This window comes from Scyliorhinus canicula, chromosome 1, assembly GCF_902713615.1.
Source record: "Scyliorhinus canicula chromosome 1, sScyCan1.1, whole genome shotgun sequence".
Taxonomy (NCBI): domain Eukaryota; kingdom Metazoa; phylum Chordata; class Chondrichthyes; order Carcharhiniformes; family Scyliorhinidae; genus Scyliorhinus; species Scyliorhinus canicula.
This window is the reverse complement of record NC_052146.1, coordinates 72,781,898-72,898,095: the sequence shown is the minus strand read 5'-3', so window position 1 is coordinate 72,898,095 and position 116,198 is coordinate 72,781,898. Positions and strand designations below refer to the sequence as shown.

Below are 116,198 nucleotides of genomic sequence, written 5' to 3'. Positions count from 1 at the left end.
CCCCCCTCCTACACCCCCACCCCAAACACCCCACCAACACCCGCCCCCCCCCCCTCCCTCCCCCCTCCCCCCCCCCCCAACACCCGGCCCCCTCCTCTCCCCCACCAACACCCGCCCCCCTCCTCTCCCCAACCCCACACACCCGCACCCCCCTCCTCTCCCCCTACCCCAACACCCGCCCCCCCTCCTCTCCCCCACCCAACACCCGCCCCCCCTCCTCTCCCCCCCCAACACCCGCCCCCCCCTCCTCTCCCCCCCCAACACCCGCCCCCCCTCAACACCCGCCCCCCCTCAACACCCGCCCCCAGGCTCGCAAACCTTCCGTCGATAAACAGGTCCTTCAGCTGTCTAATGCCCGCTCTATACCATCCCCGAAATCCCCCATCCATGTTCCCCGGGACGAACCTATGGTTCCCCCTTAACGGAGCCTCCATCGAGCCCCCCACTTCTCCCCTATGTCGCCTCCACTGCCCCCAAATCTTGAGGGTAGCCGCCACCACCGGACTCGTGGTATACCTCGTGGGAGGGAGCGGCCACGGCGCCGTTACCAGGGCCCCCAGGCTTGTATCCCCACAGGACGCTCTCTCCATCCGTTTCCATGCTGCCCCCTCCCCCTCCATTAACCCACTTACGCACCATCGACACGTTGGCCGCCCAGTAGTACCCCGAGAGGTTGGGCAACGCCATCCCTACTCCGCTCCAAGAAGACCCTCTTCACCCTCGGGGTGCCATGCGCCCAAACAAATCCCATGATGCTGCTGGTCACCCTTTTAAAAAAGGCCCTAGGGATAAAGATGGGCAAGCACTGGAAGAGGAACAAGAACCTCGGGAGAACCGTCATTTTGACGGATTGCACTCTGCCCGCCAGCGATAGCGGCACCATGTCCCACCTTTTAAATTCCTCCTCCATCTGTTCCACTAGTCTGGTGAAGTTAAGCTCATGAAGAGCCCCCCAACTCCTGGCCACCTGCACCCCCAGGTACCTGAAACTCTTCACTGCCCTCCTGAAGGGGAGCCTCCCAATTCCCTCCTCCTGATCTCCCGGGTGCACTACAAATACCTCGCTCTTTCCTAAGTTCAGCTTATAGCCCGAGAAGCCCCCAAATTCCGCTAACAGTTCCATCACCCCCGGCATTCCCCCCTCTGGGTCCGCCACATATAACAGCAGGTCGTCCGCATACAGCGATACCCGGTGCTCCTCCCCCCCCCGCACCAGACCCCTCCACTTCCCTGACTCCCTCAACGCCATGGCCAGCGGTTCAATCGCCAGTGCAAAGAGCAGGGGGGACAGGGGACACCCCTGCCTGGTCCCACGATAAAGCCTAAAATACTCCGATCTCCTTCCATTTGTGACTACACTCGCCATCGGCGCCGCGTAAAGCAGCCTCACCCATTTGATGAATCCCTCCCCAAATCCAAACCTCTCCAGCACCTCCCATAGGTACCCCCACTCAACTCTATCAAACGCCTTCTCTGCATCCAGCGCCACCACGATCTCCGCCTCCCCCTCCACTGCCGGCATCATGATAACATTGAGCAGTCTCCGCACATTCGTGTTGAGCTGCCGCCCCTTGACAAACCCTGTCTGATCTTCATGAATTACCTCTGGCACACAATCCTCTATCCTGGTAGCCAGGATCTTCGCCAGCAACTTAGCGTCTACGTTAAGGAGTGAAATAGGCCTATATGATCCGCACTGCAAGGGGTCCTTATCCCGTTTTAGGATCAAAGAGATCAGTGCCCGCGACATCGTCGGGGGCAAAGCCCCCCCCTCCCATGCCTCATTGAAAGTTCGCACCAGCAGGGGAACTAGCCAATTTCTGATCCACATCTCTAAATCACCCTCAATCCCCAGCCTCCGTATTTTCTGCAATAGCCGAACGTGGGGAACCTTATCAAACGCTTTACTGAAATCCATATACACCACATCAACTGCTCTACCCTCGTCTACCTGTTCAGTCACCTTCTCAAAGAACTCGATAAGGTTTGTGAGGCATGACCTACCCTTCACAAAACCATGCTGACTATCCCTAATCATATTATTCCTATCTAGATGATTATAAATCGTATCTTTTATAATCCTCACCAAGACCTTACCCACCACAGACATTAGGCTCACCGGCCTATAGTTACCGGGGTTATCTCTACTCCCCTTCTTGAACAAAGGGACCACATTTGCTATCCTCCAGTCCTCTGGCACTATTCCTGTAGCCAATGATGACCTAAAAATCAAAGCCAAAGGCTCAGCAATCTCTTCCCTGGCTTCCCAGAGAATCCTAGGATAAATCCCATCCGGCCCCGGGGACTTATCTATTTTCACCTTGTCCAGAATTGCCAACACTTCTTCCCTACGCACCTCAATGCCATCTATTCTAATAGCCTGGGTCTCAGCATTCTCCTCCGCAATATTATCTTTTTCTTGAGTGAATACTGACGAAAAGTATTCATTTAGTATCTCGCTTATCTCCTCAGCCTCCACACACAACTTCCCACCACTGTCCTTGACTGGCCCTACTCTTACCCTAGTCATTCTTTTATTCCTGACATACCTATAGAAAGCTTTTGGGTTTTCCTTGATCCTACCTGCCAAAGACTTCTCATGTCCCCTCCTTGCTCGTCTCAGCTCTCTCTTTAGATCCTTCCTCGCTTCCTTGTAACTATCAAGCGCCCCAACTGAAACTTCATGCCTCATCTTCACATAGGCCTCCTTCTTCCTCTTAACTTCGGTAGTAGGGAAGATGCTGGAATCTATCATCAAGGAAGAAATAGCGAGGCATCTGGATAGAAATTGTCCCATTGGGCAGACGCAGCATGGGTTCATAAAGGGCAGGTCATGTCTAACTAATGTAGTGGAATTTTTTGAGGACATTACCAGTGCAGTAGATAACGGGGAGCCGATGGATGTGGTATATCTGGATTTCCAGAAAGCTTTTGACAAGGTGCCACACAAAAGGTCGCTGCATAAGATAAAGATGCATGGCATTAAGGGTAAAGTAGTAGCATGGATAGAGGATTGGTTAATTAATAGAAAGCAAAGAGGGGGATTAATGAGTGTTTCTCTGGTTGGCAATCAGTAGCTAGTGGTGTCCCTCAGGGATCCGTGTTGGGCCCACAATTGTTCACAATTTACATAGATGATTTGGAGTTGGGGACCAAGGGCAATGTGTCCAAGTTTGCGGATGACACTAAGGTGAGTGGTAAAGCGAAAAGTGCAGAGGATACTGGAAGTCTGCAGAGGGATTTGGATAGGTTAAGTGAATGGGCTAGGGTCTGGCAGATGGAATACAATGTTGACAAATGTGAGGTTATCCATTTTGGTAGGAATAACAGCAAACGGGATTATTATTTAAACGATAAAATATTAAAGCATGCCGCTGTGCAGAGAGACTTGGGTGCGCTAGTGCATGAGTCACAGAAGGTTGGTTTACAGGTGCAACAGGTGATTAAGAAGGCAAATGGAATATTGTCCTTCATTGCTAGAGGGATGGAGTTTAAGACTAGGGAGGTTATGTTGCAATTGTATAAGGTGCTAGTGAGGCCACACCTGGAGTATTGTGTTCAGTTTTGGTCTCCTTACTTGAGAAAGGACGTACTGGCACTGGAGGGTGTGCAGAGGAGATTCACTAGGTTAATCCCAGAGCTGAAGGGGTTGGATTATGAGGAGAGGTTGAGTAGACTGGGACTGTACTCGTTGGAATTTAGAAGGATGAGGGGGGATCTTATAGAAACATTTAAAATTATGAAGGGAATAGATAGGATAGATGCGGGAAGGTTGTTTCCACTGGCGGGTGAAAGCAGAACTAGGGGACATAGCCTCAAAATAAGGGGAAGTAGATTTAGGACTGAGTTTAGGAGGAACTTCTTCACCCAAAGGGTTGTGAATCTATGGAATTCCTTGCCCAGTGAAGCAGTTGAGGTTGCTTCATTACATGTTTTTAAGGTAAAGATAGATAGTTTTTTGAAGAATAAAGAGATTAAGGGTTATGGTGTTCGGGCCGGAAAGTGGAGCTGAGTCCACAAAAGATCAGCCATGATCTCATTGAATGGCGGAGCAGGCTCGAGGGGCCAGATGGCCTACTCCTGCTCCTAGTTCTTATGTTCTTATGTTCAGGTAGCATAAGCTGCTTCCTTGATGTATGCTCTGACAAAGGAAGGTTCAGACTTGGAGATAGGTTCAACACATTTATTGAACAGTTAACAATTCTCCTACTGGAGTTTGACCCACCTGCTAATCTTGCTATAGTAACTCAATCTAACTAACCAGTCTGCTCTAAGCCATGCGGTGGGTATGATGCTTCTGATCTGCCCCTGTGCCTCTCCCCGAGTGTCACCTGTGGAAAAGAGAAAGAGCATGTGTGCCCTGTCCTTTTCTATGGGTTGCCCCCATGTGGTAGTGTCACCACTGGGTGTCTTGACTGCCCATTGGTCATGTCCTATCTTACTGACCTATTGGTTGAATGTCTGTGTGTCATGATGTCTCTGGTGCTCCTCTCGTGTTTATTTAGTCTTAGTGTATCTACATTAACCCCTTGTGTATTTACAGTGATGCATATCACCACAGAGGCAATTCAGCCCATCGTATCCATGCCAGCTGACAACCACTCCTCCAATCTTTTCTGCACCCTCTCTAAATAACTTTACATCCTTCCTAAAAAGTGCGATGCCCAGAACTGAGTAAAATACTCTAGTTTTGTTTGAATCATAAAAGGACTACAGCACAGAAAGAGTTCATCGACCCGTCTTTTCCATGATGTGGAACAGTCGGGGAACACTTCAGCAGTCAAGGGATTCAGCCTCTGATCTCTGGGTAAGCGTTCTCCAAGGCGGCCTTCAGGACGCGCGACAACGCAGAATCGCTGAGCAGAAACTTATAGCCAAGTTCCGCACACATGAGTACGGCCTCAACCGAGACCTGGGATTCATGTTGCATTACATTCATCCCCCACCATCTGGCCTGGGTTTGCAAAATCCTACCAACTGTCCTGGTTTTAGACAATTCACGCCTCTTTAACCTGGGATTACCTCTATCTCTGCATCTGTAAAGATTTAATTACCTGCTAATGCTCACATTCTAAGCATTGTCTGGCATCTTCGATTTTGTCGATATATATGTTTCTGGAACATACCCCTTCATTCACCTGAGGAAGGAGCAGTGCTCCGAAAGCTAGTGTTTGAAACAAAGTTGTTTGACTTTAAACTGCTGTTGTAAGACTTCTTACTGTGCTCACTCCAGTCCAACGCCAGCATCTCCACATGTTCACTTCCACCAGTGATAAGAGGCCAGTTTCTGCTTATTGTCAGTCATAAGTGACTATTTCTTCTTTGGGTCTCCCACCCCGTTGTGTTATTCGGTGCTGTCGCAGCCTCCAGCGCCAGTCTGCAACGAATGAGCCACCGGCTCCGGCCATGGTTACCATGGAAACAGGCCCACCCGCTTTCAACCGTCCGCTTCACGCCAGCGCCCGGAACCGGAAGTGTTGTCACGTTTCGTAGGAAGGGCGCCGGGTGTCATGGCGACAGCCTGAGGGGGAGGTGGCTGTGTTGTCGTGCGTGAGGTTAGCACCATGAAGACGGTGCTGATGGTGGCCGAGAAACCGTCTCTGGCTCAGTCCATTGCGAAGATCCTGTCACGGGGTGAGTGAGCCCGGCCTGACCCGACAGTAACCGGGCTCAGGTTCTCTGAGGCCCGCTGAGCGGGGGCTTAGCTTCAGCATTGGCTCTGCGGCTGTGAAGTGGGCAGGAAGTTGGCGATCTCCCTTCATTTACAAAGTGATTCAGTGCATCGTGCGGACAAGTCAAAGCGCATTGGTGCCAACTTAGAGGGCGTTGTAAAGCTTGGGTTGGTCCCTGTAGTGATGATGCTGGCTGGCGTGGCGGATAGATTTCAGGAGCAGCGTTTGAGATGAGCGGCCAGAAATCTGCTTTTGACAGTTGAGGATAAATTTAGCCAGCACGTTGGGAGAATTCTAACTTGATATATCAAAGCTTTGACAGCCTTCTTCCTAAACATTTAATTGCAACCTGAATGGAGTCAACAGATATCTCCAGCAGTACAAATGTCAGTAAACTGAACCATTGACTAGAAACTTAACCAGCCATATAAATGCGGTGGTTGCAAGAGTAGGTTGTGTAGCGAGTGATTCACTCCTGACTCCCCAAAGCTTGACCACCATCTACAAGGCACAAGTCGGGTGTGCGATGGCATTCACATGCCTGAATTGAATATTGTTGGCTTTGATAAAGAGTCATCCAAACTCAACGTTAGCTCCCTTCTCTCTCCACACATGCTGTCTGACCTGCTGAGATTGTCCAGTGATTTCTGTTTTTGTTTCAGATTCCAGCATCCACAGTAATTTGCTTTTATCTTTGTGAATATAATTGGAGCTGGACTCAAGCTTGACACCATCAGGACAAAGCAGCCTGCTTGTCCACATATACCTTAAATGTTAACTCCCTCCATCACCGGCACACTGACCGCAGAGTGCTCTGTCTGCAAGATTTAAGGCAGCACGGTAGCATGGTGGTTAGCATAAATGCTTCACAGCTCCAGGGCCCCAGGTTCGATTCCCGGCTGGGTCACTGTCTGTGCGGAGTCTGCACGTCCTCCCCGTGTGTGCGTGGGTTTCCTCCGGGTGCTCCGGTTTCCTCCCACAGTCCAAAGATGTGCGGGTTAGGTGGATTGGCCATGCTAAATTGCCCGTAGTGTCCTAAAAAAAGTAAGGTTAAGGAGCGGTTGTTAGGTTACGGGTATAGGGTGGATATGTGAGTTTGAGTAGGGCGATCATGGTTCGGCACAACATTGAGGGCCGAAGGGCCTGTTCTGTGCTGTACTGTTCTATGTTCTATGTTCTATACACTGTAGCAACTCACCAAGGCTACTTTGACAACATCTCTGGAACACTACCACCTAGAAGGACAATGGCAGTAGATACATTGGGATACTACCACTGAGGTTCTCTTCCAAATTTCACACTATTTTGACTTGGAACTATATTGCTGTTCCTACGTTGCCACAGGATCAAAATCCTGAAACTCCCTCCTTAACAGCACTATGGTTTAACTGCACTATATGGACTGCAGTATTTCAAGAAGGTGACTCACCATCACCATCTCAAAGGCAACGAAGGATGGGAAAAGAATGTTGGCCGTACCAGCAAGTCTTCGATCCCACGAGCCAATAAAATATCATGCGTTTATCGTGGACTTTATCATAGAAATGATCCACAGATGCTTCACAAAAGGTATGGGGTTAGTGATGAAAAATAAAGACAGATGCAGAGTCATACAGGGGAATTTAGCAAAGATAGTTTTGAGAAGGTTGTTTAAGGAATCATTGAGTTTTACAGTACAGAAAAGGGCCTTCAGCCCATCATGTCTGTGCCGGCCATCAAACATCTATCTATTCTAATCCAATTAAACTTGTATGCTATGGCGTTTCAAGTGCTCATTTAAATATTTAAATGTTGTGAGGGTTCCTGCATTTACCATCCTTTCAGCCAGCAGATTCCAGATTCCCACCACCCTTTGGGTGAAAATTTTTTCCTAAAATCCCCTCTAAATCTCTTGACCGTTATCGTAAATCTATGGCTTCCTGATTATTGACCCCTAAATTATGGGGAAAAATCCTTATCTACCTGATCTATGACCACACCTCATTCAGGAACCCCTTCGCCTTCTCTGCTCTAAGGAGAATAACTCCAGCCTAATCAGCCTCCCTTCATAGCTGAATCTCTCCATCCCAGGCAACATCCCGGTGAATCTTGTCATAGCATTTCTAGCGCAATCACATCCTTCCTATAGTATGGTGACCAGAATGCACACACTACTCTAGCTGTGGCCTAATGAGCATTTTATACAGCTCCATCATAACATCCTTGCTCTTCTATTATATGCATTGGCTTCTGTAGGCAAGTATACCATATACCTTTATAATCAACTTATCTACCTGTGCTACTGCCTTTAGGAACCTATGGATATGCACCCTCAAAGTCAATTTGGTCCTCTGTATTTCCTAACGTTCATTGTGTATTCCATTGCCTTGTTTGTCCTGCCAAAATGCATCACCTCGCACCTTTCGGGGTTAAATTCCATTTGCCACTGTTCTGCTCATCTGACCAGCCCATCTATATTGCCCTGTAATCTCCTCGCTATTTATCACACCACCACTTTTTAATGTCATCTGTGAATTTACCGATAATACCCCACATTCCCATCTAGATCATTAATGTACAGTACAAACAGCAGGGGACCCAGCACTGATTCCTGTGGTACACCACTGGACACAGGCTTCCAGTCACAAAAATAACCTTCGACCATCACCCTGTGCCTCCTGCCACTGATCCTGAACTAATTTGCCAAATTGCCCTGGATCCCATGGATTCTTACCTCCTTGATCAGCAACCCATGCGAGACCTTTTCAAAAGCCTTATTGAAGTCTATATAGACTACGTCAACTGCACGGCCCTTATCTGCACACCTAGTCACCTCCTCACAAAATTCAATCAAATTTGTTAGACATGATCTCCCCATGACAAAGCCATTCTGACTGTCCTTGAATGATTCCAAGTAGAGATTCATTCTGTCCATCAGAACCTTTTCCAATATTTTCCCTACCACTGGCTTGTAATTACTTTGTTTTTCCCTACTTCCCTTCTTGAATAATGGTACCACCTTAGCTGTGGCAATAGAGGATTTGAAAATTAATATTGGCATCCCTGCAATCTCCTCTCTTGCCGCACACAGCAGCCTTGAATACATCTCATCTGGCCTGGGGATTTATGCACTTTTTAGCTGCTAAAACTGCTAACATCTCCTCCTTCACAATGCTAATTATATCACACTTCCCCTCCCTGCTTTCTATATCTTCTCCATAGTGAACACAGATGTGAAATGCTCATTTAACACCTCGCCTACACACTTCAGCTCGACACACGGGTTGTCACTTTGGTCCCTAATGGACCCTTCTCATTCCCTGGTTACCTTCTTGCCCGTAATATATTTATAAAATATATAGTAATTTTCCTTTATTTTGCCTGCCAGTGTTTCTTCATGCCCCCTCTTCATTCTTGAGCATCCCCCTGCACTTTCTATACTCCTCTAAAGCATCCACTGTTTTCAGCCCCTTGCTTGTGCCATAAGCCTTTCTTTTTTCCTTATCCAACCCTTATCCTATTTCCCTTGACATCCAGGGCTCTCTGGACATTTTAGTCCCATCCTTTACAGGAATGTGATGGCTTTGTACTCTCTATTTCCTTTTTGAATGACTCCCACTGCTCTGATGTGGATGTTCCTACAAGTAGCTTGTCCCAGTCCTTTTTGGCCAGATCCTGTCTTGTCGGCCTTTCCCCAATTCAGAACCTTTATTTCCAATCCACCTTTGTCATTTTCCATAACTACCGTAAATCATACTGAGCTATGGTCACTATCACCAAAATGCTCCTCGACTGACACTTCTATCACCTGCCCAGCATTATTTCCTAAAACTAGGTCAAGTACCGCATTCTCTCTTGGAGGACTTTCTACACGCTGGTTCAAAAAGCTCTCCTGGATGCACTTTTAAGAATTTTGCCCCCTCTAAGCCTTTCACAAGCTGCTTATCCCAATTAATATTGGGGAAGTTGAAAGCCCGTACCATTATTATCCTATTGTTTTTACACTTCTCTGAGATTTGCCTACATATCTGCTCTTGGATTGCTCCCTGACTGTTTGGGGGGGGGGGGGGGGGGGGGGGCTATAGTACACTCCAAGCAACGTGACTGCCCCCCTTTTTGTTTTAAAGTTCCATCCAAATGGCCTCAGTTGAGGAGCCTGCTAAGATATCATCTCACCTCACTGCAGTATTGGCTCCTTGATCAATATTGCGCCACCACCTCCTCTTACACCCCCTCCCCGTCTCGCCCGAAGATTTTATACATTGGAATATTGAGCTGCCAGTTCTGCCCCTCCCTCATGTCTCTCTGATAGCAATAATATCATACTCTTGTGTGTTAATTAATGCCCTCAATTCGTCGGCCTTACCTTGCGAAATAAATGCCAGCTGGCATTGACATAGTCTCATGTGCCTTAACATATCTATCTTTGCTCTGCTTTTGAGACAGATTCAGCTTTTCTTCTATATTTAGCTGTGCATGACCTCCTACTGTACTTCCACTCTACAACCCATCCTGTTGCCAAATTAGCTTAAACGCCCCCAACAGCACTAGCAAACCTCCCCATAAGGCGGAGGGAAAAGGTTGAGAAGTGGAGCTATTTTCAATTAGTACTATCGCAGAGGTCAGAAATCTCTATGACTCATTACAGGGCAAAGGGAGGGACATATCATGGAAGGACATAGTCAGAGAATTGAAAGCTGTGGGAGAGGAAAGAAGGCTGGATGGGACTGTGGAAGGATTTGGAGATGGAAATTTTTAAAATCCGTATTGGTAAATAGATGCTCAGCAAGTATGGAAATAACTGCAAGAGAAACTTGTGAAGGGCAGGAAACTGGCAGTTGAGCTTTGGACTTGTCACCTCAAACTTTTGAAAGGATTGAATTGAAGGCTGACAAGGAGAATTCTAGAAGAGAGGTAACAAGTGTGGGGAATGTTTCCGATGTGGTGAGGCTGAGGGACAGATGGAGGTGGAAGTACGCAATGTTAGGATATAGAGTTTAAAGCTCTGCTTCTGGATGAATAGGACCACACAATCTAATTCAGCCATTTTGGTGCATTCTGCAAATCTCATCTGGGAGAGCACAAGGGTTTATCCTAAATTATTTTATTACTCACACGGTATCAGGCATTATCTAGGTTATTTAATTTTAAACTGTTTAAAAACTATAGCAGTTTTTAACCGCTCTGAAGTATAAACAGAAGGATTTGGGGGAAAGTGTGGATGGGCAGCCCATCTAAATTTAATCTTGCATTCAAGAAAAAATCTGAAGCTAGTAACTGAAAATGGAAACATTGAACTTAAAGCTTTGAAACATTTTTTAAAATGTATTTACGGGATGCGGACATCGCTAGCTAGGCCAGCATTTATTGCCCATCTCTAGTTGCCCTTTGGAAGGTGGGGATGAGAAGGTGGCCTTCTTGAATCGCTGCAGTCCTTGAGGGGTAGGTGCACCCACAATGCTTTTAGAGGGGGAATTCCAGAATTTTAACCCAGCGGCAGTGAAGGAACGGCAAAAATGTCCAAGTCAGGGTGGTGAGTGACTTGGAGAAGAACCTCCAGATAGTGGTATTCCCAGGCAGCTGTTGCTCTTGTCCTTCTAGATGGTAGTGTGCGTGGGTTTGGAAGGTGCTGCCTAAGGAACCTTGGTGAGTTCCTGCAGTGCATCTTGTAGATGGTACACACGGCTGCCACTGTTCGTCGGTGGTGGAGGGATTGAATGTTTTTTGTGGGAGGGATAGCTGCTTTGTCCTGAATGGTGTCGAGCTTCTTGAGTGTTGGAGCTACACTCCTCCAGGCAAGTGGAAAGTATTCCATTACACTTCTGACTCATCCCTTGTGGATGGTGGACAGACTTTTTTTTGGGGGGGGGGGGGGGAAGAAATCTGGAACTGAGTTACTCAGTTTCTAAGCAGTGGTCACATCAGGTTGTTAATAGTAGGGATTCAGCATTGGTAATGCCATTGAATGTCATGGGGTGATGGTTAGATCCTCTGTTATTGGGAATGGTAATTGCCTAGCACTTGTGAGGTGTGGATGTTACTGTCCACTTTGTCAGCCCAAGCCTGGATATTGTCCAGGTCTTATTGCATTTGGAAATGGACTTCTTCATTATCTGAGGAGACGCAAATGGTGCTGAACATTGTGCAGTCATCTGTGAACATCCCCACTTCGGACCTTATGATGGAAGCAAGGTTATTGATGAAGCAGCTGAAGATGACTGGTCCAAGGATACTACCCATATAAACTCCTGCAGAGATGACCTGGAGCTGAGACTACCACTACCATCTTCTTTCGTGCCAGATATGACTCCAACCAGTGGAGGGTTTACTCCTGGTTCCTTGTACCCAGTTTTGCTCGGGCTCCTTAATGCCATACTCGGCCATGCAGCCTTAATGTCAAGGGAAGTCGCTCTGACTTCACCTCTGGCATTCAGCTCTTTTGTCTATGTTTGAACCAAGGCTGTCAGGAGGTTAGGAGCTGAGTGACCCTGGCGAAACCTAAAATGAGCATCCGTGAGCGTTTTGTTCGGATCCCGGATGAGAACCCAACTATTTACAATTTGTAAAAGTGTGATGAAAGGTTACTGCACCACAGGAGTGGGATAAAAATGACCTTGGGCGGCACGGTGGCACAGTGGTTAACACTGCTGCTTCACGGTGCCTGCGAACCAAATTCAATTCTGGCCTTGGGTGACTGTGCGGAGTTTGCACTTTCTCCCTGTGTTTGCGTGGGCTTCCTCCTGGTGCTCCTGAACCATCAATCCAAAGATGTGAAGGTTAGGTGGATTGACGATGCTAAAAGATTGCCCCTTAGTGTCCAAAGATTTGCAAGTTAGGTGGAGTTATGGAGATAGGCAGGGGAGTGGTCCTATGTCAGGTGCTCTTTCAGAGGGTTGGTGCAGACTCCATAGGCCGAATGGCCTCCTGCACTGTAGGAATTCTATTCTATGATTAAATAGGTATCTTTTACATTCAAACAAACACATTTATACACAAAATAAATACCTTTACAGTTAACAGTTACAACAGTTCTTAAGTAAAGAAAGAAACTTTAACTTCCTTCCTAAACTTGCCACTATATTTTAATTAAGCAGTACCAATTATCAACCAGATTTGTACTTTCCTCTGTGCAGGATCTTTGGAGAGAGAACCTTTCAGGACCAAAACTGAAACACTTCTGTTCAGATTAAAGTCCTAGGAAGAACTAGTTTTTTTTCCAGACAGTCCTAGCTCTTCCCCTCAGTAATATCATCTGTACCCAAAGCATAAGGCATCCTTGTGTCTCTTCCCACAAGATGCCCCATGACCTGTTTAGTCAGGACCAAACATAATACCCCACATAAATTATCTACCACGGTTGTCCTTCAAATGTAAACAATATTCAATTTCCTAGTTAGCTAAGTAAATGATTCTCAAATCTATTAGCAAAACACTGCAAAATAAATGATTACCTCATTTTTATGACCCCTTGATCACCACTTTAGCAAACATACTGTCTGTATGCATCTTAACCCAGTTTTCAATTACTGCAGAAAATTTAAAATACGACAATTTCTTACATTCATCACAAGGTTATTGCTGAATAAGTTCCGCTTGATAATGTTGTTGATGACCCCTTCCATCACTTTACTGTTAATCAAGAGTAGACTGATGGGACGCTAATTGGCCAGGTTGGATTTGTTTCTTGTGTACGGGACATACCTGGGCAATTTTTCACATTGCCGGATTGTTGTACTGGAACAGCTTGGCTAGGAGCGCGACAACTTGGAGTACAAGTTTTCAGGACTATTGTAGTAAAGAAGGCATTACGAAAATGTGACTACTCTGTGTGGCTGGATGACTGAACAGTTTCACTTGGAAGAGAATTAGTAGTTATATTTTCTTGCTTCCTATGAATTTTTTCTACAATGAAAACCTTTTGATAGTGCACCAGTAAGATGATATGGAACTTAAGTTTAAAGCTATTGTGGCTGCATCATGGTGAAATCGCGATAATCGAAATAAGTAACGAGACGTATAAAATCATAGGTTACAGCTATTCTCAATTCCCCCATCTTTCTGCAACCCTGCATTTTTTAAAGTCTTCAGGTATTTGTTGATTAAAAGTCACAATTATTGCTGCTATCACTACCCACTTGGGCTGTTATTCCAGATTCTAACTGCACCCTGTATAAGAACATTTTTCCTCATGTCATCCTTGGTTATTTTTCCAATCACTTTAAATCTGTGACCTTTAGTTTTCAACCCAGTCAGCGAAGAGAACTGTTTCTATCTACTCATAATTTTGAACACCTCCGTGAAATGAAATGAAAATGAAAATCGCTTATTGTCACGAGTAGACTTCAATGAAGTTACTGTGAAAAGCTCCTAGTCGCCACATTCCGGCGCCTGTTCGGGGAGGCTGATACGGGAATTGCTGCTGGCCTGCCTTGGTCTGCTTTAAAAGCCAGTGATTTAGCCCAGTGTGCTAAACCAGCCCCTAAGTCTGCCCCAGTTCCTCCAATCTATTATTTTAACTGAAGTCCCCCATCTCTGGAACCATGAAATCGTTTCTGCACCCTCTCTAAAGTCTTTACATCCTTTCCAAATTATGATGCCCAGAATTAGATGCAATCTTCCAGTGTTTTAGAAAGGTTCATTATAACTGCCTCACTTTTGTAGTCTGAGCCCCTTTTTCTTTAAGGAACCCAGGACCTCGTAAGCTTTTTAAAAAAAAAAAATCTGCCCTGTCACCATCAATGTTTTGTACATAGGCGTGCTCCCTGTTTCTCTGTTCCTGTACAAAGGAAATTAAAGCACAGGAACAGGCCCTTTGGCCCTCCAAGCCTGCACTGACCATGCTGCCCGTCTGAACTAAAACCTCCTATCCTTCCGGAGACCATATCCCTCTACTCTCATCCTTTTCATGTATTTTTCAAGATGCCCCTTAAAAGTCACTATTACTTTTGCTTCCATAATCCCCAGCAGTGACTTACAGACTCCCACCACCCTCTGTGTAAAGGATTTGCCTCGTACATCTCCTTTAAACCTTGCCCCTCGCATCTTAAACCTATGCCCCTCGTATTTGACACCTCCACCCTGGGAAAAAGCTTCTGCTACCTTTAGAATTGCACTCTATATTGCCTTTCATCGTTCTTCCTACCACACTTTACTGCATTCAACTTCATCAGCCATGTATGTCCGATTATCGACCAATCTGTCTGTCTTGAAGTCTATCACTATCCTCAGCATAGTTCATAATACTTCAAGTTTTGAGTCGTATGAAATTTTGCCCTATACATCAAAGTTTAGGTCATTAATATAGATCAAGAAAAGCAGTGGTTTTAGTAAAGACCACCACTACATCTTCTTCCAGTCTGAAAAGCAACCGTTTTACCACTACTCTCTTTCCTGTCACTCAGCCAACTTTGTATCCATGTCACCACTAAACTTTTTATTCCATGAGGCTCAACTTTGCGGACAAGTCGATTAGGTAGAACTTTGTCAAACACCTTTTGGAAGTCTATATATGCCACATCAACAGAAATACCTTCATTAACCATCTCTGTAACCTTAACAAAAAACTCGATCAGTTAGGTAAACACAACTTGCCTTTATAAATCTGTGCTGGCATTCATTAATTACTCTTGTACAAGTGACTGTTAGTCTTGGATTATCGTTTTTAAAACACTTTTTAATTATTTATGTTAAACAGACTTCCTTGTAGTGATGGACTTGTCCTTATATACATTTTTGAGCAGGTGTAGCATTTGCAGTTCTTCAATCTCCTGGTGCTTTTATCTAAAAAAGGATTTGAAGAATATCACCAGTTCTTCGGCAATTTCAGCCCTACTCGGAATCCTTGGATGCAACCATCAGGTCAACTTTTAAGTACAGCCAACATTTCTAATGCCTCTTTATCAATTTAACCCATCAGTATTTCATTTACCTCCTATTTCCCTATGCCAGCATAATCTTCCTTGGTAAGATGCAAGTATTAATTTCGTACCCCAGCTATGTCCTCTGTCTCCATGCATAGATCTCCTTTTTCATCTTCAGTTGGCCTCATATCTCCTCTCACTACCATTTTATTATTTATTTGCCTATAGAAAACATTTGGATTTACCTTTGTAAGTTGCCAATCACTACTTATACCCCCTCTTTGCCTCTTTTGTTTCCTTTACCTCTGCCCTGCTGAATTTTCTTTATTCAGCTTGGTTTTCACTTATGTTATCAATCTGACATCTGTCACCTTTTTTGCTTCCATTTTACTTTCTCTCTCGCGTGTCTGACTTTGCTTGCCCCTCCTTCCCCTTTCTGACAATGCACTTCACCTGTTCCCAAACCGTCTCTTTAAAGGTAGCCCATTGTTCTGTTACAGCTTTGCCTGACAATCTTTGATTCCAATTTATCCTGCACAGGTCATTCTCAACCCATTGAATAGTTGGCCATCTTCCAATTAATTACTTTTACTCTAGATTAATCCTTTTACTTTTCCATTGTTTTTTGTTGTTGATTTTTTCAAAATTCCAATTAAGGGGCAGTATAGCATAGCCAATCCACCTGCCCTGCACATCTTTGGGTTATGGGGGATGAGACCCATGCAGACAAGGGGAGAATGTGCAAAGTCAACATGGACAGTGACTGGGGCCGGGATCGAACCGGGTCCTCGGCGCCATGAGGCATCCGTGCTAACCATTGTGTCATCATGCTGTCCGTATTTTTCCGTTGTTACTCTACGTGTTACGGTATATGATCATAGTTCCTTAAATGACCCCCCAAATGACACTTGGTCCACTTGACTTGCCTCATTTATCGGTATTTTCATTATGTCAGATATGTACTGATCAAGAAATTCTCCTGGAAACACTTGCGAAACGCTCCTCTGCCTCTTCCCTATTTGCTATCCCAGTTTATAATCTAATTAAAATTGCCCACAAACATTACAGTTCTCACACCTCTAATTTCCCTATCTTTCCCCTAATGGATGACCTATAGAATACATCCAGTCGTGTAATGGCACTTGTTGTTTCTTAACTCTAACAAGAAAATTTCTGTCCTTGCTCCCTTCAGGACATCCTCTTTCCAACACTAATATTCTCCTTGATCAGTACTGACAGCCTCCCTATCTTTACTGAGCCCTATATTCAAGGATGTTTAGTACATAGTCCTGCCCTTTTTGAACCTGATCTTTGTTATCACCACAACAACATATTTATATGTGGCTACCTGTGCTTGCAGCTCACCAACCTTAATTACCACACTGTTTATTTCACGTATAATGATGAGAGTTGGTCATCAGTAGCTGCACTAATGATGAAGTGATTAAAATCTGGAATGCACAAGAGGCCAGTTTTGAAGGAACTCGTGTAACAGATAGGGAGGGGCATGGGCTTGGAGGGATTTGAAAAGAAGGATGAGAATTTCAGAATCAAGGCTTTGCTTAACTAGGAGCCAGTGTAGGTTAGTGAGCAATGTAGGTGGATGGCATTTGGTGCAACTTGCTACAGGTGGCAGAATTCCAGATGCATTTAGGTTTGAGGCTTGGGAGACTGACGAGGAGTATCTTGGAATAGTCAAAAAAACAGGTAATAGAATAATGGAGCTCTAATTTAACTTTCTCAAAACCCAATTGGGCCAATAGAATCAGATCATTATGTACAGAATGAGACCATGTGACCTATCAAATCTACCCAAGTTATTTTGAGGAGCAGTCTAGTTATCCTGCTCCCCTGCTCTTTCCCTGTATTCCTGAACATTTTTTTCTCCTTCAAGTATTCTTCATTCCTTTTGAAAGTTGCTGTATCGGAATGCATTCCAAATCTCAACTAAGTTTTTCCGTACAATTTTCTTTCCCGGTCCCCTTTTAATTTTGCATGCTCAAGTTATCAATATGCAGACATTGGAAACAACCCCCACCTTCCCTGCCAGCTTCTCTGGCCTATTCACGTGATTGTAATCCCTCGTCTCCAGAACCATTCCAGTAAATGTCTTTGGTATCCTCTCCACAATGTTTAATGCTTTCCCAAAGTGTGTTGCCCATAATTGGACAAGATACTCCAGCTGTGGATGCAGTACTCTTTTTGTTTGCAGAGTTCAGCTTAACTTTCTGGCTTCTGAGCCCCTACTTCTACATATAAAACCCAGGATCTTGTAAGCTTTTATTGATTGCTTTATTAATCTGATCTACCATCTTCAGAGATTTATCCACAAACACAGACAGATCTAAATTGTATCTTGTAGTTTGTATTGTTTCTTATTCTTCCCATTAAAATGTGTCCCCCAAATTCTTTTGCTTTGAATTTCACCTGCCCATCCCACCAGCCTGTGCATCTCTTCCTCGCTGATTACTATATTTCAAATGTTTGTGTCATCTGCAAATTTCTAAATTGTATCCTGCATTGCCATGTCTAAGTAATTTACATATCGAAAAAAAAGCAGTGGTCCTAATGCTGAACCTTGGGGAATTCCACTCTGTACAGTTGGAAAAAATAGCCATTCAGCATAACTCTGTTTTCTATTCTTTAGTTAGTTTTGAATTTGTGCTGCTACTGCCCTTTTTATAAAACAGACTTTCATTTTGCTAACAAACCTATTTATGGTGTTTTGATCAAATGCTTTTTGAAAGTCCGTGTGCATATCCACCTGTTACCTTATCAAAAAAGCCTATCAAATTAGTCAAACAAGAATCATTGCTTCTGAGAGAGGAGGGCCAAAGAACAAAAAATCTGTTTAAGATTAGAATGAAGAACAGTTTATATACCTGGTAGCAGGTTAATGATCCCATACAAAGTGGGCTTTCTGTTGCTTCTGCAACATGCAGGACTAAATGTCTTTGAGATCTGACATAGCATGATGGACCAAATGGCCTCCTTCTGTACTGTAACATGTTATGAATCTATGTGGAAACCATCCAAAGAATAGAAAGCTGCGTACAGCAGTGGAATTCTAACCTTAAGGAAAGACATGGTTACCCTCACAGTACAGACTCTGCAGGTTCCAGAGAATTTGATGAATTTGCAAAAGGTTCTGGTAAATGTTTTGTTTATCCTTAGTGTTTTTACATACAGGAGTACCACTTGTGAATTAGACCAGTAAACGTCTCATTTTCCATTTGCGCAAGTGTATTTAAGTTACTACGCACATTATAGCAGGGGCTGGTTTAGCACAGTGGGCTAAACAGCTGGATTGTAAGGCAGAACAAGGCCAGCAGCGCGGGTTCAATTTCCGTACCGGCCTCCCTGAACAGGCGCCGGAATGTGGCGACTAGGGGCTTTTCATAGTAACTTCATTGAAGCCTACTTGTGACAATAAACTATTATTATTATTATTATCATTATGATCATTAATGGTTCCTGGACAATTTTAATTGTCATTCATGATAGTTGATGGGTGATGTTGAGGCAGTAGTGAGCTTTTGGGACCACTGCTAAGTTAGTCATTATCCCTCAAGCGAAGAATAATTAATGAGAGTTGGATTTGTTATGGTGATTTACACTTGTCCAGTGGGGCAACAACAAGAAACAGTTGTTCCTGTGAAATATTATATTAATTTTTCAACTCCTATTCCTTTCGAAAGTTGAGCAAGAGGGAAAAGAATGCTTTACTACCCAAGAACCACAGGATGTTTTCTGATGATGTGGTTGTTTAGGAGTAGGCATATATGAGGACCTGAGGCGTGAGATTTCAGTGTATTATAAAATGCTTCCCACAAGTACTTCAATGCGTCTTCACTAGACTGTGAAGTATCATCCTGAAATCCGTCCCTATGCCCTAAATGAATCTTCGAGCCATCAAGACCCGCAAGGTTCCAGGTTTAATCCCCATTCTGTTGTCAGTTAGTGGATCCCAGTGAAGCAGTTGTGAAGTTGTCTCAATCTACATTCTTAAATTGGGAGTGGAAAATTACAGTTTGTATAAAAACTGGAGTATTTACCTAAAACCTTGATTCTCCTTGTCTGTTATGAGACACAATTTGATCTGCAGCATAATGGATTTTAAAAGTATTTTTTTATAAACATTTTATTGAATTATCGAATTTAAACAGTAATATACATAGACCCCAAAATATACACACAATATAACTTTCATAAACAACTAAATAAAATTTAAAAACCAACAACCAAAACAAAATTAGGGAGGCAGTTAAGAATGCAATTGATACAGGAATCCCTATTACTCACCTATTTCCCCCTAACCCTCTAACGTGTCCAGATCTTTAAAGACAGAAATTAATAGCCACCATCTCTGGTAGAACTTCCCCACCGAGCCTCTGATGGGATACTTGACTTTCTCCAGATGCAAGAACAATATCAAACCTTCCATCCAGGCAGATGCCTTGGATGGTGAGGGAGAGCTCCAGTTGAGTAATATTCACCTCCTGCCTATTAAGGAAGTGAAGGCAAAAACATCCGGGGCAGAGAATCCCTAGGGGGGTGCGAGAATCGGCTTCCCCATTCTCCGACGCCGTTTTTCGTGTGCCCGCAAGGTCACCGTCACGCCGGTCGGGTGCCGTTGACAGCGCCCCTCCAGTGATTCTCTGGGCCCGATGGGCTGAGTGGCCAAAGAGTTTGGCCGAGTCCCGCTGGCGTGGATTACTCGACTCCCACATGGTGGGACCTGGAAGGTGAGTGTGCGGGGGCTGTCCTGGAGGGGGGGGCGTGGGGGGATCTGACCCCAGTGAGACGGGGGGGGGGGGGGGGGGGGGGGGTGTGGCCCCCCCATGGTGGCCTGGCCCGCGATCGAGGCCTACCGATCGGCCAGCGGGCTGATTCCGTGGGGGCCTACTTTACTCCGCCCCGGGCCCCTATAGGGCTCCACCATATTGCCCGGGGCCAGTGCGAAGAAGGGAACCCCCGCACATGCGCCGAAATACGCCACCCATTCCACGCATGTGCGGGCCGTTCCACGCCGCTGGAGCTGCGGGGACCACTCTGCCGCCACCCTAGCCTGCTAGGAAGGTGAGAATTCCTCACTTTCGGGGGCCGTTGACGCCGGAGTCATTGGCGCCGGTTTTAACGCCGGCGAGGGGACATAGCCCCATTATTAGAGAATCCATCCCGGGGACTCTGAAACCCCAAATATTGCAACCAGCAAGCAAGGTTCTAGGATTGTCGGCAAAATCTTGGATATTGTGTCGAAAAAGGAGACCAAGTATCCAGCAAGCTTAGGCCAAGCCCAAAGCGTATGCTTGTGGTTAGTGGGTGTAAGTGAACAGTGGTCACACTTGTTCTCCACGCTTTGAAAGAATCCACTCATCCCTGCCTTTGTCCAGTGCATTCTATGTAGCACATTAAGACCATAAGACAAAGGAGCAGAATAAGGCCACTCGGCCCATCAAGTCTGCTCTGCCATTCAATCATCACTGGTATTTTTCTCATGCCCGTTCTCCTGGCACAGTTCAAGTCTCCCAGAATCATCCGATGAGAGTCTAAATCGGGGAGGGTGTTCACCCGGGAGATTATGAAGTTTGGGTCATCCCAATTGGGGCATAAATATTCAGCAAAATAGCCCACGTGTTTTCCAGTGAACCACAGGCAATAATGTTTTCACTATTGGGGTCATCTGTAATCCGGCAGGGAGTAAATTTTAATTTTTTGTGGATTGGTATTGTTGTGCCTCTGGCCCTACTATTCAAGTCTGAGCGCAAGATTGTCCCACCCAATTTTTGCAAAGCCTTATCTGGTCCTTCACTTCCAAATGGGTTGGACCTCAAATAAGCTACTTAGTTCATGCCTGTATGTCCTCCGGTGCATGTGAGAACTTTGCACTCTTATACATCAGCCTTCCACAGGGTTCCACAGTGGAGCTGTTCTTAAAAAGACTACATTGAAAATCATTGAATTTGAATGTGGCGTTTGTAAAGCTAACAGACAATTGGCATGTGAATTTGGCATTTGGCCTCAGCAGTTTCCCTGAAATTTGCTATGCACTAAATTTGTTTTTCATTTGCCTTCCAATCAGGTAACTTCAACGCCCGGAAAGGATTAAATGGAGTATGCTCTGTGCATGAATACCCTGGGACTTTCCTGGGCCAGAGTGTTCGCTTCAAGGTGACATCAGTCTGTGGTCATGTGATGACCTTGGATTTCATAGGTATTGTCCCTGGTGTGGTTTGCATCTATTTGGGAAGGGGTAAAAATGTTGTCTGATGTTGAGGATATGGAGTATAGCAGTGGCTGATTACAAGTGTGTTCCTCAAATGAGTAGTCCTCATACTTTCTTGTTTTTAAAGCTGAGATTTTGAGGATGTGATTGTTGTTACGCTTAATGGAACTTTGGTGAAGAAATGATTGGTACATTAACTAACAGTAGCTATGCAGAAAAGCATGACCTCCACGCTCTTGGATAGGGTGACTCGATGAACACTAGTGTTATTAACTGGTTAGACGTGTTCCTGAAGGTTTTGACACACAACCTCCAGTTATCCCATTCAAAAAGCCCCTTTTCTCCCATCTCCAATATTTTTGCAACTAATAAACAAAAATGCTAAAGAAAATGAATTTTTTTAAAAAGTGTTTGTTTTAAATCCCCTATGATTTATCTCCTGGGTTGCCTACAGTAGTGGCCAGGAGATGGGTCTTTAATTCCTAGAAAATCTAGGACTTCCGGAAGGTTCGCATCCCGAAATGCTTGCTCTCGTTTGCCTGCTCATGTAAGGGCCTGAATGTAAAGTTACAGAGGTGACGTATTTTAACCTGATTTGTATGATTTGTACGACTTCTTATCTTAATGACAGGCATCCAATTTTTAACAGCTAAATGCAATTCAGCATGGAGACACGTTCCACTTTACTGTGAAATTGTACACTGGCAGTTTCACCAGGTTTTGAATTTTGAAAAACAGTTCTGGTTCAATCTTCATATTATTAGATGCAAACTATTGCTTTCTAGATCCTCTGAAATCAGGGTTTCTGCTGGTAAAGAAATGGGGAATGGATTGGTGTGGCTCTGCTGGTATTTACTTTATTACTGAGCTGTGGTGAACGTGTGATGGCCAGTTTCTGTATGAATAAAATGTCCACTGGCTTAGTGAAATACATGAACCATTGTAATGTCTTTTAATAAAATTATATTGCCCAGCTCATTAATTAATTATATACACAGAATGGGGTCAAGAGTAGCAGATCTGTAAATGGATATGAATTGTAGTAAAAGATACATTTGGTGGGTTCGAATCCCGGCCCTGGGTAACTGTCTGTGTGGAGTTTGCACATTCTCCCCATGTTTGCGTGGGTTTCACCCCCACAATCCAAAAGATGTGCAGGATAGGTGCATTGGCCATGCTAAATTGCCCATTAATTGGAAAAAATAGTTGGGTACTCTAAATTTAAAAAAAAAGATACATTTGTTCCAATGTGATCTATCCTCAGCTGTTGACTAGCACTCCCAGCATGATCTGTCCATATTTTCACCACTCACTGGTGTCAGCAAACATGTTTGCACAGCTTTATCATTGGTGTAATCCATATTGAACTTTTTATTAGCTATTAAACTGAGTAAGCTCTCAGTTCAGGTTCTGAAACTGGACATGGATAACGTGAATGGGCTTTTCTTGTTCTATTGTTATTACTGCTATTAGTGCTGTATGATAATGGGATCACTTGACATTGATCTTTATGGGTGAAGCAATTCAGCCTGTTTTTTTTATTTTCAGGTAAATATAACAACTGGGATAAAGTTGATCCAGCAGAACTTTTCAGCAAAGCACCAACAGAAAAGAAAGAAGCCAACCCCAAACTCAACATGGTAAAGTTCTTACAGGTACGAAAAACAATAGTCCCCAAATCAAAATGGTCACGTTCTTATCAGAACTGTATATTCCACTTCCAAACTCAACTTGGTCAAGTATAGGTAAGTACCTTGGAGCATAGGTAAATATTGTTAATCTTCAGCAGGTTCCAGGTACAATGCAACTGAACATGGTTCTTTTTATTTTGTTGGATAAGGTTTTGCTCACTGTCTAAATGTAAGGTGTTGCAACTGATGCAGCAGGATCTGGGTCACACAGTACTATTTAGTCATTAGCAATTGGTTGAATCTTTACAGCACTATGATCTTCATAAGAGTAACTTAAGTATGTTTCTAACTATGTAAATCAAATATTGCTGAGTTAATTGTTTGAGCACTTAATAGCATTCATTCACTAGTATGTCTGTTTTGAACAGGTAGAAGGGCGAGGTGTTGATTACATTGTGCTATGGCTGGATTGTGACAAGGAAGGAGAAAACATCTGCTTCGAGGTAAGGTATTTTATTCTGGGACACAATAAGATATTTTAATTTGATCGGATCCAAAACAGAAGCTTGAATTTTGGTCCCCAAGGTAAAAACTGAGTACGGTTGGACAATCACAACAACTGCTCAACTGGGAAAATCTTGACCTTCAGTTGCCTCGGCCCCAAGCTTTGTAATTCCCTCCGTGTACCTTTCCACCTTTGTACCTCATTTTCCTTCTTTTGATCATCTGACCTAACATCTCCTTATGTGGCTGTTTTCATACTTTGTTATGCTCCGAGAAGCACCTTGGAATGTTACATTACACTAAAGGTGCTATATAAATACGAGTTGTTAGTTGTACTAAGAGATATTTCTGTTACTTTTGCCTATTTTGAAGCTGGAATCCGATGCCACCCTTTGCATGCATTGAGGTAAGCAGTTAGAATGCTGTCCACATCAATGCACAATGACAGCTACTGCTGTTATTTGAATTTGTCAATTCGCATTAAAATTCTGAAAATCAATAATCATTTGGATTTTTAACCAAAATATATAGTTGTTGAGAAACTATATAATGTTGAAATTGTATTTCTTATTGATTGATTTATTGATTTAGATTTATTGTCACGTAAACCGAGGTATAGGGAAAAGTATTGTTCTCCGTACAGTCGGGTAGATCATTCCGTACATGAAAAATATAGGACACATGATAAATACACAATGTAAATACGTAGGCACAGACATTGGGTGAAGCATATGGAATGTAGTGCTACTCAGTAGGGAAGATGGATGGAGAGATCAGTTCAGTCCATAAGGTGGTCATTCAGGAGTCTGGTAACAATGGGGAAGAATCTGTTTTTGAATCTGTTAGTGCAACTATGTTCATAGCCTTGAATGGCCTAAAGGCGTTGACAATCGAACTCAAAGGCTTGACAATTCTGATCAAAGTACCTTCCACACTAAGATTTGTTTCTTGGGACATTTTTTATGAGGAAAAAAAAATGGATAATACTCAGTGTCATGGGTTGATGTGTGATACCTGAAAGGTTCAATTGGCTTTTCTGATATGGGGAGGGGGGGTGCGAGGGGATATACAACATAACCTGATCAAGAAAAGGGGGAAATTGCCAGTGACCCAAGCCGGGAATCGAACCTGGGACTCTGGAGCTGTGAAGCAACAGTGCTACCTACTGTGCTACCGCACCAAAAATATGTACTTAACGTCCATAACCTGCTCACTCCAGCCACTTATGGCTGGAAAAATGCACGCAGCCTAATTTTGTTCTCATTTAAAAGACGGTGGCAGCTGCCATTCTGAATTTAAATGCCCGTAACGGCTGTTGAGCGATTCTCCCACAATCTGGACCACTGTGGGAACGCTGTGACCAGTCGCTCCGAGACCTTCCTGACTACATGGGTCGGGATCCGCACTTGAAAAACCCTGGGTTTGCTGCCGCCGCGTGGGGCCCAGGACAGGGTGCTCTCGGGGGTATGGGTTGGAGAGGGGAGGATCTCGGAAGTGTACCAGGTGATGCAGGAGGTAGACGAGGCCTCGGTGGAGGAAAGATAAATGGGAGGAGGAGCTGGGTGAGGAGATTGAGGAGGGGATGTGGGTGGATGCCCTAGAAAGGGTAAACTCCTCCTCTTAGTGTGCGAGGCTTAGCCTCATACAGTTTAAGGTACTGCATAGGGCTCATATGACCGGGACAAGGATGAGCCGTTTTTTTGGGACCGAGGACAGGTGTATTAGGTGCTCAGGGAGCCCAGCAAACCACAAACTTTTTTGTGAAAATGTGAAAATTTGAATAAAAATTATTTAATAAAAAAAGAAAAACCCTGGGTTAACAGACAGGAAATAGGTGGCACAGTGGTTAGCACTGTTGCTTCACAGCACCAGGGTCCCCGGTTCGATTCCCGGCTTGGTTCACTGTACGGAGTCTGCACGTTCTCCTGTGTCCGCATGGGTTTCCTCCGGGTGCTCTAGTTTCCTCCCACAAGCCCTGAAAGACATACTCTTCGGTAATTTGGACATTTTTGAATTCTCCCTCTGTATCTGAACAGGTGCCGGATGTGGCGACTAGGGGCTTTTCACAGTAACTTCATTGCAGTGTTAATGTAAGCCTACTTGTGACAATAAAGATTATTATTATTAACTGAAGAGTAGGAATTAATGGGTCTTTTAACTGGCAGGTGGTGACTAGTGGGATCCCGCATGGATCAGTGCTTTGGGCCACAGCTATACTTAATGCACACCAATGATTTAGATGATGGAAACAAATGTGATATTTCCAAGTTTGCTGACAACACAAAATTTGATGGGAATGTTAGTGGTGAAGAGGAAGTTAAGAGGTTCCAAGGTGATTTAGACAAGTTGAGTGAGTGAGCGAATACATGGCAGATGCAGCATAATGTGGATAAATTCACTTTAGACGGAGAAACAGAATGGGAGAGTATGAGTTGAATGCTGGTAGATTGGGAAATATTTATGTACAAAAGACTCTGTGTGTCCTTGTATACCTGTCATTGAAAGCAAGCAAGCAGCAAGTAACTCGGAATGCAAATATTATATTGGCCCTCATTGCGAGTGGACTTGAGTACAGGAGCAGGCATGTCTTACTGCAGCTGTGTAGAGCCTTGGAGGGACCACACCGGGATTATATGCAGTTTTGGTCTCCTTAGCTAAGAAAGGACATACTTGTTATAGAGGCAGTGTAGCAAACGTTCACCAGGTTGAATCCTCAGATGGCAGGATTGTGGAATAAGGAGAGAATGGGTTGACTGTGTTCAAGAATGAGATGGGATCTCATTGAAAGGTTTAAAATTCTGACACAGCTGGACAGACTGGATGCAGGGATGTTTTTTCCTCTAACTAGGGGAAGTTTAGAACAAGACGTCACAGACTCAGGATATAGGGTAGACCATTTAGGACTGAGATGAGGAGAAATTTCTTCAGTCAATGGTGGTGAACCTGTGGAATTCTCTACTGCAGAGGCTGTGGAGCCTAAGTCACTAAATATATTTAAGGAAATAGATAGATTTTTAGATTATAAAGGGGTGCATGTGGAAAAAGTGGGAGTATGGTGGAGCAGGCTCATAGGGCCGAGTGGCCTCCTCCTGTTCCTGTTTTCTATGTTTCTATGTCATGATGGCAATGATTGGCATCAAATATGTTATAAATGCAGCCACATTAAACTGGATTGCTCTAAGGAGGGTTAGCTAGCAGCATGGGGTACTCTTCAGTTGGCCCTAGCACAAAGGTCCTTGTGCTGCGATAGAAGTTCTGGCTTCATTTTAGTACTGTAATAGAAAATATAAAAGAAAATATGTCTTGAGGAAATTTAGCCTAACTGTGACCTTAGTAAGTCCAACTCATGCCTTCAGCCCTTAACGGTTAGCTAACCCAACAACTGTGTGGTGCTGGCTCAGTTGTGTATCAATATACTCTCCCTTGCATGGTGGACTTCAGAACCTCAATGTAAACCTCGTATCCTTTTCTCAGAAAGCTGCCGTAGAATCTGAGTGAGTTTCACAAACCATTCAGATTCTAAACCAGAATATGTGAGCAGAATCAATAAAAGCCACAATCTCACCTGCAGCCCCCAATCCCCAACACACCCACTACCAAGGAGCTTTATATCTCCATCGATCAACCAACATTTGGGAATTCGAATCCTTTAAGGGGAAGGAAGAGCAATGTTGTAAAATGTACTGCCTATTGTGTATGTGAAGAACTCCACTACGGATCTAAATGGGTCCATTTCCCTGCCACAGGTAAACTTTGCATTCAGAATATTGTACTGTAGTATATTTTGTTTATTCAGGTACTTGATGCTCTTCAACCTGTTATGAACATTCCTCGTGGGAATGAGAGAGTGATTTATCGTGCAAAGTTCAGTGCTATAACAGATACTGACATTAACAGTGCTATGAACCAGTTGGGAGAGCCAAATCGGAATGATTCTTTATCAGTGGATGCACGTCAAGAGCTGGACCTGAGAGTGGGATGTGCTTTTACCAGGTATGGCTAGTTTAAATATACATTATCTAGAAACGCTGGCTGCATATTCTGCTAGAGATTTGACTTCAAAGAAGGTGGTTAAGTGTTAGTAAATGGTGGACTTTCAACAGAAGGCTCATGAAATAAGTTGAGGAAAAAGAACTTCATTGTCTGTGGGTCATCTACCATAGTGGCATTGCAAGACGAGAATTTAGAGTTACAAGCTCTGGGGCAACAATGGCTGCTATGGAGCTCCAACTGAGTACTAATAGCTGCGAGGCAAATTTCAAGTTTCAAAATGGATCACAGTTGGATCCAAAGGTGCAAACATTTCATTCACTAAGCCTGCTTGTCACAAAATGTAACAACTAAGATAAATCGCTGAGAACACACCATGGGTGGATAATGTATCAAACATCCCAATCTTGTATAAATTGCTGGATTGGTAGCTTAAAAACTGGTGTACTGGTGCTTTAGCATAATGAAACATCCCAGAGTGTTTCACAGGAGCCTTGTAAAGCAAAGTATGATGTTATGCCTCATAAGGAAATATTAAGTCAGATGACCAAAGATTTGGTTGAAGAGATAGGATTAAGGAATATCTTAAAGGATGAAAGCCAGATGTAAGTGGGGGCACGGGGAGGGATGGGGCAGTGGTCTGAGCGTGGCACTTAGGCAACTGAGGGCATGGCCACCAGTAGTGGAGCAATTAAAATTGGGAATGCCCAAGAGGCCAAAATTAGACAAAATCTGATATCATGGAGGATTGTGGCATTGGAGGTGGTTACAGTATGGCGTGGGAGGAGGCCATTAAAGGACTTAATGGAAACAAGGATCAGAATTTTAAAATAAATGTGTTAATTGGTGTGGTGCCAGTGTAGGTCAGTGAGTACAGGGTGAGAGGAGAATGGAACTTCTTTGAGTTAAGACACGAGCAGCAGAGTTTTGGATGACCTCCATCTTAATGCAAGATAGGATATGGAGACTAGTGTGGGTAGTGTGAGAGTCTCAAATCAGGGTTGGATTGCACGAAGGATCAGCAGTGAGCCCCTTCTTCCCGAGTAAAGATTATAAGTCAAGACTTGGCGAAAGTGAGTAAATTGAAGTACCTGGGGTCAGTGGTGACAGAAGTAGGAGTATGGAAATTGAGTAACTGAGTAGTTCCAGTTGGAGTCATTAGAAGAAGTGCAGTGGAATGTTATGTGATGCGAAAATATCTTTAGGACTTCCGGTGGTGGCCATGCGGTAGACAGCCATGAACTTGGCGGCTCCAGCGCAGAGATTTTTGTTTCTCTTATCTATAGTCCCAATCGGACTTGTGATTGAGTGAGTGTTTGGCTTTGTGAACATGCCGGCAGTTTTTTTTAAAAGTGGTCCGGCATCCATCCAGTGAAAAGCAATGGTGGGAAAATAAACAACAGCAGTCTGACCGCGAGGCTCTGGAGAGCGTGGTCGAAGGCGCGATGGCGGCAGGCCTGAAGCCTGTGCTCCCGGCCCAATGGTCTACTGCACAGTTAGTGGACTTCTGTTGCCAATTTAATGGAATACTATAATAATGTTGCTCTTTAGAGTCGCCAATATGATACTGAGGCTCTTTTATGATATGATGTTCTGTCCCAACAGTGTCGCCAATACTGCGGGTGTTTCTATTTCTCTTACTGAACCACAAGGCTTTCCTGCATATCGGTCAAATGATTATACAACCAGTTCGTCAGTTCAAGTTCAAAGATGGTTTATTAACACACACGGGTTACTTCGACATGCAAGCACAATATACTACAAGTTAAACTACATCTATCAACTACAATAACCTATACTTAACTTCAGGAAACCGGCACTGTGCAAGTGGATAAGGCCTTTATCTTGATCACGTGGCTGGTTTGAAGAAGTGGCTCTCTGTCTCTGCTGGGCTCATCCGGCAGGTAGCGACCATTGGTCTTGAACTTGGCTGTCTGATCGTCATGCTGCAGTTGGGCTGGCACAGGCCGGATTCAAAGGAGGCTGGCACAGGCCGGGTCTAAAAGAGACTGAACCCATGGCTGTGTCCCTTTTTATCCTTCTGAGTTTTGCGCTCTTTGGGGCGGTGCTTAATCTTGGACCCAATAATTCGACATGGCTTCAATCACTGCCTTCGATTTTGGCCAATAGAGGGGCGGGTGCCTTGGTGGCTGGGCGGGTCCTTAGCGGTCATTGTCCTTGGCAGTTGGGCTCTCTGAGTAAAGGGAGTGGCGCCGATCAGTCTGTGGTTGTATCGGTTTCTTGAGTGCAGTCCTATTGTTCTGGGGAAATGGGCCATTAGATTGCAAACGAGCGGGGGTTTCGATCAGGTCTAGCTATTTGGGTTGCAAATACACAGAAGCTCTGTATCTATGGGTTGGCCATAATTCCCGTGGTCCTTTGCAGGTGGCCATCTCAGATGGCTACACTTCTTAACCTCAGAATTCTGGAAACAGAGGATGGAAACCTCCGAAGATCTGGTAAGGACCATTGACCAGCTATAGAAAAGGTTGAGCAACGGGTGGAGTCCCAGGGTGCTTTGTTCCAAAATATGGAGGAGTCTGTCGCCGAACAGGAGGACCCGGCTGGCTGTGATGGAAGCAGAGCATTCCCTGATTGCTGGTTGTTTTAAAAATGTGAGGAATAGAGTGGATGATCTAGAGAACCGTGAGCTGAATGTCCGGATAGTGAGTCTATCGGAGGGACTGGAAGGTCCCCAACCTTCAGAGTATGTGACACAGATGCTGCAGAAGCTGGTTGGTGAGAGGTTTTTAATCATCCCCCAGAGGTGGACCGCACATACAGGGCGTTGAGAAGGAAACCGTAGGCAGGTGAATAACCAACGGTGATGGTGGTATGTCTGCATAGATTCCTGAACAAGGAGAAAATCCTGAGATGGGCTAGGCAGGCGAAGAAAAGCAAGTGGGAGTTGAGCGTTATCAAGATATGCCCCAATTGGGATAAGGAACTGGCTAAATGGGCGGCACGGTAGCACTGTGGTTAGCACTGTCGCTTCACAGCTAAATGGAGCCAGTTTGATTCCTGGCGTGGGTCACTGTCTGTGCGAAGATTCCTCCCCGTGTCTGCGTGGGTTTCCTCCCACAGTCGAAAGATATGCAGGTTAGGCAGATTGGCCATGCTAAATTGCCCTTGGTGTCCAAAGAGGTTGGGTGGGGTTGTTGGGTTATGGGTATGGGGCAGAGGTGTGGGCTTAAGTGGGGTGCTCTTTCCAAGGGCTGGTGCAGACTTGATAGGCCGAATGGCGCCTCTGTGCACTGTAAATTCTATGTCTAAAGGCAGTTCTCCAGAAGGAAGGTGAGATTTGGTATGTTGTATCTGGCCCGCTTGTGGATCACCTTGCGTAAAAGGGAATACTTTTTGGACTCCGCGGAGGAGGCGGATAAGTTTCTTCAAGACCAAGAGATTGGGAACTCGTAAATGTGTTAAACTTTTAAAATGTTCTTGTTCTGAGTTGTAGGGGGACTGTATTATTAGTTTAGTTGTTGTGTATTCTAATACTGTTACTAAGTTCCTCTGTTCATCTTTTGAAGTGGGGCTAATGCTCATGGGATTGGAGGGGTGAAGGGGGGAGCAATCTGCTTACTTGGGTGCTTTCCTTTTTTTATTTGTCTGGGATTGGATATGGGTGATTTGGCGAGTTCAGGGTAGTTGTGGGCTTCGTGCGGGAGCCACCATGCTGGTGTGTAAACCAGTAAACTGAAGGAATGTGGGGAACAAAATGGTGTAAGTGGGGTAGGGTTTCGTACATTTGTTTTGTTTAATTTGAGTGGGGGGTTGTGGAGGGGTATATAGGATAGCTGACGGTCTGAGCTTTATTTATGTGCTGCGATCTGGAAGTCAATGGCAGTGGAAGCCTGGTGGTGGCCTCATTAGGTGTGTCCTGAGGACCCGGGGGGTTTGGCTCAAACAAAATTATGGCTGATTGACGGGGGCGGAGGAGGGTTGCGGGCACAGGCAGAACCCCCTCACTTAATTGATAACTTGGAATGCTTGAGTCTGATTTCCCTCCTGAATATTGATGCAAAGCTTCTGGCAAATATCTTGGCCACCCGTATTGAGGGTTGTGTGATGGAAGTGATTGAAGAGGATCAGACTGACTTTGTAAAAGACTGAGCGTTGACCTATAATATTCGGAAGCTACTTGACGGTATCATGATTCCCACTGGAGGAAATGTGGTGGAGGTTGTGCTGTCAATGGATGGCGAGAAAGCATTTGAGTGGGTGTACCTTTTTGACGTTTTGGAACGGTTTGGGTTTGGGCGGGGATTTGTGGACTGGGTTAAATTGTTGTACACAGCCCTGAAAGCAAGCATCTCCACTAACGGGGTTAGTTCTGGGTACTTTACTGGGTACTTTACTCTGCAGCTTGGGCCGAGGCAGGGGTGCCCGCACTCGCCTTTTTTGCCTTTGCGATTGAACCTTTAGCATTGGCTCTTTGGATGCCTGGAGAGTGGAGGGGTATTAAGCGAGGGAGAGTGGAGGGGTATTAAGAGAGGAGGAGTGGAACATCGGCTTTCCTTGTATGCGGATGATCTCCTACTGTATGTTTCCAACCCCCTGGAGTCAATTAATAAGATCCTGAGAATTCTGAATGAATTCGACTCCTTTTCTGGATACAAACTTAATACGGCAAAGTGTGAAATGTTCTTCATTGGATCCCGAGAGCGGGATGGGTATTTGAGTGGGATCCCGTTTTGCCTGGCTAGAAAGAGCTTTCGCTATTTGGGGATTCAGGTGGCGCGGAATTAGGCTCAACTTTACAAACTCAAACTGACATGCTTAGTAGAGGGATGAAAGAAGAGTTCAAATGGTGGGATAGTCTGCCTTTATCTTTGTCCGGTGATGGCAATCCTACCAATATTCCTTTTTGTTTTTCAGAACCTCCTAATCTTTCTTTCTTTTCTTTTTCTTCTTTTAAAAAATTTAGCGTACCCAATTTACTTTTTCTGATTAAGGGGCAATTTAGCGTGACCAATCCACCTAGCCTCCACATTTTTGGGTTGTGAGGGCGAAACCCACGCAAACATGGGGAGAATGTGCAACTTCCACACGGACAGTGACCCAGAGCCGGGATCGGACCTGGGACCTCGGCGCCGTGAGGCTGCAGGGCTAACCACTGCCCACCATGCTGCCTCCTCCAAATCTTTCTGCCCAAATCCTTTTTCAGAAAGATTAATAGACTTGCCTTGGGCTTTGTATGGGCGGAAGGGTCCCCTGTAATAAAAGGGTTTGTCTGGAGAGGAGTAGACGAGGGGGTGGCCTGGCCCTTCCCGATTTTCAGTGTTATTACTGAGCTGCTACTATTGTTATGGTCCAAAGATGATTGTTGGACCAGGGGTCAGTATGGTGTTGAGTGGAGGAAGCCTCGTATAGAGGAACTTCCTTAAAGGCATTGGTTTTGGCTCCCCTTCCTTTTCGCCGGGTAGGTATTTATCAAACCCAGTGGTGGTTTCCACTTTGAGGGTTTGGAACCAGTGCCGATTAAATTTTCGTTTGGAGGGCATGTAAGGCTCAGATTTGTGGCAACCACAAATTCCAGCGAGCTTGGACGCCAGATTTAAGGAATTGGACCGTTTGGGGATCCACGTCTTTGAGGAGACCTGTTCTTGGGTGGGAAGTTTGCAGACCTAACTGAGGTGACGGAGGCCTATCAAATACCATTGGGTAATGAGTTTAGGTATCTTCAGAGAGGGCTTTTTTGAGCAAAGAGTTGAGTTCATTCCCAATGTTACTGCCCTTGAATCAACAGGACAGGCTCCTCTTGGATGTTGAGATTGGAGGGGGTAAGATCTCCAATGTGTATGCTGAGTTAGCCAATAGGGAGGTAGTCTCGATGGCGTTGATGCGGCAGAAATAGGAAGAGGAGTTGGGAGGTGCGGTGCGGGCCTGGATTTCGGAGAAAGCGTTGCGTAGGGTAAATGCTTCCTCATCTTGTGCTAGGCTCAGTCTTGTGCAGCTTAAGGTTGTGTACAGAGCACATGTGTCACCAGCTAGACTGAACTGTTTGTTCCCGGCTGATCAATGGACGTGATGTGCTGGATCTCCTGCGAACCATGTCCACTTGTTCTGGTCCTATCCAAAACTAGTGTGTTTTTGGAAGGGTGTTACTGATGTACTATCTTGCGTGGTGGGGGTAGTGGTCACACCTCCATGGGTAGCTATCTTTGATGTGCCTGAGGATCTTGGTGCCATGGTGGGTAAGGGGGCAGATGTCATGGCACTTGCCCTTACTTGCACGAAGGAGAATTTACGCACTGGGTCATGGGTGCAGGACTTTGCTGAGTTCCTTCATTTGGAGAAGGTCAGGTTTGCCATTAGAGATTTGGATGAGGGGTTCTCCGTGAGGTGGAAGCTGTTCATCTAGAACATAGAACATAGAACAGTACAGTACATCTACTATTAGACCATCAGTGGCGGGAGGGGTAATAGTAATTTTGTCGACTGTTAAGAGGCAGGGCTTCATTATTTTGTTTTACTAAGAAATAAAAATGTTTACTTTTTTTCTCGTTGAGGGAGTTGCTGTCATAATTGTGTATACATATATAGGGGGGCTCCTGCTGTTATTGTATTATTATACTGTTATATGTATTGTTAATATGTTATGCGGTGTTTGTTGTTTAATGTCATGGATTGTTCCTATTTTTGTATTCTCTATGCTTTGAAAATGCCTTCAATAAATTATCTTTTTTTTAAAAAAAGAAACATATCTCTGAAACTGAAAAAATGTATCGATATGAAAATTGAGATTACATAGTGCAGAAATTTGGGGAACATCAAGAAGAGGAATAGCAGTTGGATACTATTGAGATACAGATGCTGAGGTGGATATGTGGAGTAATTAAAAAGAACAAAATCAGGAACCAGCATATCAGGACATCAGTGAAGATTGTGGGAGCAATGAAAGAATTGTACTAGTACAGTCATCTGTGGCAAGAGCTCAAGAAACAGGAGTAGACCTTCGAGCCTTCTCCACCTTTCAGTACTATCATGGCTTATCTTGGGCTTCATCTGCATTTTCTTTTTTTTTTAAATAATTTTTATTCAAATTTTCACATTTTCACAAAAAAGAAAACAGTAACAGAAAATAAAAAGAACAAACCCCCCCCATATATACAAAAGAGAAACAATAAATAAATGCCCGTCGTTAGCGAAGATTCAACCCAAAACAAAAACAAAGAGCCCCCCCCCCCCCCCCCCAGGTTGCTGCTGCTGCTGACATTTTGATTTTACCGTTCTGCCAGGAGATCTAGGAATGGTTGCCATCTCCTGAAAAACCCCTGCACTGACCCTCTCAGGGCAAATTTCACCTTCTTCATCTGCATTTTCTTGCCCATTCCCCATATCCCTTAATCTTCTGAGGCACCAAAAAGCTGTCCTAGTCTGAAATGTATTCAATGATGGGCATTCACAAACCTCTTGTGGTAGAGAATGGAAAATGTTGATGACCATTTGATTGCAGTAATTTCTCCTCCTCTCAGTCCTAAATGAGCAGCCCCCTTATCCTGAGACTAGGTCCATGGATTTTAGATTCTCTGGCCAGCAGAAAAAATCTCTGTGTCCACCCTATCAAGTCCCTTCAGAATTTTGCAGGTTTCGATGAGATTGTCTCTCATTCTAAACTCCAGAGAATATAACCCCAGTTTACTCAGGCTCTCATCATAGGACAACACCTCATCCCAGGGACCAGTTTAGTGTACCTATGCTGTACCGCCTCTGATGTAAATGTATCCGTCTTCAATTTAGAGACCAAAACTGCACACTGTATTCCAGATGTGGTTTCACCAAAATCCTGTACAGTTGTACCAAGACTTCTTTATTCTTGTACACCAGTCCACTTGCACTAATGGTCAACATGCCATTTGCCTTTCTAATTGCTTGCTGCATCTGCATGCTAACCTTGTATGGGCTGTTGCTCGTTTTGCTAAGTGTGCTTTACACTTAATTGCTCTGTTTTATAACCTTGCTCTAGAGTCGCCAGGTATCTTTATGATACCACCACGAGGTTCAAGTTCAAGTGCTGATCAATAACTCAATACACCAGTTAGTAAGGTTCAAATCAAAACACATTTATTATATACACAGTCAATCGCTACTCATGCATAAAATACTAAAGAACTAGACTATTTCTACCACTAAAGGCCAATACTTAGCTTTGGAAAAGGAACCCACTGGGTCAGGGAACAATGGCCTCTCATTCGATCCTGAGACTGCAGGCTTCCAGCTGGAATGGACAAAGGGTCAGGAGCGCCTATCTCGTAGCGTGCGTTGACTGGACACTTACTTGTTGGTGCAGCTGCTAGGCAAGTCTCTCCGAGTTGAGAGTCACGGTCAAGAGTTCTTAGAGAGCTGCCAAGAACACCGAATTGAACTTGGGGACTCTATTTTATAGTCCCCAGGGGCTTCGCGCCTTTTTTGGGCGGACCCCGTACCTGGCTCCAATTGATTGGACCATGTTCCAATCGATTGGTTTGATTTCCCCAATACTGGGGCTGTTCCCTGATCGCTGGGCGGTTCCTAAGTGTCCGTTGGCTTCTTTTGTGTTGGCTCCTGCTGGCGCCGAGGAGTCTGGCTTTACCTCGATTATCTTTAACTGTTGCTATTGTTCCCGGGGATCGCTCATTAATATGTAGATGGTCGTCAGTTTCAGTGCTGTCTACTTTCTGCAACTTGAATATACAGGACACTTTGTATTCTGCTTGCTTTTCTGAGCCTGTCCATTTTTCCCTGCGTTCTTAGCGAATCTCCATTTTAAACTCAAAGTGGCCAACCCAGGTGGCTACAGGGCACATCAACGCTTACAAGTTTCTCACCTCTTTTTTTAAAACAAATTTTGGTTAACTTCACACTTTTCCATATCGGGGTTTACAAAATGTGGGTTGTGACCCGTGGGTGGGTTGTGGCCGGGTGTCAGAAAGGTTCGTGGGGCAATCGGTTGCGGTCTTCCCGATCCCAAAAGAATCGCCCAATGGCTACTACTAATATTTAAAACATCTGTATTATCAGTTGAGCAGTCTTCCAACCATAAGAGGCAACATTGAGCAGGTCATGCATCCTGCATGTACACTTGATGCCAAGCACCCTGTGTGCACATGCTTTTGGCACGAAATCAAGGAGGTGAGCTTCTTCTGTTTTCTAGCTGCTAGCAAGGCAAGAGGACCGTAAAGATGGATTGTTTTGTTACAAGAAAAAGACGGCTAGAGACACAAATAAGCAGTGTATCTACTGGCCAGAATCTTGTATTGGAATCTGCTGGAGAGCTTCACAGGAGAGTCCACGACATGACACAGTAGTGCTAATCTTAGCTCTGTACAGAGTACTAGGGCCTCCGGTGAACAGCCTACAGAAAGGTTTGGCAAGTACGAGTGCAAAACTAAAACTACTACATGCTCCCCACACTGCTACGGCACATTGAAGAAAACAGTGTAAGGGACCTTTCCAATGAGCCTTATTCAGTCGTATCTGGCTGCGCTGATCAACATTTTTTGTTGCTACTTTCCAGAGGACAAGATTCAGATTCTGAAAGAGAAGAGGTGAGTGAAAATCCCTTTGAAATTGAGACCCCAGAATCCGGTATTAACTTGCAGCTGACTCCAAACAAGGAGACTGAGCTGCTGTAACTGACCTCTGACAGCACATTGTAAAAAATGGCACAGGTCCATGAGGTTGTCAGCATTGTGGAATAGCATTTCCCAGGCGTATCTAATGCTGAGTAAAACGAGCATTTTGTTGCTATTGCCCTTCACGATGACCCACATGTGTAAAGTTGGATTTTCCATTCTCACAAAGATCAAGGAACAACGGAACCGGCAAAACTCCGCATAATAAGCGCATTGCTCTCTCCTACTGTGAACTGATTGAAGTGAGCTTGAGGATCAAGCAGGCAGACCTGTTGCATAGAAAGGTAGGAAAAATAGGCGCAGGAGGAGGCCATTCAGCCCTTCACGCACACTCCGCCATTCATTCGATCATGGCTGATCATCCAATTCAGTAGCCTAATTCTGCCACACACTGCAGTCCCCTACCCCTCTGTTGTGTAGTGTAATGAAATAATCTAGCCTGCATGAAGGTGATGAATGAAGGTTTTGGCCCCAGCTGAACTGTGGGGGGCAAAATCGGGTGATGTTACAGAGATTGGAAATAGGTAGCCTTAGTGATGGCACAAATATGACGTTTGAAGCTCATCTCTGGATCAAATGGGGCAACGTGGTTCTAATGAACTGGCTTACCCTCCGACTGTTGCTAGGGAGAGGGATGAAGTCAGTAGCTAGGGAATGGAGTTTGGTGCGCAAACAAAACACAATGGCTTCAGTCTTTCCTGTATTTAATTGGAGAACGTTTCTGCTCATCCTGCCTGGATGTTGGATAGCAAGTCTGATAATTTAGTAGTAGTGGAGGATCCTAGAGTGTTGGTGCAATGGAGTTGACACTCTTCAGCAAATCAGGGGATGCCACTAATTGGTGTCATGCAGATGTGAATTTGATGGGGGAGGAGGTTAACGATGGATCATTCGGCAGCACCAGAGGTAATGGTGTAGGAAATAGAAGAAAAGCCCATTGCAAATGGAACCAAGTGAGAAAGGTCCCACCCAACTGGACAGCAATGGAAAGACATAGGAGGAGGATAGTGTGGTCAACTGTGTCAAAGGCTGCACATGAGGCGTGGAGGTTTATCTTTGTCACAGTTGCATAGGATGCATTTGTGATTTTGATAAGAGCTGTTTAGATATTATGACGGGTGGAATCTGATTGGAGGGATTCAAAGATGGAGTTCTGGGGAACGTGGGAATGCATTTTGGGACAATAGTTTGCAAGAACAGTGAAGTTGAGGTTTTTTTTTAGGAGAGGTTCATTGACTCAGTACACCTATAAATTTGAAGTCATGGTCAGGGACCTCAGGGTTAACATTCATATGGCAGACTTTCAAACTTTCAATGCTGGCATAGAATTTGGAATCACAAGTGCTAAACCTGCGAATAGTTTCCACTGAATTTACAAAAGGGTCTGCAAGAACATAGAACATACAGTGCAGAAGGAGGCCATTCGGCCAATTGATGGCAGAATTGAAGGAGAAAGGAACAAAACCTGAAGCGTGAATACTGTTAACAATATTGACTAACTTGGGGGAAGGTGGGTGATCAGTTTAGTGGCAGTAGGAATGAGGGGACAGGAAGTGGGTCTCCTGGACAAGATGTTCTCAGACTGATCATATTGGAGTTGGGAAGAAACTAGAGAAAGATGCGAGTACAGGGCTAGGACATGGTGGAGCATTGAAGGAAGTTTTTCTGATAGGTGAGTGGAAGGGAAGGACTTCAGTCGTAATGAAGTGATTCGAGAGGTTGGTCATGAAGCGTATCACCTCCATACTCCCAGAATGCCTTGATCCACTGCAATTCTCATACCGTCGCAACCGGTCCACAGCAGGCGCCATCTCCCTGGCCCTACACTCAACCCGAGAGCATCTCAACGTGAAGGACTCCTACATCAGACTCCTATTTATTGACCACAGCTCCGCCTTCAACACCATAATCCCAGCCAAGCTCGTATCAAAGCTCCAAAACCTAGGATTTGGCTCCTCACTGTGCAACTGGATCCTCAACTTTCTAACCCACAGACCACAATCAGTAAGAATAAACAACAACACCTCCTCCACAATAGTACTCAATACCGGGGCCCTGCAAGGCTGCGTACTTAGCCCCCTACTATACTCCCTGTACACACACGACTGCGTGACAAAATTTGCTTCCAATTCCATCTGCAAGTGTGCTGACGATAAGACCATAGTTGGCCAGATCTCGAATAATGACGATTCAGAATACAGGAGGGAGATTAAGAAACTAGTGGAGTGGTGCAGCGACAACAATCTATCCCTCAATGCCAGCAAAACCAAAGAGCTGGTCATTGACTTGAGAAAGCAAAGTACCTATCAGCATCAACGGGGCTGAGGTGGAGATGGTCTCAAATTCCTAGGGGTACACATCTCCAAAGATCCGTCCTAGTCCACCCACGTTGACGCTACCACCAAGAAAGCACAACAGCGCCTATACTTCCTCAGAAAACTAAGAAAATTCGGCATGCCCACATTAATTCTTACCAACTTTACAGATACACTATAGAAAGCATCCTATCTGGCTGCATCATAGCCTGGTATGGCAACTGCTCGGCCCAAGACCGCAAGAAACTTCAGAGAGTCATGAACACAGCCCAGTCCATCACACAAACCTGCCTCCCATCCATTGACTCCATTTACATCTCCCACAGCCTGGGGAAAACAGGCAGCATAATCAAAGACCCCTCCCACCCGGCCTACTCACTGTTTCAACTTCTTCCATCGAGCAGGAGATACAAAAGTCTGAAAACGCGCACGAACAGACTCAAAAGCTTCTTCCCCGCTGTTACCAGACTCCTAAACGACCCTCTTATGGACTGACCTGATTAACACATCACCCCTGTATGCTTCACCCGATGCCGGTGTTATCTAGTTTCGAGTCAGATGATTCTTTGTCAAAGGCTAACGTTTCGAGTCAGATGATCCTGTGTCAAAGGGTCACCTGGGCTTTGACAAAGGGTCATCTGGATTCGAAACGTTAGTTCTTTTCTCTCCCTACAGATGCTGCTAGACCTGCTGAGATTTTCCTGCATTTTCTCTTTTGGTTCCAGCCGCACACTGTCCTGCTTAGAAAGGTATTGCTGTTACTTGCTAAAACTAGTTCCCAGTGTATACAATGCACAAATTGTTGGATTTTCCATGTAAAAGTAAACTGCTGGGCTTTGGGAGGAACTTTCATTTGTGCTCTTGAAGGGAAGCTTTTATGAAAGACGGTGATGTGAATTACAAAGAAAAAAAAGTCTGAAGTGTGTTGCTTGTACGGAGCCTCTTTGTGATGAGTCTGACTGGTAGGTAGCCCTTAGAAGATCAGAAAGTTACTATTTCTCAGTGTAGAGTGACCCATGCTTTTGCTACTATGTTTTTTCAGATTTCAGACCAAGTACTTCCAGGGCAAATATGGGAATTTGGACAGTTCCCTCATCTCATTTGGACCCTGCCAGACACCCACTCTTGGTTTCTGCGTCGAGAGGCATGACAAGATCCAGTCTTTCAAGCCTGAGGCTTACTGGGTTCTACAGGCAAAGGTTTGTGTTGAAATTCCATGAACTCTGAGTAATCTTGGTGCATTTAAGAACAACAAAGAACAAAGAAAATTACAGCTCAGGAACAGGCCCTTCGGCCCTCCCAGCCTGCGCCAATCCAGATCCTTTATCTAAACCTGTCGCCTATTTCCCAAGGATCTACTTCCCTCTGTTCCCCACCCATTCATATATCTGTCCAGATGCATCTTAAATGATGCTATCGTGCCCGCCTCTACCACCTCCGCTGGCAAAGCGTTCCAGGCACCCTCCACCCTCTGCGTAAAAAAACTTTCCACGCACATCTCCCTTAAACTTTCCCCCTCTCACCTTGAAATCGTGACCTTGTAATTGACACGCCCACTCTTGGAAAAAGCTTGTTGCTATCCACCCTGTCCATACCTCTCAATCTTGTAGAACTCAATCAGGTCCCCCTCAACCTCAGTCTTTCCAATGAAAACAATCCTGATCTACTCAACCTTACTTCATAGCTAGCACCCTCCATACCTCCTCTGCACCCTCTCTAAAGCATCCACATCCTTCTGGTAATGTGGTGACCAGAACTGCACATGGTATTCCAAATGTGGCCTAACCAAAGTCCTATACAACTGTAACATGACCTGCCGACTCTTGTACTCAATACCCCATCCGATGAAGGCAAGCATGCTGTATGCCTTCTTGGCCACTCTATCGACCTGTATTGCCACCTTCAGGGTACAATGGACCTGAACTCCCAGATCTCTCTGTACATCAATTTTCCCCAGGACTCTTCCATTGACCGTGTAGTCTGCTCTTGAATTGGATCTTCCAAAAAGCATCATCTCACATTCGCCTGAATTGAACTCCATCTGCCATTTCTCTACTCAACTCTCCAATCTAGCTATATTTTGCTGCATTCTCTGACGGTCCCCCTCGCTATCTGCAACTCCACCAATCTTAGTATCATCTGCAAACTTGCTAATCAGACCACCTATACCTTCATCCAGATCATTTACGTATATCAAATACAACAGTGGTCCGAGCACGGATCCCTCGTCACTAGTCACCTTTCTCCATTTTGAGACACTCCCTTCCACCACTACTCTCTGTCTCCTGTTGCCCAGCCAGTTCTTTATCCATCTAGCTAGTACATGCTGAACCCCATGTGACTTCACTTTTTCCATCAACCTGCCATGGGAAACTTTATCAAACGCCTTACTGAAGTCCATGTATATGACATCTACAGCCCTTCCCTCAACAATTAACTTTGTCACTACCTCAAAGAATTCTATTAGGTTTGTAAGACATGACTTTCCCTGCACAAAACCATGCTGCCTATCACTGATAAGTCTATTTTCTTCCAGATGTGAATAGATCCTATCCCTCAGTATCTTCTCCAACAGTTTGCCTACCACTGACATCAGGCTCACAGGTCTATAATTCCCTGGTTTATCCTTGCTGACTTTCTTAAACAAAGGGACAACATTAGCAATTCTCCAGTCCTCCAGGACCTCACCCGTGCTCAAGGATGCTGCAAGGATATCTGTTAAGGCCCAGCTATTTTGTCCCTCACTTCTCTCAGTAACCTGGGATAGATCCCATCCGGACCTAGGGACTTGTCCACCTTAATGCCTTTTAGAATACCCAAAACTTCCCCCTTCCTTATGCCGACTTGACCTAGAGTATTTAAACAGCCATCCCTAACCTCAACATCCGTCATGTCCCTCTCCTTGGTGAATAAGAATCTCACCCATTTCCTCTGACTTCACGCATAAATTCCCTCTTTTGTCTTTGAATGGGCCAATTCTTTCTCTAGTTCTCTTGCTCCTTATATACGAATAAAAGGCTTTGGGATTTTCCTTAACCCTGTTAGCCAAAGATATTTCATGACCCCTTTTAGCCCTCTTTATTGCACGTTTGAGATTTGTCCTACTTTCCCGATATTCCTCCTAAGCTTCATCAGTTTTAAGTCGCCTAGATCTTTTGCATGCTTCCTTTTCCATCTTAGCTAGTCTCACAATTCCACCCGTCATCCATGGTTCTCTAATCTTGCCATTTCCATCCCTCATTTTCACAGGGACATGTCTGTCCTGCACTCTAATCAACCTTTCCTTAAAAGACTTCCACATTTCAAATGTGGATTTACCCTTAAACAGCTGCTCCCAATCCACATTCCCTAGCTCCTGCCGAATTTTATTATACTCTGCCTTTCCCCAATTTAGTACTCTTCCTTCAGGACCACTCTTGTCTTTGTCCATGGGTATTCTAAAACTTACGGAAATGTGATTGCTATTCCCACAGTAATCACCGACTGAAACTTCAACCACCTGGCCGGGATCATTTCCCAATACCAGGTCCAGTATGGCCCCTTCCCGAGTTGGACTATTTACATACTGCTCTAAAAAAACTCTCCTGGATGCTCTTTACAAATTCTGCTCCATCTACGCCTCCAACACTACATGAGTCCCATTCAATGTTGGGGAAGTTTAAAATCTCCCATCACGACCACCCTATTGCTCCTACATTTTTCTATAATCAGTCTACATATTTGTAACTCTACTTCACGCTCGCTTTTGGGAGGCCTGTAGTAAAGTCCCAACAATGTTACTGCACCCTTCCTATTTCTTAGCTGTACCCATATTGCCTCGGTGCTCGAATCCTCCGTAGTGTCCTCCTTAATCACAGCTGTGATATCATCTCTGACCAGTAATGCAACTCCTTTACCCTTTTACCTCCCTCTCTATCCCTCCTGAAGCACCTGTACCCTGGGATATTTAGTTGCCAACCTTGCCCTTCCCTCAACCAAGTCTCAGTAATACCAATAACATCATATTCCCAGGTACTAATCCAAGCCCTAAATTCATCTGCCTTACCTGCTACACTTCTCGCATTAAAACAAATGCACCTCAGACCACCTGTCCCTTTGCGTTCATCATCTCTTCCCTGTCTGTCCTGCAGCCAATCTGAGACATCCCTGACCCGTGCACCTGGGAGGCAACATACCATTCGGGAGTCTCGTTTTCGACCATAGAAACGCCTGTCTACTCCCCTTACGATTGAATCCCCTATGACTATAGCCCTGCCAGTCTTTTTCCCGCCCTTCTGTGCAACAGAGCCAGCCACGGTGCCATGAACCTGGCTACTACTGCCTTCCCCTGGTGAGTCATCTCCCCCAACAGTATCCAAAACTGTATACCTATTTTGGAGGGAGATGACCGCGGGGACACCTGCACTGCCTCCCTGCTCTTTCTCTGCCTTTTGGTCACCCATTCCCTGTCTCCCTCAACAATCCTAATTTGCGGTGTGACCAACTTAACTGAACGCGCTATCCGCAACCTCCTTAGCATCGCGGATGCTCCAAAGTGAGTCCATCCGCAGCTCCAGAGCCGTCATGTGGTCTAACAGGAGCTGCAACTGGACACACTTCCTGCACATGAAGGAGTCAAGGGCATCGGCCGCGACCCTGAACTCTCACATTAAGCACGAGAAGCATAACACGGGTTATAAAGAGGAGTTGGCTAAAGTTAATACATTAAAGTATGTGGTACAAACTTTGATCCACTCAAGAATGTTTTTTTGTTTTTCCAGTAGTTTTGTAATTTTAGAACATTCATGTTGTCCCATTCACACGGAGTTTGTGTGACATATGATTTATTGGCTTTTGATATGTTTAGAGAACAGATGGGTTTTATTTTCAACAATTTAGCATTCATAGTGCGGACCCACTGAAATAACCTTCTTTAAAAGATAAGAAGGAACAACAGCCTGGATCTGACATGTTGGACCAGCCTGCTTTCACGTTGCTAGATGTGAGGTATTGCATCTCCATTCTTTAACTGACTACTAGGTGCAGTGCATCTTGATTTCCCTGACCACTGCGTGCATAAGGTCAGAGCACTATCCTTCTATTGCTGTAGCATGTTGGAGAAACCTTGCTGTACTAGCTGTTGGGTGCAGCACCAGAAGATTGTCCTGATAGCTGGGCACAATGCCTTGGAGCACCGTTTTGTCAGATGCACTTTATTGGACACAAACCTCCTAGCTAATTGGTGAGGAATTTTAAAAACTCCTCTGGCCATTAGCTGATGGGTGAGTGATATTGCAGAGAATTGGCTTTCGCTGCCAAAGACTGGACTCAAAACAAAAGTATTGTTTTGTTTCTGGTTTGCCTCTGCCCCTCTCCCTCTTATGTGCATGTGCTATTGTCTGATTAACAGATTAATTGAGGGGCTAGTAAAGAGCTAGTTATGAAACTGAAATGTGTGTAATGTAACAACGTGAAACTGAGAACTGTATGTGGACAGGACACATTCTAATGCAGTTCGAGTCTAAGAGTTAGGTACAAAATGGAGTGATCTAGTTCTTTAATCATAACTTCATTGGTCTCAGTGGCTCTGGATTAAAATTAGTGTTGTCTGCTAAATTTGGGGAACAAAAACAAGTAATTTTTGTTCTTCAACTGATAGCCATACGTGAAGAGCGACACTGTGGTGTCATAGTTCAAGACAACAGCAAGTTTTAAAAGGATTGAAAAAGAGGTGGTGTTCAGGAAATAATGACTAACTGATGCTGAGCTGTGGTTTTAAACGCTGATAATTATATGAAGCAATATTGAGTGATGGGGGGGCATTCATACTTTGGAGGGGTTGGACAAGCTGAAATTTGATTGGGACAATGTGATTAGTTTTGAATTAAACACTATGCAGATGTAGGATGGAGGGAGAGTATGTAGGACAGAGTTTTGATGCATAGAGACATTTATGGCACTGAAGGATGCCATTTGACTATACCAACTCTCTGTGGAGCAATCCAGTCAGTCCCATCCCCCTCTTTATCCCTGTAGCCCTGCGAGTTTATTTGAATTATTTGAAGTGCCCACCCAATTTCCTTTTGAAATCATTGGTCGTCACAGCTTCCACCACCACCACCACCCTTGTGAGCAGTGGATTCAAGGTTATTGCCATTCGTTCTGTTTAAAAACACTTCTTCCTTAAATTCCCTTGCATCTCTTGTCCAAAAACGTCAATATATCTCCTCTTGTCCTTTACCATTAGCTAACACGAACAATTTTTTCTTGTCTACCTGATTCTAACGTATCTTAATCCTGTACATATTTATTAAACCTCTCTTCAATCTGCTTTGCTCCAAGGAGAATAATCTCCAATCTAACTAACCTCATAGGTAAAATCCCCCATCCCTGGAACCATTCTGGTAAATCACAGCTCCTAGGCCCTCCCCAGAACTGAATGCAATACTCTATTTGTGACCTAACCAGAGCTTTTAAGGAAAAACATATTTCAAAATCGTTTGGGGTTCTAAAGCATTTCTTCATTTCCTTATGTTATATATATGTCATCGTTTTTCTGTTACTGCGCTTGGCATGTTAGAGTCTCAGTGAATCTAAATGGAGTGTTGTGAATTAAATTCAACCACAGAATGGCATGGTAGCACAGTGGTTCATACTGCTGCCTCACAGCGCCAGGGACCCGTGTTCCTGAGTTTTTACATTCTCCCTGTGTCTGCATGGTTTTCCTCCAGATGCTCTGGTTCCCTCCCACAGTCCAAAGATGTACGGGTTTGGTGGATTGGCCTTGCTAAATTGCCCCTTAGTGTCCAGGGATGTGCAGGTTAGGTTATGGGGTTACGGGAGTAGGGAGGAATGGTTGGGTGAGTGGATATGGGTAGAGTACTCATTCGAAGGGTCGGTGCAGACTCAATGGGTCGAATGGCCTCCTTCCGCACGATAGGAATTCTATGAATCATCAAAGATTCCTCACTCACTCCCACCAGCCACACAATACCATTTTCTCGGTTCTCAGGCTTTCCCTGGTAACCAGATTGTCCAGAATTATTTGAAAAGAAAATGTCCCCATTTTAATCTCCTGTCCAGTACTGACTCTTGTACAGGCTGATGTCCTGCTTGGGCTGCTGTGATGCTGGAACTATTATTGTAATCCCTTTTACAGTATTCAAAATAATGAATTTCTGGACGATGAATAGCTCTACAAGGTGCAAATCAACAATATGATTATTGTTCTCAATCTGTTTATTCACACCAGATCAGTAATCGTGCTGGGGATTCCATGGTTCTGGACTGGGATAGAGTTCGAGTATTTGACCGGGAAGTTGCACAAATGTATCTGAATATGACAAAATCCACAACAGAAACTAAGGTGAGTAAGAGTGCAAACCTAGATCTTTAGTCCCTGTGAATCTCTTGGTGAGGGGGGTGGGGCGGGGGAGCATGCAGTGGTTAGGTTACTGGGAAATCTGGAAATTAGAAGCTGCTATCAATAAAACTGACCGTGAAGCAGTTGGCTTGCTGTAAAAACGAGTGTGCCATTCTACTCTGTTCTGATTTATATGTGAAATCCAGCTTCCTTACTGATTCATAACTACCTTCTGAAGTGTTTTTTAAAAAACACTCAATTGTACCAAAACTGATACAATTACTGCAGTCGTTGAAGAGCAAGACTACCTTCTCAGTGACTTAAGGATGGACAATAAATGCTTGCCTTGCCAGTGATGCACACATCCTGAGAAATAGATTGAGTTTATAGAAAGAAAATAATTCCCTAAATACACAGAACTGGGTAATCACATGAGTTGAAAGAGAATTGCAGTCTGGAAATCCTCAGAGAATGGGGTCTGTAACCTTTGTAATGAGTAATAGATGATGGGCGGGGAGAAGGAGGAAATTGGACAATTGCAGATGGAAACAAAGAGGAGGATTTTGATTCCAAAGTAAAACTAGTTGGTATTAAATTCTACAACTTGCAGAAGAGAAGGTGTCTTTGTATCAGCTGAAAATCAGTGCCTTTGAGAGAATCATTGGACAAATTGCAAGCCCATTCAGCTCTTTGCTTCAGGCAGATTATTCTCCATGGTCAACTCCTGGACTTCTGATTCCCATGAATGCAAGTCATTTCCTGTGGCATGTAATGACTTGAGAAAGAAAACTGCTAACTGAAGATCAGGGCTCTCTTAATTCTAGAAGTACCTTATAGCTGGATTTCTGTTGATTTTTGTTGCAGGTGGAATCTGTGAGTAAAAAGGAGAAGGTGAAACAACGACCACAGGCTCTAAACACGGTGGAGATGCTGCGTGTAGCCAGCTCTGCCCTGGGTATGCTGTGTTAAATACAACTCTCACTCATCATTACCTGGTGATAAATCTGATTTCTTTGCTGTGTAAAGTGTTTGGATGCTACGAATGAAAAATAAATATATTTTTAAATTTCCTTTTATCTTTTATTTTAAAACTTTATCTAGGTTTGTTGTGATGACATTTTATTACTGGGGTATGGTGCATTGTCAAGGGCAGTGTCAGAATTGAAGACTCAAATCAACTTACCCTGACCAGCAAGCCTTTCTGCATGAGCATGATATTTTACACTGAGCGGAAACGGAATTATCTGCTGAACAATGAGCAGTTTTGTGCTCCTTCGTAGGCCCACGCCTATTTGGATTGAGACTGCCCGAACGCATTTTACATAGGATGGTCAGCAGATTGAGGCACAGCAGATCTGACACGATAAGATTATGGTTCATAATTCACATGGCAAATTTTGATGCTGGTTACAAATTATTTCACTGACTTTCGGGCACAAACTATCCTCTGCAATGGCAGTATGGAAATGTGATATTGGGGACTGAGATGTTGCTAGTTTCAGTAATTTTACAAGTAAATAAAGAAGATTCCGAAAGCTCTTGAGAATTAAATGCAAGCCCCAGGACATCTGTGTATTTCTACAGACTATGTTTCTCAATTCTGGTCAGCTACTTTCCATAGAAAATGAGCAAGATCTTCCATTGAATTTGCATCTATTTTGGGAACATTCTGTGTGAATGGTGATAGAAAATGTGGGAGGGAGGCTTCTGCCATATCTGAGATTTTCCACAGGGAGTGACATGGCCATTGAAATCTAGGTGGGCATATTGAATTGATGGGGGTATGTTATCATCTTTCCCATTATTGACACCTTGGCCAAATGGGTGTCAGGAATGCTGTTGATTGACTGAGATGATTTGTTAATCAGTTCACTTGTGATTTTTTGTATCTTTCTTCTTATGTTCAGTAATTTCCCCATCGACCATGGTTACCTTATTTCCAGTTCTGCAGAAGGGTCATCATTTAACTATAAATCTCTCTATTCTCTCCATAGATGCTGACTATTTTCAGCATGTTTTTTGTTTCAGATTTCACTGCTGCTGTTAGAGTGATGATAAAGCAGCAGTGTGGAACTATACTTATTAATTTTATTATGCCTCTTATGAGCTGGTACCAAACCCATTGCATTTCAAATTGTTAAAGGCAAAAATAATGGCTGGAATTCTCTGGCCTTTGGAATTCACTTTTCCCACTGGCAGTGGTAGATTCATAGAATTTACAGGGCAGAAGGAGGCCACCCGGCCAATCAAGTCCGCACCGGCCCTTGGAAAGAGCACCCCACCCAAGCACACACCTCCACCCCATCCCTGTAACCCAGTAGCCCCACCTAACCCTTTTGGTCACTAAGGGTAATTTATCATGGCCAATCCACCTAACCTGCACGTCTTTGGACTGTGGGAGGAAACCGGAGCACCAGAAGGAAACCCACGCAGTCACGGGGAGATCGTGCAAACTCCACACAGACAGTGAGCCAAGCCGGGAATCAAACCTGTGTCCCTGAAGCTGTGAAGCAACAGTGCTAACCACTGTGCTACCGTGCCGCCCTGCCCGTGGTTTTCCTGGCAGCGTGGGGTGGCTCCAACGGGAAATCCCATTGACAAGCAGCAGGAAGAGCGAACTCCGCCACTCGCAAACGGCAGGCCGCTGTGAAAAAAATGCAGCTGGGAGACCGGTGAAGCCTGTCCAATATCTCAAAAAATGGTGTTCTGCGACATTATTAGTCATTAGTTCACATTTCGGCTTACTAGATTGCAGAGATGCTAAAATGCCAATTTCTATTCTTGCCCCACCTTCTCAAAGGCCCCTCAGTTATGAAAAATGCAGAACAGCAGGTTGCTATATAGATATTAAATTAAAATCTAGAATTTTCCGTTTTTCAAGGGTACCGCAGTTATGCATAGTGAATAAAGCGATTGATTGCTTCAGCCTCCGTCTCAAGGATATTTGTTGATGGTTAACTCTCACACTTCATTTGTTTATACAGGGATGGGCCCACAGCATGCTATGCAAATAGCTGAGAAGCTGTACACCCAGGGGTACATCAGCTACCCTCGAACAGAGACTACCCAATACCCAGAAAACTTTGATCTCAAGGGAAGCCTCCGACAGCAAGCAAACAACCCCTACTGGAGTGATATGGTTGGTAAATGAATGACCTTTGTTTAAAGGATGTAGGAATTGCTTCTGTTTCTGACATTTAATTTCCAACTGGGATATTGATGGCACAGGTTTATTTCAGGTATTGTCATTTGTTGCTTTGAAAATATAATTTGTGACTTCCGATGGCGGTCATGTTGTGACCGGTCGCTTATTTGGCAGCTCGTGCTCAAGGCTGGGGTTTTTATTTCGGACCTTTTCCCCGTTTCGAGGGTGGAGTGGCTAAAAAGGTGTAGGATGTGTCAGAGGGGAGTCTGATTCCACTGGTGGGACTAGTGGTTGGATCCAAAGACCAGAAGTGGGTCAAGAAGAAGGGAACAGCTGGAGAAGTAGAATCTTCCTGCGCCACAGCTTAAGATAGCAGAGGATGCTGAGCCGGTGCTGACAACCCAATGGTTGATGGACCAACTGGTGGACTTCTTAAATGAGAGGTTCAGCCAGCAGAGGAGAGAGGCCATGAGGACCTAGCCAAGGCGGTAGACCTGTTGAAGTCTGGGATTGATCAAGTGGAGCAGAGGCTGGAGTCCCAGGGTCAGGCCATCCGGAAAGTGGAGGAGGCGGTGGGGGAGCACAAGGAGTAGTTGGCTTCGCTGGCAGCTGAGGTGGGAGTAAAGCGAGTTAGCCAGAGGCGTCTGCAGGGGAAGGTGGAGGACCGTGCGAACCACTCCCAGAGGCAGAACTTGAGAATTGTAGAGATGCCTGAAGGCATCGAGGGAGCGGACGCTGCCACGTACACGGCTGGAATGTTGGAGAAGCTGATGGGAGAGGGTACCTTTGGCCGGCCCCTGGAGGTCGATTGAACGCACAGGACGTTAATGAAGATGCCGCAGGCTAATGAGCCGCCGAGGACAATAGTAGAGCGTCTTCACCGGTTTCTAGATAAGAAGATCTTGAGATGGGCGAAACTGACGAGGAGATGCACCTGTGAGGGGAGTGAGCTGCGAGTGTATCAAGACCTGGGCGCGGACTTGGCATAGAGGAGGGTTTAATCAGGTGAAGACTGCCCTCTTTAAAAAGTGAGTGAAGTTTGAGATGTTGTACACGGCTCGCCTCTGGGTGGCCTGTGACCTTTAGCAATAAAGAGCATCATTTTGGAACACCAGAGGAGGCGACTAAATTTTTGAGAGACAATGGACTGGCAGGTGAAGGGGGACATTGAACTTTGGAGGAGGGGAGTGGAGAGGAATATGGTTCCTTTTGTCCTGTTCTTTTTGGTAATTCTTGTATTTTTTCGGTTTGGTGGGTGGTTGGGGAACTCTTCTCCTCCGAGATGCTTTGAGGTAATGAGGGGTGAGTGCACCTTTCTGACTGTTGAGATTTTTTTTTTTCTCGTTTATTGTCGCACTGTTGTGAGGGGTATCTGTGGAGGGTAGGAGATGGTGGCACCTTGGGCGGGAGCTGCCAGGCTAACTGGGCGGGATAGTTAATGGGAGCACAGTGGGGGTGATCAGGTGGGTACTGTAGCAGTGGGGTGGGGGGTGGGATTGTTGGTTTGTTTAGGGGAGGGTGGGGCTACTGACAAAGGAGTATTTGTGGAAGGTACTGGGGCGGTTCGGGTTTGGACAGGGGTTTGCAGATTGGATTTGATTGCTGTACCAGGCGCCGGTGGCGAGTGTCAGAACGAATCAGGTGAGTTTGGGGTATTTTAGGTTATGCAGGGGGGGCGAGGCAAGGATGCCCTCTCTCCCTGTTGCTTTTCGCCTTGCCTATAAAGCCATTGGCGATGATCCTTTAGAGCGTCTAGGGGTTGGAAAGGGATTGTACGGGGGTGAATGGAGTGTAGGGTGTCCCTGCATGCGGACAACCACTGGAAAGCACAGGGGGTATCATGGACAGTTTGGTGAAATTCAGTAAGTTTTCGGGGTACAAATTAAACATGGGAAAGAGTGAGGTCTTTCCGACTCAGGCGAGGGGGCAGGGGAAGAGATTGAGAAAGTTGCCGTTTAAGGTGGTGGGGAGCGCGTTTTAGGTATCTGGTATTCAGGTGGCGCGGGGGTGGGAGCAATTTCACAAGTTGCATCTGGCTCGGTTGGTGGAGCAAATGAGGGACAAATTTAAAAGGTGGTATGTGTTTCCATTGTCATTGGTGGTGGGGGGGGGGGGTGCAGTCCATAAAGATTGACTGTGCTCCCAAGGTTTTTGTTTGCATTCCAGAACCTCCCAATTTTTATCCTCAAGGCCTTTTTCAAGAAGGTTAATTTGATATTGGGATTTGTGTGGGCAGTGTAGGTCCCGCGGGTAAAAAAAGCGCTGTTGGAGTGAGGGGGGTGGGTGGAGGGTTGGCCTTGCCAAATGTCCCTGCTCAAGATGGCGCCGGAGCGAGGCGACTCTCTGCAAGCTCTCCCCAACAGATCCACATTTTCTTCCCATGTACTGAATGATCTGTTGAGCTGCTTGCAGAAAAATACTTTTCATTGTACCTCGGTACACGTGACAATAAACAAATCCAATCCAATGTAATGAATTATTATTAGGTGGCAAACATAACCATGGTAAGGAAGTGGGTAGTGGGGGTTGGGTCGGTTTGGGAGCAGATGGAGGCAGCCTCTTGTAAGGGTACTAGTTTGGGAGCCCTGTTGATGGCGCCTCTGCCGCTTGCGCTACCACAATACCGGTAGTTGTGGCGGCCGGAGGTGTGGGGACAATGGCAACAATACTTGAGGCTTGAGGGGGCCTCAGTTTGGGCCCCAATCTGTGGGAATCACAGGTTTGCACCGGGGCAACTGGATGGGGATTTTCCGGGTTGGTGGCTGGCGGGGATTGAGAGGTTGGAGATTTGTTCATGGAGGGCAGCTTCCCGAATTTGGAAGGACTGGCGAAGGAGTATGAGTTGCCCTGTGGAAATGGGTTCCGATACTCACAGGTGCGGAACTACGTGAGAAAGCATGTGTCGTCCTTTCCTCATCTGCCGACCCCAGGGTTGCAGGACCAGGTGCTGTCGAAAGCAGGAGTTGGAGAGGGCAAGATGGCAGAGATATATAAAGAATTGATGGATTAGGATGGCACTCTAATAGAAGTAGTTAAGCGAAAGTGGGAGGAGGAGCAGGGGGTAGAGATGGAGGCTGGGTTATGGGAGGAAGCTTTGAGGAGAATAATGGGTCCTCTTTGTGAGCCAGGCTGAGTCTCATTCAGTTTAAGGTAGCTCATAGGGCGCATATGGTGATGCTGATGGTGGTTCCAAGTCCAGAATTGACAGTGTTTGGAGTGTCGGAAGACCCGGGAGTTGAGGGGGTGAGACAGGCCAATGTTCTGGCTTTTGCCTCCCTGATAGTCCAAAGACGGATCCTGTTGGGGTGGAGGGACCGGGAGCCTCCGAAACCGGTGGTATGGATGAGTGATCTCGCGGATTTCCTTAAATTGCAGAAAATTTAATTTGCCTTAAGGGGGCGATGGAAGGGTTCGCCCGGAGTTGGAAACCGTTCATTGACTTCTTCCAGGGCAGTTGAGGCAGCCGGGGGAGGGAGGGGGGGGTCATTGATTTCTTCCAGGGCAGTTGAGGCAGCGGGGGGGATTAGGGTTAACAAGAAAAAGTGGAGGCAAGATGGTGGGGGTAATATATATATACCCCCCCACCCTCTCTGCTGGCAGGGGGGGCGGGTTGCGGTTGTTGGCTATTTATTGAATTATGCTATGTTCCCCTGTTTGTTATCTGTTGGTTATCTTTTTCCTCCTGGTTGTGGTTTTATTTGATGTTTAGACAGCTGGTTTGTGATGCAGAACAAGGCCAGCAGCGCGGGTTCAATTCCTGTACCATCTTACCCGAACTGGCGCTGGAATGTGGCGACTAGGGGCTTTTCACAGTAACTTCATACTTGTGACAATAAAAGGTTATTATTATTATTATTATTATTTATAAATGCCTTAATGAACATATCTTTTAAAAAAGAGAAAATATAGTTTGTATTTTGCAAAAGAACATTCAATGGCAAATTGCTCAGGAAGACATAGAGGAGCCCAAGATTGCAAACCAAAGGAGGTACTGTGTATCTAGATCATTGAGCTGAAAGGGGTATAGTGCGTCTGTGATTCAGCAGCCAAAATTAAATTAAGTCTCAATGAAGAGGATCTCTTCACTGATGCGATGGATGACCGCCTAGTTCACTCCATCAGTTTACCCCCCGAAAGTGGAAGTAGATATCTCTGTTTATTTGCTGTTCCCATCCCATTTGAACAATGCATTTCTTTCTTCCTCTGCACTCTTCTGCTTGTTCACCAAGACAGCCACACCAATTTATCATTGGTTGTCCATTTATTCTCCAACTAAAATGAAGTTGACCGGGAACTAATTGAGGAATATTTTATCTGACTATGATGATGGAATAAATTTTTTTTGTAGGTAAAGACATTACTTGCTGAAGGCATCAATCGTCCTCGAAAGGGTCAGGATGTTGGCGACCATCCTCCCATCACCCCGATGCGATCTGCCACAGAAGCTGAATTAGGTACGAATTTAATAGCTTTATCTTTAGCACAATTGTTCAACTTATAGCCCTCACCTGGATAACAAAGTCCTGACAATATTTGTGCTTCTTCGTGAAATGTTTGTAGATCTGTCTTACTCACAGAATTCTCCTAATTTAATTTCTGACCCTGAATGCGAGGAAAGGATTTATCTTGGTGCTGTTGCCTCATTGATGGATAAATCCTAGCTTGGTGCGATTGTGGCTTTGTTTGGAATCTTGTTAGAAGTACTATTAGAACTGTCATATCCCTGCCCGTAGAGGTCTTTTACGGTCTGTAACGGAAATAAAATTACCCTTTCTTTCCCGCCCGTCCCCTACATACACAATCATTCGTCCTGCTTTGCTGACATCCTAGGAATTTGCACACACTGAAACATGGTTTGGTTGTATACTTCATTTATTGCTTGCACTTTCTGTCAGCATATTTTTGTTCTGCATCAGCTGTTGCAAAATCAGGACAGTCACAGACAGCAACAAGAAATTTAAATATGCATGATTGAAAAATCAGCCTGTTCTGAGTTAGCTGTCCTTCGCTCAAGTGATGATAGATGCTAACAGCGATCAAGTTTGGAGGAAACGTGACAGCACAGTGGTTAGCATTGCTGGCTCATAGTGCTATGGACCCGGGTTCGATCCCAGCCCCGAGTCACTGTCCACGTGGCGGTTGCACATTCTCCCTGTATTTGCGTGGGTCTCACCCACACACTCAAAGGTGGATTGGCCACTAAATTGCCCCTTAATTGTAAAAAAAAAATTGGATACTCTAAATTTATATTTACATTTTTTTTTAAGTTTGCAAGAAAAGTGACCTGCAGTTCCTCCTCCTGATTTTTCTTTTTGTTTATTGATTCTTACATGGGATGTTGGCAATGCCAACATTTATTGTGTCTTTAGTTGCCTGAGCAGCTTGATCGGCCATTTCAGAGGGCAGCTAAGAGTCAACCATAGATCACATGTAGGTAGGCCAGAGCAGGTAAAGATGGCAGATTTCCTTTCCTAAAGGATATTCTGAACCATACAATAATGAATGTTTTCGAGATGCTGTCTGGAAATTTTTAATTCATTCACGGGACGCTGGCAAGGCTAGTATTTATTGCCCAACCCTAAATGCCCATGTAGAATTGACTACAGATTTGAACCGCTGCAATACACCCACGGTGCTGTCCGCAGGATTTTGACCCAGCGACGAAAGGAGCTGAGATATAGTTCCAAGTCAGGGTGGTACATGATCATCATTGTGCAGATGATTGTGTCCCCATGCATCTGCTGCCTTTGTTCTGCTAGGTGGTAAAGTATTTGGAAAGTACTACCATTGTGGGTATGGTTCTGAGGGTATTGACTATTTTGGGTTGTTGCTTGACTGATCTGTGGAACACCTCTCCCAATTTTAGCACATGCCTCCAGCTGTTAGTGAGGAGGACTTCACAAGAGTTAACTGGGCAGGCTGTGCCTTTGTCTGAATCTGATGCCTAGGTCAATGTTGGGTGATCCATCAAGCTTCGCTTCTTTTAAAGTTTTTTGTGTTGATTTGATACAACTTTGATGCAACAGTTTGCTCGGCCATTTGAGAGGGCAGTTAAAGGTCAGTCACATTGCTGTGGGTCTAAAGTTGCATACAGTCCAAATGGCAAGCCAAGGCAGATTTCCTTCCCTAAAGGGAAAGAAACCATTTGGATTTTTAAGACAACTCAGTAGATTCATTGTTACCATTACTGATCCTTACTTTTTTATTGCCGCTTTTTATTCATTGAATTTAATTTCATCAGCTGATGCGGTGTTGTCTGGACCATTAGTCCAGGCCTCTAGAGTATTAGTCCAGTAATATGACCATTATACTACCAAACCTGTTTGCCGCAATATGTTCCATTGTTTGTGCAGCAGAGTGTATAAACGTGAACCTTGTGGTTGGGTCCCCTTCTGAAATTCATTCTCTTGGCTTTTTGATGAAGGTTGGTTCCCTGATTGATCACCTTCCCACACACACTCACTTCAGTGAAGTAAAACCCTCAACATCATGCCTACCCAACTTCATGTATTATCCCCAAGCAATGTAATATTTTTTAATAAAAGGTCGATATGTGTCATCGTTCGACAGCTCCTTGATGCTGCTAGATAGATGGTTAACGAAAGAAACAAAATGCCACATAGTCTTTTTTAAGAACCAAATTGACCTTCAAAGCAGCAGTAATTTACTGAGCCTAATTCTACACTGATGGAATTATAGAATGCAATGTCCAAAATATCTGTGGTAATAAGGAAGTCAAAATGAAGTTTTCAGTCAGTTATAACTTATTATTCATTGATACAAATATGATTCAATGCCATCTCAATATTTTTCCTTTTCAAAATAATTTTATTGAGAACTTTTTAAAAGTACAGATAACTTTTGAATCGATAGTTTGTTAGTAATTTGAAGGTGAGGTTTAGATGACACATACCTTTCTTTAATTATTGTACATGTATCAGAGATGCAGAAGTGGTTTGGCTGATATGTTGGGCAGAGCTGAATGGGCTTTGTTCATTTCCTATCCATTGGGTGCTCGCTTTCCACTAAACTGGTGTTTCCTCGTCAATGTTTCACTGTTCCAGGTGGCGACAGCTGGAGGTTATACGAATACATCACCAGGCACTTCATCGCTACAATCAGTCATGACTGCAAGTATCTGCAAACCAGCATTGCATTCAATATCAATATGGAACATTTTACGTGTATGGGGAAGACTCTGATTTCACCTGGTAAGAGTGGAACATCAGTTAATGTTTACACAGTAACTCCACTGGGACGGGAGGGAGTATATTGTTACGTACTTCATAAAATCATCACTGTTCCTGAAAATCACGACTTTAGATAAAACATTGGTTCCCATAGGAATCGAGGTTAAAACTCTACTTGGATTCCGTAGGATCTTCCTTATCAGAAAAAAAGAAATGTTAAAACATTGCATTCTCTAAGTTGCAATATTTTACATTGGTAAATGAAATCATTTTTATATTTTTTAACTTATTTTGTTTTAAAGGAAAATCGTAACTTTCTACTTGTAGTGCGTTTTGCTCACCACCGCCCATTCTGAACCTCCCGGTCCCTAATCCTCCTCTGATCCTACCCCTCCTAACCCACCGATTGTTGTGACCATTCCCCAATCCTCTCTCCACTCCCCTACCTCCAAGTTGCAGCCTTGCCGCCTCTGTGAACTTCCCATTTCCTGACTCAATCTCTTTCCACTTCCCTATCCTGGACTTGCTTTCCTGTTCGAGATCTTAAATCCAGTTCGATGCCGGAGCCCTGATGTTGTGAGTCTCATTGGTGCAGAATTGCCAAGCTGGGGTTGCCATAATCCATTGTTTAAATGCTGCGGCTCACTATTTTACATTGCTGAACCCTTGCTGCGTGAAAGGGCTCAGGAGAAGTAAAACCACCACAGTCCCAGATGACCATCGGCTGTTTCTCCTTTGAGGGGGAGATATGACTGGTGGTGATTTAACCTCACCACACCTTAGGTGAGGGGGGATAGAGGATGGCATGATAGCTCAATGGTTAGCACTGCTGCCTCATGCTGCTGAGGACTTGGGTTCGATCCTGGTCCCAGGTCACTGTTAGTGTGGAGTTTGCACAATCTGTCTGCGTCTGGCTGCGTGGGTCTCACCCCCACAACCTAAAGATGTGCAGGGTGGGTAGATTGGGCCCTTAAAAAATGGGACTTCTGGTGTGCACCATGGAGTAAGTGGTCCTACCCAAGGTTACAGAAAAGAGCTCTTTTTTAAGCAATATGGGGTGGATGTTGGAGGAGTACTTTCCCCCAGGAATGGTATGTTTCTTGGTTACCAGACCTGCAGAAACAGTGAAAGATTTGGCTGGAGCTACAGCAGAGACAAAAGCCTCTTTCAGCATGCAGGCGGGGGAAGGGCGAGTTTAAAGGCCTCAAGCTGACCTGAGGGCCTTTATGAAAGCTGAATTCTAGCAGCAGAGGGAACAACTGTGAAAAGATCTCACCAAGGGCTCTTTTAAGGGCCCGCAACGGCGCTGATTTGATTTTTCCCCAGGTGGGAACGCAGCCTCTGTGCTTGGCGGCCGGTGGATGGGCTGGACTAGAAGTGGAGCGACCAGAAAATCAACTTTGCAGCAGAAGAAGGTACGAGGCAAAAAGGACAAGATGGTGGTGGGCGGGGAACCGGCAGCATGGCAGCAGTGGGCGAGGGAGCAGCAGGAGCTGCTGCTGCGCTCCTTCCAGGAACTAAAAGCTGAGATCCTGGAGCTGTTGAGGGCATTGTTGGACAGGCTCGGGGCGACTCAGGCTGCAGAGATTCGGGAGCTGCAGCAGAAGGCTTCGGAGAACAAGGACGAACTCCTCGGCCTGGCGGTGAAGGTGGAGTCACACGAGGCGTTTCACAAGAAATGGTTGGCAAGGATGGAGGAGATGGAGAACTGCTCCCGCCGGAAGAATCTGCGGATTTTGGGCCTCCCGGAGGGGCTGGAAGGTTCGGATTTGGGGGCCTATGTGGTCCTGATGCTGAACTAGCTGATGGGCACGGGGTTGTTCCGGGGACCCCTGGAGCTGGAGAGTGCCCATCGGGTGCTGCTGCGGAAGCCTGGGCCTGACGAGCGGTGCTGGTCCGTTTTCAACGCTTGGTCGACCGTGAGTGTGTGCTTCGCTGGGCGAAGAGGGAGAGGAGTAGTAAGTGGGAGAATACGGAGATCAGGATCTACCAGGACTGGAGTGCGGAAGTGGTGAAGAGAAGGGCTTTTACAAGTGCTCCACAAGAAGGGGGTCAAGTTTGGCCTGTTACAGCCGGCACGCCTGTGGGTCACTTATAAAGACCGCTAACTTTATTTTGACTCCCCGGAGGAGGCCTGTCCAGGCAGAGAAGCTGGACTTGAACTGAGGGCTGGGGAACGTTGTACGCAGCCCGGAGGCATTGTCCTCCTTGATATCCTTTCGCTCTTTTTGATTCTATTGGACGATGTTTTTTGTTTTTTTTGCTGACTTGCCTTTTCTTTTCTGCTTTTCGGGACTGTTATCTGTTTACTTGGGTGTTTTGTCATATCATGTTGGGATTTTTATTATTTTGTGTGACACTCGGGAGGGTAATTGGGTTGGCGGGAGCAACCGGGGTCAGCAGGAGTCAGCTGACTTACGGAAGTACAATGACTGGAGTTACGCAGCTTGGGGGGGGGGGGGGGGGGGGGGGGGGGGAGAGATACCGGGTTGCTGCTGGAATGGCCAAGAAGGAGCTGGAGAGTGCAGAGGGGGTCGGGATAGGGATCTGTCGCCGTGGGGAACGGGCTGAGCGAGGGGCGCGGGCACGTGGCGGATTACGGAAGGGTGATGGCTAGTCGACAGGGGAGGGGGGCAGGTGGCCCTCCGATCCGGCTGATCATCTGGAATGTGAGGGGACTGAATGGGCCGATCAAACGGTCCCGCGTGTTCGCGCACCTGAGGGGGCTGAAGGCAGACGTGGCTATGCTTCAGGAGACGCACCTGAAGGTGGCGGATCAGGTTAGGTTGAGGAAGGGGTGGGTGGGCCAAGTGTTTCATTTGGGGCTGGATGCAAAAAAACCGTGGGGTGGCGATCCTGGTGGGGAAGAGGGTGTCGTTTGAGGCGTCGAGTGTGGTGGCAGACAGCGGCGGGAAGTACGTGATGGTGAGCGGCAAGCTGCAAGGGGAGCGGGTGGTGCTGGTCAATGTATATGCCCCGAATTGGGATGATGCGGGTTTCATGCGGCGCATGTTGGGCTGGATTCCAGATTTGGAGGTGGGGGGCCTGATAATGGGGGGGGATTTCAACACGGTGCTGGATCCGCCATTGGATCGATCCAGTTCCAGGACAGGTAGGAGGCCTGCGGCGGCTAAGGTGCTGAGGGGGTTTATGGACCAGATGGGAGGGGTGGATCCTTGGAGGTTCGCGAGGGCCAGGGAATTTTCATACTTTTCCCATGTGCATAAGGCCTACTCCCGGATCGATTTCTTTGTTTTGAGTAGGGCGCTGATTGCGGAGGTTGTAGATGCTGAGTACTCGGCGATAGCCATTTCTGACCATGCCCCGCATTGGGTGGACCTCGAGCTGGGGGAGGAGAGGGACCAGTGCCCGTTGTGGCGCTTGGAGGTGGGACTGCTGGCGGATGAGGATGTGAGGGGGCGGGTTCAAGAATGCATCGAGAGGTACCTAGAGGCCAACGATAATGGGGAGGTCCAAGTGGGGACGGTCTGGGAGGCGCTGAAGGCGGTGGTTCGGGGGGAGTTGATCTCCATTTGGGCCCACAGGGAGAGAGGGGAGCAGAGAGAAAGGGAGAGATTGGTGGGGAAGATGGCGAGGGTGGGCAGGAGGTACGCGGAGGCCCCGGAGGAGGGATTGCTGAGGGAGCGGCGCAGCCTCCGGGCTGAGTTCGACTTGTTGACCACCAGAAAGGTGGAGGCTCAATGGAGAAAGGCTCAGGGTGCGATGTACAAGCATGGGGAGAAGGCGAGTAGGATGCTGGCACACCAGCTCTGTAAATGGGATGCGGCTAGGGAGATTAGTGGAGTTAAGGATCGGGGAGGAAATGTGGTGCGGAGGGGGGTAGACATTAATGGGCTCTTCAGGGACTTTTAGGAGAGACTATATCGGTCCGAACCTCCGGCGGAGAAGGGTGGGATGGGGCGCTTTTTGGACTGGCTGAGATTCCCGAGGGTGGAGGAGGGACGGGTGGAGGGTCTGGGGGTGCCAGTTGAGCTTGAGGAGCTGGTTAAAGGGATAGGGAACGTGCAGTCGGGGAAGGCGCCGGGGCCGGATGGGTTCCCGGTTGAATTTTACAAGGCATATGCAGACCTGCTGGGCCCCCTGTTGGTTAGGACCTTCAACGAGGCGAGAGAGGGGGGGGCTTTGCCCCTGACGATGTCTCGGGCGCTGATCTCCTTGATTCTTAAGCGAGACAAGGATCCCCTGCAGTGTGGGTCATACAGGCCGATCTCACTCCTGAATGTGGACGCCAAGTTGTTGGCAAAGATCTTAGCCACGAGGATAGAGGATTGTGTGCCGCAGGTTATCCACGAGGATCAAACGGGGTTTGTGAAGGGGAGGCAGCAGAACACTAATATACGGAGGCTCTTGAACGTTATTATGATGCCGGCGGTAGAAGGGGAGGCGGAGATAGTGGTGGCGCTAGATGCGGAGAAGGCCTTTGATAGGGTCGAGTGGGGGTACTTGTGAGAGGTGCCGGAAAGGTTCGGGTTTGGGGAGGGGTTTGTCAGTTGGGTGAGGCTGTTGTATGAGGCTCCGATAGCGAGTGTGGCCACAAATAAGAGGAGGTCGGAGTATTTTCGACTATACCGAGGGACGAGGCAGGGGTGTCCCCTGTCCCCCCTACTTTTTGCGCTGGCAGTTGAACCCCTGGCTATGGCGCTGAGGGAGTCGGGGGATTGGAGTGGGCTGGTCCGGGGTGGGGAGGAGCACCGAGTGTCACTCTATGCGGATGACCTATTGTTGTATGTAGCGGACCCGGTGGGGGCAATGCTGGTGGTGATGGGGATTCTCCGTGAATTTGGGGATTTCTCAGGGTATAAGCTTAACTTTGGGAAAAGCGAGCTGTTTGTGGTACACCCGGGGGACCAGAAGGGGGGGATTGGTCGGCTCCCACTGAAAAGGGCGGAGAGGAGCTTCAAGTACTTGGGGGTTCAGATGGCCAGGAGCTGGGGGGGCCTTGCATAAGCCAAACCTCACAAGGCTGGTGGAGCAAATGGAGGAGGAGTTTAAGAGGTGGGACATGCTGCCGCTGTCTTTGGCGGGTAGGGTGCAGTCAGTCAAGATGACGGTGCTCCCGAGGTTTCTGTTCCTGTTCCAGTGCCTCCCCATCCTTATCCCGAAGGCCTTTTTCAGGCGGGTTAACAGGAGCATTACGGGGTTTGTGTGGGCACACTGGACTCCAAGGGTGAGACGGGTGTTCTTGGAGCAGGGCAGGGATGGGGGGGATGCTGGCGTTGCCCAACCTCTGTGGGTATCATTGGGCTGCCAACGCAGCGATGGTGCGTAAGTGGGTAGTGGACGGGGAAGGGGCAGCATGGAAGAGGATGGAGGTAGCGTCCTGTGTGGGCACGAGCCTGGAAGCGCTGGTAACAGCGCCGCTGCCGCTTCCTCCAACGAAGTATACCACGAGCCCGGTGGTGGCAGCTACCCTCAAGGTTTGGGGGCAATGGAGGCGGTACAGGGGGGAGGTGGGGGCCTCGATGGGGTCCCCGATACGGGGGAACCACCGGTTTGTTCCGGGGAGAATTGATGGCGGGTTCCTGAGTTGGCACAGGGCAGGTGTCAGGAGGCTGGGGGACCTGTTCATAGACGGGAAGTTTGCCAGCCTGGGTGAGCTGGAGGGGAAGTTTGGGCTCCCCCCAGGGAGCACCTTTAGGTACATGCAAGTAAGGGCGTTTGTCAGGCGGCAGGTGGCGGGGTTCCCTCTGCTGCCGCCGCGTGGGGTCCAGGACAGGGTGCTCTCGGGGGTGTGGGTTGGAGAGGGGAGTATCTCGGAAGCGTTCCAGGTGATGCAGGAGGTAGACGAGGCCTCGGTGGAGGAGCTGAAAGATAAATGGGAGGAGGAGCTGGGTGAGGAGATTGAGGAGGGGATGTGGGCGGATGCCCTAGAAAGGGTGAACTCTTCTTGTGCGAGGCTTAGCCTCATACAGTTTAAGGTGCTGCATAGGGCTCATATGACCGGGACGAGGATGAGCCGGTTTTTTGGGAGCGAGGTGTATTAGGTGCTCAGGGAGCCCAGCAAACCATGTCCACATGTTCTGGGCATGCCTGGCGCTGGGGGAATTTTGGAAGGGGGTGGCAAGGACGGTATCGAGGGTGGTAGGATCCAGGGTCAATCCAGGCTGGGGACTCGCAATATTTGGGGTTGCAGCGGAGCCGGGAATGCAGGAGGCGAAAGAGGCCGGTGTTCTGGCCTTTGCGTCCCTAGTAGCCCGGCGGAGGATTCTTCTTCAGTGGAAGGATGCGAGGCCCCCAAGCGTGGAGGCCTGGGTCAACGATATGACGGGGTTTATTAAATTGGAGAGGGTGAAATTTGCCCTAAGGGGGTCAGTGCAGGGGTTTTTCAGGAGATGGCAACCATTCCTAGATCTCCTGGTAGAACGTAAAAACAAATGGTCAGCAGCAGCAGCAACCCGGGGGGGGAGGGGGCTGTCTCTTTGTTTTGGGTTGAATATATTGTTTAATTTATTGTTTCTCTTTTGTATATACGAGGGGGGGGGGGGTCTGTTCTTTTTGTTCTTAGAATTTTCTGTTATTGTTTTCTTTTTTGTGAAAATGTGAAAACTTGAATAAAAATTATTTTTTTTAAAAAATTTTTAAATTGGGTACTCTAAATTTAGAAAACAACCTTGGCGACAGACGAGGTTGAGAAAACAGGGCCTTCATTAATAACATCAGCCGGTAGGGGAGTTGAACTCGCGCTGTTGGCCTTACTCTCAAGGACCAGCTGTCCAACCAACTGAGCTGAACTTCTTTTGAAGTGTAAAACTGGAAAAAGTTTTTAGAAGGGTGGCATGGTAGCACAGTGGTTAGCACTGTTGCTTCACAGCTTCAAGGTCCCAGGTGCGATTCCCGGCTTGGGTCATTCTCTGTGCGGAGTCTGCACGTTCTCCCCGTGTCTGCGTGGGTTTCGTCCAGGTTCTCCGTTTTCCTCCCACAGTCCAAAGATGTGCAAGTTAGGTGGATTGGCCATGCTAAATTGCCTTTGGTATCCAAAGGTTAGGTGGGGTTATGGAGATGCAGTGGGGGCAATGGGCTTAAGTAGGGTGCTCTTTCCAAGGGCCGGTGCAGACTCGTTGGGCCAAGTGGCCGCCTTCTGCACTGTAAATTCTATGAAGTTATTAATTGCTGAGCTTTTAGGGCATTTTTAAAGTTTGATCAAATTAACTTTGTTAAAACTTATTACTTTTTGACCAAAATAAATTTTAACTGGAATAAAGCACAGTGCAACTTAGAAGCCAGTTATTATAGATTTATCTTTTCTGGCCTTTTTCATCTCAAAGCATTTGTTTGTGGAGGAGTCAATTGTTCAATATGCCTGGCTATATCTTGTCGCTATGCATGGCTGTTGATGAAGGTGTGAACGAAGGAAAGGTTAGAGTGACCTGCTTGTTCAATATTTCTGGGTGTTGGGAAAAGGAGTTGGGTGAGGAGATTGAGGAGGGGACGTGGGCGGACGCCCTGGAAAGGGTGAACTCCTCCTCTTCTTGTGCGAGGCTTAGCCTCATACAGTTCAAAGTGCTGCAAAGGGCTCATATGACCGGGACGAGGATGACCAGGTTCTTTGGGGGCGAGGATAGGTGTACTAGGTGCTCGGGGAGCCCAGCGCACCATGCCCGTATGTTTTGGGCATGCCCAGTGTTAGGGGACTTTTGGAAGGGGGTAGCAAGCACAGTGTTGAGGGTGGTAGGATCCAGGGTTGCGCCAGGCTGGGAACTCGCGATATTTGGGGTAGCAGCGGAGCCGGGAGTGCAGGAGGCGAAAGAGGCCGGTGTTCTGGCCTTTGCGTCCCTAGTAGCCCGAAGTAGGATTTTGCTTCAGTGGAAGGATGCGAGGCCCCCAAGCGTGGAGGCCTGGATCAATGACATGGCGGGGTTCATTAAGTTGGAGAGGGTGAAATTCGCCCTGAGAGGTGGCAGCCTTTCCTGGACTTCCTGGCGGAACGGTAGGGAAATAGGCCGGCAGCAGCAGCAACCCAGTTTGGGGGGGGGTTTGGTTCGGTGGGAGGGAGAATTGTGTACATGAGTTTGTTGGATGTGGCGGGTGTTATCTCTTTCCTTTTTGTTGTTTTTTTTGTTTTTGTAGTTGCTGTGTGGGGGGGGGGGGGTGGTTTTTGTTCTTTGGTTTTTACTATGGTTGTTTTGTTAATATTGTTTTGTTTATATTTTATGAAAATCTTAATAAAAATTATTTTTTTAAAAAAAAAATATTTCTGAGTGTTTTCCATGTTGTTCCTTTCCAGGTTATACTGCGGTGATGCCATGGCAGAGCCTGGCAGAGGAGGAGACCCTTCCAATCTGTGAGCGAGGTGATGTGTTTACTGTCGATGAGATTAAGTTGTTAGAGAAACAGACAAATCCACCTGACTACCTAACAGAAGCGGAACTCATCACCTTGATGGAAAAACATGGCATTGGTAAGTCAATCTCATATATATCCAACCGTTGGCTGTTCTGACCCATCTTTCCACATTGAGCGTCTCTGCAATTTTTGGACACAATTTTTGACGTGGTTCAAAGCGTTGTGGTTCAATGTATTGTTTAACACCATTGTGTAAACGTCTACATTCTGTGTCAGATGAAGTATAGTGATCATTGGATATGCCTGAAAATAGTAATTAATTCACAATGCAACAAGCATAAAGATAGTTATTTTATTTTTAAATTTTAACCACAAGGGCTTTGGTCCAGTATCACAAAGGTTGTGGTAATGTTGTTACGTGTTTTATATAGTAATAAAGCCAAGAAAAATCCAAACACCCATAGCTGCAGAGACCACTTCACTCTCTGATCTTGTACTCTAAATTCAACATTTGATCTTGAGCACTGTCCCTCCAGTTTGTGTACTTATTTAAACATGATCCTCTGCTTGTCCCAGCACTAATTTCAGCTTCTGATCACCAATCTCCCCCTTCTGTTCATGCTCTAATTTCAATCTCTGAATTTATGCTCTCCCTCTTAGTTAGTTTACTCATTTTGCCTGATTACATGTGCATTCCCCTTCAGTTAATCTGTTAGTCACGGCTTTTTTTTTTGTTACATATTTTTTATTCTCCTTTTTCACATTTTCTCCTACCCACCAACATTAAACAATAATCAGTAACAAATATGTCAATCCCCATATCAATAATCCCATCCTCCCACCAAACCCCAAACATTAGCCCGCATGTTCACACAAACAAATAACAAAAAGGAATTAGGGGTCACCCATAGTCGCCATTAATAAACACACAGCCCCCCAACCCTCCCACCCACCTGCCCCAACTAATGTTCGATGTTATCCAGTTCTTGAAAGTGCATAATGAATAATGCCCATGAATTGTAGAACCGCTCCGTCCTTCCCCTCAGTTCAAACTTAACCTTCTCAAGAGTCAAGAATTCCAACAGGTCCCCCCGCCACGCCAGGGCACAGGGCGGAGAGGTTGCTCTCCAACCTATCAGGATCCGCCTTCGGGTGATCAACGAGGCGAAGGCTACAACATCTGCCATCACACCCGTTTCAAACCCAGGCTGTTCTGACACCCCGAATATGGCCTCCCGGGGGCCCGGGACCAGTTTCAGCTGCACCGTTTCAGAAATTACCCTAAAAACCTCCTTCCAATAATCCTCCAGCTTTGGACAGGACCAAAACATATGAACATGATTATCGCCCCCCCCCCCCCCCCCCCCCCCCCCCCCCCCCCGGCAACGTTCACTCACATCTTCTTCTCCTTCCAAGAATCGGCTCATCCTCGCCCTCGTGAGGTGTGCTCTGTATACCACCTTCAGCTATATCAGCCCCAACCTCGCGCACGAGGTGAGGCTTTTACTCTCCGGAGCACCTCACACCAGAACCCCTCTTCCATATCCTCTCCCAACTCTTCTTCCCACTTTGCTTTGATCCCTTCCAGTGGTGCCTTCTCCTCTTCCAAAATAGCCCCGTAAACTGTTGACACTACTACCCCCTTCTCCAGTCCCCATCATCAGCACCTCCTCCAGCAATGTGGAGGCCGGCTCCTCCGGGAAGCTCTGTATCTCTTCTCTGGCAAAATCTCGAACCTGCATGTATCTAAACATTTCCCCCTGCTCCAGCCCATACTTCGCTTCCAGCTCCTTCAATCCTGTAAACCGACCCTTAAGAAACAAATCTTTTAGGGTCTTTTTTTTTAAAAGTGTATTTATTCAAAGTTTTTCAATAAGTTTACAAAACCCTCCAAAAAGGAAAATAATGCAAAGAAAGAAGGGCAACATGTCAACGGAGCAACTTAATCCTCTAAACGATAAACAGTTTAGTAAATTAGCACCCAATTCAAAACAGGATAGAGCATGCGCCCCTTACAAAAAGAAAAAGAAATCCCCCCCCCCCCCCATGGGTCGCTACTGCTGCTGCTGAAGTTTTCATTTTCCCCGCGAAGTCAGCGGACGGTATTGTGGTCCCGCTCAACAGCGGCAGCTCTGTAACCTTGGCAAAGTTATTTACACACATATGTAGGCATCCATTCGTGATGTTGTCCCTTCCTTCTTCCGGACGGAGTTCGCTGACGTCATCTCGTGCGCACTTCCGCTTCTGCGGCCCTCCCGTCTTCCCCATTTTCTCTGTTCCTGTGGATGCCAAGTTTGTTAACGTTTCCCTGCCTCCCTCCTCCCCTTCCCTGGCTCTCCTCTATTGTTCCCTGTCCCTCCCCTTTGCACCCCCCCCCCCACTTCTGCCCCCCCCATCCCCCAGCCCTGTGGTTCGCCTTTCTTTCCTCTTAGATTTAGCTGTCCCTCCCTCCCTCTCCCAGTCTATCTCTCCCTCTCATGCTTTGGCTACTTTCCCATTTCTTGGCTATCTGGCTGTTCTTCTGCTTGTTCGTTGGCCACAAACAGGTCCCGGAACAATTGGGTGAACGGCTCCCACGTTCTGTGGAAGCCGTCGCCTGACCCTCGGATGGCAAATTTGATTTTCTCCATTTGGAGAGATTCCGAGAGGTCGGACAGCTTTGGGTGGTGCTGCTGACTGCCAGCCGAACAGAATTCTACGGCGGGCAATCAGGGAGGCAAGGGCGCCTGCACTCCTCCCCAGGAATAGATCTGGCTGGTCTGAAACCCTGAAGACCGCCACTTTCGGGCATGGCTCCACCCTCACCCCCACCACCCTGGACATGGCCTCAAAGAAGGCTGTCCAGTACTCCACAAGTCTGGGGCAAGACCAGAACATGTGGGCATGGTTGGCCGGGCCTCTTTGGCACCGTTCACATCTGTCCTCCACCTCTGGGAAGAACCATACGGGTTCTTGTTAAGTGGGCTCTATGTACCACTTTTAGTTGCGTCAGGCTGAGCCTTGCGCACGTGGAGGTGGAGTTGACCCTATGCAGTGCTTCGTTCCAGAGTCCCCACCCTATTTCAATCCCCTTCTACCAGTCGGTCGTACATGTCGCTACAGTTTCCTTTATCTAATATGCTTGCGTCTAGCAACTCTTCCAGTAGTGTCTGTCGTGGCGGTTGTGGGTATGTCCTTGTCTCCTTTCGTTGGAAGTTTTTTAATTGCAGGTACCTTAGCTCGTTCCCCCTAGCTAGCTGGAATTTCTCTCTCCGTTCGCCCAGTGTTGCGAACCTGCCGTCCGTGTATAGGTCCCTGACTGTCAGTGTCCCTCTGTCCTGTCCCCACCTTTTGAAGGTGGCGTCGGTCAGCGCTGGCGTGAACCTATGGTTGTTACAGATGGGAGCTTTACCTGACATTTTGGTCAGGCCAAATTGCTGCCGCAGTTGGTTCCAGGATTGGAGGGTGGCTATTACCACCGGGCTGCTTGAGTGTTGTTTGGGTGGGGATGGGAGTGCCACCGTGGCGAGGGCCCGGAGTGAGGTCCCCCTGCAGGAGGTCTCCTCCGCGCGCACCCACTCGGCGTCTGGCTCTTTGATCCATGATTAGTTTGTCTAGTGCTTTGAAAAAGGCCTTGGGAATGTAGATCGGGATGGATCTGAATAGGAAGAGTTACTTGGGCAGCATGTTCATTTTGATCGTCTGGACTCTCCCTGCGAGGGTGAGTGGGAGTGTGTTCCATCTTTGCAAGTCCTTTTTTACTTCCTCTGTCAGACTGGTGAGGTTCCATTTGTGGATCCCTTTCCAGTCATGGGCTATTTGGATCCCCAAGTAGCGGAATTTGTGTCGGGCTTGTTTAAACGGCAGTCCCGTTAGTGCTGCCCCCCCTACTTGTGGGTGTACCGGGAAGATCTCGCTTTTGCTCATATTGAGTTTGTAGCCCGAGAAGGCACCAAACTCTTTCAGGAGCGCGTTGAAAATAAACAGAAATTGTGGCAACACGTTCATTTTAACCGCCTGTACCCGACCCGCCAGTGACAGAGGGAGACCATCCCACCTTGACAGATCAGCTTTCACTCTCCCCACCAAATTAGAAATGTTGTACCTGAAGAGCCCCTCCCCCCACTCCAGGGCAACCTGCACCCCCAGGTACCTAAAATGAGTCCTACGGAATGGCAGCCCCCCCACCCCTGCCCCTGGCCGAGACACCACAAAATACTCACTCTTGTCTAGATTTAGTTTGTACCCCGGGAAAAGACCCAAACACTCGAAGCAGCTCCAATATTCCCCCTATCGACGCACTCTGTTCCGACACATATAACAGCAAGTCATCGGCATATAAGGACTCCCTATGCTCTACCCCCCCCCCCCCCCCCCCCCCCGCACTATTCCTTTCCATACCCCCGAACTTCTTAATGCGATGGCCAACGGCTCGGTCGCGAGTGCAAACAGCAGGGGGGACATAGGACATCTCTGCCTAGTCCCATAGTGGAGAGAAAAGTATCTCGAACTGATGTTGTTTGTGCAGACACTCGCCCTCAGCTCTTTATATAGTAGCTTTACCCAGTAGTCACGGCTTTTAACCTGCACTCGCCTCTTCCATCCTCACTCTAGTTCCAGCAGAAAAGCATTGCCAGGCTCTGAGCCCATGTTGCTCATCTATTTTGTTTCCAAAGGTGGTCCAACTGCAGTTTTGATATTTGGGTGGAATTTTACAGGGGGTGGGTGGAGGGTGGAGTGGGGTGGGGGCATTACTCAGTCCCGTTTCCCACACCCCACCTTGCTTGAAGGAAAATCAGTGCTGGTCCGACCAACACACAACAATGCTGTCCCTTGGCAATACAGCGCTGCTGCCGGCATGAACTAGATACGAGATGAGAGTAGGACTTCTCCTTAGTGGGAGGAAGTCCTGGTGTCAAAAACTGCTGGCCTATCTGATTGGCTCGTGTAATCTCAGCAGCTTTAGAACTCGTCAGAGGGCACTATTATGACTTCAAGGAGACCCCGGGAAGGAAACTACATGGATCTTACAATGTGGTAAGTCGGGATTGTTGAATGGGGAGGGACCAGGGAACCTGGGAAAGGGAGAGGGATTGAGGGATGTGGAGGTCAGGTTTGAGACCAGGCAGGGAGGAACAAAGGTGGGGTTAACATCTTTGGTGGGGGGTGCCATCGGTGGGCACCGAGCATGGGATGTAAAGGATGTACCTCCCCTCCCTGTCTTTCAAGCAGAATTTTTAAAATAATGGCCTACCCATTCCCACCTACCTGCCCATGCCAACCATTTGATGCTATGAGCAGTTAATATTAAGTAGATCAGTGAACACAAGAGTAATAGGTGAGCGGCACTTGGTGCAAGTTAAAACACAGGTAGCAGAGTTTTAGATTACCTCAAATTTAAGGAGAGTAGAACGTGGGAGACAAGCCAGGCAAAGTCAAGACTAGAAATCACAAAGGGATAAATGAGGCTTTCAGCAGCAAAGGAACTGCTCTCCAGTAAAGATGGGCAATGTTAAGGAGGTGGAAATATGCAATCTTAGCGATGGCACAAATATGTAATTGGAAACTCTAGTTGGAGTTAAACAGATATGTTTAATGTCAGACTGTTGCCAGGAAGACAAATAGAGTCAGTAGTTAAGGAATGGAGTTTGGAACAAAGATCAAAAACAATGGCTTCAGTATTCCCACTATTTATTGGAGAAATTTCTGCTGTAGTACTGGGTGTCAGACAAGCAGCTTGATAATTTAACAACAGTGGAGGAGTCAAGATAGGTGGTGGTGAGGTAATAATAATCTTTATTAAAGTCACAAGTAAGCTTACATTAACACTGCAATGAAGTTACTGTGAAATCCCCTAGTCACCACACTCCGGCGCCAGTTCGGGTACACGGAGGGAGAATTCAAAATATACAATTCTCCCAACAAGCACATCTTTCGGGACTTGTGGGAGGAAACCCACGCAGACACGGGGAGAATGTGCAGACTCCGCACAGACGGTGACCCAAGTGGAAATCGAACATGGGACCCTGGCGCAGTGAAGCAACAGTGCTAACCACTGTGCTACCATGCTTCCCTAGTACAAGGTGTCATTGGCGTACTCCTTAATGAGTACTTTGTCTCGGTATTCATCAGGGAGAAGGACATGACAAATATTGAGGTCAGGGATAGTTGTGTGAACTCTCTTGAGAATGTCAATATATCAAAGGAGGAAGTGTTGAGTATCCTAAATTACATTAAGGTAGACAAGTCCCCAGGGCCAGATGGGATCTATCTTAGATTACTGCAGGAGGCAAGGGGATAAATAACTGGGGCCTTAACAGATATCTTCACATCCTCTTTGACCACAGGCGACATTCCAGAGGACTGGAGAATAGCCAATGATATTCTCTTGTTTAAGAAAGGAAGCAAGGACAATCCAGCAAATTATAGGCCGGTGTGCCTGACACCAGTGGTGGGGAAGCTTTTGGAAAAGATATTGAGGGACTGGATGTATGCACATTTGGAGGAAAATGGACTAGTTAATGACAGGCATCATGTTTTTTTACGGGGAAGGTCATGTCTCACCAACTTGATTGAGTTTTTTGAAGAGGTGATGAAGAAAATTGATGATGGAAGGGTGGTAGATGTAGTTTATATGGACTTTAGTTAGGCATTTGACAAGGTCCCACATGGCAGACTGGTACAAAAACTAAAATCACATGGGATTTGGGGTGGGCTAGCTAGATGGATACAGAACTGGCTTGGTTATAGAAGATAGAGCGTAGCGGTGGAAGGGTATTTTTCTGAATGGAGATAGTGTTCTGCAAGGGTTACTGCTGGGACCTCTGTTGTTTGTAGTATCTGTAAATGATCTGGAGGAAAATGTGGATGATCTGATTAGTAAGTTTGCAGATGACCCGAAGATTGGCAGAGTCGCTGATAGCGCCGAGGATTGTCAGAGGATACAACAGGATATAGATAGATTGGAGACTTTGGCACAGAAATGGCAGGTGGAGTTTAATCCGGACAAATGCAAGGTGATGCATTTTGGAGGATCAAATCTAGGTATGAATTATACTGTAAATGGCAGAACCCTCAGGAACATTAACATACAGAGGGATCTGGGCATGCAGGTCCACAGGTCCCTAAAAGTGGCAATACAGATGGCCAAGGTGATTAAGAAGGCATGTGACATGCTTGCATTCATCAGCCAGGGCATTGAATACAAGAGTTGGGAAATCCTGTTGCAGGATGGTTGGTTAGGCCGCAGTTGGAGTATTGTGTGTAGTTCTGGTCAGCACATTATCAGAAGGGTGTGGAAGCTTTGGAGTGAGTGCAAAGAAGGTTCACCAGGATGTTGCCTGGTCTCGGTGTTGGCTATGAGGAGAGGTGAATAAATTAGAATTGTTTTCACTGGAAAGACACAGGCTGAGGGAGACCTAATAGAGGTCTACAAAATTATGAGAGGCATAGACAGGGTCGGCACAGGCTTGGAGGGCTGAAGAGCCTGCTCCTGTGCTGTACTTTGTACGTGTAAAAGCTAACGCTGTGCTTTCGGATGATGTCGCTGAGGGGCAGCATATAGATGAGAACTAGAGGGTGCTGGCGATAGATCCTGGGGAACATCAGAGATTATGGTGCGAGAGCATGAAGGGAAGTCCTTTCAAGTGATGCTCTGGCTATGATTAGATAGATAAGAATGGAACCACGTGAGAGCAGTCCCGCCAAGTTGGATGAAGATGGAAAGGCATTAGATCTCTGAAAGCAGAAGGGCAGGTTAATAGGGTGGTGAAAAAGGCACACTGGACACTCGCTTTTATCAATCGGGACATAGATTATAAAAGCAGGGAGATCATGATGGAGCAGTATAGAACTTTGGTGAGGCCACAGCTGGAGTACTGTGTGCAATACTGGTTGCCACATTATAGGAAGGATGTAATTGCACTGGCGGGGGTGCAGAGAAACTTCACCAGAATATTGCTTGGGATGGAACATTTAAAGAGAGGTTGGATAGGCTTGGCTTGTTTTCTCTGGAGCAGAGAAGACTGAGGGGTGACCTGATTGAGGTATACAAGATCATGAAGGTCATGGACAGGGTGGATAGGGAGCAGCTTAGTTGAAGGCTGAGTTATGAGGGGACACAAGTCAAAGTGAGAGGTGGGAGGTTTAGGGGGATTTGAGAAAAAACCTTGTTACCCAGAGAGTGGTGCTGGTCTGGAGGCACTGCCTGGGAGGGTGGTATGGGCAGGATGCCTCACATCCTTTAAAAAGTATCTGGGTGGGTACATGGCACATAACATTCAAGGCTATGAACCAGGTGCTGGCCAGTGGGATTAGGTGGGCAGGTCAGAGTCTTTCATGCATCGGTGCAGACACGATGGGCCGAAGGGCCCCTTCTGCACTGTAAATATTCTGTGATTCTAGGTCGATGGTGTGGTCATCCACGTCAATGACTGCAAATAAGCCAAGAAAGATAAGGCAGGGAAGTTTACCTTTGTCACAGTCGCATTGGATGTCTTTGTGATTTTGATAAGTGCTAGTTTGATACAGTGGTGGGCGGAACCCTGATTGCCAGGATTCAAACATGGAGTTTCAGGAAAGGTGGGCGTGGATTTGGGAAGTGACAACATGTTCAAGGACTTTGGGCAAGAAAGGGAATTTGGTGGTGGGTTGGTAGTTTGCAAGGTCAAAATTTAGTTTTTTGAGTAGAGGGTGATAATGGCAGATTTAAAGAAGAAAGACAATCGTGAAGTGAGAGAACCATGAACAAATATATCAGCGAACATGAGGACCAGGGGTTAGGGTGGGGTGGTCACCACTGAGGGTCAATTTTAGCATGGCCAATCCACCTAACCTGCGCATCTTTGGACTTGGGGAGGACACCGGAGCACCAAACTCCACATAGTCACCTGAGGCCGGAATCGAACCCGGGTCGTGCTAAACACTGCACCACAGTGCCTGCCAGATCTGGTGCGGATGATTAAACGAGTTGTCTACCATTTCCATTCAAGGCTCCTTGGACTTAAGGGGGTGAAGGTGGTGGCTTTACTGGAGAAATGGCTGGGGTGAGAGAGGTTTTATTGGGGATTACAGCATCAACGGTGGAGGTGATAGTGAGGGTGCGGTTGAACAAATAGTTTCAGAAATGTTGTGGTGAGCAGAGGGCTAAAGGTTAGGGAACAGGGATTTTGAAAGTACAACTGTAAGTGAATTGAGGATAGTTTTTTCGAGGGCAAGGTATAGAAGGAGTTAGTGTTGAGCGTAGAAGGGGAATATGGGTGGCAGGTTAAGTGATCACAGATGGCCTTGTGTCTGTTTGATACAGTAGGACTAGCAATACCACATGAGATGGTACTGCCAAGGGGTGGCTCAGAACATGGGTTGAGAACCTGACGAGGGGGAGATTTAAAGAGGATAAACTGGGAATGAACTCAGAAGGGAGAGAGCAGGATGAGTTAAGATAGAGGCTGAAATCACCAAGGCTGAGAAATCTTTCTGGTCAGAGGCTAAGGGGGGAAAGCAAGGAAGATATTAATCTTGATTACAAGTAGGCTTACATTAACACTGCAATGAAGTACTGTGAAAATCTCCTACTTGCCACACTCTGGTGCCTGTTCGGGTACACTGAGGGAGAATTCTGAATATCCAATTCGCCTAATAAGCACATCTTTTCGGACTTTGTGGAAGGAAACCCACGCAGACATGAGGAGAATGTGCAGACTCCGCACAGAAAGTGACCCAAGCCGGGAATCAAACCCAGGACTCTGCCGCTGTGAAGCAACAGTGCTGACCACTGCTCTACCGTGCAATTCCTCGGGACCAAAAATTGACTTTCTTCTATTTGGGGTTGTGGGTCCTGAGGTGACTAAAAAGTCCAATGCAGGATTTGCACACTGGTGCGGCAGGTAGTATTTGATGGGTGGATTGCTCAGAATTTTGTCTGCTCCTTCGGCTGCTTGTGCTTGGCCTCCATTTGGGCCTGACAGAGACTTTCAAAATAGTTGGCAAGTTCACGGATGCGTCTTCTCCAGTTAGGGAGGTCATGAGTAAGAGATTCCCACATATTGGTGAAGTTATTTCATTTTATGACAGAGGCTTTAACAACATCCCTGAAACCACTTGCCATGACAAAGCTGAGTAGAGAGTTTATTTTGCAATCTTTTGTCATGCATGCGGACGATGTGACTCGCCCAAAGTAACTGATTAGCGATAACCAGTGCCTTAATATTTGAGGATGTTGGCCTGAAAGAGGACACTGATATTGGTGCACTTATCCTGCCATTAAATTTGCAGGATTTTGTAGAGGTACCACTGGTGGTATTTCACCAGGGATTAAGGTGTCTGTTGTATGTTGTCCATGCCTCTGTTGCAGAAAGGAGGGCAGGTAGCACTGCTGCACTGTGGATCATGAGCTTGATGCCAGGTTTGAAGTCTTTGTCATCAAACACACCTTTCTTCAGATAGCCAAAGGTTGTGCTGGCACACAGGAGGTGATGTTGAGTTTCATCATTGATGAAAGGCTCCCAAGGTTTAAGAAATTATCCATTTTTTCAATGATTCGTTGTCGATTTTGATAGTCGGGGAGGTACAGTGTTGCGCAGTGGGAGAAGGCTGATGGTACACCTTTGTCTTTTGAATGATTGGCCTAAGGCCCATTCTTTCATACGTCTCTGAATGCGTTGACGATTGTTTGGAGCTCGCTCTCTATGTGCATATGCAAGAGTGGTTGGGTGATCTTGGTTCTGGATGGCAGGTGCTGTAGGTTGAATAATTCCCCACACAAGTATCTTCCTCCAGATCTGTTGCTCGCATATCATTGTGCAGCAGGCGGAAGATGGTGACAAATTTCTGTGGGCAGTCAAATCTGAGGAGGATGCTCCACAATATCTCCCGATTAACAGAGTCAAAGGCCTTTGTGAGGTCAAAGAAGGCGAAGAATAGTGTTGCTGCTGCTCTCTGCATTTTTCTCAGACTATTATAGACAAATCATGTCCACCGTGCTTCTTGATGGACAGACTCTGCATTGTGACTCAGTAGGAGCCCTTCAACCATGGGGAGAAAGAAATTGAGAAGGGCTCTTGCAATAACCTTCCCTGTGGTAGACAGCAGAGATTCCCCTCTGTAATTGCCATAATCGGTACTGAATCCATTTTTGAAGATGGCCATGATTACGACATCTGAGCCCCCCTGGAATGCTCTGCTCTTTCCAGATCATGACATGACATGAAATGAAAATCGCTTATTGTCATGAGTAGGCTTCAATGAAGTTACTGTGAAAAGCCCCTAGTTGCCACATTCCGGCGCCTGTCCGGGGAGGCTGGTACGGGAATCGAACCGTGCTGCTGGCCTGCTTGGTCTGCTTTAAAAGCCAGCGATTTAGCCGAGTGAGCTAAACCAGCCCCTAAATGAAATGAAAATCGCTTATTGTCACGAGTAGGCTTCATTGAAGTTACTGTGAAAAGCCCCTAGTCGCCACATTCCGGAGCCTGTCCGGGGAGGCTGGTACGGGAATCGAACCGTGCTGCTGGCCTGCTTGGTCTGCTTTAAAAGCCAGCGATTTAGCCTAGTGAGCTAAACCAGCCCCATATATTGTATTTTTATATTTGGCACGGATTCTGTCTGTGCCGGTGGCCTTATTGGTTCTTGGCTTTTGGATGGTCTTTTCAATTTCATGTCGGGCTAGGATTGTGCTGAGGTAGTGGCGGGTAACATGCTGTGAAACGTGGAGGAGGGCACTCATGTCAAGGACTGAGCCTTGCTTGAGGAGATACTCTTAAGTGCGCTCTGGAAGGGAAATTATCATAAACTAACTTCAAAGCATGCTGGGAAATGCTTGACTATAGTTCAACACTGCTTTTGAATGAAAATAAGTCAGGTAACATAAAAGAAATACTGCTGAAATATTCTCGTTTCTGCCTTATTATGAAAACACATTGTCCTCTGAAAGATAACAAAATGTTTACTCAAATTGTTTTTAGCCAAGGGCAAGAACATATGTACTTTCCAAGGTCTATTTAATATAAACATTCCTGCTTACTTCAAGCTGTTCTTTCAGACTATAAGACATGCTGTCTTCAATCGAATCTCTGAGTGCAGTGCCCTGGCTTTTGCAGCTGGAACACTCTGTCTCCTCAAATATATTTGTGTAAATAAATTTCCTGAAATCGAACCTCGAGGAATTTGTCTTTATTATGATTTCCACATGCTCCTTCCAATGAATGCTGCCTCTGTCCTTGATGAGCACCACTTTGTTTTTAGTTCTCAGTGGGATAGGCGCTTGGGTCGTAATTGATTTTGTTGACTGCACTGGACACGTACGCACGTGTGCGTGTCGATCAGTGCGCGCGCAACCAGCGCGTGTCGACCAACACCCCCACAGCCCAAAAATGTGCAGGGTAGGTGGATTGGCCATCAAGCACCTATCTAATCTCATTTTCAAGCACTTGGTCCATAGCCTTGTATGCAAGTGCTCATTTAAATACTTCTTAAATGTTGTGAGGGTTTCTGCCACTACCACCCTTTCAGGCAGCAAGTTCCAGATTCCAACCACCTTTTGGCTGAAAAGGTTTCCTCATATCCACAAGGTAGCCCCGTGGTTAGCACTGTTGCTTCAGAGCTCCAGGGACCCAGGTTCGATTCTGGCTTGGGTCACTGTCTGTGCAGAGTCTGCACGTTCTCCCTGCGTCTGCATGGGTTTCCTCCCACAAGTGCGAAAGGCATGCTTGTTAAGTGCATTGAACATTCTGAATTCTCCCTCCGTGTACCCAAACAGGCATCGGAGTGTGGCGACTAAGGGATTTTCGCAGTAACTTCCTTGCAGTGCAAATGTTACTTGTGACACTAATAAAGATTATTATAAATCTCCTGTCCCTTGCCTTGAATCTACTCCCCCTGGTTATTGACCCCTCCGCTAAGGGGAAAGTTCCTATTTTGGATTTGACAGTCCATTAGCAATTAATTTTGCATCTGGGTTTACAGTCCCATTACCAATATGTCCTTTTTCAGGGGCTGATTAGCCCCATCTGCTGACCATTCCAGTTCATAGCAGAACTGACCGTTTGTCTATTAACTCTATGCATTGTGGAGGCTAACTATCCCACAGTTAACCCCGATTCATATTATCACTAATGGTTCAATTATAGACTCGCACCTTATTCAAAATAGACAGAGCCAAGTAATAATTTTCGGACATCACATTAGCAGTCTACTTGGATCGAACTTGCAGGTTTACCACATTTGCTTCCAGCATGCTTGTCATGCTTTTCAACTTCGAAGATGTCTCAAATTGTAATGGAGATGATTTTTAGTGTTCTTACTGAAAGAAACATTCTAATTTTCTGACGTTACTATACTTAAAATGATGAAGTTCCTTTGGGAACTGAAAAGTAAATAAATTGATTCTTGCTTAACTCCGCAATTAGCATAACCCTTATTGTGTAAGCTTCACTCCACTTATCTGCTGTATTATAAAACCATAAGACATGGGCTGCGTGATGGCACAGTGGTTAGCACTGCTGCCTCACGGCGCTGAGGACCTGGGTTTAATCCTGGCCCTGGGTCACTGTCGGTGTGGAATTTGCACATTCTTCCCATGTCTGCATGGGTCTTAACCCCCCCACAACCCAAAGATGTGCAGGGTAGGATTGGCAACGCTAAATTGCCCTTAATTGGAAAAAATTTAATTGGGTACTTTAAATTTATTTGTTAAAAATGCCATAAAACATAGGAGCAGCTGACGGATTTTACTGGAATGGAGGGACTCTGGGTCGCTAAAGCCACGGGTGTGGGTGAGTGACCTCGCGGAATTCCTTAGATTGGAAAATAATTAGGTTCGCCTTGAGAGCCTCTGTGGAGGGGTTCTTCAACTTCTTCAAGGATAGTTAAAACGGCAGCAGGGCGAGGGGGATGGGAAACTTTGGGGTTTAAAAAATTGAGGTAGGCAGGGTGGAGGGGAACTTCAGGGAGGGAGGGGCGATGGGGTATTATCTTATTAGCCGATTTCCTGTTTGTCCTCTTTTTGGTTTTGGTTGTGTTTTATGTATCTATATAGAACATTTAAAAAAAAAAGACTGAGGATCAAAATTAGGTCATTCAGCCCATTGAGTGCACCGCCATTCAATCATGGCTGATATGTTTCTCACCGCCATTCTCCTGCCTCCTCCACATAAGTCCCTATGATTCACACCTATAAACACACTCCAGTAACATGTTGGTATTGTAGATAGCATCTATATAGTCAAAGCAATTTCTCCAACCAATTGGGTATGTTGTTTGGAAAATATAAAATAACAGCAGAATATCAAAAATTTAATTGTTTTTCTTGAGACAAATATGTATTATTTTATGAAGAGTCTCCAACAATAGATCTTTACACTGTTTTATAGAATGGCGTTATAATTCATATCAATTCGACTTGGGTTCAAACTTCCAAACAAACTTTCAGATGTGTTTGAAGCCCCAAACGTGAGCTCACAGAATTTGAGTTTAATATATGTATGAAGTAAAAGAGAACCTCAGTAGCGAAATAGTTACGGACTCTGAGAAGACTACACTCGAGGCTTCATCTGAGACTTTGCAAAGCTAAATGTAATTGTGTTTATCTTTTCTTCACTCTCAGGAACGGACGCCAGTATCCCTGTCCACATCAACAACATCTGTCAACGGAACTACGTCACTGTAGAGAGTGGCCGCAGGTTGAAACCTACCAACCTTGGGATTGTGCTAGTTCATGGATATTACAAAATTGGTACAGTGAAATTGGGGGATATAAAGTGTTGCCTTGAGCTCTGAAATGAGGAGCTTAGTTAATATTTCGGTAGTGCTGACCTGCCTTTACACTGTTTTAAAGAATGGCGTTATAATTCATATCAATTCGACTTGGGTCATTTTAGATGATTTGTAAATATCATATAATTGTTCTGCTTTGGGGTTCCTTTATGCAAACTCACCAGTCACACACAATAACAGAAAATGCTGGAAAACATCAATTTATTCTCATAGCTGTTGTCTGCAAACCATCTGCCCCAATCAATGTATTCTGAAGGTCACCTTTACATGGACCTAATCCTCCAGCATGTTTCACAGATTAACAGGGTCCTTCAGATTCACAATATATATTAATGATTTAGATGAGGGAACTAAATGTAATATCTCCAGATTTGCAAATGACACCATGCTGGGTGGAAGGATGAGCTGTGAGGACGATGCAGGGATGCTTCAGTGTGATTTGGACAAGCTGAGTGCATAGCAGATGCGGTATAATGTGGATAAATATGAAGTTATCCACTTTGGTGGTAAAAACAGAAAGGCAGATTATTATCTGAATGGCTATAAATTTAGAGAGGGAAATATGCAACGAGACCTGGGTGTCTTCACACTGAAGGTAAGCTTACAGGTGCAGAAGGTGGTAAAGAAGGCAAATGGTATGTTGGCCTTCATAGCAAGAGGATTCGCGTACAGGAACCAGGATGTCTTGCGGCAATTATACAGGGCCTTGGTGAGACTGCACCTGGAATATTGTGTGCAGTTCTGGTCTCCCTATCTGAGGAAGGATGTTCTTGCTGTTGAGGAAGTGCTGAGTTTATCAGACTAATTCCAGGACTGACGTATGAGGAGAGATTGAGTAGGTTAGGATTATATTCGCTGGAATTCAGAAGAGTTAGTGGGGGATCTTGTAGAAACCTATAAAATTCTAACAGGACTAGACAGGGTAAATGCAGGAAGGATGTCCGTGATAGTGGAGGTGTCCAGAACCAGGGGTCACAGTCTGACGATATAGGGTAGACCATTTAGGACAGGGATTAAAAATTTCTTCACCCAGTGTCTGGTTACCAGAGGAGGTAGTTGAGGTCAAAACATTGTATTTTTTCAAGAAGCAGTAATATATTACACTTGGGGCAAGGTGGATCAAAGGATATGGGAAGAAAGGGGGAACCGGCTATTGACATGGATGGTCAGCCATGATTGAATGGCAGAGCAGGCTCGAAGGGCCGAATGGTCTATTCCAGCACCTATTTCTTTATGTTTGTATGATCCTCGGACAAGCCCGAAATTACTGTGTGCAACCCTTCATTTCCAATGGTTTTCTTTATTTTCACTGCTTGTTTGTGCGGTTCTGTGATGGATAAATCTAAAAAGCATAATTCCATCCTTTGTTTAAAAAGTCTAAATTCAGATAGGGCATCTTTGTCCTTCAAATTCATGCTGGGTGATTTGATTGTGACTTGACCATTGTGTACATGGTCAAAAATACTAAAAATAATTACTTTACAATAAAGCATTTGTATTGTCATCGATCATAGAATTTACAGCGGAGAGGGAAGCCATTCGGCCCATCGAGTCTGGCACTGGCCCCGAAAAGAGCACTTCACCCAAGCCCACACCTCCACTCCATCCCAGCAACGCTAGCGTACCTTTTTTTTTGGACACTAAGGGCAATTTAGCATGGCCAATCCAACTAACCTGCACATCTTTAGACTGTGGGAGGAAACCGGATCACCCGGAGGAAACCTATGCAGACACTGGGAGAACGTGCAGACTCCACACAGACAATGACCCAAGCTGGGAATTGAACCTGGGACCCTGGAGCTGTGAAGCAACAGTGCTAACCACTGTGCTACCATCCTGCCCATGAAATTGAAAGAGAAATAGAAGTGGTCACTATTTATGTATTAATTTATCCATTTTACCAATGAAAGCAAGAGAAGCAGTAGTGTTGTGGCAAAGCTCCTCACTCTTTAATTTTAATTGACAGGAATGTGGCACAATGACTTGGAACTATGCAATGCTGTGTTGCAAGATCATGAGATTTTAAGTTTAATTTTCCCATAAATTCTCAACCAGTGTTGGCCATGCATCATTGGGGAACCACTGAACAGAGCCCATGCACCTCCCGTCAGAAAATGAGGGAGCATTGGAGACCAAAGACAACTCATGTACCCACTGTGGATCACATCAGGCATTTTACTGACAGGCGTGCTAGCTTATTTCACTAGGGAATGGTGCTTTGTGAAGCAATTAAATGATTTTAAAGCTATTTTAACAAAGTAAGTTTGATCAAAGAAAGTCAATCTTGTATTTAACACACAAATTTATTAATTCCTCCCCTTTGTTGAATATGTAACTTGCCCTGCATTGTGATGAGGGTGTGCAATTAATGTGCTTCTGGAACATTAACAGTTTGAGAGACAGCCGCAAGCCACATATGAGCAACCCCTATACATTAACTCATTAAGCAACAATTTTTGTCCACTTCCTATTTCCTATGGATTTTCCCATACTGCACACCATTTTTCATTTGAAAAATAATTTAGTGATCCGGTCACTCCTCCTGCCGCTTCATGATTGCTGCTATGACAGTGTGGAAATAGTTAGTGTGCAGATGCACAGCACTGTAGTAACTATATTATTAAACTACTATTCCAGAGAACATGAGTTTAAATCTAACGATAGCAAGTTGAGAAATTAAATTTAGTAATTAAAACCATGAAACATTCAGATTATCATAAGAACCCAACTATCTTTTAATATCCTTCAAGAAAAGAAACCCCTCTTACCTGCTCTGTGAGTCTAGTCACACACCAACTTGGTTAATTCTTTATTTCCCTTTATAATTGTTTCACAAGCCACTCAGTTATATCAAACCACTACACTGCAGTTATTAAATAAGACAACCAGCTTTTCTGGGCAACTAGGGATGGCCAGCAATGACCACATGCTGAGAACGAATATTAACAATAAACACCTCGCTCGTCAATTTTCCACCCATTGAAATCTGTCGGACCTGAATGCTATTCGGTCCAACTGTAATCTATGAAGGAACATCTGTCCAGATTTCCTAACACGCTCTCCCAGATCAAGGAGGATAATGTGGGCCGGGAGGTGGCAAAGTCGTTGGGCATGGGGGCTGGGTGGCAGTAGATATTATTAAGCAAATTCCATCCGTTTTGTACAGCGATGTTTTCTCTCGTTAGCAATTTGTATGATCTGTTTGTATTTTAACAGACCAGGAGCTTGTCCTTCCCACCATCCGCAGTGCTGTTGAGAAACAACTCGGCCTCATTGCTGCGGGCAAAGCTGACTTCCCACCAGTCCTGGAGCATGCCCTAAATATCTTCAAGAGGAAGTTCCATTATTTTGTCGACTCTGTAGCTGGTACAACTGAATGTTTTGATGTTTTGTATTCTAACAAATTCCTATCACTAATTGTCAAACTGTTCAATAATCAATCTCAAGAATATATTTGTAAGGCTCCTTAATTCTCCATTCTGTACTCCCAGCATTAACAATTACCTCCACGTTCATCTGTAGATCTGTCTGAGTAGGAATCTTTCATCTGTCGGCTGATAGGCCATGTTTGAAGAAATATATTTGTAATTGGAACACCACCAGTGAAAGGCAATAGTTACCTCATGGAACAATAGACAATGTGGAAGATGGTTTAATTGCAAAAGTTTCATTAAACGCTTTGACTCAAGACAGATATCATTATCAGCCTCAACTGTGCTTATACTCTGGACTCTCCTAAGACTGAATGTTCATTAACTGATTCAATGATGAGAAAATTTCATCAGCCCCATCTCCGCCTGTAGGTTGTAAACAGCAAGGAAATTCACTTGTATGTACCGGTGAGATTATCCCAGTGCACATACGAGGTTGAAGCTTGACGGAAATTAACTATCACGCACGTGAAAGCACGCCCATCAGTCTGACAACAGCACCCGTCCTTTTCCTATCAACCACCGACTGCCATACGTTTACATACCTTTTCTTAGAGAATGAATTCATCTGTCCTCCACACAAACTGTGAAAGGATGTGCCCATTGGGTTATTAATACACTGGGGAAATTGAGATTATTCCTTATCAATTGAGAAAAATGCAGTTTGAGCCCGTGCACAATTTTAGCTCCATCATTGCTCATGACCAGTCTTCTTGTAACCATCCCTGCAGGATTTGGACACTGCAATGGCATTTCCCTCTATGGTACTCAGTTCAAAATTGTTATCAAACTGTGTAATGTTTGTGGTGTCAGCTGTGGTTCAATTGTTGGTGCTCATGCTTTTGAGAGGGAGGGAAGAGTTTACAGAGCGTAATCTGGATGCAGTTCTATATTGTACAAAAAGAAAACAAAAGAAATGCATGCATGTTACAAGAAAACAAATAAATTTAATGATAAGAGAAAAAAGAAGAAAATCAAACATGTTCACCTAAGTGCGAGCAGATTAGATCCTATTTACAGTTGCCTGCTTCGTCTCTCTTTGGTGGCTGTGTACTTTATTTGGTGAGTGAGCCTCTGCTGCATTGCACGTTGTTGGCCCTAGCTTCTGTTTTATTGTTAGTTATTATGCCCTCTAGCCTTTTTGCCCTTGGGTTTATCTCTTCGCTTCTGTGCCCCTTGCATCTCGCGGTCTGCTTGTGGATCTGTACCCCCCCCCCCCCCCCCCCCCCCCCCCCCCCCGCCCCTTCTCTTCCTTTTGCTAACTATAGCTCATCTGTTCCCATCCCCCTTTCTATTGGCTGTTGGCTACAAACAGGTCTTGGAACAAGTTGGTGAATGTCTTCCTCATCTTGTGATCCTCTTCTGATCCCTGGATGGCAAATTTGACATTCTCCAATTGGAGATATTCTGACAGGTCGGACAGCCAGTCTGCAGCTTTGTGTGGTGCTGCTGATCGTCATCCAAACAGGATTCTTCGGCGACGATTAGGGAGGTAAAGGCGAGGGCATCGGCCCCCTCCCCATGAAGAGTTCAGGCTGGTCTGATAACCTGAGATCTGCCACTTTCGAGATTGGCTCCACCCTCACCACCTCAAAGAAGGCTGTCCAGGACCCAGCAAGTCTGAGGCATGCCCTGAACATGTGGGTGTGGTTGGCCAGGCCTCCCTGGCACCGTTCACATTTGTGCTGCACCTCCGAGAAGAGCCTGCTCATTCGGGTTCCAGTTAGGTGTGCTGTGCACCACTTTCAGCTCCATTAGGCTTAGCCTTGTGCATGTGGAAGTGGAGTTTGCCCTCTTCAGTGCTCCGCTCCAGAGTCCCCACCCTATTTCTATCACTAGTTCTTCCTCACATTTTTCCTGTGTCTCGTCCAGCAGGAAATGAGCTTCTTCTAACAGTCGGCCATACATGTCCCTGCAGTTCACCCCCCCCCACCTACCTAAGTTGCCCATGTCCGACAGTTCCTCTATCATTCGTCCGTGGACATGTTGTCTTCAAATTGCGGTCGGCACAATGGTGCAGTGATTAGCACTGCTGCCTCAATCGCTGAGAACCCAGGTTCGATCCCGGCTCCGGGTCGCTGTCCATGTGAAGTTTGCACATTCTCCCGTGTCTGCGCGGGTCTCACACCCACAACCCACAAAGATGCGCAAGGTAGGTGAATTGACCACGCTAAATTGCCCCTTCCTCCTTGCAGAGGAAGTTTTTGATTTGTAAATGTCTGTTGAGCAGTTGCAACCTTTCCGAAAGTTCCTCTAAAGTTGCTAATCCGTCATCTGTGTAGAAGTCCCTAACTGTCGATTTTCCCCCTGTCCTGTCTCCACCTCTTAAAGGTGGCGTCCATTGTGGCTGGCGTAAACCTGTGATTAGTGCAGATGGGTGCCACGGTGGACATTTTGGTCAGGCCAACGTGCTGCCGTAGCTGGTTCCATGACGAGCGTAGCTATTACCGCTGGGCTTGTAGAGTGTTTTCTCCTCTATTTTGGTAAAAGAATGCCTTGGGAATGTAGATCGGTTTGGATCTGAAGAGGAAACTGGGCAGTACGTTCTTGATCGTTTGTACCCTCCCCGCCAGGTAGAGTGGGAGTGTGTCCCACCTCTGCAGGTCCTTCTTTATCTCCTCCACCAGACTAGTCACGTTCCATTTGTGGCTCTGTGTCCAGTTGTGGGCAATTTGGATGCCCAGGTAGCGGAATTTGCTTTGGGCCTGTTGAAACAGCAGTCCCTCCAGCTTTGTCTCTCCCTTGCTGGTTCACTGGGAAAATTTCACTTCTGGTCAGGTTGAGTTTGTAGCTGGAGAAGGTTCAAAACTCTTGCAGGAGAGTTATGATCCCCTCCATACTGCTTTGGGGATCCGAGACATAGAGGAGCAGGTCATCCACATAGAGTGATACTCTGCCCCTTCTCTGGATTCCCTTCCAATTCTTCGCCACTCTGAGGGCAATCGCCATGGTGAATAGGAGTGGGGACAGCGGGCATCCCTGCCTTGTGCCTCTGTGCAGCTGGAAGTATTTAGAGATGGTGGTGTTGCTCTGCAATGTCGCTGTGGGAGCGTTGTAAAGGACATTCACCCAAATGGTGAACCCTGCTCTGAGCCCAAACCGCTCCAGTACTTCTGAGGTACTTCCAATCGACTCTGTCGAAGGCCTTTTCTGCATCCAGGGAGATGATTACCTCTGGTGTTCTCTCCCTGGGTGGGGTCATTATCATGCTCAGTAGGCGCCTGATGTTCAATGTTAGCTGTCTACCATTAACAAAACCCATCTGATCCTCTGCGACTATCTCTGGCACACAATTTTACAATAATTTGGCTAAGATCTTGGCCAGTATTTTCACATCTATATTGAGCAGCAAACTGGGTCTGTAGGACCCGCATTCAGTCAGGTCTTTATCTTCCTTAGGTATCAGCGAGATTGAGACTTGTGCTAGCGTTGGTGACAGCGTGTCCATTGCTCACGAGTCTGTGAATAGGTCCTGCAAGTGCGGAACTAGTGCTGGTGCGAATCTTTATAGAAGATCGCCGGGAATCCATCTGGTTCATGGGCCTTCCCCGCCTACATGGAGTTAATGCTCTACTTAATTTCTCCCAGTACTAGTGGTGCTTCCAGCCCCTGCTTTCTATCCTCTCATACAACTGGCATGTCCAGTCCTCGAGTCCCCATTGGGGGGAACCCTGATGTGTACAGCCCCCAGTAGAAGGTCTTCAATGCTTCTTTGAGCTTTTTTAGGCTTGGTTACCAGTCTGCCATTGTTGTCTCTGATCGGAGCTATTTCCCTCGTGGCTGCCTGCTTTCTTAGTTGGTGAACCAGCAGGCTGCACGATTTGTCTCCATGTTCGTAGAAGGTGCCCCATGTCTGGTGGAGCTGGTGTACTGCCTAGTGGAGAGCAGGTCAAAATCCATTTGTAACTTTTTCCTCTTTGCCAGAAGCTCTGGTCGGGACCTCGGAGTATTGCCAGTCCACCTCCAGCATAGACTCAACTACTTGTTGCCTAGCTGCCCTCTCCTGCCTGTCTCTGTGTCAACAAAGAAAAGTACACCACAGGAACAGGCCCTTCAGCCCTCCAAGCCTGTGCCAACCATGCTGCCCGTCTAAACTAAAATCTTCTGCACTTTCGGGGTCCGTATCCCTCTATTCCCATCCTATTCGTGTACTTGTCAAGATGCCCTTTAAACATCACTATCGTCCCTGCTTCCACCACCTCCTCCGGCAGCGAGTTCCAGGCACCCACTACCCTCTGTGTAAAAAAAAAAAAAAAAAAAAAACTTGCCTTGTATATCTACTCTAAATCTTGCCCCTTGCACTTTAAACCTATGCCCCCTAGTAATTGACCCCTCTGCCCTGGGAAAAAGCCTCTGACTATCCACTCTGTCTATGCCCCTCATAATTTAGTAGACCTCTATCAGGTCGCCCCTCAACATCCGTCATTCCAGTGAGAACAAAACAAGTTTATTCAACCTCTCCTCTTAGGTAATGCCCTCCATACCAGGCAACATCCTGGTAAATCTCCTCTGCACCCTCTCTAAAGCCACCACATCCTTCTGGTTGTGTGGTAACCAGAATTGAGCACTACACTCCGTGTGGCCTAACCAAAGTTCTTTACAGCTGCAACATGACCTGCCAATTCTTATACTCAATGCCCCGGCCAATGAAGACAAGCATGCCGTATGCCTTCTTGACTACCTTCTCCACCTGTGTTGCCCCTTTCACTGACCTGTGGACCTGTACACCTAGATCTCTCTGACTGTCAATACTCTTGAGGATTCTACCATTCACTGTATATTCCCTACCTGCATTCGACCTTCCAAAATGCATTACCTATATAAGTCCTTTATAAGTGATTATCTCACTCCTAATCACTGCGTTCAGTGCTTCCCAAAACGTGGAGGGTAAGACCTACCCATTTTGCTTGTTGGCAACATACCTATCTTTGGTCTCAGATATTTTCTCGCAAAATGTATTATTTCCAAGGAGAGCCGTATCCAACCTCCATGGAGGGGTGTTGGAAAAACCCATCTCCAATCTCCCACCCAAGTAATGTGGAGCGTGGTCAAAGATTACGATCACAGAGTATTCTGGTCCTACTATCCCTGGAAGCACCGATTTCCCCACTACATAGAAGCAGATGTGCGAGTAAAACAGGTGTATTTGAGAGAAGGAGAATCTTCTCGTCTGGGTGTGGGAACTTCCATGGGTCCACTGACCCCAACCATTGCATAAATGCATTCAGTTTTTTCACCATATTTGATGTTTTCTCTGGTTTGGGGTTTGATCTGTCCGTTCGTGAGTCCTGCACAGAGTTAAAGTCCACCCACTCCATGTTGTCCCAGTTGGGAGCATACACGTTAACCAGGACCACTGGTGCCCTGTCAAGGATACCGCTGATCGTGATGTATGGCCCCCTTGGATCCGTGACCACCCTCATCGCAGTAAATGCTGTCTTCTTATTAAGTAGTATGGCTAACCCCCCCCAGCTCTCATCCTGTAGCACGAATGGTACTGTTCCTCCCAGCCCTTTTTTACTCTCAATTGGTCCTTCTCTTGGAGGAAGACTATGTCAGCTTTCATACTTTTCCAGTGGGCAAAGACTCTGGATGTTTTCACTGGGCTGTTAAGTCCCCTGATGTTCCAGCTGCCTAATCTAATGGGGAGATTTTGTGCCCCCCTGCGGGATCTACCTTCTGGGTGTGCCCCTGCACTCCGGAGTTTCCCTTTGTTAGGGGGCCATCCAAGATGGCCGAAGTCACCGTACTCACCATGAGGCCCGGGACCCTGCGCTCCGGGATTTCCCTTTGCTCAGGGGCTACCCAATATGGCCGCCAATTTTGTGTACACCATGTGGTTAAGACTCTGCACTCTGATTTCCGTTTGTTTGGGGACCCTCCAATGTGGCTGTTTGCAGTGCCATTTTGTTCCATGTCACTATGTGTGGCCTGTTGTAGCCAGCCAAGTGTCCTTCCTCCCCCCACTCCCTATCAGTTTGTTTCCCTTATGATTCTGTTTCCCCCCCCTCCCATTTACATCCCTAGCTATTCCTCCGCTGGTGGTGTGTATCCCTCCATCTCAGTTGCAGGTCTTTGTTTGCCTGGTGCATCGCAGGATTCTTTCCCGGTCCTGGTAGCAGTGCATTTTGGCTCTCGGCTGCTCTCAGGCCTTGGACTTTATCCAGAGTGACCGGTGGGCTCTGTCTATTTCTTCTTTGTTGGGGAAGCTGCCCCTTTCCACCAGGTTTCCCAACATCTGGGCCACATAGTCCGTGGGGTCCCTACCTTTGGTTCCCTCCGGCAAGCCCACTATCCTTAGGTTCTGGCGCCGTGACCAGTTCTCCTAGTCCTCTATTTTCCCCTTTAGACTTTGCTGCACCGCCACCAACCTCGCTATCTCCATTTCTAGGGTGGCATCTGGTCGCTCTGATCTGTTGCAGCTCTCTCCAATTCCTTGATGGTGTTGCCCTGGGCCTCCTGTTGTCTCTCTGCCTTGTCCATGGTCACCTGCATGGTGGCCAGGGCCTCCGCGACCGCCACCCTGACCGTCGCTGTAATGTCAGTCTTGATTTCCTCCTTGAGCTCCCTTAGCTCTCTAGTGAGGAACTTCTTCCATCCACCCTCCAGTGAGGGGGTAGCCCCATGTGTGGTTTGCTAGTTCCCCCTCATTCTGGTTGGATGGCACTTCATCGCCTTGTATGCCCGCCGTCTCAATCACTCGTCGCTCCTGGCTTCTGCCGCTTTTTGTTTCCTTGCCGCCTCTGGAGCTATTGTTGCTGGGAATCGTCTCTTGTGCTGTTGTTGGGTAGAGTGAGGGAATACTTTTTTCCCCTGTTTTAGCTGGCTATTTTGAGTAAAAGAGCCTACTTTTGGGTTCTTAGGAGGAGAACCACCTTATCCTGGGCAGCATGGTAGTATAGTGGTTAGCACTGTGGCTTCACAGCGCCAGGGTCCTACTTTCGATTCCCCACTGGGTCACTGTCTGTGCGGAGTCTGCACGTTCTCCCCGTGTCTGCATGGGTTTCCTCCGGGTGCTCCGGTTTCCTCCCACAGTCCAAAGACGTGCAGGGTAGGTGGGTGGATTGGCCATGCTAAATTGCCCTTAGTGTCCAAAAAGGTTAGGAGGGGTTATTGGGTTAAGGGGATAGGGTGGAGGTGAGGTCTTAAGTGGTCGGTGCAGACTCGATGGGCCGAATGGCCTCCTTCTGCACTGTATTTTCTATGTTCTTGTGCGTCTGCTCAGCACATTCCTGTCACCAGAAATCCCTCTTTATATGTTAATGTCTGAGATGTTCAGAATTGCTCCTTTGATTCTCACTGAAGAACTGTGTTGAAGAGGTGAAATTCTTGGGCATCAGTAACACTGTTCCTCACTGCCAGCTCAGGAGGACAAAGCCTGTCTGGCTATTCTCTTCCGAAGAGGGATTGAAACACTTGTCCCACGTTGCCTCGCTGAGATGTGTTGCCTCAGCACAGACTTGGGCCTGTCAGTACTCAATCAGGAACTGTGTTTCACACTAGGGCATTCTTCAGAGTACTTTGTGTTCAATTTTTTAACAGTTTTGATAAGGAGAGATGAAATTGATATTCTTGGCTGACAATAAACATCTTTTACAGATAATTCTGTTTTATTGGATTGTGACACTGTACAAAAACAATAATCTGCATCGAAAGATTGGAACTGTCCTGGCTGTATCCTGCAGTAATGCATTCTTTGTCACTGAGGATGTACATTATATGTCTGAAAAGTATTTTCCATTGTCCAAGATGCTGAAATGATTGCATTTGGGTGAAGTTTGAACTGCTGTGGAGGTCTAGAAGAGGTTTGCTCTTTGAAAGTCGTAGAGAATTGGTGGCGGCTTACCCTTCGGCCTTCAGCGCCCTTTTATGGTTATGTTTGCTCAGTCTGTTCTCTGTTACTTTACAGGTATGGATGAATTAATGGAGGTGTCATTTTCTCCGATTGCTGAGACCGGGAAGCCTCTGTCCCGCTGTGGCAAGTGTCATCGATTCATGAAGTACATTCAGGTTGGTGAAGTAAATGTGTAGCTGCAAGGAGGGACTGTGGAGGTGGGCAGAGAATGAATTGATTTATTTTCCATAATCTTAAGCACGGTTTCTTTAAATTGCATTTGTATTTATTAGCAATACAGTGATCATGTTTGCGACCAATGGTTAGGATTTGGAACGTGCTGCCTGGTAGGGCGTTGTATATGGATTCAACTGTAGACTTCAAAAAGGAATTGGATTCAACACTTGAAGGAGAATATAATTCATATAGGGAAGAGCTGGATTGGTTTGAAAGACCCAGTTTATATTGGATGGACTGAATGGTCTCATTCTGTGTTGTACTTTATGATTCTGTCTATACCACTATCAGCAATATGCCATCTTCAGGAATCTAGGAACCCCGTGGTTATACTAAGTGACTCAAAGAAAAAAGTAGATTCTTGGAGCAGTAAATTCAGATACAGTCCGAGACAGTTCTTGAGTGCTTTCTAATGAGAAGTATAACTGATCGTAATGCTGCAGCCAATTTGCACATGAGATCCTAAACGTCAATAAGGTAAACAGCCACTCACTCTATTTCGGTGGCAGATAAATGCAAATGGGACACTGAGAACCTGCCTGTCCTTTTAAAAAGTACGAAGTGTTTTTTTGTGCATAAACAAAGAGCAGACAGAGCCTCCATTCGACATCTTATTTGAAAATGGCACTTTTGACAATGTAGCACTCTGTATCAGTATAATTTATGTGCCCAGTGTTATAGTCCGAAAAGTCAGTTGGTGAAGGGTAGAACTGGAGCCAATCTTTACATATTGTCACAAAGCACACAAGATGGACAGATGCTCAAATTTGGGAACCATCTTTTCCTGGTCCAGCAAAGATATTTAAAAACTGCTGTTACAAAGGTTTTTTTGCCCTGCCTTGGCTCTTACAAGCGTGTTTGATGTAAACTTGGCTTTCAGGATTGGTGGCTGGAAACTAGCCTGTCTGCCTTTTGAAACTGCTAGATAGTAATTGCCTTGCCTGATTTTTCAGGGTCTGGGCAATTAAACCCGTGTTGTTCTTTGATTATGCCTTTTGTGCATTCGGCTGCCTGCCCCCATCAACTTCTTTGACTATATGTTAACATATGTAAATCTCAGAGACCTTCCCAATTGTCTATAATCCGCTTCTCCTCCATAAACTAGTCGCACTTGATTATTATCTAAACTGCTATTCTAAACTCGTTACCTGGAGAGACACATACCAATTGAGGCCCTTTGAATATTGTCTACTGCTGTTTCCAGGCGGCCTCCTGACAAAATTTATTTACAGAATTACATATACCTAACAATCTTCCTAATCCAACAACCACAATGTTAGTCTGTATTTATTTTCTTAGGGGCTGAATTGAATCCTCAATTGATACCCAACATCTGCATTCTATTATGCATAATTCATTTTATTACAATTCTGAACCAGACCGCAACAGTTGCTAGGATACCGGACTGAAACCCCAATATTTTAGTTAATTTGTAAGACTGAGGAAAGGATACTCCACTCCAGGAGTGATTCCCCGCACAAATAGGGAAATGGTGTATGAAAACAAACTTTATTACTAATACAATATTCCTAATTTTTAATCTCATAAAGAAAAATAGCTTATAATTACTAAACAATGCTTAACAATAACATGAAACACAAACTCCAAACTGCTATCTTTTATCTCTACTCAACGAAAACTTATCTCAGGTCAAAATCCTCTTTTAAATACAGTTAGCTAACACAGGATTACTTGCCAAAGATTAAATAAAGATATTTTGAGACTGTTTGAAGAAAGAGACCTGAACTGTGTCAGAATAATGCAGAATCTCTGCTGTATTCTTCAGAAACTACTTCTCAGCTCGCCTTCCAGCCAAAAAAACTAAATTTGGTCTACCTGCTACAACCGCAGCTCCTCCTATTAGTTACATCTTCCTTATCCCACTCAAATCCCATGACCTGGTTATTTAAGTATAAATATAGTGTCTCTAATTATCTACTCCCCAGAGAACCACCTTCAAATAAACAAAGTTCCATTAGACCAAACTTTTACGATGCTTTAATTATCCTTTGTATCCAAGTGTCTGTCTTTTAAACCATGACTTTTAAAAAAAGACTACTGCACAGGGTGCTTTCGGGGGTGTGGGTTGGAGAGGGAAGGATCTCGGCAACGTACCAAGTGATGCAGAAGGTAGACGAGGCCTCGGTGGAGGAGCTGAAGGGTAAATGGGAGGAGGAGCTGGGTGAGGAGATTGAGGAGGGGACGTGGGCGGACGCCCTAGGAAGGGTGAACTCCTCCTCTTCTTGTGCGAGGCTTAGCCTCATACAGTTTAAGGTGCTGCATAGGGCTCACATGACCAGGACAAGGATGAGCCGGTTCTTTGGGAGCGAGGACAGGTGTATTAGGTGCTCAGGGAGCCCAGCAAACCATGCCAATATGTTCTGGGCATGCCCAGCGCCGGGGGAATTTTGGAAGGGCGTAGCAAGGACGGTGTCGAGAGTGGTAGGATCCAGGGTCAAACCGGGCTGGGGGCTCACAATATTTGGGGTTGCAGAGGAGCCAGGAGTGCAGGAGGCGAAAGAGGCCGGCATTCTGGCCTTTGCGTCCCTAGTAGCCCGGCGGAGGATTCTTCTTCAGTGGAAGGATGCGAGACCCCCAAGCGTGGAGGCCTGGATCAACGATATGGCAGGGTTTATTAAATTGGAGAGACTGAAATTTGCCCTAAGGGGATCAGTGCAGGGGTTCTTCAGGAGGTGGCAACCATTCCTGGATTTCCTGGTAGAACGGTAGAAATAAGGCCGGCAGCAGCAGCAGCAACCCGGGGGGGAGGGGGGGGGGGGGGCGCGTCCCTTTGTTTTGGGCTGAATGGACGTGTATATTTGTTTCTTGCTAATGTCGGGCATTAATTTATGTATTTTTTGTATACGGGGGGGGGTTTGTTCTTTCTGTTCTTAGTATTTTCTGTTATTGATATTTTGTGAAAATTTGAATAAAAATTATTTTTTTAAAAGACTACTGCAGCAGTCATACACACAATAACCCAGGCCCTTACTGCACCAAATACATATAATACAAAATATACCTGAAATTCCTACTTTCATCACATTATACAATTAACACCCGAGTCCTTGAATGGAGCTTAATCAAAAGATGCATTTCAAGCACAAATGGTTTCAGGAAAGCACTAACACTTCAAGATCCCCTCTAGAAGTTAGTGATCATAACATGATAGAATTTAACATTCAGTTTGAGAGTGAGAAACTTGGGTCGGAAACAACTGTTTAACTTAAATAAAGGGAATTACAATGAAATGAGGATTGAGTTAGCTAAAGTGCATTGGGCGGATAGATTAGCAGGAAAGACAGTAAACAAGTAGTGGCAGACATTTAAGGAGGTAATTCATGACTCTCTGCAAAAATGTATCCCAACAAGGAGCAAAGATTCTAAGAGGGATAAACCAACCATGGCTAACTATGGAAGTTAAGGAAAATGTTAAGTTGATAGAAAAAACACACAAGGAGGCAAGAGTCAGTGTTAGCCCCGAAGATTGGAGAAATTTAGAATCCAGCAAAGGAGACTAAGAAATAATAATGGGAGAGAAAATAAACTACGAGGGCAAACTAGTGAGGAATATAAAAACTGACAAGCTTCTTTAAATGTATAAAAAGGAAGAGGGAGGTCAAAAGTGAACATAGGCCTCTTAGAAATAAATCTGGGGAGATAATTATGGGGAACAAGGAAATGGCAGAGGAGTTAGACCGCTGTTTTGCATCAGCCTTTATGGTGGAAGATATTTCGAACATCCCATTAATATTAAAGAATGCGGGAGAGGAACTAAATACCTCGGCATCACTACAGTAGTTTTTAGATAAATTAATGGGGCTAATGGCAGATAGGTGTCCTGGCCCTGATGGAGTGCATCCTAGGGTCCTAAAAGAAGTAGCAACAGAGATGGTGGATGCATGGTTGTAATTTTCCAAAATTCCTTGCTTTCTGGAGAAGTATTGGAGGATTGGAAAACTGCCAATGAAACTCCCCTGTTCAAAAAGGGAGGCAAAAAATGGGTAACTATAGACCTATTAGCTTAACATCTATTGTTGGAAAAATGTTGGAACTCGTGTTGGGACTCATTGGGATTTAGAAGAATGAGAGTGATGTCGTTAAATATTTAGGATTCTTACGGGGCTTGACAAGGAAAATGCAGAGAGGATGTTTCACCTCGTGGGTGAGTCTGGGACCAGAGGACCTAGTCTCAGAATAAACACGGAGATGAGGAGGAATTTTTTTCTCTTGGAGGGTTGTGAGTCTTTGGAACTCCTTGCCATGGGGAGCTGTGGGAGCTGGGTCCTTGTGCATAGGGTACAGATAGATAGATTCTTCATCAGTAAGGCATCAAGGGTTATGGGGAAAGGGCAGGAAAGTAGGTGTGAGGAATGTCGGATCAGCCATGATCCTGTTGAATGGCAGAGCAGGCTCCAGAGGGCTGAATGGCCGCCTCCTGTTTGTATTTCTATGGTCTTGATATGATATGATATGATATCGAATTTACAGTGCAGAAGGAGGCCATTCGGTCCATCGAGTCTGCACCGGCTCTTGGAAAGAGCACCCTACCCAAGGTTAACACCTCCACCCTATCCCCATAACCCAGTAACCCCACCCAACACTAAGGGCAATTTTGGACACTAAGGGAAATTTAGCATTGCCAATCCACCTAACCTGCACGTCTTTGGACTGTGGGAGGAAACCGGAGCACTCGGAGGAAACCCACGCACACACGGGGAGGATGTGCAGACTCTGAACAGACAGTGACCCAAGCCGGAATCGGACCTGGGACCCTGGAGCTGTGAAGCAATTGTGCTATCCACAATGCTACCGTGCTGCCCCGTTGATTGATGTATTTGTACACCAAGATCCCTTTGTGCTGTGATGGTATGCTGGGTTCCGTAGAATCTCTACAGCACAGAAGGAGGCCATTTAGCCCATTGAGTCTGCAGAGTCTGCACCGAACCTCCGAAAGAGCATTCTACCTAGGCCCACTCCCCGCCCTATTCCTGTAACACAGTGCATTGATCATGGCCAATCCACCTAATCTGCCCATCTTTGGACTGTGGGAGGAAACTGGAGCACCCGGAGGAAACCCATGCAGACATGGGGAGAAAGTGCAAATTCCACACAGTCACCCAAGGCCGGAATCAAACCCATGCCCCTGGCATTGTGAGGCAGCGATGCTAATCACTGTGCCATCGTGCCGTCCTTGTATTTCTATACTTACCAGATCTGTGGATGTTGTAAATTTAATTCACTTGTCGGTAGGTTTGTGAATGGGTAACTGGAGTTCTAGTTCTGCAGGTGCCACATCTACAAGTGTTTCCATGTGGTTGGTAAGTATACCAATGAAAATTTAGAGCTCCAACACTGTCATTGCTGAGTCTCTATAAGATAGTCCTGGACCTAATAGTGGCACGGTGGTTAGCACTACTGCCTCACACCGCCAGGAACCAGGGTTCAATTCTGACCTGGGGTGACTGGAGTTTGCACTTTCTCTCTGTGTCTGCGTGGGTTTCCTTCGGGTGCTCTTGTTTCCCTCCCACAGTCCAAAAAGCTATGCAGGTTAGATGGACTGGCCGTTCTGAATCGCCCCATAGCAGGTAGGTGGGGGTACAGGGATAGGGTGGGGTGTGGGCTTGGGTGGGGTGCTCTTTCAGAGGGTTGGTGCAGACTCAATGGGCTGAATGACCACCTTCTGTATCATAGGAGTTCTAAGGTTCTAATGCCTGTAATTCCAGAAGTAAGAAATGTTAAACCCACATTGCAGTAATAACCATAATAAATAGTAGTACTGGTGGCACGGTGACTCAGTGGTTAGCACTGCTGCCTACGGTACTGAGAACCCGGGTTCGATCCCAGCCCCGGGTCGCTGTCTGTGTGGAGTTTGCACATTCTCCTCGTGTCTGCGTGGATTTCACTCCCACAACCCAAGATGTGCAGGTTTGGTGGATTGGCCTCGCTAAAAATTATTGGGGGAAAAAAATTATTGGGTAATCTATATAAAAAAAAAAGTTTATTTTTAAAGTAAATAGTAGTACTAATATTTGACTCAAAACATTAACTCCTTCTCTCCACAGATGCTGTCAGACCTGCTGAGATTGTCCAGTATTTTCTGGTTTTTGTTTCTGATTCCAACATCCGCAGTAATTTGCTTTTATACACTAATATTTGATTGTTATCTCCCAGGCCAAACCCAGCCGGATGCATTGTTCCCATTGTGATGATACCTACAGCTTACCCCAGAATGGAACAATTAAACTGTACAAAGAACTCCGCTGTCCTCTGGATGAGTTTGAACTGGTTCTCTGGTCATCTGGTTCCAGGGGGAAGAGCTACCCACTGTGTCCGTATTGCTACAACCACCCACCATTCCGTGATATGAGGAAAGGTGAGAGAGCTACCGAAACTCAACGCTGACTGGACTCACTGGTTCATTCTGTTTGTGAGTTTGCCACAAACAGAACATGATTCTGATCCTCCTTGTTTGTTTATTTTTATTTACTGTTTTTACTTTCCTGAGCATGCTGACTATTTCTGGGGTTGTTCCACAGGTATCATCAGTACTAGCCATGTCGCTATTCTTAATGTGTGAGGCTAGACAGTGACAATTAGCAGGCGGTTTGAAAATAGTGAATATCACAGCCTTCATCCACAAAAACTAACCTGTAGGAATTACTGGGTAGCATTTCGATCTACCCTGGAACAGGGCTTCTGAGGCTAAGTGGATCATCCAATTTCTGCACAGACGAGAGGTTGATCTTGGTACCTCCTCGAGCCATACTTTAACGCATTGGTGGATAAACTCTAAATCAGAACGATAGGATTTCTTAGCATCATCAATTTAAGATGAAAGGGTGTAACACATTACTTTTCACCCCAAAGGCACAATTGTAAAAACCCATACTTTCATGAACACAGAAAACTTGGTCATTCTTGTTGTCTTGTGTGCATCCCTCTATTCAATGAACAGATTTTGAATCCTTGGAGTTCAGTGCTTAGTATTAGATGAAAAATAACTAAAAATGTTATTGAAATGTGGAAGATGTACATTATGACACAATTGTGCTTTTTTCCTTAGGAATGGGATGTAATGAATGTACCCACCCAACATGTCAGCATTCACTCAGCCTGCTGGGGATTGTCCAATGTGTGGAATGTGAGAGTGGTGTGCTGGTCTTTGACCCCACCTCGGGCCCCAAGTGGAAGATGGCTTGTAACAAATGCAACGTGGTGGTGCACTTTTTTGAAAATGCCCACAGAGTGAAGGTGTCATCTGAAACCTGTGATGTGTGCGAGGCTGCAATTGTTGATGTGGACTTCAACAAGGCAAAGTCACCACTGCCTGGCGAAGCGACACAGCATTCAGGCTGCGTATTCTGTGATCCGGTGTTTCAGAACCTCGTTGAGCTTCAGTACGCCAAAATGAAGCACCCAATGCACAGGGGCGGTGGGGGGCAGAACCGAAGACGAGGGCGGGGGAGGGGCAGAGGACGCAGACCTCCAGGCAGGAACAATCCAAAGAAACCCAAAGACAAAATGGCAGCACTAGCTGCTTATTTTGTGTAGAAATTACTAGGGTCTTGTACAGCCCATATACAGAGGCATTTTCATTGATGTTAGTTGAGGAATTTGTAGTTTGTTTGTCTTTCGTTTTTTTGTTTAATACAAGTTGGATGAGCTCCCCAAACAGCTGAGCCGGAAAGTGCATGGCCCCATGCAGAACTGGGACAATCCTTTTCGGTTCTGGCTTTGATGTGATGCCCAGCGCATTTGAATACACTGCCAACATTGGCCACCTTGGCTCATAGAGTGAAGAATAACCATGCAGACTATTCAAAGCAAAGATTTTTTATAGTGTGCTGAAATTGGCATATTAAATGATAAATTTCTGCAATACGCAGGAAATAATAATGCAGATATGGGAAAATATTTTATAAAGCATGCAATGAAAGCCATGAGAAACAAGCTTGGTCAACTTTGCTGATTCACCGCAGAATCGATTTTTATCGTGGATGCCAGACATAGTAAATCAACATCATTTACAACAGGTGAACACTGGAGAAGAGTCCTTTCTGCAACCAATTTTACAAACTGCAGAACACAAAATCAAATAGTTCAAACTTTTTTAGCAATATTAAAAAGTATAGGAACACATGTACTAATTCAGTGCCTTATCACATCTCTCAACATTCGAAGCATTTCACACACAATGAATTACTTGAAGTGCAGGAATGCTGGAAATCTGAAATCAAAACAGAAAATGGACAGCAACTCAAATGGACAGCATCCAAAGGAAAGGTTAAAATATTCAAATGAATGTTCACATGCCTATAGTTCTTCCACATTGATAAAGCTGCTGTGAATTTTCAGCACTTTCTGGTTTTATGAATATTCTGTGTTTGTTTTCGTAATAGTTGTTTCATTCAAGTGTTGGGATATGGGTGAAGTTTTGAAGTTTCTCTTACTTTGAATCATCTGTAAGATCCACAGCATCTTTGAAACCTCTCTGTTACCAGGGGAGTGTCCTGATTGTTTACGGTCAGTCACAAAGGAACCTCTGACAGCTGGAGCTCTGAGTAAGCTGAAAAAGTTTTACATTTACATTAGATTTTACTCTTTAGTCTTCCAGTTGCAAACACTTAAAAAGGACAGTGTGAATGCAGTTTTAAAATGCAAAACACTGTACTTAATACAACACTGCCTTTAGAAACATGGAAAACTACCCAAGAGAAGGATATCAACTTTCTGTATTAATGAAACAACTAAAATTAAAAGATCACAGAATGTCAGTGTTGTAGAAAAGGTGAGATCTACAAGGGAATCATTATGTTAGAAAATCTAAAGCATGATATAAACAGGCACTAATTACTGTGGGTACATGTGTATATCTGGACAGTTACAATACAACTTGTTATCCCCTTCAATTCAAATAAATACGCAAATTTATCTGTTTTATGTGTATTTGCGAAATTCTCTTTATAATTCTTAGCTTGTCTTTGCCCCTATTTTCCCTGAGATAGTGAACTTAACTGATCAATTTTCCTCAACTGCACGCCTTTTAGCTGTGAAGCCCTACTGTATAGTTTTGCAGCTCCTTTGTGGCAATTTAGTTTGAGTTGGCTGGGATTCATGAGGTTTGTGGCGACTCGCATTCCCAATTGACTGTCATTGGAATCATTCATGATCAGGTTTGGATGACTGGAAGCCTTGAAATTTTATTCTGAGATAATGGAGTCCAATGTGTACTAATTTCTGCCAGGGGTCACAGTAACAAACTGGTTTGCTCAAGGGCAACTCTTAAGAAACCTGTCACACATGAGTGATAGGATGGAAACCCTTACTTTCAATTCTTAAAGTAATTTGCTGCTCTCTTGGGCAGCTGCTGGGTGAATCCAGCCATTTAGCACAGGAAGAAGAGTGCAATTTTTCAGGATTTTTGTCATTTTGATCTAAGTTGGATTTCTGACTAATTAATATTAAGTTGCTGGCTGTATTAAGTTAAATTCGGTCCACGATTGATTGATTCCAATTTTACAGCTGGACCAGATGAACATAGAACAGTATAGCACAGTAGAGGCCCATCCGGCCACGATGTTGTGCTGACCATTTATCCTCATTTTTTTTTAATGTATTTTATTACAAACTTGTATCACAGCAGGTAAATACCCCGGGGAACATATTTCCCGACAATCAGCTATACAGTTTGTACAGATTTTCCCCCTTTTTCATAACCCCCTCTCCCCATCACCCACCCCCTGCGACAAACAGCTTCTCAAACAGGGTCACAAAAATCCCCCACCTTTTCTCAAACTCCCCTACTGAGCCCCTTAACTCATACGTTATGTTATCTAACCGCAGGAAGTCGTACAGGTCACCCAACCATGCTGCTACCCAGATGCCGACCGCCACTCCAGCAAAATTTGTCGCCGTGCAATCAGACAGACGAAGGCCACGACATCGGCCTTCCTCCTCTCCATGAGGTCCGGCTTTTCTGAAACCCAAAATATCACCACCAAAGGGTCCGGGTCCGCCTCCTCCACTATCCTGGCGAAGACCACGAACACTCTCGCCCAGAACCTTAGCAATCTTTCGCAACCCCAAAATATGTGTGCGTGATTAGCTGGCCCCCGCCCACATCTTTCACACTTATCTGCTACCCCCTGAAAGAACGGTAGCATAGTGGTTAGCACAGTTGCTTCACAGCTCTAGGGTCCTAGGTTCGATTCCTGGTTTGGGTCACTGTGGAGTCTGCACATTCTCCCCGTGTTTGCGTGGGTTTCCTCCGAGTGCTCCAGTTTCCTCCCACAATCCAAAGATGCGTGGGTTAGGTGGATTGGCTATGCTCAATTGCCCTTAGTGTCCAAAAAAGGAATAGGGTGGAGGTGTGGGGACAGGGTGAAGGCATGGGCTCAGATGGGGTGCTCTTTCCAAGGGCCGGTGCAGACTCGATGGGCCGAATGGTCTCCGGCATTGTTAATTCTATGATTCTCGCCCGAGTCATATGCATCCTGTGCACCACCTTAAACTGTATTAGGCTCATATTTGCACAAGAGGAGGTCCCGTTTACCCTTCGCAGTGCCTCACTCCATACTCCCCAAATGATCTCCATTCTCAACTCTGCTTCCCATTTCTCCTTGATCTTCACCACCCACTCACCTCCCTGTTCCCCCAGCCACTTGCGTATATCCCCAATTTTTCCCTCCCCTTCCACATCCGGAAGCAGAAGTCGCTCCAGCAGGGTGTATAGGGTGAATCCCTCCAACTAGGGAACTCACTTTCGTGCAAAGTCCCTAACCTGCAGATACCTGAACTTCCCCTCAGCAGCTCTGCCTTCTTCCTTAGCTCTTCCAGACTGGCAAACCCTTCCTCCAAATACAATTCCCTCACCTTGACCAACCCCACTTTTATCCACCTCCTACGTACATTATCCATCCCCCCCTGGATCAAACCCATGATTCTCGCACAGCGGCATTAGCACCGACATCCCTTCCATCCTAAAATACCTCCTCAGCTGATTCCATAGCCGGGATTCTCTGAAATCCCGGCCAACTGTTGACGCCGGCGTCAAAACCGGTGTGAGCGACGCTGGCGTCAACGGCCCTCCAGGCCCAGTTATTCTCCTTGTCCTCGGGGCTAGAACGGCACCGGAGAGCTGTGCGCTGCTCCAGCGCTGAAAGCCGGGCCACCACGGGTCAGTGCATGCGCACCGCGCAAGTACGCCACGGCCGTCTGCGCACCGGCCCGCGAGCAACATGGAGGAACCCTACAGGGCCCCGGAGCGGAGGAACATAGGCCCCCCCCCCTCTGGAATTAGTGCGCCCGCCGATCGGTTGCCCCCGCTCGTGGGCCTGGCCACCGTGGAGGCCGAGATCCCGCCAGGTTGGACCATATGCAAACGACGCCGGTGGTACTCGTCGAGCACACAGAATCACCGCGGTGGCCGCTGTCAACGGCCCCCGACCAGCGCCGCAACCACTGTGCCGGTGCGATTGCCGCCGATTCTCCAGTCAGAGTGGTGTGGCGGGATTTGCCCCCGACAATTCTCCGACCCGCCGCGGGCTCGGAGAATCCCGCCCCATATCTTCACTGTGGACTGCACCATTGGGCTCCCTGAATACCTACTCGGAGCCATTGGCAACGCTGTCGTCACCATAGCCCTCAAACTAGACCCCTTACAAGATTCCTCCTCCTTCCTAACCCACTCTCCCCCTTCTCCTTCCCACCACCGCCGCACCTTGTCCACCTTAGATGCCCAATAATAATGAAGAAAGTTCGGCAATGCCAACCCCCCTGCTGCCTCTGTAGCAGGGTCCTCTCCACCCTCGGCACCTTTCCCGCCCATACAAAGTCCGAGATGATCGTGCCCACTTTCCGAAAAAAGGGCTTTGGTATACAGATCGGGAAAGCCTGAAAGGTAAATAAGAACCTCGGCAGAATAGTAATTTTCACCACTTGGACCCTCCCCGCCAACGTTAAGTGCAGTGTATCCCACCTCGTACGATCCTCCCTGGCCTCCTCCACCAGCTTTGTTAAGTTCCACTAATGAAGCCCCGTCCATTCCTTCGCTACCTGAATCCCCAAATACCTAAACCTATCTTTCGCTACCGTAAATGGCATCCCCCCTCAAATTAGCTCGCTGTCCCAGCTCATTCACCGGGAATACCTTGCTTTTCCCTACATTCAGCTTGTATCCCGAGAACCCTCCAAACCTCCCCAACAGGCCCATAACCCTTCCCATACTCTCCAATGGATCCGAAACAAACAGCAAGAGGTCATCGGCATAGAGTGACACCTAATGCTCCCACTGTCCCCTCATTATCCTCTGCCACTCTGCTGACACCCTGAGAGCCATTGCCAATGGCTCTCTGGCCAGCACAAACAGCAGCAGCGACAGCGGGAACCCCTGCCTTGTAACCCTGTGTAAGTCAAAGCTTCGTGATCTCATGTCATTCAACCTGACCCTCACTCTTGGCGCCACATACAACAACCCCTGCTTTCAAGGTCCTGAGGTGCGCAAACACCCGTGACCTTTTAACCGGCCCATTCAGTCCCCAGAAGTTCCACATTACCAACCTTACCGGAGGCTTGCACCTCCAATCCCCTCTACCGTCCGTCAACTTCCCTACTTAACTCCCACCACCTTAATTCTACTCTATACCTAGCCCATCCCAGGTGGCCCCTTTCTCTGCCCTTGACCATGTGATCTCTCACCCCCTGCCATGTCGGAGAAACCTCTTTTTCCCCCCCTTTCCCTTCTTCCCACCCCTCCTGGCCCTCACCCCCACCACCTCACTTCCGTTCACCAGCATAACCTGCTAGCGCGGCTGCCCCTGCCCAAAGGCACCTCCTAATGACCTCCCCCTCCCTCTCTCTCTCTCTTTCCCCCCCGCCCCCCCACTCCCCAGCTCAAGGAAGAAGGCTTCCTGCTAACCTTACCCTCCCCCATCCAAACAAGGACTTCCTGAACACCAGGCCGCCTTTCCAAAAGCAAACAAACAAATGTTAAACACAAACATTGCCATAAAACAGGAAGGGGGGGATGAGAACATCCATCCCCACATAAACTTTTCACCCCTACAACTCTTTACAATCTCAAAATTGAACAGCAACCCCCCCCCCCCCAAGGCGAAAATCCCCCAATCCCTACACCCACTTCAAACCTGCTCCCGACCATTACAAAGTGCCAGCACCCCGGTTCCCAAGCATTGTCCGCTCAGTTCTCCCCCAGTTTATGCTCCTTAATGAGTCTTTGGCCGCTTCTGGGGTCTCGAAATAATACTCCCGGCCTCCAAAAGTCACCCATACTTTTGCTGGGTAGAGCACCCCAAATCTGATCTGCCGCCGGTACAGCACCGCCTTGGCCTTGTTGAAACCTGCCCGCCGTTTTGCCAACTCGGCTCCGATGTCCTGATAAATTCAGACGTTATTTCCCTCCCAGTTGCAGGCACGCGTCTCCCTGGCCCATTGTAGAATTTTTTCTTTCTGGAATAAGTGTATTGTCTTATGAGGAAAGGTTAGTCAGGCTGGGCTTGTTTCCACTGGAGAGTGAAGGATGAGTTGAGTATATAAAATCCTGAATGGTCTTGGAAAGGATGTTTCCTCATGTGGGAAAGTCCAGAACCTGGGGACACTGTTTTAAAATTAAGAGTTGTCTTTATTAGGACACAGATGAGAACTTTTTTCTGTCAGAGGGTTGTGCCTCAGAAGACTGTGGAAGCCAGGTCATTTAATATTTTTAAGGCAGAGATGAATAGATTCTTGTTAGGCAAGGGAATCAAAGGCCCATCGAGTCTGCACCGACCCACTTAAGCCCTCACTTCCACCCCATCCCCGTAACCCAGTAACCCCTCCTAACCTTTTGGTCACTAAGGGCAATTTATCATGGCCATCCACCTAACCTGCACGTCTTTCTGCACTGTATGTTCTATGTTATCAAGGTTAGATGGGAATGTGGATCCTTGAAAGTGGCAGCACAGGTGGAAATGGTGGTAAAGAAGCATATGGCATGCTTGCCTTCATAGGGTGGGGTATCTAGTATAAAAGCTTGAAAATTATGTTACAATTATACAGAACATTGGTAAGGCCACATTTGGAATACTGTGTCCAATTCTGCACATTGCACTACCAGACGGACATGGGGGCTTTGAAGAAAGTACAAAAAAGATTTACCAAGATGTTGCCTGGTATGCCGGGTATTAGCTATGAGGAGAGATTAAATAAACTGGGATTGTTCTCCCTAGAGAGATGGAGACTGAGGGGCGACCTGGTAGAAGTTTATTAAATTATTAGGGATATAGATAGGGTGAACAGTTGGAGACTTCTTCCCAGGGCGGAAATGACAAATACAAGGGGGCATAGGTTCAAGATGAGGGGGGAAAAGTTCAGTGAAGATGTGCGGAGGATGTTTTTGATGCAGTGGGTGGTGGTGGCCTGGAATGCACTGCCAAGTGAGGTGGTTGAGGCAGATACATTAGTGACCTTTAAGACCTATCTAGATAGACAAATGGACAGACGGGTATAGAAGGATATAGGAGGTTGGTCTAGATAGGACACGTGATTGACTCCGGCTTGGAGGGCCGAAGGGCCTGTTCCTGTGCTGTATTGTTCTTTGGTCAACACAACCAGATCAGCCAAGGTCTTATTGAATGGCAGAGCAGGCTCGAGAGGTCGAATGGCCTCCTATTTCATATGTTGGAATGAGTTCTGTATACCTTCCTGCACTGGCTCGCTGTTTAAGCAAGTGAAGCGAGTTCAGGTGTTATTGCTTTTTTTGTGTATTTTCATCTTCACAGATCTTCTTCAAGCTGGTGGCAATGCTTTCCTTAGGTTTATATCTTATATGGCTTCTTTTCGTACTTTGTGTTGCCATTGATTATCCTCTTCCGGTTTCAAGCCTTGAATCTAATCAGCTCTAACTATTGACTAATTGAGACATCTGTATATGGAGTGTCAGATACTTGGAAGTAAGTTACAGGCTGAAGTTTAATTGAAAAGTTCAAATCATTTACTTAATAATGGAATCTAATCATATTTGGCCTATCTTTCTGTTGTCTTGTATTTATGTCTGGAGTGGCTGTTTTGGATGCATATTCTATGGTGATATGCATGAACACATAAATGTATATAGTTGTATAAATGTATAAAGTTGCATAACAGTACATGTAAACATCGGAAGGACCACCAGCCAGTGGATGGCGTCAGACTTCCACCACGCGACTGGAATGACCCGCCAGTTGGTAGTAGGACGCACAACAGGACTGTCGCACTTCGAGTAACTCCCAAGGAATTTGAGTAATTATGGCTGTACATTATTTTGTTAGTTACCTTTCAACATGTTTGACAATAAATCATCGTTCCAGTTAAACACCTAATATGTTCTGTGTGAATCCTAGTGGAATGGTGCAGCGACAACAATCTATCCCTTAATGCCAGCAAAACTAAAGAGCTGGTCATTGACTTCAAAAAGCAAAGTACTGTACACACAATACTGTCAGCATCAATGGGACCACCACCGACACTACCACCAAGAAAGCACAACAGTGCCTATACTTCCATCTTCTCTCCTCCTTTAGGATTCACCTGAAAATCAATCTCGTCAACCAGGCTTCTAATCGTTCCTCCCAATCCTCCCTTTGGCTTAACAGGATTAAACTATTTAAGTTCACAGGTATCCTGAAGCAAAATAAAACCCCACGCAGGGAAAAGCGGGATAACAAAACACCAAGCAGAGGAAAGCAACATTAATGAGTAGCAGGTATGCTCCAGTCAGAATACGACATTAACTGAAAAGTATCAGCAAAATTAACCACCAAGTTGGGAAAGACAGAACTGGTGGGAAGGAGATGTGCTCTGTCAAGATTAAGTAGTGAGAAACAAACTACAGGATACAGGAGCACAAGGTCAGGGCCTGCAAGATATGGGGGCGTCCAGTTCTGTGAACAATGCTAATGAATGTACTCACAGGAAACAAGTAACTAGAGTCTGAGACATATGTTTTGCACATGATTATAAGTAACAAGATTAATTGTATGTGTACGTGACTAACCATGTGTAAATAGGTGACTTTGATGTAAATCTTCAGAGTCAGTCTTGGATTGCCTAAGACTATCTCTCCCTTCGTACGATTGGAGTTAAGCTTCAAAACCTGTTCCTGAGTCTCTTCTGGTGGTCATAGAATTAGCTCGGAGGGGTTCTCCAAGTTAAGGGCACTATTTATCATGCACTTTCAAGAACTGGATAACATCGAACATTAGTGGGGGGGGGGAGGGGGGCTGTGTATGTTGAAGATGGCTATGGGTAATCCCGGATTCCTTATTTTTTCTTTGTCATTTGTTTATGTTAACATGCGGGCTGATGTCTGGGCATGGTAGGAGGATGGGATCGTTGTTATTGTTATGGGGTTTGAGATATTTGTTGTTGGTTATTGATTATTGTTGGGTGTAAATTCGGGAGAAAAATTGTGAAAACGGAGAATAAAAATATTTTTAAAAAGCACTGATCAAATGCAAGTTTTGTGTGAATTTTGTGCAGTTTTAGGCAGCACGGTAGCATAGTGGTTAGCACTGTAGCTTCACAGCACCAGGGTCCTAGGTTCGATTCCCCGCTGGGTCACTGTTTGTGCGGAGTTGGCACGTTCTCCCCGTGTCTGCGTGGGTTTCCTCTGGGTGCTCCGGTTTCCTCCCACAGCGCAAAGATGTGCAGGTTAGGTGGATTGGCCATGATAAATTGTCCTTTGTGTCCAAAAAGGTTAGGAGGGATTATTGGGTTACGGGGATAGGGTGGAAGTGAGGGCTTAAGTGGGTCGGTGCAGACTCAATGGGCTGAATGGCCTCCTTCTGCACTGTATGTTCTATGAATGTGTCACATTGAGGACATGGGATATGTTGTGTTATGTGGTCCCACCATTGATAATGATTCACGCAGAACATTTAGGTATTTAACTGGAATGATGATTTATTGTCAAACACGTGGAAAGGTAACTAACAAAATAATGTACAGACAAAGTTACTCAAAATCCTTGGGAGCTACTCTAACTACGAGTCCGGTTGTATGTTCTCCGACCAACTGACAGATCACACCAGTCACGTGAGGGAAGTCTGCTGCAACCCGCTGACCGGGGGTCAAACCAATATTTAGATGTACTGATATGCAACTTTACACATTTATACAACTATAAACATTTATAAGTGCATGCATATACCCACATCCCCTTTCCTTTGGAGGCATGAATATTTGCAAACGTAACTTTTTTTTAAGTAACATGATATGCACGATGGTTTTAAACACATGTTGTGCACATTCTGTTACACGTTCAGTCTGTCAGGCTTGTGCCATAATCTGGTCGACCTCCTGCGTGTGGCTGCATCGGTGAGTGTCCCACCTTCATCTGTTGCTTGTGTTCCGGCTCGATCCACATTCGCTGCTGCGGATCTATTTTATAATGGGGTGGGATGCGGTGTCCGTGCCCTTGGCCAGTTCCCCCCACCCCCAAGTTGGTGAATCCGGAGGCGATCAGAGCATCCCGTGCGTGTTTGCCCTGGAGAACCTAGTCCAGTGTCTGCCTGGGTCCTATGTCCTGCCCATCCTCCCCCACCCCCGCATTCTCTTCGCAGAGGAGGACTGGCGTTCATCCTCCTCCTCTGGAATGTCGATGGGTATCTGAGAGATTGTGTGGAAGGTGTAGCTTGAATGTGTGTGATGATCCAGGACCAGAGGAATACTGGAAGGAGAGATTGAAATCCTGGGACTGGGTCCTTATGAATACATCGTTTGGGGGAAGATTCCAGGGATGTTCTTTGAGAGTGTGGATTGGGTACTCTCATGTGGAAGACAGAGTTCCAGTGAGACCAGTTGGCTCACAGTGTGACAAGCATCCGGAGGGAGTTGATGAGAGTTCCAGAGCACCTACCTTGGGTGGCATTTTCCACTTGGTTTTAGAGTGTGGGGTGTCTTACCATTGGTTGCCTATTGGTTTACATGGACTGTGTACTTACTGAGTATAAGACACATTTTATAACTTGTGTTATCCTTAAGAATCTATATTTATATCTAGGGGCTGGTTTAGCACAGGGCTAAATTGCTGGCTTTTAAAGCAGACCAAGGCAGGCCAGCAGCACGGTTCAATTCCCGTACCAGCCTCCCCGAACAGGCGCCAGAATGTGGCGACTTGGAGCTTTTCACAGTAACTTCATTTGAAGCCTACTTGTGACAATAAGCGATGTTCATTTCATTTCATATCTGTAAAGGTATAGATGGGATGGAGGAGTTGTGTATTATAGTTGATCATTTTTTGCCTTATAAGTCTTATTATTTTATTAAATATTCATCAGCTGATTCCTGAGATTTTGTTTAGTAGCCGACTTCCACGAAGCTAAACAAAAAGCCTACGTTAGGATATATCAAGCCATGTTCCACTCTGGGATCTGATCTGTCCAGCAGTAACATCAACTGGGATCATAATAACCTGTAAGTTTGTTCCACCCTTCCCCTGGAGTTTTAAATTGGAAAGCTGAACAGGAGTTTTGTGGAACCATGCAAGGTAATCGAATAGTATAGATAACGCCATGCCTGTATCAGGTTTGAAGCATGTCTGGAACCTTCTGATCTCTTAAATTGGCAGATTAGAAGCCCCTGGAAAGCCAGTAAACTTGACCTAGGAAATTTTAGATAGATATCATCATCTCGTGGTACCAGAATTTGCCCCATTTGTTGGGCACTCTTAAGTGCTGGAAATGTCCCAACTTGCTGCACCTGAAATACTCAGAAATTCATCACCATTCTCTGCCTGCTCCACGATGACATGCAAACCGTGATCCTCATCAACGGAACCACCACAGACCCAATACGTGTGCAAACTGGGATCAAACAGGGCTGTGTCATCGTACCAATGCTCTTCTCCATCTTCCTTGCAGCAACACTCCCGCTGCTCCCCACTGGAGTGAAGCTAACCTACTACACAAGCAGGAAACTGTTTAATCTCTGACGCCTCCAGGCCAGAACTAAGACCACCTCAACCTTTGTCACTGAGCTGCTGTACGCAGACAACACCTGTGCACATTCAGAGGCCGAGCTACAAACCATCATCGGTGCATTCATCGAGGCGTATGAGAGAATGGGCCTCAGACTAAATATCTGGAAAACAAAGGTTCTATACCAGCCCGCTCCTGACACACAACTGCGTTCCAAACATCAAGATCCACGGTGAACCCTTGGACAAAGTGGATCATTTCCCATACCTCGGGAGCCTCCTTTTGGTACACATTGACGACGAAATCTAACATTGACTCTAATGTGCCAGTGCAGCCTTCGGATGCCTGAGGAACAGAGTATTTGAAGACTGAGACCTCAGACCTAGCACCAAACTCATGGTCTACAGAGCAGCCGTGGTCCCTACCCTCCTATATGCATCAGAAACATGGACAATATACAGCAGACAACTCAAATCACCAACGCTGACTCCACAATATCCTGCAACTCCATTGGCAGGATCGGCATACCAACATGCCGAGGTCATTATCACTAGTATCGAGGCACTGGTCATATCTGACCAGCTGCGATGAACAGACTGCATTGCCCGCATGCCCGACACAATACTCCCGAAACATGTGCTCTACTTCGAGCAAGCAATCACTAGGAGGGCAGAGGAAACGCTACAAGTACACTCTGAAAGCCTCCCTAAATAAGTGCAACATCCCCACTTACACGTGGGAATTGCTTGCCTTAGAATACACAAACTGGAAAAAAAGCATCTTCAAAGGCGTCAATCACCTTGAGCATCGTAAGGTGAAGCACACGGAGGCCAAGTGTAAACAGCGAAATGAAAATGCAGAATCCAGAGTGTCCCACTCACCCACCTCATCAAGCACCACCTGCCAAACCTGTGGTAGAGTCTGCGAATCCAGGATTGGACTATTCAACCACTGCAGAATCCACATCCCCGAGGTGGAAGCAAGTTCTCCTCGATGCTGAGGGACTGCCCAAGAAGAAGAAGAAATGGGGTGATAGACCGAATTTGCTTGGTTGGGTGTAACACTAATGCATGTCGTATAAAGGGTTAACAGAATCATTATGCTAATCTATGAGGTACATGCTGATGTAGCACTGATATCAGGCAGTCAGGTGAACGTAGTCAAGGTAACAGACAGACGCCCCTGAGAAGAGATGTGCCTTTCCTGTAACCCACTGACTGAGATGATGCTGTGTAAAGGATTGTTGTCCATAAGGAGTAGATATGGGGTCAACAATCCCATCTGAGGCACAGGTACATCATCAAAGCATGTTCACCCTGTGGCAGTGTCCCTTGGCTGATCAAAAAATCCACTGAAGGCTTTGAAATTTGAGTGAAATTTCAGAGGTATTTGAGTCTGTGTGTATCAATCATCCAATTCTCGTCTGGCCCCAGACAGGGAGAGAATTGGTTGAGTGTGGGGTTGAGATCCAAGGTTGTTTGGAACTGCAGAAAATTTTCATGTCACATCTTTCAGCAGCGATCCCTGTGTGGGCCTTTGTGGCTTAGAAATGAGCAGGGTAGGAGCAGTGACTGTTCTTGCAGAGTCGCCATCACTACCCATTTTTGGGAGTTGTGAGATGCCTGATGAAGATATCGTGCCAACTAAGGATTGTGGTTGTCTTGGACCCTGGGTGGTCATTATATGGCACCATCTATGGACTAAATTGGTACCGCCACACTGTTACCATGTTGTAGAATATAGGATTCGAACAAGGAAGAGTTGTAGACGTATCAGGGCATTTACTTAAAAGTTTGTATATTTGCAGTTTGTACATTGTAGGTTACAGGAAAGGCACATCTCTTCTCAGGGGCGTCTGTTACCTTGACTACGTTCACCTGACTCTGATATCAGTGCTACATCAGCATGTACCTTAAAGATTAGCATAATGATTCTGTTAACCCTTTATACGACATGCACTAGTGTTACTGATAGGGCCTGGAACCCAATTTCCAGGTAAAGTGATTTTGATGAACGTCCGCTGTTGATAAGTATATGAAGTTACACTGGAGTGTGTTTGGAGGCATTGGCGTGAGTTTCTGAATTTGGCTACGAATGTTGCTGCATCCTCACAGCTGGGCAAAAAGGAGTATCTGGTCTGTCAGAAAATTACTGCATTTTTAAAACTTATTTTGTAAATTGAGGCTGGAATTTAACCCAGGTTCATGGCGCTGTGACACAGCAATGTAATCACTGTGCCAACGTGCAGAGGACCATCCTCTCTTTAAGGCTCTGGTCCCAGAGCACTTCTCTGTTTGCTTGAGATATGAAGATGGCGAATATTGACACTGACAACTGAGAGAATGTTGCTGACAGCCAGGACCTCTGCAGACGACAATTTAGAAAAGCTGAGCAGGACTTCCAGTGGCAGCCATGAGCTGAGTGGTGGCCCCAAAGGTGGCTCTCTCTTGGAACTTCAAACTCGGCCCTTTTAACACGTCAAGCCGATACAAAAACGTAACAAACCCTCCCGCCCCAAACTAACAACCAGCCAAAAAAATGCTGTGGAACTAACCATGGAGCCAAAAGAATAGCAAAAGTTGAGAGAGGAAAACTCCAACCTCCGAGTGAGGGATCACATGAGGTGGAGCGGGGCTTGGTGGACCGAGCAAGGTCGCCAAAGCAAACGCTGGCCCACCCATCGATGGAACAGTTGATGGAGCTTCTTTCAATAGAGCTCCAGAAATGCACAGACTTGGAGGAACTTATGTCAGTCATGAGGCCGGCAATGGAAACCGCTCTGGCCCCCATTAAGGAGACATTGGACCCAGGAAGCGACAGTGTGGGACATGGAGAAATTGGCCACCGCCCAGGGGGAGCGGATCGCCTCGCTCGAGGCCAAGGTGGCAAGGTTGGTAACAATCCAGAAGGCGCTCACGGGAAAAGTCAAAGATCAGGAGACCAGGTCCAGCCATCAGAACCAGAGAATTGTCAGGCTACCTGAGGGCACAGAGGGTAGGAATCCAGCAGAGTATGACAAAGATGCTTGGGAAACTGATTGGAGGGGGAAGGCTTCACCAAACCCCCAGAGGTAGACCAGGCCCACAGATTGCTCCGGCAAAGGCCTAAATCAAGAGAACTACCGCGGGCGATAATTGCGTAACTACATACACTTCAGGGAAAGAATGGTTGATGAACTGGGTGAGGAGCACGTGTCCTGTAGGTGGGAAAGACATACAATTTGCATCTACCAGGATATCAGAGCCAACCTAGCCAAGTGCCGGGTGACGTTCAATGGGGCCAAAGCGGCTTTACTTAAAATGAAGGTGCAGTTTGAAATGCTGTACCTGGTGAGACAATGGGTAACATACGGCAACACAGAACTTGCTGGCGCGGCAGGTGGCGCAGTGGTTATCACTGGGCCTGCGACGCTGAGGATGCGATGCGAATCCCGGCCCTGGGTCACTGTCCGTGTGGAGTTTGCACATTCTCCCCATATCTGCGTGGGTTTCACCCCCACAACCCAAAGATGTGCAGGTTAGGTGGATTAGCGATGCTAAATTGCCCCTAAAGAAATTGGGAAAAAATAAATAAATAGCAAGATACTCTAAATTTACAAAAGAAACCCAAAGAACATGCTGGAGAATGCAAACAAAAACGGACTTGGAAGGCAGCAATAGAGGACAATTGAGACTCTCAAATGTAAATTTCTGTTCCCAATGCCTACACAATAATAATAATCTTTATTGTCACAAATATGCTTACATTTACACTGCAATGAAGTTACTGTGAAAAGCCCCTAATCACCACATTCCAGTACCTGTTTGGGTACACTGAGGGAGAATTGAGGATGTCCAAATTACCTCGCAAGCACGTCTTTCAGGACTTGTGGGAGGAAATGGGGGGGGCGGGGGATAGGAAACAATGAGCTGGAGAGGGTGAAGAGTAAAGGGGAGGCAGGCAAGGGGAGGAGAGGCAATGGGGTAGAGGTAAAGGGAAGTGTAGACAGCAAGGGCAGATTGGCTCAGAGGGAGGGAGGGAGGGTTAGGGATTGGGGAAGGGAGGGAAGGAATCCTGGTTACAACAGATCACACACTGAGACAGCTGGAACCAAGAAGACAATGGTGGCCATCTTGGATGGCCCACAAACAAAGGGCCACCCTGGCATGCAAGGGCACCTCCACGTGGTAAGTATGGCTGACTCCGGAGGTGAGGGAGACAGAAACTCCCCATCAGAATATTCACCTGAAATGTGAAGGGACTTAATGAGCCGACAAAAAGGTCCAGAGTCTTCGCCCATCCGAAAAGCCTGAGGGCCGACATAGTCTTCCTTCTAAAGACACACCTGAAGGAGAAGGGTTTAAGGGAGAGCTGGATAGAACAGATGTACCAGGCATGATTCGCTATGAGAGCGAGGGGAATGACTATACCATTTAGCAAATGGAAGACCATTACAATGACAAACATGGTGATGGACCCGTTGGAACGATATGGAATGGTTTGCGGTGTCCTGGAAGGGGCACCAGTGGTTCTTGTAAATATATACGCCCCCTAACTGGGACGATGCTGACTTCTTTTTTAAAAACCCTGGCGGAGATCCCCAAACTGGACTCCCACCAGTTCACTATTGGGGAAGACTTCATCTGTGTACAGGACCCAACGACAGACTGGTCCAGCCCCAAATCAGTGAAACAATCGGCAATGGCAGAGGAACTGAACACCTTTATGGACCCTTGGAGGTGCAATCCTCCGAGGGAGAAGGAGTTCTCCTTCTCCCAAGTTCACAAAGTATATTTCCGTATCGATTTCTTTGTAGTGGGTAAAATGGTGATTCCAGGGATAGGAGGGGTGGAATACTCCACAATGGTAATCTCTGACCATGCACCACACTGCATGTATGTGAGGTTGGAGATGGGCTTGGCTCAGCGCTCCCATGAAGACTTGACAGTCTACTCGTCGACGAGGCGTTCTGTGAAAGAATGTCACAAGCCATCGACGGGTATGTAACCCTCCACATTCTGAGAGACAATGAAGGCAGTGATAAGGGGAGAAATAATAGCGTATAGGATACTCCGGGACAGGAAGGAAAGGTTGGCTAGGCAATGGCTGATCGACTCCATATTGGATGTGGATCGGTGGTACTCCACGGCCCCAACCATGGAGCCGCTGGCATAGAGGAAAAAACTACAAATGGAGTTTGTCCTGCTCTCCATCGGGAAAGCTGTGAACCAACTTTGCTAG

The 116,198-nt window shown here is 46.0% G+C and overlaps 1 protein-coding gene across 1 annotated transcript; it reads left to right on the top strand.

The window, feature by feature from the left end:
- Positions 1-5,483: 5,483 nt before the first annotated feature.
- top3b (DNA topoisomerase III beta) lies at positions 5,484-100,962 on the top strand. The gene is made up of 17 exons (XM_038793200.1): positions 5,484-5,634; positions 21,594-21,725; positions 23,286-23,392; positions 23,797-23,871; positions 27,669-27,865; positions 40,837-40,993; positions 47,026-47,139; positions 48,001-48,091; positions 50,121-50,275; positions 54,630-54,735; positions 57,346-57,492; positions 65,717-65,890; positions 80,351-80,479; positions 83,737-83,886; positions 91,861-91,961; positions 98,197-98,398; positions 99,089-100,962. Exons 1-17 carry the CDS (start codon positions 5,565-5,567, stop codon positions 99,574-99,576), a joined length of 2,595 nt encoding a protein of 864 aa, XP_038649128.1. The 5' UTR covers positions 5,484-5,564; the 3' UTR covers positions 99,577-100,962.
- The last annotated feature ends 15,236 nt before the right edge of the window (positions 100,963-116,198 follow it).

Bases quoted from the DNA above. Each gene is read 5' to 3' on its own strand.
- top3b (XM_038793200.1), top strand. From the start codon at position 5,565: ATGAAGACGGTGCTGATGGTGGCCGAGAAACCGTCTCTGGCTCAGTCC. The intron at 27,866-40,836 runs GTATGGCTAGTT...ATGTTTTTTCAG, and splicing joins GTGGGATGTGCTTTTACCAG to ATTTCAGACCAAGTACTTCC. The intron at 65,891-80,350 runs GTAAGTCAATCT...CTTCACTCTCAG, and splicing joins GATGGAAAAACATGGCATTG to GAACGGACGCCAGTATCCCT.